Genomic DNA, 144179 nt, shown 5'->3' on the forward strand with positions numbered 1-144179 from the left:
CCATCAGATGTTGGGTACATTGTGGTCATAAAGGGATGGACATGGTCAGCAACAATACTCAGGTAGGCTGTGGCGTTGCAACGATGCTCAATTGGTACCAAGGGGCCCAAAGAGTGCCCAGAAAAAATTCCCCACACCATGACACCACCACCACCAGCCTGAACCGTTGATACAAGGCAGGATGGATCCATGCTTTCATGTTGTTTACGCCAAATTCTGACCCTACCATCCGAATGTCGCAGCAGAAATCGAGACTCATCAGACCAGGCAACGTTTTTCCAATCTTCTACTGTCCAATTTCGATGAGCTTGTGCAAATTGTAGCCTCAGTTTCCTGTTCTTAGCTGAGAGGAGTGGTACCCAGTGTGGTCTTCTGCTGCTGTAGCCCATCTGCCTCAAAGTTCGACGCACTGTGCGTTCAGAGATGCTCTTCTGCCTACCTTGGTTGTAACGGGTGGCAATTTGAGTCACTGTTGCCTTTCTATCAGCTCGAACCAGTCTGCCCATTCTCCTCTGACCTCTGGCATCAACATGGCATTTCCGGCCACAGAACTGCCGCTCACTGGATTTTTTTTCTTTTTCGGACCATTCTCTGTAAACCCTAGAGATGGTTGTGCGTGAAAATCCCAGTAGATCAGCAGTTTCTGAAATTCTCAGACCAGCCCTTCTGGCACCAACAATCATGCCACGTTCAAAGGCACTCAAATCACCTTTCTTCCCCATACTGATGCTCGGTTTGAACTGCAGGAGATTGTCTTGACCATGTCTACATGCCTAAATGCACTGAGTTGCCGCCATGTGATTGGCTGATTAGAAATTAAGTCTTAACACACAGTTGGACAGGTGTACCTAATAAAGTGGCCAGTGAGTGTATATCTCACTGACATATTTCTATCTATGCTATCCTGAGGGTTCTCAGTGTGAATTTACTGATCAAAGGTCAGTTTTCCCCGAGACGTGTGTATAAAAATCAGGCGGCACATGGTCTGTGTCCCGTGCGATTTTTTCCTTGCACCCATTGACCTGCATTGGCGAGTGCTATCCAGTTCTTTCAGACAATCACAACATGCTGCCAAATTTTTTTCAGTCTGATCAGAGCTGAGAAAAAACTTGCAGATGCAGACTCATGTAATAACATTGGTCAGAGTAAAATGCTATGTTTTCTCGCGTTGCACTTCTCTGTACTATACGCCAGTGTGAACGAGCCCTTAATGAGGGGACGGGGATGAGCGTGAGGCTCCTGATTCTTTAAGGGGCTTGCATTTGACAAGTGGGGTGCACATCTGTGTTCGCCTTGTCACGAATTTGACTCCAGTCCCTGCGAGTAAAATTCATTCATGGGGTAGCAAATACAGCTCCTTGCCATGAATTTGTGGTCGCATTGCCCCGTTATGCCCCAGCTTTACATGACAGAAAAGAGCTGTTGCCTGATACCAATGGCACCGCTTATGACCACTGACCATTTCTGGTCGGCTGTAGCCGCATGTGGCGGAGTATAAGTAAACGTGATAAGTCTCATAAAGTCATCACATAAATATGTGATCCCCGACTCTCGGGCTTATCGGTGGCATTCGCATGTTATTGCGAGAGGCAGTAAAGGACATCATTGACCTTGAAGGTTAATCTTCCCAACTAATCTGTTGTTTAATCTTTGTGGGCTCTGCAGAGTCCAGACACCAAGAAAAGTTCCCACACTGCATCCTGGTGCCTCCTTAGTGACATACAAGCACCCGGCTGTCCACATGAGGTAAAACGTGATTCACTGGACCATGCCACCTTCCTCCATTGCCCCTTGGTTCAGTTCTGATGCTTATGTGACCACTGTTAGCACTTTCAGTGGCTGATGAGTGCAAGTGTCGGCACTCTGATCAGTCTGCAGCAGCGCAGCCCCATGCAAAGCATGCTGCGATGTTCTGCATTGTCTGACACCTTTGCATCATAGAAAGTAGTACATTTAGTAATATTTTAGAGTTCAGTCCGTTCGATTAGACGAGACTCCTTCACTCCTCACACAGTAATGAGGCTTGGGCACTCAGGACCGCTTTTGGTAGGTACTAACCATTACATACCGGGAATATCCCAAAAGCTTCCCATACAGCAGCAGCACGCTAATAGACTTGCGGCCAACCGGACCATCCCACAAGACCTGCAGCAAAGTTGGACCACCCCACAAGACCTGCCATATACTGGGAACACCCAACAAGACCTACCATATACAGGGAACACCCCACAAGACCTGCCATATACTGGGAACACCCCACAAGATCTGCCATATACTGGGAACGCCCCACAAGACCTACCATATACAGGGAACACCCCACAAGACCTGCCATATACTGGGAACACCCCACAAGATCTGCCATATACTGGGAACACCCCACAAGACCTGTCATATACTGAGAACACCCCACAAGACCTGCCATATACTGAGAACATCCCACAAGACCTGTCATATACTGAGAACACCCCACAAGACCTGCCATATATTGGGAACACCCCACAAGACCTACCATATACAGGGAACACCCCACAAGACCTACCATATACAGGGAACACCCCACAAGACCTGCCATATACTGTAAACACTTCACAAGACCTGTAGTATAGTGGGAACATCTCACAAGACCTGAAGTTTAATGGGAACACCCCACAGGACCTGTGTCACGCTGTGACAGTCTTTGGTAAGGAAGGGGGGCCTCAAACTGTACCTGGAACGGGGGCCATAACTATCCCTGTCCTGGGGGTACTCTTGAAGGTAGAGAGGCCAGAGTCTCCGACCTTACTATGCTCCTGTTAAACCCTGATGTGTCCTCTCCTCCACCCCATGAGGCATGGGACAGAAATGTAAGGTAAACAAGACACAAAGAATCATAGAAAGATGAGTCACACAAACACAATACAGGGATAACAGAAAACCTCTATCATACAAAAGCACTAACCAACAATAGGGAGGAGGATAGGGGCAGGGAGGAATAAGTTAAATGGAAACAAGGGCCAGGAGATAACCACACATGTATTATAGCAAACCACTGATTACTTTCACAACAACTCTACTCCAACAACTTAGCTTTAACACTCAGCACAGGAAGATGAATCTTTCACCGGCAGAGACAAGAAGGTCTTAACAGTTTTTAATAGGAAGAGGTAATGACCAGATCAGAAGCAGATGAAATACAGTGGCATGTTTCTGACCCGCATACAATGGGTTGTTAACCTCTTCAGCACCAGAAGAAGCTAAATCCATTTAATATGGGACACAAATCACACCATCTCTGTTATGATTGAGTCACCGTAGGAGGCAAAAATAGAAATGCTAGCTAAGTCCAGAAAACCAGAGAAGTTGGCAGCTATTGGATTGCAGACCCCTGAACCTATCAACACAACTAGCAGTAGCCGTGGGGGGCTGCTACGATGCCCTAGGCCCCTCGATCACAGCCGGAGGACTACATAGCCTAAAGACAGAAAGGGAAATCTAAACTGCCCCAGAGCAGACCCCAAAGCAAAAGGCAGCCCCCCACATATAATGACGGTGAAGCAAGAAGAAAGAACAAAACACAGACAGAAAGATAGACTGAGCAAAGATGGGGCCCACGCTAGCTTAGATAGGAAAGGACAGGAAGGCTGCTGTCTGCAATCCGTGAAAAACCCTATGAAAATAAGAGCCAACCAACTGACAGTAAAAAAGACCCTGAAGACGCTAGGCTTCAAAAAAGCTATGTCAGTACTCAGGAATATTCTGAAGACAGAGCAACAGGCAAAAGGAGATTCAGCTCACCCCAGCAGGGAATGGCAGAATCCAGAAAAGCAAGGAAAACAAAACACTAATGCAAAAAGGCAAAGCAGAAATCTTAGCTTTAGATGAGCAGGAATCAGACTGGTTTCCTAGAAGTCCACAGAGAAATCACCCGCAAGCCAGAAGGGCGTCGGCAGCCTTATATCCAGTCATTAACTCCACTCAGCCAGTCATCATCATCAGCCCCAGGTGTTTGACAATCAGGCTCACTACCTTTCTTCACCAGAAGAGGGAGTTCCTCGGGCCTCAGTAGTGAAGGGGAAAATGAACTCACAACAGTACCTCCCCCTTGAGGAGGGGTCACCGAACCCTCAACCACGCCACCAGGGCGATCAGGGTGAGCCCGATGAAAGGCACGCACCAATCTTTTGGCATGAATATCAGAGGCAGAGACCCAGGAATTATCCTCCTGACCATAACCCTTCCACTTAACCAAATACTGGAGTCTCCATCTAGCCAGACGGGAATCCAGTATTTTCTCTACCTCATATTCCATGTTACCTTCAACCAATACAGGGCCTGGAGGTGCAATCCCCGGAACAATAGGTTCAACAAACCTCTTCAACAAAGATTTATGGAACACATTATGGATTTTAAATGTGACAGGAAGAGCCAAACGAAAAGAGACCGGATTAATAATCTCCAAAATCCTGTAAGGTCCAATAAATCTAGGCTTAAACTTAGGAGAAGCCACCTTCATAGCAATATTTTTTGATGATAACCACACCATATCACCAACCTTAAATTGGGGACCAATGGTCCTATGTCGGTTGGAAAACCGCTGGGCCTTTTCCTGGGAGAGAGATAACTTATCCACCACTTGGTCCCAGATCTGGTGCATTCTCTCCACCACAGTGTCAACCCCTGGGCAGGCAGAGGGCTCCACATGCCCTGAAGAAAATCGAGGATGAAACCCAAAGTTACAAAATAAAGGAGACATCAAAGTGGCAGAACTAGCTCTATTATTTAAAGCAAATTCGGCCAAGGGCAAAAATGAAACCCAATCATCCTGATCAGCAGAAATAAAACATCTCAAATATGACTCCAAGGTCTGGTTTGTTCTCTCTGTCTGCCCATTGGTCTGAGGGTGAAAAGCAGAGGAGAAGGACAACTGAATTCCCAGCTTGGAACAGAAAGTTCTCCAAAATCTAGACACAAACTGGACTCCTCTGTCAGATACAATGTTCTCAGGAATCCCGTGCAAGCGAACCACCTGTTGTAAAAACAGGGGCACCAATTCAGAGGAAGACGGCAACTTAGGGAGTGGTACAAGATGAACCATCTTAGAGAACCTATCACAAATCACCCAAATAACAGTCATCCTTTGAGAGACAGGCATATCAGAGATGAAATCCATTGAAATATGGGTCCATGGCCTCTTGGGGACAGGCAAAGGCATCAACAACCCACTAGAGCGAGAACACGATTTAGACCGGGAGCACGTCCCACAGGACTGCACAAAATTCCTGACATCACGAGACAAGGAGGGCCACCAAAAAGACCGACTCACCAGATCTCTAGTACCAAAAATACCTGGATGACCAGCCAAAGCAGAGCAATGAACTTCAGACATCACTCTCTTCTTCCACTGGTCAGGAACATACAACTTTCCACTGGGACAACGCTCAGGTTTGTCCTCCTGGAACTCTTCCAGAGCACGTCTCAAATCGGGCGAGATGGCAGAAAGAACTACCCCTTCGCCTAAGATGGTAGCAGGCTTGGTCACCACAGGAGAATCAGCAAAGAAGCTCCTAGAGAGGGCGTCAGCCTTGACATTCTTAGTTCCAGGAAGAAAAGAAACCACAAAATCAAAACGTGTAAAAAACAAAGGCCCACCTAGCCTGTCTAGGTTTCAAGCGCTTAGCCGACTCTAGGTAAATCAAATTCTTGTGGTCAGTGAGGACCACGACTTGATGCTTAGCTCCCTCCAACCAATGTCTCCACTCCTCAAATGCCCATTTCATGGCTAACAGTTCCCGATTCCCCACATCATAGTTACGTTCAGATGGAGAGAACTTTCGGGAAAAGAAAGCACAGGGATTCATTTTAGATGTTACAGGATCCTTTTGGGACAAAACAGCTCCTGCACCAATCTCAGAAGCATCCACCTCTACCTGGAACGGAAGTGAGACATCAGGTTGCCGCAAAACCGGGGCGGAGGTGAATCTTCGCTTCAGCTCCTGAAAGGAAGAAACAGCCTCCGGAGACCAATTTAACACATCAGCACCCTTCTTAGTCAAATCAGTCAATGGCTTGGCAATACTAGAAAATTTTGCTATAAATTTCCGATAAAAATTAGCAAAACCCAAAAACTTCTGGAGGGCCTTCAAAGAAGTGGGCTGAACCCAATCGTAAATGGCCTGTACCTTGGCCGGGTCCATTTCAATAGTTGACGGAGACAAAATAAATCCCAAAAAAGAAATCCTCTGTACTCCAAAAAGGCATTTAGATCCTTTGACATACAGGGAATTCTCCCTCAAGATCCGGAACACAGTCCGAATATGTTCCACATGAGAATCCCAATCCTTGGAGAAGATCAAAATATCATCCAGATAGATAATCAAAAATTTATCGCCAAAATCTCGGAAAATATCGTTCATGAAGCACTGGAAGACAGAAGGGGCATTAGTGAGCCCAAAAGGCATCACCAGGTACTCAAAATGTCCCTCCGGAGTATTAAACGCCGTCTTCCATTCATCCCCATGCTTAATGCGAATAAGATTATACGCCCCCCTAAGGTCAAGCTTGGTAAACCAGCAAGCACCTTTAACTCTGGAGAATAGATCAGAAATCAGGGGTAACAGATACTGATATTTAACAGTAATTTTGTTGAGAGCACGATAATCAATACAAGGTCTTAATGATCCATCCTTTTTGGCTACAAAAAAAAACCCGGCACCTAAGGGTGACGAGGATGGTCTAATATGACCCTTCTCCAACGCCTCCTTAATATAGGATCGCATAGCCTCGTGCTCGGGTACAGATAAATTGAAGAGCCGACCCTTGGGAAATTTACACCCCAGGCTCAGTTCAATAGGACAGTCATAACTCCTATGAGGAGGCAGAGACGCAGACTCATTCTCACTAAATACATCATAAAAGTCCGCCAAATAATCAGGAACATCATGCGACTGAGGAGAGGTGGAAAACACCGGAGCCTCACTATAGGCACACCGACAACCCCAACTCACCACAGACACAGATTTCCAATCCAAAACTGGATTATGAATTTGTAACCAGGGAAACCCCAGAACAATAGTATCATGTAGATTATGTAACACCAAAAACCTGCAATTTTCTTGATGGTCTGGGGCGACCCGCATTACCACCTGGGTCCAAAACTGAGGTTTATTTTTAGCCAAAGGAGTAGCATCAATCCCCCTCAAAGGGATAGGCGTCTGCAGAGGTGTCATCGGAAATCCACAACGTTTAGCAAAATCCAAGTCCATTAGGTTTAGAGCTGCTCCCGAATCCACAAAAGCCTTGGCGGAAAATGTGGACAGGGAGCAGATCAGAGTAATAGCCAAAAGAAACTTAGGTTGAACACCACCAACAGAAAACGTGTGTGCAAAGCGTTTCTCGCGTTTAGGACAGACAGAAATAACATGCGAGGCATCTCCACAGAAAAAACACAACTTATTACGCCTTCTGAACTCCTGACGCTGCTCTCTGGAAAAAACTCTATCACATTGCATAGGTTCAGACATCTGTTCAACAGGTGGCAACACCTCTCGTGCAGCTCTGCGTTCGCGTAAACGCCAATCAACCTGAATGGCTAAAGACATAGAATCGTCAAGACCAGAGGGAACAGGAAATCCCACCATAGTATCCTTTATGGCTTCTGACAACCCCTTCCGAAAGAGAGCAGCCAAGGCATTATCATTCCAGGTAGTAAGTACTGCCCACTTTCGGAATTTTTGACAGTACAATTCTGCAGAATCACGACCCTGGTTCAATGCCAGCAGGGTCTTTTCAGCCTGATCAATGGCATCAGGTTCGTCATACAACAACCAAAAGGCCTGAAAAAATGCGTTCACATTAGTCAGAATAGGATCATCTGGTTTCAAAGAAAACGCCCAATCCTGGGGATCGCCACGCAGCAAAGAGATGACAATTTTAACCTGCTGCGTGGAGCTCCCTGATGAGTTAGGCTTCAAGGCAAAAAATAATTTACAATTATTTTTGAAATTCAAAAATTTAGACCGATCCCCCAAAAATACATCAGGTGTAGGAATCTTTGGTTCAACAGCATGTGAATGAGCAAGGTAGGCGGAAATTCCCCGCACTTCCGCAGCGAGTTGCTCCACACGATCAGACAATTGCTTTATCTCCATTGAGAGAAAAAAAAAATTCCCCCTAGGGCCTCAGAGATATAGAGGAAAAAATATACACACTTTTTTTTTTATACAATTCTTTCCTGCTTTTGAGTACCCTAGAATCTGCGGTATGGCGGGTGATTCTGTTATGATTGAGTCACCGTAGGAGGCAAAAATAGAAATGCTAGCTAAGTCCAGAAAACCAGAGAAGTTGGCAGCTATCGGATTGCAGACCCCTGAACCTATCAACACAACTAGCAGTAGCTGTGGGGGGCTCCTACGATGCCCTAGGCCCCTCGATTACAGCCGGAGGACTACATAGCCTAAAGACAGAAAGGGAAATCTAAACTGCCCCAGAGCAGACCCCAAAGCAAAAGGTAGCCCCCCACATATAATGACGGTGAAGCAAGAAGAAAGAACAAAACAAAGACAGAAAGATAGACTGAGCAAAGATGGGGCCCACGCTAGCTTAGATAGGAAAGGACAGGAAGGCTGCTGTCTGCAATCCGTGAAAAACCCTATGAAAATAAGAGCCAACCAACTGACAGTAAAAAAGGCCCTGAAGACGCTAGGCTTCAAAAAAGCTATGTCAGTACTCAGGAATATTCTGAAGACAGAGCAACAGGCAAAAGGAGATTCAGCTCACCCCAGCAGGGAATGGCAGAATCCAGAAAAGCAAGGAAAACAAAACACTAATGCAAAAAAGGCAAAGCAGAAATCTTAGCTTTAGATGAGCAGGAATCAGACTGGTTTCCTAGAAGTCCACAGAGAAATCACCCGCAAGCCAGAAGGGCGTCGGCAGCCTTATATCCAGTCATTAACTCCACTCAGCCAGTCATCATCATCAGCCTCAGGTGTTTGACAAACAGGCTCACTACCTTTCTTCACCAGAAGAGGGAGTTCCTCGGGCCTCAGTAGTGAAGGGGAAAATGAACTCACAACACATCTCTAAAGAAGACCAGTGATTCATTATCCGACGTGACCATCTACCTCCAGGTCTTCCAGGGGGACGTGACACTCTCGTGACAACCTGCTGTATACTGGGAACAACTCATAAGACCTGCCGTATACTGGGAACCCCCCATTACGCCACAAGATCTGTGGTGTACCAGAAACTCAGCACAAAAACTCAAGTATAATGGGAACACTTCACAAGTATACTTGGAACATCCCAGTATACCAGGAACACCCCACAAGAACTGACATATACTACGAACACCCCACTAGACATATCATATATATGGTACACTCCAAAAGACTTGAAGTATACTGGGAACATCATATAAAACCTAATGTTTACCAGTAACACCCCACAAGAATGGGCGTATACCGGGAACACCCCATAAGACCTGCCATGTACCAGGAACATCTCAAGAGACCTACTGTATAACTGAAACACCACACAAAACCTCAAGCATTATGGGAACACCGCACAAGTATAATGGGACCACCTCAGTATACTAAGAACATCTCCCAAGTTTCGATGTTTACATGAACATGACCACAAGACCTTCCATAAACTAAGGGCAGTCCACAAAACACTGCCGTATATTGTATAATGGAAACACCCAATAAGACATTTGTATGCCAGGAGTACCCCATAAATACCTACCCCATCAGACCTATATACTAGGATCACTCCACAAGACCTAACGTAAACCAAGAATGCCCTCAAGACCAGCAATCATCCAGCAATTGACATTCTTCCACTTCACTCAGATCTTTATGTGTGCACATTTTTTCTGATGGTTAACCCCTTTATCCTCCAAGGTAGTTTGCACGTCAATGACCAGACCAGACCATAACTCTGGAATGCTTCAACTAATCCCACTGATTCTGAGACTGTTTTTTTGGGACATATTGTACAGGGTGGGCCATTTATATGGATACAACTAAATAATGTGGGAATGGTTGGTGATATCAACTTTCTGTTTGTGGCACATTAGTATATGGGAGGGGGGAAACTTTTCAAAATGGGTGGTGACCATGGCGGCCATTTTGAAGTCGTCCATTTTGGATCCAGCTTTATTTTTTTCAATGGAAAGATGGTCATGTGACACATCAAACTTATTGAGAATTTCACAAGAAAAACAATGCAATGGTGTGCTTGGTTTTGACATAACTTTATTCTTTCATGAGTTATTTCCAAGTTTATGACCACTTATAAAATGTGTTCAAAGTGCTGCCCATTGTGTTGGATTGTTAATGCAACCCTCTTCTCCCACTCTTGACACACTGATAGCAACACCGCAGAAGAAATGCTAGCACAGGCTTCCAGTATCTGTTGTTTCAGATGCTGCACATCTCATATCTTCACAGCATAGACAATTGCCTTCAGATGACCCCAAAGATAAAAGTCTAAGGGGGGCAGATCGGGAGACCTTGGTGGCCATTCAACTGGCCCACGACGACGAATCCACTTTCCAGGAAACTGTTCATGTAGAAATGCTCGGACCTGACACCCATAATTGATGGTATAGTGTGGCATATAGGGTACAAAGATAGTGAGGCCATTCTTCATCAATGGAAACCTCAATGCCACTGGATATCTGAGATTGCTCCACGATGATGATGTGTTGCCCTCTTTATGCACTGAAGATGACACGTTCCCTGAGGTTTTCCAGCAAGATGGTGCACCACCACATTATGGGTGTCAGGTCTGAGCATTCCTACAAGGAATCTGACCCCGTTAGACTAGCATTTCTTCTGCGATGTTGCTATCAGTGGGTCAAGAGTGGGAGAAGAAGGTGGCATTGACAATCCAACACAATTGGCAACACTTTGAAAACATTTTATAAGTGGTCATAAACATGTAAATAACTCATAAAAGAATAAAGTTACATTAAAACCAAGCAAAGCACACCATTATTTGTCTTGTGAAATTCTCAATAAGTTTGATGTGTCACATGACCCCCTTTCCATTGAAAAAAATAAAGTTGAATCCAAAATGGCCGACTTCAAAATGGCCGCCATGGTCACCTCCCATATACTAATTTGCCGTGCCACAAACAGGAAGTTGATATCACCAACTATTCCTATTTTATTTAGGTGTATCCATATAATTGGCCCACCCTGTATATGATAGTGGTAAAATTTCTTCGATATAACTTGCATTTATTTGTGAGAAAAATGGAAATTTGGCAAAAATTTTTACAATTTTGCAATTTTCAAACTTTGAATTTTCATCCCCATAAATCAGAGAGATATGTCATACAAATTAGTTAATAAATAATATTTCCCACATGTTTACTTTACAGCAGCACAATTTTTGAAACACCATATTTTTTGTTAGGAAGTTATAAGGGTTAAAAGTTGAACGGCGAATTCTACTTTTTCCAATAAAATTTGCCACCTCACATTTGACATGACTTTGAGTGGTCTATGTGAAAGAAGATACCCAAAAGTGACACCATTCTAAAAACTGTACCCCGCATGGAGTTCAAAACCACATTCAAGAGGTTTATTAACACTTCAGATGCTTCACAGGAATTTTTGGAAAGTGGAAAAAAATGAATAACTTTTTTTTCACAAAAAAATCTAATTTAGACGCACATTTTTTTTTTTATTTTCACAAGGGTAACAAGAAAAATGGACCACAAAATTTGTTGTGCAATTCCCCCTGAGCATGCTAAAACAGATATGTTGGGGAAAATTACTGTTTGGGCGCACAGCAGAGCTCTGAAGGGAAGAAGCGCCATTTGACTTTTTGAATGCAAAATTTGCTTGAACAATTAGCGGATGTCATGTTGTGTTTGGAGAGCCCGTGATGTGCCTAAACAGTGAAAATCCCCCACAATTGACACCATTTTGCAAACTAGACCCCTCAGTGAACTTATCTAGATGTGTGGTGAACACATTGAACTCTCAGGTGCTTCACAGAAGTTTATAACGTTGAGCAATGAAAATTTAAAAAAATCACATTTTCCCCACAAATATGTTTTTAACCTCAAATTTTGCATTTTTACAAGGGTAACAGGAGAAATTGCACCATACAATTTGTTGTGCAATTTCTCTTGAGTGCGCCGATACCCCATATGTGGGGCACAGTGCAAAGCTCAGAAGGGAAGAGGCGCCATATTGGATTTCAGATTTTGCTGGAATGGATTGAGGGTGCCATATCACATTGTCGGAGCCCCTGAGGTGCCAGAAAAGCAGAAACCCCCTACATGTGACCTCATTTTACAAACTACACTCCCCAATGAATTCATCTAGGGGTGCAGTGATCATATTGACACCATGGTTGAGTCACAGAATTTTATACCTTTGGGCCATGAAGAAAAATTAACTACATTTTTACAACCAAAATATTGTTTTAGCCCCAGATTTTACATTTTCACACAAGAAGTGGGTAAAAATGGCAACAAAATTTGTCCCACAATTTCTACTGAACGTGACAATACCCCATATGTGACTGTACAGTACAGTACTGCTTAGCCATACGGAGAGACTCGGGAGGAATGGAGCGCTATTTGCCTCCTGAAGCGTAGATTTTCCTAGAATAGCTTGCGAACGCACGTCCCTTGGATACCCGATGTATACGTTAGTTACCAGCTCCCTGCATCAGCGCGCTGGTAACTAACGAACACAGCGACGCCGCGCGCTCTGCGTCGCTGTGCTGATCGCTGGTGAAGCTGTCTGTGTGACTCCAGCTTAAGTCTGTAATAGTGACTGTACATAGTGTGTGCTTATCTGTGTTTATTGTGAGCTGATATGCTAATTGTGTATTGTAGTCTATCAGGGGCGGACACAGACTGTAGTGGGCCCCTGTGCAAGACATTTTTCAGCCCCCCCTGCCCTTCATAGGGCAACCAAGCTATTTGTTGTTATCTAATATTGAGGCTATGCAGGGCTGGATATAATATCTGTTGAGTGCTGCTGGGCTGTATTTATTATTTGCCAGTTGCAGCCTCCAAATGATATATACAGGCCAGCACAGCCTCCAAATAACATATATAGCCCACTAGCCCAGCATTGCCTCTAGTTGTTAATATATACAGCCCAGCACAGCCTCCAAATAAAATATGGTATACAGCCCAGCATAACCTTCAGTTAATATATACAGCCCAGCACAGCATCCAAATAACATATACAGCCCAGCACAGCCTCCAGTTAATATATACAGTCCAGCAACAGCCTTCAGGTAATATATACAAGGCCCAGCACAGACTCCAGGTAATATATACAGCCCAGCACAGCCTCCAGTTAATATATAAATCCCAGCACAGCCTTCAGGTAATATATACAGCCCACCACAGCCTCCAGATGATATATAGAGCCCAGCATAGCCTCCACTCCAGGTAATATATACAGCCCAGCACAGCCTCCAGTTGATATACTGTATACAACCCAGCACAGCCCTCAGGTAGTGTATACAGCCCACCACAGCCTTCAGGTATTATATACAGCCCAGCATAGCCTCTAAATAACATATATAGCCCAAGACAGCCTCCAGGTAATATATATAGGCATCCCCATTTGCTCTCCCCTATATGCGGTCTACTTTTGGCATAGTGCTTCTCGCCCTATGTGGCCCCCCAGTTTATGCTGCTTCTCCCCATGTGCCCCCCCGTTTATCCTGCTTCTCCCCCTATGTGGGCCGCCCGATTCATGTTTCTTCTCCCCCCATGAGCTGCCCCATTCATGAGCAGCCAAGCATCTCCCTCAGAGCCCCCATTCATGAGCAGTCATGCTTCTCCCCAGGGGCCCCCCATTCATGAGCAGCCAAGGCCATGCTTCTCCCCAGGCCAGGGGCCCCCCCATTCATGAACAGCCAGGCCATGCTTCTCCCCAGGCCAGGGGCCCCCCATTCATGAGCAGCCAGGCCATGCTTCAAGTTCTCCCCAGGCCAGGGCCCCCCCATTCATGAGCAGCCAGGCCATGCTTCTCCCCAGGCCAGGGGCCCCCCATTCATGAGCAGCCAGGCCATGCTACAAGTTCTCCCCAGGCCAGGGGTGCCCACATTCATGAGCATGCCTCGTACGCACTTGGCTCCACTCCGTACATATAGTACACATATGGCTCCACTCCGTACACACGCGGCTCTGCTCCGTGCACCAAGTACACACACGACTCCGCTCCGCACACCTCGTACACATGCGGCTCCGCTACGTACACACGCAACTCTGCTCCACACGCCCCACAGGTGCTGCTCCTCTCTGTACACCTAGTACACATGCGGCTTCACTCCGTGCACCTCGTACACACGCGATTCCGCTCCGTACACCTCATACACACGTGGCTCCGTACACCTTGTACACGCGCCACTCCACTCCGTACACCTCGTACACATGTGGTTCCGCTCCGTACATCTCGTACACACACAGCTCCGCTCCGTACACCTCGTACACACACAGCTCCACTCCGTACACCTCGTACACACACGGCTCCGCTCCATACACCTCGCACACACACGGCTCCGCTCCGTACACCTCGTACACGCGCGGCTCCGCTCCGTACACCTCGTACACGCGCAGCTCCGCTCCGTACACCTCGTACACGCGCGGCTCCACTCTGTACACCTCATACACGCGTGGCTCCGCTCCATACACCTCGTACACGCGCGGCTCCGCTCCATACACCTCGTACACACACGGCTCCGCTCCGTACACCTCGTACACACACGGCTCCTCTCCGTACACCTCGTACACACACAGCTCTGCTACATCCACACTGTAAAACACTCCTGACCCCACACAAAATCTTTACCTCATCCGACCAGCACAGCAGAGTCCTGTAGGTGCAGAGTGTAGACAGACATAGAGGCAGACACGGCCCCTGATCGTGTGCCCCCTGACTCCTGCTCTCTCACAGGTTCTCTGCGCACAGAACACACACAGCTGGGACCGTTGGAGCCATGAATTAGCCATGCGGTGCTGGAGGGGCCCCCTCTCCCCCGGGGCCCCCGTTCAATGAACGGGCTGCACGGGCGGTAGGTTCGCTCCTGTATTCTATAACCAGTTTGTTGACTTCGAAGGTAGATAGGTAAAGGCTGTGAGGGTGTACTGAAGGACACTGGGTAATTCTAAAAATAGCTTACTTGTCTTGTGTATAAAAACAAGAGACAGAGAGAGCAGTGGGGATCTCTTCTCATCTCATCACATAGAGAGCTACCAGTCTGCACAACAGTCAACGGACGAGAGAGAGGACTGCAGCCAATTCATCATGGCTCCATCACGAGGGACACGGATCTATGATTCTAAGGGAAACAACCTAGGAGTGATCGGCTCCGGTTGGAAGGACACAGATCTGATCCAGTGACCATCTCTGAACCATGGATATGTTTGGAGAAAGCCAGGTTTTGGGACTTGCTGGTCGCCTGGTTCCATGGAGATGGTCGGATAAGCCAGGTGGTGACTCTTGTGTTAACCGGCTTTGGACCTTGTATGGACTGTCATCTCCCTACGCTTGTCGTTATCTCTTCTCTGTGTGTATATCACAGGTGGAATAGCGACCCTGGAAGCTGTGATGTTGTGTCAACTGGCTTTGGACCTTCTACGGACTCTGGACTGTTATCGGTAGAGTTGAGTGAAACAGGTCGGTCAGATTCAAAAGTCGCTGACTTTCGCCAAAGTCGGGTTTCATGAAACGAAACCCGACCACAGTGTGAATTTGGCCATGCGGTCGGCGACCCAAGCATCAAAGTTGGGTTTCGCCGAATGCTTGCATGTGACTTTTTTCAGCCAATGAGAGAAGCGGAGCGGAGCGGGAGCGTAGCTGGAGTAGGAGAGAGAGAAGTGAGAGAGATTTTGCCGCCTCTAGGGTTAAAATTCATGCCAGGTGTGTTTACAGTCCTCCACTCACTGCCGACTTTTCTCCCCATTGACTTGCATTGGGTTTCGTGTTTCACGACTTTTTCCGACTATAGTTGGCCGATTTCGTTCGACTCGACTTTTAAGAAAGTCGGGTTTCATGAAACCCGACTCGACCCTAAAAAAGGCAAAGTTGCTCATCTCTAGCTATCGGTCATCTCCCTATGCTTGTTAATATCTCTTCTCTGTGTGTATATCACAGGTGGAATATCGACCCTGGGAGCTCTGACGTAACATCTACCGTTATCCAGGCGAGTCAGCGGAAGGGTTAGGCCCTGAAATGTGCACCATGTTGGGGGTAATTGCTGGGATTGTTCTGTTTGCTACTGGGTATTGTGGTTCAATAAAGTATTGCCACACTGTTTTACCCTAACCCTGCGTTGTCTGTGTAGTATGTTGCCCACGGGGAGATAGAGCGGGCGATCAGTGGTATGAGCCCTGCTCCATGGAGTCTTTCTAAAGGCAGCCAGGCCAGCGGACAAGAGCACCCACTGACCCCGTTTCTACACACCCTATATTTCCGGTAACAGATGTCAGACCTGAGTGGGGACTTGTTTTTTTGTGGATTGAGTTGAAGCTTTTATTGGGAACATTTTACATACCATTTGGGATCACATTTATCTGGCGCTCTACGTTGAGCACTTACTTTGCAGTTTCCATCTAAATTTCCCAGTGATGTGATTCAGATGAAACCCCCGAGGGATCCATTCACTCTAATGAGGCAGCAGAGTTACATTGGACTCTGTCTGGCCTCTGTTCAGCCGTGTCCTTCTTTTCAGAAGTGCGCAAAACTGTAGCCAATGGCACTTTTATGCATACCTAAAAAGACCGACACCGCCGGATCACAGGTCAGACGGCATCCATTGTTCCTCCATCTGCCTCGTTATAGGGAATCTTTCGTCAGTGTTCTGTAAGAATCATATATTTCAGAGATTTCCATGGAAACCCCAGTGTAAGTGCTCAGCGTAGAGAGCAGGATAAATGTGCTGAGCCTTACTGCGATCTTTGGGAGGCAGAATGAGCAAAACAGCAGGTGAAGAATTGGTTTTATTTTTTTATGCTGTTCCTAGTGCAGTATAAGTGATTAGGCGACTTTATTCTTTGGGTCGGTGCGATTACAGCGATACCAGATTTATATTTTTTTTAAGCTTGGCTTCTGTCACACACTAAAAGACGGTTTTTATTGATACCATTTTCAGACACATGACATTTTTTGATCGCTTTCTATTCTGAATTTAAGGAGGCAGAATGAACCAAAACCAACAATTCAGTAATTGATTTTTTTATGAGAGGGTTTTATATTGTTCCGCGTGTGGTAAAATTGGTAAGACAGTTTTATTCTTTGGGTCAGTATGATTACAGAGATACCTCATTTATATCTTTTTTTATATTTTGGCGCTTTTACATTATAAAAACTATGTTATGGAAAAAAATAATTATTTTTGCATCACTTTATTCTGAGAGCTATAACTTTTTTATTTTTCCGCTGATGGAGCTGGATAATGACTTCTTTTTTACCGGGATAAGATGATGTTTTCAACTGTACCATTTTTATTTATATTTGTATTTTTGATCGTGTTTTATTCCATTTTATGTTTGGCGGTATGATGATAAAGCATTGTTTTTTGCCTTTTTTTATAGTGTTCACTAAAGGGGTTAACTAGTGGGACAGTATCATAGGTTGGGTCGTTCCGGACGCAGCGATATCAAATATATGTACTTTTATTGTTTATATTATATTTTTTTTCATAAAAATATTCATTCATGGGTACAAAATATTTAGATTTTTTATTATTATTACTTTTTATTTTTTTATATTTTTACAATTACTTTTTAACATTTTAAAACTTTTTACTTTCTTCCACTATGGGACTTTTTTTTTTCCAGGCTGATCGCTTGTATAGCATGGGGATGCAGCAGCAACCCTATGCTGTATAAACTGTCAGCTCTCCACTGACAGGAAAAGTTGCTGAGCATGATCAAGCAACTTCCCTAGCTCTGGTGACCTGGATGTGGTCATGGTACATCGGGTCACCATAGAAACGATCAGGACGCTGCATGGGTCTCTGATCCAAGGGCAGAGGGGCTGTCAGCCCTCTGCCTGCTTTTGGAATGCTGCGATTGAATTTGCTTGCAGCATTTAGGGGTTTAAAGTCATGGGAGAGGTGCAGGACCACTCCTGGCACTGAGTGCCCGGTATCAGCCTCTGTGCACGCAAAATCTCCGGGATACGACCCAGGTCACAGCGACGTATGGATATGTCTTGGGTGGGAAAGGGGTTAAAGGGGTTTTTCCATGAACAAAGTTAATTTTCATCAACATTTTAATCAATAGATCTTGGAAATGTAATGTTTCACAATTGGATGTGTTTAGATGAAATGTTCCTGTGCTGAGATAATCTTATAAATGTGCCTCTGCTGTGTACAGTGTTATGGTCGTGTCTGACCATACAGGAACATGGTCTGATCATACCACAGCTCTTGAGCAGGGGAGGAAGCAAAAGACAGTATATAGACATTACAGTAGGGAATCGCAAATGGTTTTCTGTGAGGTAAAACATGTTGTTTTACCTCACAAAAAGAGTCATTTGCGATCCCATGTTGTAATATCTGTAAGCTTTTTTTGCCTCCTCCCCTGCCCATGAGCTGTGGTATGATCAAACCATGTTCCTGTATGGTCAGACACGAACAAAACACAGTACACAGCAGGGGCACATTTATAAGATTATCTCAGCACAGGAACATTTCTTTTTAACACATCCAATTGTGGAACTTATTATTATTCCAAGATCTATTCATTAAAATCAACTTTGATTGCTTGGGCCCTATAACAGCTGTTGTGGCTATAATTCCAACCCTAATTATTAGCCACCAACATACCTTCTCATACATGTTTAAGGTATGAAACCCCTTTAAAGGGAATCTGTCAGCAGGCTTTGCTTTGGAATCTGAGAGCAGCATGACCCTGATTCCAGCGATATGTCACTTACTGGGCTACTTGGTGTATTTTTGGAAGAATCCCAGTTTTCTCTGCTGTAGATGTAGCAGTGGTTAGAATACTGAGCTCTGAATAACCCAAACCACACTCACTCCTGATTGGCAGCTCTCTTTGTACACTGTTATCAAGTTGCCAATCAGTGGTGGGGGAGGGGTTATACAAAGTAGCTGGACTGCCTGGCACTTGAGAGCTAGTCTTGCACTGATATTCTCCTGCTGGCAAAACATTGATTGTAGTGAAACTACAGCAAGCTGCTGAGCAAGTGACACATCCCTGGAATCAGTTTATCTTCCCATACATCATGCTGCTCTCAGACTACCAAGAAAAAAACCTGCTGACAGATTCCCTTTAAGACTGCACAGCACAGTCTTATTGATGGCCATTCATATACCCACTCCCATAATATCTAATGGGTTTAGATGGACCTTCTAAAGAACATCAAGTCTTAAATGGTTTCATGAAGACGATCAATAAGGGCAAAAGTACAGACCTCAAATCAATGGCGGATATAACTTCTGCAAGTCCCCATCTGCTCATTGACCATGTTTACTTTCTGATCTTGTTGAAAATGGATTTGATTCCAGAACTTTAATTGACCCTTTGTTATGGATAGAGTGGCCATCTAGATGCATGGCTAGGCAGACCCACCTAGTCGGACAAATATGGCTTCTCGTCAATGGTACTTTCCCATTGTTACGTCCATGAAAAAAAGTCTTAGATAAAGAGCACTTAAAGTTAATTGAAATGAGACAAAAAGCCCCTCCAGGAAGGGCATAAGTTTATCTTCTCTTTCAAATTCAACGAGCTTCCTTTTAGAAGCCGATTGACATTAATGTGTATGAGACTTTTGTGCTGCAGAATGACCCGCAATGATGCTCTCCACTGAATATACGCAATAATGAATGGGAAAAATACTTTCTAAAAGTCACTTTGGTTACAAGGATCCTCCATTCTTCTCACCGTGCCCAAATTTAGTGGAAAGTCAATTATGGCCGTCTTCAATGGTGTCACATCATGGACTTCAAGACGATTCATTAATATTCTCAATACTGCTTATAATTTGGATCCCTTTTAAGAGACTAGTTATTCCAGACACTCGTTGGATGCTCAATTGATTCATGTAATTGTCGGAGTTTCTCAGAAAACAGTTTTGCTCTGTAATCATCCAGGAACAGTCGAAAAAATACTAAATACCTGGGACTGAAGTTGTAGGACTCTGTTGGAGGCGATATTGTCATGATTATAGGTTTTTTAAAGTCATTGGGACTTTTAGGAGTCGGGTCACACTGTAAAGCGGTGGTCTACACCACAACATTTTTTCAGTCAGACCTCCGGAACCACCTTTATTCGCAAACATGCCTTTTCCATGTCCACAGACTTTGTAGGGGCCATGAGACCATCAGAAAGACATCTGAAAACCATGTAGTGGAGCCTCTTTTGTGATAACAACAGACGCCATTCTTTTAAGGAGCTGTAAGAGGGTCACAATTAGTTTCTGGTTGTTCCTCTTACACTGTATTCACCTTACAAAGTAGTGGTCCAGGCAATTTCTTCCTCTTTAAAAGTGTCTCCTTCAGCAGGCTTTCCGAGTATGGTAGTCCAGATGGTTTGTTGGGAAATCTAAAGTGGTCCGCAATAATTGCAACGTACTTTAGGCTCTTTGCTTGCTGTCATGGCTGGCTTCAGCCTCAGAACCTCTCACTGGACCTCTCGGACAAGAAGCTGAGATGCTCATTGACACAATTGTGAGGACACCACCTTCTACTAACTACGAGACACGAGCATTGACTGCATTGATTTGAAGTAAATCTCACAAAAACTTTGGAGACACAATTTTTCCAGGGTTTATTTTAGGGCAAAAAGTAGTAAAAAAACCCATAAACAATATTGACCTCTGTGCGACCTTCGATTGCCCAATTTCTTCCAAGATCTAAGCTAGGCTTTACGTCATAATGTCCTGAGGGCTAGTTACAGGAGACGACAAAAACCCAGAAGAGTAGGCGGGAGCTGTGCAGACCAGTGAGGTATGGGCAGAGGTAATCCATTTTTTTTTTTACCTCTACATTTATTATTCTCTAGTATCAGGAGAGAACCCAGAGCAAAATGTAAATTTGATGCAAATCGAGCTTCCCACCTGAATTACTAAAAATTAATGAATCACTATATCTTGAATTTAAAAGGGTTGTCCACCATATCTTTACTTGAACAGATGTGCTGGAGGACATGATTTAGTGGTGCTCACTATGAGTGTTACAGGTTCTCCTCCTTCCTCACAGACTACACAGGTCTCATGTCCATAAAATGACCACTGATGGAGGAGCATGTGCACTGGCAGAATAAAATGTGTCCATGATCTCATCAGCTATCATTGACACATCCTTCCGGATTTGTATCTTCCAGACAAATTTTATTTTACAGGACCATCCATCATGTCATAAGGTAGAAAACAAGTTCTCCTATAGTTAAGGGAGTTTTTAGAGTAGGAGAAGAGATTGTCCCAAAAGATATCAAGTTCTCCAATAAATGTACTTTGAAGGGGCTGCTCTACTATACTTTTCTGTAAAGGGGAACCTCTGATGATCGCCTGATTTAGGAGCAAAAGTCCTCTGACAATCACTGTTTGAGGTCCATATTTCTCTTACGTCGGCCATTTCAGGTTGTGAATGCATGAAGCTCTTGGAAATGAATGGTACAAAGTTTTGCTGAGTCTTCCGGATTGCAAAAGTTTTTTTTTGTAACAGATGGTCAGGAAGAATAGATCATAAGGAAAGTGGTTGAGATGAATGGATGACTCTTATGGTTCCTTCCTCTTCTTGTGTCCCTCCAATCCTCCTGATGCCTCGTCCATACTGTGATATGTATGTGTTAATGTCCTAAGGCTGGTTTCACATTTGCGTTTTTTTTCGCGGTAATTTAGCGCTAAATAGCGCATGCGTTTTTTTTCCTATACTTTGCATGGGATGCGTTTATGTGCGCATACACATGCGTTTGTATGCGTTTTACCGCGCATGCGTTTTTTTGCGGTATGCGCTCGGGCGCACAAAATGCAACTTGTTGCATTTTTTATGCGTCCGATTTGCCTCAAAAAAACGCATGCGCGCGCAATGCGTTTTTTTACAGCAAGACACCCAATATAAGTCTATGGGTGCGCATATGTGCGCATTGGCATGCTTATGTATGCGTTTTTTTGCACATGCGTTTTTTTTTGTTAACCATGGAATTTAGGGGTTTGGGTTAGAGTTAGGGTTAGTTAAGGGGGTTTAGGGTTAGGGTTAGGGTCAGGGTTAGGGTTAGGGTTAGGGTTAGGGTTAGGGTCAGGGTTAGGGTTAAGTATGGTTTGGTTAAGGGTTAGGGTCAGGGTTAGGGTTAGGGTTAGGGTTAGGGTCAGGGTTAGGGTTAAGTATGGTTTGGTTAAGGGTTAGGGTCAGGGTTAGGGTTAGGGTTAGGGTCAGGGTTAGGGTCAGGGTTAGGGTTAAGTATGGTTTGGTTAAGGGTTAGGGTTAGGGTTAGGGTCAGGGTTAGGGTTAGGGTTAGGGTTAGGGTCAGGGTTAGGGTTAAGTATGGTTTGGTTAAGGGTTAGGGTTAGGGTCAGGGTTAGGATTAAGTATGGTTTGGTTAAGGGTTAGGGTTAGGGTCAGGGTTAGGGTTAGGGTTAGGGTTAGGGTCAGGGTTAGGGTTAAGTATGGTTTGGTTAAGGGTTAGGGTCAGGGTTAGGGTTAGGGTTAGGGTCAGGGTTAGGGTCAGGGTTAGGGTTAAGTATGGTTTGGTTAAGGGTTAGGGTTAGGGTTAGGGTCATGGTTAGGGTTAGGGTCAGGGTTAGGGTTAAGTATGGTTTGGTTAAGGGTTAGGGTTAGGGTTAGGGTCATGGTTAGGGTTAGGGTTAGGGTCAGGGTTAGGGTTAGTAAAGTCATGGTTTGGGTTAGTGTGAGGGGCCACCTAATGTTGGAAAAAAACGCAAACGCGGTAAAAACGCACTAAAAACGCATACAAACGCATAAAAACGCTGCGTTTTTTTCATGCATGCTCATAAAAATGCTTGAAAAAAACGCAGCAGTTGTATGCTTTTGTATGCGTTTTTCAATGCGTTTTTTTGCGGGAAAAACGCGCTGCAAAAAAAAGCAAGTGTGAAACAGGCCTTATCGCTAAGTTTTACATGTAATTGTCTTTCCAGGATGACAGAGTGACTCCTGTGGACTGTACATAACCAATGTCGACTAGTGATCCCAGAGCCAAAGCAAAAAACTTCTCATGGACTTCCTTCCCAGGAATATCGGTCTGTCCTAATCTCTGCACTCCCTTCATGGCTTTGACGATTGGAGTCATTTTATAAATGGCGGTCCATCTACTCATGTCTGGCTTCATATGGCCACTAATTCCAGGCATCTTGTCTCTGAATGACTATCACTCCTTTCAGACATCTCACGGGGACTCCGCGCGTAGAGGCTGTGGGGAATACAGCAATCATGTCCTGAGGAATGGAAAGTGTAAGATGATTGCTACGTTGCCTCAACAAGATGGACACCGTTGCCCAGATATTTTCCGTTGTACTGACGAAGTGTCCTACTGGCTCCATGAGAATGAGGAGAGGAAACAACACATTCTAGAGATGCGGGAGCTCATAGCTGAGCTTCAGGAGGAGCTCAGGAACCATAGACATCGTCTGCGAATGTTAGAACATCAGGTACAGGTTTTGACTTTATAGTGACACCTGGAGGCTCCAGATTGGCTTTGCATGACTGCAATCACAAAACGTTTACAGGATTTTTCCTAACTAGTACAATAGTTAGGTGGTTTGCTGTATAGAGATGGGGTCCATGTTCCAGTCCAACCAAGGGCAACATCAACATAGAGCTTGATTGTCCTCCACCGCGGAAGAGCAAACTGCCCTCAAACTTGTCTTGAGCAGATTAAGTTTAGTCTGAAAATCAACGATCAGTCCCCAAAGCGCAATAAATGGAGGCTTAAAAAATAATAAATCAAATTATATCGACCTGCTCTTCTATGCACATTTTATCTCCTTCTTGGACTTTAAAACAATCCAGCAAAATGACTGGCCACCATTTTTCTGGATTTGTACTAAGTCTTGGCTCTGTCAAATCCAAAATTTCAGGGAGATTCTGAACGTGTTTGATTAGTTACTTATTGCTCTTCTTTATTCTCCGATGTGTTTATTGTTTCCTCCTGGTTCGCTTGTTCCATAGTCCAGTTAATTTGATTTTGACACCTTTCCAACCAAAAATATTTTGTCCAGGATAGTGGATTTGGGACACGGCTTCATGATCATATGAATACTAAATCCCACAAACTGTAGGAGTCAGTGCCAGTAGAGAAGAAGAATAGTTTCCTGCCAGGTTCCAAAGCACAAAGCAGACAAAGCAAAGGTCAGGATCAGGGGCAGGGCAGTATGCTGAGTATACAGAGATAAGGATCAGGGGCAGGGCAGTATGCAGAGTACATAGAGGTCAGGACAGTACATCCAGTACACAGAGGTCAGGGGCAGGGCAGTATGCAGAGTATATAGAGATAAGGATCAGGGGCAGGGCAGTATGCAGAGTATACAGAGGTCAGGAGCAGGGCAGTAGGCAGAGTATACAGAGATAAGGATCAGGGGCAGGGCAGTATGCAGAGTATACAGAGGTCAGGAGCAGGGCAGTAGGCAGAGTATACAGACATAAGGATCAGGGGCAGGGCAGTATGCAGAGTATACAGAGATAAGGATCAGGAGCAGGGCAGTATGCAGAGTATACAGAGATAAGGATCAAGGGCAGGGCAGTATGCAGAGTATACAGAGAAAAGGATCAGGGGCAGTATGCAGAGTATACAGAGATAAGGATCAGGGGCAGGGCAGTATGCAGAGTACATAGAGGTCAGGACAGTACATCCAGTACACAGAGGTCAGGGGCAGGGCAGTATGCAGAGTATACAGAGATAAGGATCAGGGGCAGGGCAGTATGCAGAGTATACAGAGGTCAGGAGCAGGGCAGTAGGCAGAGTATACAGAGATAAGGATCAGGGGCAGGGCAGTATGCAGAGTACATAGAGGTCAGGACAGTACATCCAGTACACAGAGGTCAGGGGCAGGGCAGTATGCAGAGTATACAGAGATAAGGATCAGGGGCAGGGCAGTATGCAGAGTATACAGAGGTCAGGAGCAGGGCAGTAGGCAGAGTATACAGAGATAAGGATCAGGGGCAGGGCAGTATGCAGAGTATACAGAGATAAGGATCAGGAAGCAGGGCAGTATGCAGAGTATACAGACATAAGGATCAGGGGCAGGGCAGTATGCAGAGTATACAGAGATAAGGATCAAGGGCAGGGCAGTATGCAGAGTATACAGAGAAAAGGATCAGGGGCAGTATGCAGAGTATACAGAGATAAGGATCAGGAGCAGGGCAGTATGCAGAGTATACAGAGATAAGGATCAAGGGCAGGGCAGTATGCAGAGTATACAGAGAAAAGGATCAGGGGCAGTATGCAGAGTATACAGAGATAAGGATCAGGGGCAGGGCAGTATGCAGAGTATACAGAGAAAAGGATCAGGGGCAGTATGCAGAGTATACAGAGATAAGGATCAGGAGCAGGGCAGTATGCAGAGTATACAGAGATAAGGATCAAGGGCAGGGCAGTATGCAGAGTATACAGAGAAAAGGATCAGGGGCAGTATGCAGAGTATACAGAGATAAGGATCAGGGGCAGGGCAGTATGCAGAGTATACAGAGAAAAGGATCAGGGGCAGTATGCAGAGTATACAGAGATAAGGATCAGGGGCAGGGCAGTATGCAGAGTATACAGAGATAAGGATCAGGGGCAGTATGCAGAGTATACAGAGATAAGGATCAGGAGCAGGGTAGTATGCAGAGTATACAGAGATAAGGATCAGGGGCAGTATGCAGAGTATGTGGTAGGGGCCAGATTGGGGGTGGTCCACTGCTTACTGCGACCAGACGGTGCAAAGACGAGATGGAGGCAGATTCCAATTGTAACAGGTCTGAGTTTATTGGCCATCCTCTTGACGACCGTAGCCACACACTGCAGCACCTTTATAGCTCTCCGTGTCCAGGCTCGGGTACCTTCACCTTTCCTTCAGTCGTGGTGACGTTCCTCACGAATCTTTCGCTGGGGCTGTCCTAGACCAATCTACCGCCAGCGCTTCACCTGCCCGAGGTCGTCGTCCAATCGGTACCCCCGGGGCCTCGTCTGTCCTGTGGTACGTCGTGTCAGGGCCACCCCCCTGACTGTCTTCTCCTGTCAGTCCCCTGGTTGAGCTCTCCACCGTCGTCAGTCTTCTGTAGTGAGTCTCTCCACCTGAGCTCCTCCCGGGACTAACCTAACCTGGAACCCTGTCCTGTCCTATTTATCCCCTCTCTCACTGGGAATTTCCCTCCAGGGCTCCTATCTCCCCGCCCTCATGACTAAGCGGTTTCCTAAGCCTTAAGCTGATGTCATGTCCTGAACTACACTCCCGCCTGCCATCTTGTGGTCAATTCTAGGTACTGCACTCCCATTTCTATCTTTCCCAGCTGTTACCCTTCTGTTATTGCCAATCTCCATCTATAGTGCACAAACCATCCCCTCCTACTTCCAGTCAAGTCTGTCCGTCAAGTCACCTTCCCCACAAGTACATAGAGGTCATCACAGTACATAGAGTACACAGAGGTCAGGATCAGGTCAGGGGCAGGAAAGTATGCAGAATACACAGAGGTCAGTGTTGTGAGTTCATTTTTCCCTTCACCGTTGAGGTCTGATGAACTCCCTCCTCTGGTGAAGGAAGGTAGTGAGGCTGATTACCAAACACCTGGGCAGCTTGATGATGACTGGGTGGCTGGAATTGAGGACTGGATATAAGGCAGCCGACGCCCTTCTGCCTTGCTGGTGATCCTGCTGGATTCTTGGAGACCAGTCTGATTCCTGCGTCTCAAAGCTAAGTTTTTCTGCTCTGCTTTGTACACTTCAGTTTTGTTTTTGTTTTGCCTTGTTTTTTGGGAGTTCTGCCATCCCCGGCCGGGGGTGAGCTGAATTCCATTTTTGTCTCTGATCTGTTGATCTTTTGCTCTGTCTTCAGAATATACCTGAGTGCTGATATAGTCTTTTGAAGCCTAGCGACTTCAGGGCCTGTTTTTCCTATCAGTCGGTTGGCACATTTTGGATAGGGTTTTTGCGGATGGCAGACAGCGGCTTTCCTATCCTGTCCTATTTAGTTAGCTTGGGCCCCATCATTTGCTCTACCTATCTTTCTATCTGTGTTAGTGTTTTCATCTTGCTTCACAGTCATTATATGTTGGGGGCTGCCTATTGCTTTGGGGTCTGCTCTGGGGCAGTTTAGTTTTTCCCCTTTCTGTCTTTAGGCTATGTAGTTCTCCGGCTGTGATCGAGGGGTCTAGGGCACCGTAGGAACCCCCCACGGCTACTGCTAGTTGTTGTGGATAGGTTCAGGGGTCTGCAATCCGATAGCTGCCAACCTCTCTGGTTTTTCTGGACTTAGCTAGTATTTTGATATAGTCTTTTGAAGCCTAGCGACTTCAGGGCCTGTTTTTCCTATCAGTCGGTTGGCACATTTTGGATAGGGTTTTTGCGGATGGCAGACAGCGGCTTTCCTATCCTGTCCTATTTAGTTAGCTTGGGCCCCATCATTTGCTCAACCTATCTTTCTATCTGTGTTAGTGTTTTCATCTTGCTTCACTGTCATTATATGTTGGGGGCTGCCTATTGCTTTGGGGTCTGCTCTGGGGCAGTTTAGTTTTTCCCCTTTCTGTCTTTATGCTATGTAGTTCTCCGGCTGTGATCGAGGGATCTAGGGCACCATAGGAACCCCCCACAGCTACTGCTAGTTGTTGTGGATAGGTTCAGGGGTCTGCAATCCGATAGCTGCCAACCTCTCTGTTTTTTTCTGGACTTAGCTAGTATTTTGTTTTTTCCTCCTTCGGTGACTCATCATAACAGAATCACCAGCCATACCGCAGATCCTAGGGTACTCAATAGCAGGAGAGAATTGTAAGAAAAAAAAAAAAAAAAGAAAAAAAAAGTGTCAGAATTTTTTTTTTTTTTTGGTGCAGATTTTTTCCTCTATATCTCTGAGGCCATAGGGGGAATTTTTCTCTCAATGGAGATGAAGCAATTGTCTGATCGTGTGGAGCAGCTCGCTGCTGAAGTGCGGGGAATTTCCACCTATCTTGCTCATTCACATGCTGCTGAACCAAAGATTCATACTCCTGATGTGTTTTTTGGGGATCGGTCTAAATTCTTGAATTTCAAGAATAACTGTAAATTATTTTTTGCCTTGAAACCTAACTCGTCGGGGAACTCCGCGCAGCAGGTTAAAATTGTCATCTCTTTGCTGCGCGGTGATCCCCAGGATTGGACGTTTTCTTTGAAACCTGATGATCCTATTCTGAATAATGTGAACGCATTTTTTCAAGGCTTGGGGTTGTTGTATGATGAACCTAATGCTATTGATCATGTTGAAAAGACCCTGTTGGCATTAAGCCAGGGTCAGGATTCGGCAGAGTTGTACTGTCAAAAATTCCGAAAGTGGGTGGTCCTTACTACCTGGAATGATTGTGCCTTGGCAGCCCTCTTTCAGAAGGGTTTGTCCGAAACTCTAAAAGATACTATGGTGGGATTTCCTGTTCCCTGGTCTTGACGATTCTATCTCATTAGCCATTCAGGTGGATCGGCATTTACGTGAACGCAAAACTACACGAGAGATCTTGCCACCTGTTGAACAAATGTCTGAACCTATGCAATGTGATAGAGTTTTTTCTAGGGCGCAACGTCAGGAGTTCAGAAGGCGTAATAAGCTGTGTTTTTTTTTGTGGAGATCAATCAATCAATCAATCAATCAAATTTATTATCGCCAAGTACATATTACATATATACAAGGAATTCTTTGTGGCAAAGAGGCAACATAATATATAACAACAGATACAACAAGTAACATCTAACAAGACAGATACAGTATATAGTCTACACATGACGATTTAATTGTTGAACAGAGAGTGGATAGAAGCTGTTCATATGGCGGTTGGTGCTGCATTTGGGGACTCTGAAGCGACGTCCTGAAGGGAGTAGTTGGAATGAGGAGTGTCCCGGGTGAGAGGGATCGGATGAAATTTTCAATGCGTGGGATCGAATACTCTTATCATAAAGATCCTGGATTTTAGGCAGGGGGGAGCCTATAATTCTCTCTGCTGTTCTGAAAGTCCTTTGAAAGCGGAGTTTGTCATGCGCAGTGGCTCCCCCATACCAGACTATCAGAGAGGAACAAATCACAGATCTGATGACAGCATTAAAGAATAAGATCAGCAGATTCTTAGACAAACCATATCTTTTCAGCTGACGCAGGAAGAACATCCTCTGTTGTGCTTTTCTTATAACAGCATCCACGTTTTTCCCCCATTTAAGATCATGAGAGATGATAACACCAAGGAATTTGGTCTCTGTGACCCTAAGAACCACTTCGTCATGGATGTAGATTGGAAGTATCTCATGTTGATCTTTCCTAAAATCCACAACCATCTCAGCAGTTTTTTTAGTGTTGAGTACAAGATTATTGGCTTTACACCAGTCACATATTCTTTCCACCTCACTCCGATACAAGTCTTCAGCATTTCCCCTGATGAGACCAATCAGTGTCATATCATCGGCAAATTTCAAGATTTTTACTGAGTCTGCTGAAGAGATGCAATCATTCGTATAGAGAGAAAACAGTAACGGGGACAAAACACACCCCTGAGGTGCCCCGATGTTTGTGACCAAGGTGTCCGAAGTGAATGGTCCAACTTTTACACTCTGTATCCTGGCTGTCAGGAAGTTATAAATCCACAAGCATAAGTTGAGAGGGACTCCAAGAGCTACCATTTTCTTATGAAGTAAATTCGGATCAATGGTATTCAACGCTGAGCTAAAGTCCATGAAAAGAATCCGGACATATGAGTGCCGTTCATCTGTATGATCCAAAATGTACTTCAGTGCCAGATTGACAGTGTCGTTTGCCGAACGATTCTCCTTATAGGCAAACTGAAGCGGGTCCCATAGCTTCTGCGTGAATTTTATCAGGTGGGACATCATAATTCTTTCGAAGACTTTCATAGCTACAGATGTGAGTGCTACTGGTCTATAGTCGTTCAACTCAGAGGATCCCACTTTCTTGGGTACAGGGATAATTGTGGAATTTTTCCAACACTGAGGTACAACGCACTCTTTCAGTGACACATTGTATATATTTGTCAGTATAGGGGCAACCTGGGTAGCACATACTTTCAGACACATTGGAGATACACCATCAGGGCCAGGTGCCTTTTTGACCTTAAGTCCCTTCAGGATGCGTATCACCTCTGCCTCGGAGATCACTACTTGGGTGTTGCACAATGAATGATCTTTATATGAACAGACTGAGGAGCTTAGAGATGAATAGCCACTGTGTGTAGAGCTTGCCTCAAATCTGCAGTAGAATTCATTTAACTCTTCTGCCAGACTTCTGCTGGGGTTCACTATAGTGGGGTGACTTTTATAATTGGTGACCTCTCTTAATCCTCTCCATGCAGATCTAGTATCTTTTGATGAGAACCTTTCCTCCAGAATCTTTGCATACTCGTGTTTGGCTAACTTGATCTCTTTAGATAGCGAGTTCCTAAGTTTCTTGAATTCAGTAATATCGCCTGCTTTATAAGCCTCCTCTTTTCTCTTACGGATCAACCTGACTTTATTTGTAAACCACGGCTTGTTGTTTCCCCGAAAGTGGACAGATTTGGATGGAATAAACGTGTCTTCACAAAAACGGATATATGAGGACACTGCATCAACCCATTCATCCAGACCCGAGCATGTTTCCTGGAATACCTCCCAGTCCGTGCATTCAAAGCATGCTTGCAGTTGCAATTTTGCCTCCTCAGACCATGTCTTCTTTGTATAAACTGTAGGTTTGGATGTTTTCAACCTTTGCCTGTAGGCTGGAATTAAATGAATTAGACAATGATCTGAAAAGCCCACTGCTGCTCTCCTCACTGCCCTGTAGGCCCCTTTTAAGACAGTATAGCAGTGATCAAGCGTATTGTTCTCTCTCGTGAAGCAGTTTATATGTTGAGTAAATTTGGGGAGATCCAGGTTGAGTTTTCCTTTGTTAAAGTCCCCCATTACGATCACAAATGCTTCAGGAGATCCTTTCTCCCATTCTGATATTTTGCAAGCTAATTCACCAATAGCAGCTTTAACAGATGCTTGAGGGGGAATATATACTGCAACCAGAACCATAGATGAAAACTCTCTTGGAGCGTAAAATGGTCTACAATTGAGTTCAAGGTACTCTAGATCTGGAGAGCAACCTTTTCCCAGTATGTTAACATCACAGCACCAGCTAGTGTTGATGTAGAGACATACCCCACCCCCCCTTTGTTTACCTGAAGCTACACAATCACGGTCAGCTCTGTAGATAACAAAACCAGGTAGATCCAGACTACAATCAGGGATGGTGTCATTCAACCAGGTCTCAGTAAAACAAAGAGCAGCTGAATTGGCCATATCAGATCTCATGTTACAAAGTAAGTTCACTTCCTCCATTTTGTTAGATAAGGAATGGACATTAGCCAAGTGGAGTGAAGGAAGAGCTGTTCTGAACCCTCTCCTCCGAAGGCGTGCCAGGACTCCTCCTATCCTACCTCTCTTGCAGTACACCTCCACAGCCCTGTGGGATGAGGACAGGGCGGCTCCGCTTATTTCTTGGCCGCGGGCTTCTTTGCTTTAGCCGCTTTCTTAGCCGGACTCTTGGCAGCTTTGGGTTTCGCCGCCTTCTTAGCGGGGCTCTTTGTCACCTTCTTGGGCTTCGGAGCGGCCTTCGGCTTCTTGGGGCTCTTGGCTGCTGCGGTCTTCTTAGCTTTTTTCGGGCTCTTCTTGGCCGCGGTCGGAGCCTTCTTGGGCTTTTTCGGGGATTTGGCCGCTTTCTTGGCTGCGGGTTTCTTGGCCGCAGCCGCCGGCTTTTTCTTGTCCTTGGTCTCCTGCTTCTTGTTCAGCTTGAATGACCCGGAGGCGCCGCTGCCCTTCACCTGGAGCAGGGCGCCCTTAGTGACCAGAACCCTGACGGCAAGCTTCAGGCGGCTGTTATTCTTCTCCACATCGTACCCTCCGGCAGCCAGAGCCTTCTTCAGGGCGCCAGAGACACCCCGCTGCGCTCCTTGGAGGCGGACACGGCTTTGACGATCAGCTCGGACACGCTGGGGCCGGAGGGCTTCATGCTCTTCTTGGCGCTCCCTGCAGCGGATTTCTTTGGCTGCTTCTTGGACTTGGCGGCCGGTTCGGCGGGAGGAGGAGGAGCGGCGGCTGGCGCAGTCTCTGCCATTGTGTAACGAGGAACTACCAAAATAATCTCATGCGACATGCAAGGAAAACACCTATGCCAGATGACTGGCATATTATTTCTGTCTGCCCTAAACGAGAGAAACGTTGTGCACACACGTTTTCTGTGGGTGGTGTTCAACCTAAGTTTCTTCTGGCAATTACTCTGATCTTCTCCCTGTCCACATTTTCCGCCAAGGCTTTTGTGGATTCGGGAGCAGCTCTGAACCTGATGGACTTGGATTTTGCTAAACGTTGTGGATTTCCTATGACACCTCTGCGGACGCCTATCCCTTTGAGGGGTATTGATGCTACTCCTTTGGCAAAGAATAAACCTCAGTTTTGGACCCAGGTGGTAATGCGAGTCGCCCCAGACCATCAAGAAAATTGCAGATTTTTGGTGTTGCATAATTTGCATGATACCATTGTTCTGGGGTTTCCCTGGTTACAAATCCATAATCCAGTTCTGGATTCGAAATCTTTGTCTGTGGTGAGTTGGGGTTGTCGGTGTGCCCTTAGTGATGCTCCTGTTTTCTCCACCTCTCCCCAGTCGCATGATGTTCCTGACTATTTGGCTGACTTTTATGATGTATTTAGTGAGAATGAGTCTGCGTCTTTGCCTCCTCATAGGAGTTATGACTGTGCAATTGAGCTGAACCCGGGGTGTAAATTCCCCAAGGGTCGGCTTTTCAATTTATCTGTACCCGAGCACGAGGCTATGCGATCCTATATTAAGGAGTCGTTGGAGAAGGGTCATATCAGACCATCCTCTTCACCCTTAGGTGCTGTTTTTTTTTCGTGGCTAAAAAGGATGGTTCATTAAGGCCTTGTATTGACTATCGTGCCCTCAACAAAATTACTGTTAAATATCAGTATCCGTTACCCCTGATTTCTGATCTATTCTCCAGAGTTAAAGGTGCTTGCTGGTTTACCAAGCTTGACCTCAGGGGGGCGTATAATCTTATTCGCATTAAGCATGGGGATGAATGGAAGATGGCGTTTAATTCTCCGGAGGGACATTTTGAGTACCTGGTGATGCCTTTTGGGCTCACTAATGCCCCTTCTGTCTTCCAGTGCTTTATGAACGATATATTCCGAGACTTTGTGGATAAATTTTTGATTATCTATCTGGATGATATTTTGATCTTCTCCAAGAATTGGGACTCTCATGTGGAACATGTTCGGACTGTGTTCCGGATTTTGAGGGAGAATTCCCTGTATATCAAGGGATCGAAATGCCTTTTTGGGGTACTGAGGATTTCATTTTTGGGATTTATTTTGTCTCCGTCAACTATTGAAATGGACCCGGCCAAGGTACAGGCCATTTATGATTGGGTTCAGCCCACTTCTTTGAAGGCCCTCCAGAAGTTTTTGGGTTTTGCTAATTTTTATCGGAAATTTATAGCTAATTTTTCTGGTATTGCCAAGCCATTGACTGATTTGACTAGGAAGGGTGTTGATGTGCTGAATTGGTCTCCGGAGGCTGTTTCTTCCTTTCAGGAGCTGAAGCGAAGATTCACTTCTGCTCCGGTTTTGCTGCAACCTGATGTCTCACTCCTGTTTCAGGTGGAGGTGGACGCTTCTGAGATTGGTGCAGGAGCGGTGTTGTCCCAAAAAGATCCTGTGACATCTAAAATGAATCCTTGTGCTTTCTTTTCCCGAAAGTTCTCCTCATCCGAACGTAACTATGATGTGGGGAATCGGGAACTGTTGGCCATGAAATGGGCATTTGAGGAGTGGAGACATTGGTTGGAGGGAGCCAAACACCAAGTCGTGGTCCTTACTGACCACAAGAATTTGATTTACCTGGAGTCCGCCAAGCGCTTGAATCCTAGACAGGCTAGGTGGGCCTTGTTTTTCACACGTTTTGATTTTGTGGTCTCTTTTCTTCCGGGCACTAAGAATGTCAAGGCAGACGCCCTCTCTAGGAGTTTCCTTGCTGATTCTCCTGTTGTGACTAAGCCTGCTACCATCGTAGGCGAGGGGGTAGTTCTTTCTGCCATCTCGCCCGATTTGAGACGTGCTCTGGAAGAGTTTCAGGAGGACAAACCTGAGCGTTGTCCCAGTGGAAAGTTGTATGTTCCTGACCAGTGGAGGAAGAGAGTGATGTCTGAAGTTCATTGCTCTGCATTGGCTGGTCATCCAGGTATTTTTGGTACTAGAGATCTGGTGAGTCGGTCTTTTTGGTGGCCCGCCTTGTCTCACGATGTCAGGAATTTTGTGCAGTCCTGTGGGACTTGCTCCCGGTCTAAACCTTGTTCTCGCTCTAGTGGCTTGTTGATGCCTTTGCCGGTGCCCAGGAGGCCATGGACCCATATTTCAATGGATTTTATCCCTGATATGCCTGTCTCTCAGAGAATGACTGTTATTTGGGTGATTTGTGATAGATTCGCTAAGATGGTTCATCTTGTACCACTCCCTAAGTTGCCATCTTCCTCTGAGTTGGTGCCCTTGTTTTTGCAACAGGTGGTTCGCTTGCACGGGATTCTTGAGAACATTGTATCTCACAGAGGAGTTCAGTTTGTGTCTAGATTTTGGAGGACTTTCTGTTCCAAGCTGGGAATTCAGTTGTCCTTCTCCTCTGCGTTTCACCCTCAGACCAATGGGCAGACGGAGTGAACAAGCCAGACTTTGGAGTCGTATTTGAGATGTTTTATTTCTGCCGATCAGGATGATTGGGTTTCATTTTTGCCCTTGGCCGAATTTGCTTTAAATAACAGAGCTAGTTCTGCCACTTTGATGTCACCTTTTTTTTGTAACTTTGGGTTTCACCCTCGATTTTCTTCAGGGCAGGTGGAGCCTTCTGCCTGCCCAGGTGTTGACACTGTGGTGGAGAGAATGCACCAGATCTGGGACCAAGTAGTGGATAAGTTGTCTCTCTCCCAGGAAAAGGCCCAGCGGTTTTCCAACCGGCGTAGGACCGTTGGTCCCCAGTTTAAGGTGGGTGATATGGTTTGGTTGTCATCAAAAAATATCGCTATGAAGGTGGCTTCTCCTAAGTTTAAGCCTAGATTTATTGGACCTTACAAGATTTTGGAGATTATTAATCCTGTCTCTTTTCGGTTGGCTCTTCCTGTCACATTTAAAATTCATAATGTGTTTCATAAGTCCTTGTTGAAGAGGTTTGTTGAACCAGTAGTTCCTGTGGTGGCACCTCCTGACCCTGTATTGGTTGAAGGTAACATGGAATATGAGGTAGAGAAGATACTGGATTCCCATCTGGCTAGACGGAGACTCCAGTATTTGGTTAAGTGGAAGGGTTATGGTCAGGAGGATAATTCCTGGGTCTCTGCCTCTGATATTCATGCCAAAAGATTGGTGCGTGCCTTTCATCAGGCTCACCCGGATCGCCCTGGTGGCAAGGATGAGGGTTTGGTGACCCCTCCTCAAGAGGGAGGTACTGTTGTGAGTTCATTTTTCCCTTCACCGTTGAGGTCTGATGATCTCCCTCCTCTGGTGAAGGAAGGTAGTGAGGCTGATTACCAAACACCTGGGCAGCTAGATGATGACTGGGTGGCTGGAATTGAGGACTGGATATAAGGCAGCCGACGCCCTTCTGCCTTGCTGGTGATCCTGCTGGATTCTTGGAGACGAGTCTGATTCCTGCGTCTCAAAGCTAAGTTTTTCTGCTCTGCTTTGTACACTTCAGTTTTGTTTCTGTTTTGCCTTGTTTTTTGGGAATTCTGCCATCCCCGGCCGGGGGTGAGCTGAATTCCATTTTTGTCTCTGATCTGTTGATCTTTTGCTCTGTCTTCAGAATATACCTGAGTGCTGATATAGTCTTTTGAAGCCTAGCGACTTCAGGGCCTGTTTTTCCTATCAGTCGGTTGGCACATTTTGGATAGGGTTTTTGCGGATGGCAGACAGCGGCTTTCCTATCCTGTCCTATTTAGTTAGCTTGGGCCCCATCATTTGCTCAACCTATCTTTCTATCTGTGTTAGTGTTTTCATCTTGCTTCACCGTCATTATATGTTGGGGGATGCCTATTGCTTTGGGGTCTGCTCTGGGGCAGTTTAGTTTTTCCCTTTTCTGTCTTTAGGCTATGTAGTTCTCCGGCTGTGATCGAGGGGTCTAAGGCACAGTAGGAACCCCCAACGGCTACTGCTAGTTGTTGTGGATAGGTTCAGGGGTCTGCAATCTGATAGCTGCCAACTTCTCTGGTTTTTCTGGACTTAGCTAGTATTTTGTTTTTTCCTCCTTTGGTGACTCATCATAACAGGTCAGGTTAGGGACAGTACAGTGCATAGAGTACACAGAGGTTAGGATCAGGTCAGAGGCAGGACAGTATACAGAGTACACAAAGGTCAGAATCAGGGGCAGGGCAGTATGCAGAGTACATAGAGGTCAGGGCAGTATGCAGAGTACACAGAGGTCAGGGGCAGGGCAGTATGCTGAGTATACACAGATAAGGATCAGGGGAAGGGCAATACACAAAGTACACAGAGATCAGGGGCAGGGCCGTATGCAGAGTACACAGAGTTCAGGATCAGGGGAACGGCAATTTGCAGAGTATACAGGTCAGGGGCAGGGCAGTACGCAGGGTACACAGAGGTCAGGGGCAGGGCAGTGAGCAGGATACACAAATGTCAGGGGTAGGGCAGTACGTAGGGTACACAGAGGTCAGGGGCAGGGCAGTACGCAGGGTACACAGAGGTCAGGGGCAGGGCAGTATGCACAGTACACAGAGGTCAGGGGCAGGGCAGTGTGCAGGGTACACAGAGGTCAGGGGCAGGGCAGTACACACAGAACACAGAGGTCAGGGGCAGAGTAGTGCGCAGGGTACACAGAGGTCAGGGGCATGGCAGTATGCAGAGTACACAGGTCAGGGGCAGGGCAGTGCACAGGGTACACAGAGGTCAGGGGCATGGCAGTATGCAGAGTACACAGAGGTCAGGGCCATGGCAGTATGCAGGGTACACAGAGGTCAGGGGCAGGGCAGTGCGCAGGGTACACAGAGGTCAGGGGCAGCAAAGTGCGCAGGGTACACAGGTCAGGGATAGGGCAGGGTACACAGAGGTCAGGGGCAGGGCAGTGAGCAGGATACACAAATGTCAGGGGTAGGGCAGTACGTAGGGTACACAGAGGTCAGGGGCAGGGCAGTACGCAGGGTACACAGAGGTCAGGGGCAGGGCAGTATGCACAGTACACAGAGGTCAGGGTACACAGAGGGCAGTGTGCAGGGTACACAGAGGTCAGGGGCAGGGCAGTACACACAGAACACAGAGGTCAGGGGCAGAGTAGTGCGCAGGGTACACAGAGGTCAGGGGCAGGGCAATAAGCAGGGTACACAGAGGTCAGGGGCAGGGCGGTATGCAGGGTACACAGAGGTCAGGGGCAGGGCAGTACGCACAGTACACAGACGTCAGGGGCAGGGCAGTATGCAGAATACACAGAGGTCAGGGGCAGGGCAGTACGCACAGTACACAGAGGTCAGGGGCAGGGCAGTATGCAGAGTATACAAAGGGCAGGGCAGTGCGCAGGGTGTACAGAGGTCAGGGGCAGGGAAGTATGCAGAGTACACAGAGGTCAGGGGCATGGCAGTATGCAGGGTACACAGAGCTCAGGGGAAGGGCAGTGCGCAGGGTACACAGAGGTCAGGGGCCACACATTGCGCAGGGTACACAGAGGTCAGGGGCAGGGCAGTGCGCAGGGTACATAGAGGTCAGGGACATGGCAGTGCGCAGGGTACACAGAGGTCAGGGGCAGGGCAGTGCGCAGGATACACAGAGGTCAGGGGCATGGCAGAATGCAGAGTACACAGAGGTCAGGGGCAGGGCAGTGCGCAGGGTACACAGAGGTCAGGGGCAGGGCAGAATGCAGAGTACACAGAGGTCAGGTGCATGGCAGAATGCAGAGTACACAGAGGTCAGGGGCAGGGCAGTGCGCAGGGTACACAGAGGTCAGGGGCAGGGCAGTAGGCACAGTACACAGAGGTCAGGGGCAGGGCAGTGTGCAGGGTACACAGAGGTCAGGGGCAGGGCAGTACGCACAGAACACAGAGGTCAGGGGCAGAGTAGTGCGCAGGGTACACAGAGGTCAGGGGCATGGCAGTATGCAGAGTACACAGGTCAGGGGCAGGGCAGTGCACAGGGTACACAGAGGTCAGGGGCATGGCAGTATGCAGAGTACACAGAGGTCAGGGCCATGGCAGTATGCAGGGTACACAGAGGTCAGGGGCAGGGCAGTGCGCAGGGTACACAGAGGTCAGGGGCAGCACAGTGCGCAGGGTACACAGGTCAGGGATAAGGCAGTAAGCAAGGTACACAGAGGTCAGGGGCAGGGCAATAAGCAGGATACACAGAGGTCAGGGGCAGGGCGGTATGCAGGGTACACAGAGGTCAGGGGCAGGGCAGTACGCACAGTACACAGACGTCAGGGGCAGGGCAGTATGCAGAATACACAGAGGTCAGGGGCAGGGCAGTACGCACAGTACACAGAGGTCAGGGGCAGGGCAGTATGCAGAGTATACAAAGAGCAGGGCAGTGCGCAGGGTGTACAGAGGTCAGGGGCAGGGAAGTATGCAGAGTACACAGAGGTCAGGGGCATAGCAGTATGCAGGGTACACAGAGGTCAGGGGCAGGGCAGTGCGCAGGGTACACAGAGGTCAGGGGCCACACATTGCGCAGGGTACACAGAGGTCAGGGGCAGGGCAGTGCGCAGGGTACATAGAGGTCAGGGACACGGCAGTGCGCAGGGTACACAGAGGTCAGGGGCAGGGCAGTGCGCAGGATACACAGAGGTCAGGGGCATGGCAGAATGCAGAGTACACAGAGGTCAGGGGCAGGGCAGTGCGCAGGGTACACAGAGGTCAGGGGCCGCACATTGCGCAGGGTACACAGAGGTCAGGGGCAGGGCAGAATGCAGAGTACACAGAGGTCAGGGGCATGGCAGAATGCAGAGTACACAGAGGTCAGGGGCAGGGCAGTGCGCAGGGTACACATAGGTCAGGGGCAACACAGTGCGCAGAGTACACAGAGGTCAGGGGCAGTGCAGTAAGCAGGGTTCACAGAGGTCAGGGGCAGGGCAGTACGCAGGGTACACAGAGGTCAGGGGCAGCACAGTGCGCAGGGTACACAGAGGTCAGGGGCAGTGCAGTAAGCAGGGTACACAGAGGTCAGGGGCAGGGCAGTGCGCAGGGTACACAGAGGTCAGGGGCAGGGCAGTACGTACAGTACACAGAGGTCAGTGGCAGGGCAGTGCGCAAGGTACACAGAGGTCAGTGGCATGGCAGTATGCAGAATACACAGAGGTCAGGGACAGGGCAGTGCGCAGGGTACACAGAGGTCAGGGGCAGGGCAGAATGCAGAGTACACAGAGGTCAGGGGCATGGCAGAATGCAGAATACACAGAGGTCAGTGGCAGGGCAGTGCGCAGGGTACACAGAGGTCAGGGGCAGCACAGTACGCAGGGTACACAGAATTCTGGGGCAGTGCAGTAAGCAGGGTACACAGAGGTCAGGGGCAGGGCAGTACACAGGGTACACAGAGGCCAGGGGCAGGGCAGTACGCACAGTACACAGAGGTCAGTGGCAGGGCAGTGCGCAGGGTACACAGAGGTCAGTGGCATGGCAGTATGCAGAATACACAGAGGTCAGGGACAGGGCAGTGCACAGGGTACACAGATGTCAGGGGCAGGGCAGTGCGCAGGATACACAGATGTCAGGGGCAGGGCAGTGCGCAGGGTACACAGAGGTCAGGGGCAGGGCAGTGCACAGGGTACACAGATGTCAGGGGCAGGGCAGTGCGCAAGGTACACAGAGGTCAGGGGCAGGGCAGTGCGCAGGGTACACAGAGGTCAGGGGCATGGCAGTATGCAGAGTACACAGAGGTCAGGGGCAGGGCAGTGGACAGGGTGCACAGAGGTCAGGGGCATGGCAGTATGCAGAGTACACAGAGGTCAGGGGCAGCACAGTGCGCAGGGTACACAGAGGTCAGGGGCAGGGTAGTATGCAGGGTACACAGAGGTCAGGGGCATGGCAGAATGCAGAGTACACAGAGGTCAGGGGCAGGGCAGTGTGCATGGTACACAGATGTCAGGGGCAGGGCAGTGCGCAAGGTACACAGAGGTCAGGGGCAGGGCAGTGCACAGGGTACACAGAGGTCAGGGGCATGGCAGTATGAAGAGTACACAGAGGTTAGGGGCATGGCAGTGCACAGGGTGCACAGAGGTCAGGGGCATGGCAGTATGCAGGGTACACAGAGGTCAGGGGCAGCACAGTGCGCAGGGTACACAGGTCAGGGATAGGGCAGTAAGCACGGTACACAGAGGTCAGGGGCAGGGCAATAAGCAGGGTACACAGAGTTCAGGGGCAGGGCGGTATGCAGGGTACACAGAGGTCAGGGGCAGGGCAGTACGCACAGTACACAGACGTCAGGGGCAGGGCAGTATGCAGAATACACAGAGGTCAGGGGCAGGGCAGTACGCACAGTACACAGAGGTCAGGCGCAGGGCAGTATGCAGAGTATACAAAGGGCAGGGCAGTGCGCAGGGTGTACAGAGGTCAGGGGCAGGGCAGTATGCAGAGTACACAGAGGTCAGGGGCATGGCAGTATGCAGGGTACACAGAGGTCAGGGGCAGGGCAGTGCGCAGGGTACACAGAGGTCAGGGGCCACACATTGCGCAGGGTACACAGAGGTCAGGGGCAGGGCAGTGCGCAGGGTACATAGAGGTCAGGGACACGGCAGTGCGCAGGGTACACAGAGGTCAGGGGCAGGGCAGTGCGCAGGATACACAGAGGTCAGGGGCATGGCAGAATGCATAGTACACAGAGGTCAGGGGCAGGGCAGTGCGCAGGGTACACAGAGGTCAGGGGCCGCACATTGCGCAGGGTACACAGAGGTCAGGGGCAGGGCAGAATGCAGAGTACACAGAGGTCAGGGGCATGGCAGAATGCAGAGTACACAGAGGTCAGGGGCAGGGCAGTGCGCAGGGTACACATAGGTCAGGGGCAGCACAGTGCGCAGGGTACACAGAGGTCAGGGGCAGGGCAGTACGCAGGGTACACAGAGGTCAGGGGCAGCACAGTGCGCAGGGTACACAGAGGTCAGGGGCAGTGCAGTAAGCAGGGTACACAGAGGTCAGGGGCAGGGCAGTGCGCAGGGTACACAGAGGTCAGGGGCAGGGCAGTACGTACAGTACACAGAGGTCAGTGGCAGGGCAGTGCGCAAGGTACACAGAGGTCAGTGGCATGGCAGTATGCAGAATACACAGAGGTCAGGGACAGGGCAGTGCGCAGGGTACACAGAGGTCAGGGGCAGGGCAGAATGCAGAGTACACAGAGGTCAGGGGCATGGCAGAATGCAGAGTACACAGAGGTCAGTGGCAGGGGAGTGCGCAGGGTACACAGAGGTCAGGGGCAGTACAGTACGCAGGGTACACAGAGGTCTGGGGCAGTGCAGTAAGCAGGGTACACAGAGGTCAGGGGCAGGGCAGTACGCAGGGTACACAGAGGCCAGGGGCAGGGCAGTACGCACAGTACACAGAGGTCAGTGGCAGGGCAGTGCGCAGGGTACACAGAGGTCAGTGGCATGGCAGTATGCAGAATACACAGAGGTCAGGGACAGGGCAGTGCGCAGGGTACACAGATGTCAGGGGCAGGGCAGTGCGCAGGATACACAGATGTCAGGGGCAGGGCAGTGCGCAGGGTACACAGAGGTCAGGGGCAGGGCAGTGCACAGGGTACACAGATGTCAGGGGCAGGGCAGTGCGCAAGGTACACAGAGGTCAGGGGCAGGGCAGTGCGCAGGGTACACAGAGGTCAGGGGCATGGCAGTTTGCAGAGTACACAGAGGTCAGGGGCAGGGCAGTGGACAGGGTGCACAGAGGTCAGGGGCATGACAGTATGCCGAGTACACAGAGGTCAGGGGCAGCACAGTGCGCAGGGTACACAGAGGTCAGGGGCAGGGTAGTATGCAGGGTACACAGAGGTCAGGGGCATGGCAGAATGCAGAGTACACAGAGGTCAGGGGCAGGGCAGTGTGCATGGTACACAGATGTCAGGGGCAGGGCAGTGCGCAAGGTACACAGAGGTCAGGGGCAGGGCAGTGCGCAGGGTACACAGAGGTCAGGGGCATGGCAGTATGCAGAGTACACAGAGGTCAGGGGCAGGGCAGTGCACAGGGTGCACAGAGGTCAGGGGCATGGCAGTATGCAGGGTACACAGAGGTCAGGGGCAGCACAGTGCGCAGGGTACACAGAGGTCAGGGGCAGGGCAGTGCGCAGGGTACACAGAGGTCAGGGGAATGGCAGAATGCAGAGTACTCAGAGGTCAGGGGAAGGGCATTGCGCAAGGTACACAGAGGTCAGGGGCAGCACAGTGCGCAGGGTACACAGAGGTCAGGGGCATGGCAGTATGCAGAGTACACAGAGGTCAGGGGCAGGGCAGTGTGCAGGGTACACAGAGGTCAGGGGCAGCACAGTATGCAGAGTACACAGAGGTCAGGGGCAGGGCAGTGTGCAGGGTACACAGAGCTCAGGGGCAGGGCAGTGTGCAGGGTACACAGAGCTCAGGGGCAGGGAAGTGTGCACGGTACACAGAGGTCAGGGGCAGGGCAGTGCGCAGGTACACAGAGGTCAGGGACAGAGCAGTAGGCAGAATACACTGAAGTCAGGACCAAGGGCAGGGCAGTACACAGATTATACAAAACTCAGGACTAGGGTCAAGGCAGTACGCAGAGGGCAGAGTCTGGTAACAGAGCAGGGACATATGCAGGTAATCAATATTGCAATAGATAAGGCAGGAGGATACGATCGCACAGACCAGATGTTACTTGTTGGGTGTCGGCAGGGAGATTCCCCTAGCAGAAAGGAAAGAAGTGACCCAAAAATGAAGTCAGTACACCCATTATGTTGTTTCCACAGCCTGAAGTCGGAAGCTATAACTCATCTCTGGGGCACAGGGTGCAGAGTCTGGAGGTGTGGGCCAGCGAGAGCAGCACCCTGCAGCGCCTACAAGCCACCTTTATCTATGAAATTCAAGCCCAGGTCCGTAACCTGTCCCTCATGCTGGATGGAGCCCCCTGGAACACAACGTGTCCTCCACTGGCAGCACTGCGAGCTCCAAGACCACCACACGCAGCAGGTAATGGTAGCAGACATGGGGCATGGTACCAGGAGAGAGCACCGCGATATGTGGTGTAACTATAGTACAATGGGCCCTGATGTAAAATTTGGTCCTGAGCCCCCACCTGTATGTTGGTCAGATGTATGAGCCCTTGTAGCGTTCTTGATCCTATAAAGACAAAAGTGTTCGTCCCCCATCAGGGCCGGTTTTAGACACAGTGGGGCCCTGGGCAAAAAAATGAAGTGGGGCCCCAAATGCTAAAATATTGCTCCATCACACAGAAACATATCGGTTGTAGTTACTTGCGCTGAGTTCAGGTCGTTAACGAGTGTGATCGACAATATTGAAGTATTTCTGCGCTTGTTTCCCGGCCTCTTTACACCGAGGAAGAATGATGAGCACAGAATGATCACTAGTAGAGCAATTGTCCCCATACAGTCTCATCTTATCAGGAGCACATCTACAGTTTACACCGGCGATGTGCTGCTGAGAACAATGATTTTTGTTCCGGCAAAAACAATCCAATCAGTCGATGAATAGGCAGCATTTTGCTTGTTACACACACCCCATAGTCCTCCATATAGTATAATGCACCCCATAGTCCTCCATACAGTATAATACACACCCCATAGTCCTCCATATAGTATAGCGCACTCCCCATAGTCCTCCATATAGTATAATGCACCCAATAGTCCTCCATACAGTATTTTAGACACCCCATAGTCCTCCATATAGTATAATGTGCCCCATAGTCCTCTATATTGTATAATGCACACCCCATAGTCATCCATAGAGTATAATACACACTCCATAGTCCTCCATAAAGTATAATGTGCCCCTCATACTCCTCCATATAGTATAATGCACCCCATAGTCCTCCATATAGTGTAATGTGCCCATAGTGTTCCATACAGTATAATATACACCCCATAGTGCTCCATACAGTATAATACACACCCCAAAGTCCTCCATATAGTACAATGCAGCCCCACACAGGAATACAATGCAGTCCAATAGGAGTATAATCCATCCCCATAGGAGTATAATGCAGCCCCACAGAATATAATGCAACCCCATAAAATGTAATGCATCCCCATAGGGTATAATGCAGCCCTATAAAATGCAATGCAGCCCCATAGAATGTAATGCAGCTCCATAGAATCTGTCTATTATTTATCTATTTTCTATTATCTCTGTGTTATCTATCAATCTAATGTCTATCATCTAGCTATTATCTATCTATCATCTATTATCTATCTATGCATCATCTGTCATCTATTATCAATCTATCATCTATTATCTATCTATTATCTATATTATCTATTATATATCAATCTATTATCTATATTTTCTATTATCTATCTATTTATCTATATTATCTATCTATTATCTATCATCTATCTATTGTAAAGCAGCGGTGTCCACACTATGCAGTGATGAGGCAGTGACCCAAGCAAGTTCAAAAACAAAAGTGTGTTTAATGTAAAAAAAAAAACACAGTGCATAACACGCTGTATCCTCTGGATCGCAGCCAGGAAACAACAAAACAGTCCCCACTACCTTCCTGCAGTCTATTTCAAAAATAAAAGCCCATACCGCGTTTTCCTGAATAAACTCCTTGGTCAAAAATAACTTGACCAGGTTCAACTTACTTTTATTCTACCTTGTGAGTCACAGGCACACTGCTGTGACCACAAGGCACTCCAGCAGATCTAATACGCTTCTGAGCGCATCCTGGGACACACACAGCGACCCTCACATATGACTCCGGTCGCTTCCTCACATACCCCCCCTCTGTTCAAACTTGTGGGGTTGAACATTTGTCACCATACAGGGGGTATGTGACAGGACATCTGCATTTCCCTGTGATTTCCCCGCCCTATGTTCCACTGAAAAACTGAAGTTTTGTAGGGACAGGAACCATCTGGTGACTCAGGCATTCCTTTCTTTTGCGTGTCTCATCCAGATGAGGGGTGAATGGTCTGTTACCAAACGAAACTGACGCCCGGGCAAATAATAGTGTAGGGACTCCAAGGCCCATTTAATCGCCAAGCGCTCCTTCTCCACTACGCTATAATTTTTCTCTGCCGGGGTCAGTTTCCTGCTCAAGTAGGTGACTGGATGCTCATCCCCGTTAACCTCTTGCGACAGCACTGCTCCTAGACCTATTTCCGAGGGATCGGTTTGTACAATAAAGGTTTCTTGAAGTCGGGGCTGATGAGGACCGGCTGTCCACACAATGCCGACTTCAGGGACTGGAATGCTTTCTCCGCCTGAGGATTCCATCGGACCATCACTGTCCTTTTACCTTTTAAGAGGTCCGTTAGGGGTGCTGATTCCCCCGCAAAATTGAGTATAAACCGGTGGTAGTAACCAATGATGCCAAGGAATGCCATCGCCTGCTTAGTACTTAAGGGCTTGGGCCAGTTTTGGATGGCCTCGGTCTTGTTTACTTGGAGCTTGATCACTCCGCGACCGATCACGTAGCCCAAGTACCGAGCTTCCGTGAGCCCTATCGCACATTTCTTTGGCGACTACCTTTTTTAGCATGGCTTTGAGGGTCTTATTAAACCTCTCCACCAACCTGTCGGTTTGTGGATGGTACACCGACGTACGTAGCTGTTTAATTTGGAGCAGCTTACACAGCTCCCTGGTCACCTTAGACATAAATGGAGTACCTTGATCAGTAAGTATCCCCTTTGGAAGCCCTAGGCGACAGAACATGGCGAATAGTTCACGGGCTATTAGTTTATCCGAAGTGTGGCGGAGTGGTATCATCTCTGGGTACCGAGTGGCATAATCTACGACTACTAATATGTGCTGGTGGCCCAGGGTGGATTTTACTAATGGTCCTACCAGATCCATCGCAATCCGCTCTAAAGGTACCTCTATAATGGGCAAAGGCACCAATGGACTCTGGTAGTTTTTGGTGGGTGAGGTTAGTTGGCACTCCGGACATGTGTCGCAATACCTTTTGTGTTGTGAACTCTCTTAATCTGACTTTTGAGGCAAGGCTCCCTCTGGTGTATACTTCTGGTAGTGGAGCTGGTCAATATGATGTTAACCCAACAGCTGCAGATGATAATTGGAGGAGTGGGGGTAGTGACTGGGACTACATAAGCGAGCAGACTTCTCTCAGTGGCTGCCGGTGATACTCCTTTCTTTGCTTATTTAGGATTTCTGTCTCCTGCCTGATCCTGCATTTTTCAGCTAAGTGTCATTTGCTAAACCCTTTGCATCTGATTTTGCCTTGCTGTCAGGGGTCAGCTTGCTTCCCCAGGGGCTGCTGGCTCCTGCCCTGTATTTTTGTATCTTGTGTTTGTTTGCTCAGTCCCCTGCTGTATTAGCCTATTGCTAGCCGCCAGTTCACACCTGAGTGCTGATATAATGGGGGGGCGAGGTTTGTGCAAACCTCAGTATTTTTGTACATCAGTCGTGTTGGAATTGCTAGGGTTTTTGCGTGATAGCAGACAGTGCCTTTTTTGTCCTGTCCTATCTAGTCAGTGTGGGCCCCATCATTTGCTCAGTCTATTTTCTGTCTGTGTTTGTGCTTCATCTTGTCTCACAGACAATATATGTTTGGGGGCTGTCTATTCCTTTGGGGATCTGTTCCGGGGCAGTTTAGATTTCACCTTTCTGTCTTTAGGCTTAGTTAGTCCTCCGGCTGTGACGAAGCATCTAGGGCAACGTAGGAACGCTCCACGGCTACTGCAAGTTGTGTTGTTAAGATCAGGGGTCTGCAATCCGCTGAGCGACCAACCTCTCTGGTGTTCTGGTGGCATAGCCTATTACGCTCTCCTCCTCAGTGACACATTCATAACACTTTTGACCTCAACATAGACACCAGGCCCGAAAAACTGCTGTAATATATGCTCTAACGTCTTTTTGACCCCCAAATACCTTTTCAGCGTGTGAGAGAGAGCCATGTCGAGCACCTCCCGATGATAGGATTGAGGCACCACCAGCTGTTCTACCACCTCATCCGTGATTTTATCAACCCTGTACAGTAACTCCTGGTTGATCTCCATCTGGGGAAACTCCCACTCTGCACCTGGTTGTTGAGCCACCCCATTCACCACGATTACTCTTTCCCTGGCCCGGGTCAACGTGAGATCCTGGAGCTGACCTGTCCCAAACTTACCAGGTGATACCTCCAGCTCAGGAATCGGTGGGTTCTCCTCAACTTCTTCTGCCAATACCTCTAGGGGAAACCTATCGGGGTAACACTCTGTTCCTATGTTGGTTACCCCTACGGCAGGTATCTCTGTGCCCAGAACACTATTTACCCCAGAGGGATCAGAACAGGGGAAAGTCTCTTCCTAATACAGTCCCATACGGAAGAGTCTTTACCACTCCCACCACCTATTTTATCTCCCCACATGGGGTGGAGAACGTGACCTCCTCAGTCGGGTACTCTCGGAGGTCACCATGTATGCACACTACCCCCACCTTCCGTCCATTAGGTCTATCCCCGGCAACCAGGGACCTGTGTACCCGAGTCCAGGAGAGCATCCGTCTGGTACCCATTAACGAGTACCTCACACCGCTGAGGTTCGGTACCAGCAGGGTCTGTAGTGGCAGTGCAGACTCGCTGCGTATACATAGATACCCGGCGGGTATACCTGCAGTCCATGGGTTCGGTTGTTAGAGGGCAGTTAGCAACCACATGTCCAGGCTCTTGGCATCGCCAACACTTAAGAACTGGGGCACGAGGGAACCTTGGGGCCACGTTAGAGGACACGGGGCGGTTGACACTCTCCTTCTGAGATATCCCTTCAGTACGGTTAAGATCCATATGGGCCTTGGTGGAGGGTTGTGGATTTTTCCCAGGCTCCTGAGCTGATGGGGCCTTACGTGACAGCCGACGTGGGGCAGTGTCCCGTATAAAGTCTTGAGTGGCTGTATACCGCTCAACCAGTCCTATCACCTGGTCCAGAGTGCCCGGGTCCCTTTGCCCCACCCAATGCTGTATGGCGGCTGGCAGGGCCCTCACCAGCCGGTCGACTACCACCCTCTCTACCATCTGGATCGGGGTTAAAGTCTCAGGCTGTAGCCATTTTTTAACCAGTTGCAGTAAGTCATAGGCTTGAGATCGGGCAGGTCATGTCTCAGAAAAGGACCACTGGAACACCCGTTGGGCCCGCACATATGCCTTAACCCCTAGTCAGGCAAGGATCTAAACTTTCAGCTTCCCATAGTCCAGGGCATCGTCCCGACTGAGGTCCATGTAAGCCTTTTGTGCATCTTCCGTCCAGAAGTAGGCCACCACCTCAGCCCACTATTCCACCGGCAAGCTCTCTCGCTCCTCAGTGCGTTCAAAAACGATGAGAAAAGCCTCCATGTCGTCCTCAGGTGCCATCTTCCTCAGCGTGGAGCAGACCTTGTACCGGGCTTCCGATCGGTATGAGGTGGCTGGGGAACCTGCCTCTTGCAGAGCCGCAATCTGCTGCAGAATTAAATTGTTGGTCTTCTGCTGTTCCTCCTGCAACTTCTGCTGTCGCACTTGCGAGGCGGCCAACTGTCTCAGTATTTCCTCCATCTTATCAGTCAACTTAAGCTGCAGCGTTGCAGGCCTAATATATGACATGCAGCACGTTTTGGGTATGCCTCAGTTCACACTGCCTGCATTCTCCAACCATATGTTCAGCAGCGGTGTCCACGCTATGCAGTGATGAGGCAGTGACCCAAGCAAGTTCAAAAAGAAAAGTGTGTTTAATGTCCAACAAAAACTTACACAGTGCACAACATGCTGTATCCTCCGGATCGCAGCCGGGAAGCAACAAAACAGTCCGTGGCCAGTTGCAGTGAGCTACCGCGCTGCCCGGGTATGCAGGGGGTGCCAGAACTTTTGGCTCAGTTTGGCCCTGTGTTGCCTCACACAGGGAACGCTCTGCAGACCACTACTCTGTGTCTGTGCAAGCCAGAACTGACACACCCAAAGCTCTTCCTGCAGGGCTTTTTTTTTCTTTTTCCAATCTGTGGCCCCAGGCCACTTATGAGACCTGGACTGGAGGAAACGGACCGGACCCCACTACCTTCCTGCAGTCCGTTTAAAAAATAAAAGCCCATACCGGGTTTTCCTGAACAAGCTCCTTGGTCCAAATAACTTGACCAGGTTCAAACTTACTTTTAATCCGCCCTGTGAGTCACAGGCACACTGCTGTGACCATAAGGCACTCCAGCAGATCTAATACTCTTCTGAGCGCATCCTGGAGGACACATAGCGATCCTCATATATGACTCCGGCCGCTGCCTCACACTATCTATTATCTATATTATCTATCTATTATCTATCTATTATCTTTCTATCTAGCTATCTATTACACTGGTCAACAGCATTTTTGGTGCCAAAGATATTTCATCGAATTTAGGGTATTTTTGGGGTGCTGATTCTGAATATGTCATCAGTTTTGCCAGATTGGCTCAAGTTTTTGAGATTTTTGGTATCTTATTTATAGCACTTGTTGGTAAATGCGACGCATCATCTCATTAATTTCTTTGGATTAGTACTTGAACTGAGCAGTTCTCAATATAGTTTTGTGTTAATTAGTGTTCTAAAAGTTTGTTCATAGCTTGATTTTTGCACTAACTTTATGTTGTTGTCTGTTTTCCAGTGAAAAGCATGAACTCATCATGAAGAAGTTGTCTTAACGATCCAGACTCATTCTGTTACATTTGTGGTGAATATACACTGCCAAAACATAGAAGAAACATAACAGACTTCGTTAAAAAAGTGTATTTTGCCTATTTTGGGGTTATGCTTGGGGACCAAGACAAGTTTTGGGCACCACACATAGTGTGCAAAGCATGTATCGAATTATTACGAAAATGGAGCAAAGGACAAAGAAAAAGCTTCAAATTTGGTGTTCCAATGGTGTGGAGAGAGCCAAAAAATCATCATGATGACTGTTATTTATGGTAAACACAGGTACAGGCACATCTTCACAATGAGGGACAGGCCTTCTTGCAGATTCCATGTTACTCCCATTTTCGTTTCTTATGCTTATTGAATCCTTGCACTTGCACTGCACAGAAATAACAGTCATCATGATGATTTTTTGGCTCTCTCCACACCATTGGAACACCAAATTTGAAGCTTTTTCTTTGTCCTTTGCTCCATTTTCGTAATAATTCGATACATGCTTTGCACACTATGTGTGGTGCCCAAAACTTGTCTTGGTCCCCAAGCATAACCCCAAAATAGGCAAAATACACTTTTTTTACGAAGTCTGTTATGTTTCTTCTATGTTTTGGCAGTGTATATTCACCACAAATGTAACAGAATGAGTCTGGATCGTTAAGACAACTTCTTCATGATGAGTTCATGCTTTTCACTGGAAAACAGACAACAACATAAAGTTAGTGCAAAAATCAAGCTATGAACAAACTTTTAGAACACTAATTAACACAAAACTATATTGAGAACTGCTCAGTTCAAGTACTAATCCAAAGAAATTAATGAGATGATGCGTCGCATTTACCAACAAGTGCTATAAATAAGATACCAAAAATCTCAAAAACTTGAGCCAATCTGGCAAAACTGATGACATATTCAGAATCAGCACCCCAAAAATACCCCAAATTCATTAAAATATTTTGGACACCAGAAAAAAAAATTTTTTTCGTTGACCTGTGTTATCTATCTATCTATATTCTGAGATAATAATTATGAGATTTTTCAGAATTAAAAATTGTATTAATTGGATGAATTAATAATAAACATTCATCTTCATTCGGACTTTGTGCTGTTTGGAGATCTTCAGTATTTTTGCCCCTTTCGCAGCGATGAAACCCATGAAGCCGTGTCACTCCGACTGCACCAGTCTGTACATCAGCGGGATCAGCAGCTCCGGCGTCTATACCATACTGCCCTCTAGTGGTGGGAGCGCCACCGACGTGCTCTGTGACATGGACACTCAAGGTAAACTGGTGACATCTCCTGGTCTGTATCTGAGACGCCCCACACATGTCGGATTACAGCGCCCATCTGTGCACTTACTTTTAGGATTTTCCCCCCATGTGACTATTTTTGTCATTAGTTCTAATTCTCAATATTGCTGAAAATATTCTTTTTCTGACAGGAATCTGTCAACAAGAAGCTTCGCTGCTGTGCTGATCTTTGTTTTTTTTTTTTAAATATGTTTAATTTATTTACTTTTAACTCTTTATTTGCATAAACACCTGGAACAGCTGACGTCATTAACATGAATCCATCATCAGCAACAGATACGCGCTGTAAAAGACTGAGCCCAACCACCACTGAGCAAGACACAGAAGAAGGCTGAGCCCGACCACCACTGAGCAGGACACAGAAGAAGGCTGAGCCCGACCACCACTGAACAAGGCACAGAAGAAGGCTGAGCCCGACCACCACTGAGCAGGGCACAGAAGAAGGCTGAGCCTGACCACCACTGAGCAAGACACAGAAGAAGGCTGAGCCCGACCACCACTGAGCAGGACACAGAAGAAGGCTGAGCCCGACCACCACTGAGCAGGACACAGAAGAAGGCTGAGCCCGACCACCACTGAACAAGGCACAGAAGAAGGCTGAGCCCGACCACCACTGAGCAGGGCACAGAAGAAGGCTGAGCCTGACCACCACTGAGCAAGACACAGAAGAAGGCTGAGCCCGACCACCACTGAGCAGGACACAGAAGAAGGCTGAGCCCGACCACCACTGAGCAGGACACAGAAGAAGGCTGAGCATGACCACCACTGAGCAAGATACAGAAGAAGGCTGAGCCCGACCACCACTGAGCAAGATACAGAAGAAGGCTGAGTCCGACCACCACTGAACAAGGCACAGAAGAAGGCTGAGCATGACCACCACTGAGCAAGATACAGAAGAAGGCTGAGTCCGACCACCACTGAACAAGGCACAGAAGAAGGCTGAGCATGACCACCACTGAGCAAGATACAGAAGAAGGCTGAGCCCGACCACCACTGAGCAGGGCACAGAAGAAGGCTGAGCCCGACCACCACTGAGCAAGATACAGAAGAAGGCTGAGTCCGACCACCACTGAACAAGGCACAGAAGAAGGCTGAGCATGACCACCACTGAGCAAGATACAGAAGAAGGCTGAGCCCGACCACCACTGAGCAGGGCACAGAAGAAGGCTGAGCCCGACCACCACTGAGCAAGATACAGAAGAAGGCTGAGTCCGACCACCACTGAACATGGCACAGAAGAAGGCTGAGCATGACCACCACTGAGCAAGATACAGAAGAAGGCTGAGCCCGACCACCACGGAGCAGGGCACAGAAGAAGGCTGAGCCTGACCACCACTGAGCAGGACACAGAAGAAGGCTGAGCCTGACCACCACTGAACAAGGCACAGAAGAAGGCTGAGCATGACCACCACTGAGCAAGATACAGAAGAAGGCTGAGCCCGACCACCACTGAGCAAGGCACAGAATAAGGCTGAGCCCGACCACCACTGAGCAAGATACAGAAGAAGGCTGAGTCCGACCACCACTGAACATGGCACAGAAGAAGGCTGAGCATGACCACCACTGAGCAAGATACAGAAGAAGGCTGAGCCCGACCACCACGGAGCAGGGCCCAGAAGAAGGCTGAGCCTGACCACCACTGAGCAGGACACAGAAGAAGGCTGAGCCTGACCACCACTGAACAAGGCACAGAAGAAGGCTGAGCATGACCACCACTGAGCAAGATACAGGAGAAGGCTGAGTCCGACCACCACTGAGCAAGGCACAGAATAAGGCTGAGCCCGACCACCACTGAGCAAGGCACAGAAGAAGGTTGAGCCCGACCACCACTGAGGAAGACACAGAAGAAGGCTGAGCCTGACCACCACTGATCAAGGAACAAAAGAAGGCTGAGTCCGACCACCACTGAACAAGGCACAGAAGAAGGCTGAGCCCGACCACCACTGAGCAAGATACAGAAGAAGGCTGAGTCCGACCACCACTGAGCTAGGCACAGAAAAAGGCTGAGTCTGACCACCACTGAGCAACACAGAGAAGAAGGCTGAGCCCGACCACCACTGAGGAAGACACAAAAGACGGCTGAGCCCGACCACCACTGAGCAACACAGAGAAGGCTGAGCCCGATCACCACTGAGCAACACAGAGAAGAAGTCTGAGCCCGACCACCACTGAGCAACACAGAGAAGAAGGCTGAGCCCGACCACCACTGAGCAAGACACAGAAGAAGGTTGAGCCCGACCACCACTGAGCAACACAGAGAAGAAGGCTGAGCCCGACCACCACTGAGGAAGACACAGAAGAAGGCTGAACCCGACCACCACTGAGCAACACAGAGAAGGCTGAGCCCGACACCACTGAGCAACACAGAGAAGAAGTCTGAGCCCGACCACCACTGAGCAACACAGAGAAGAAGGCTGAGCCCGACCACCACTGAGCAAGACACAGAAGAAGGTTGAGCCCGACCACCACTGAGCAACACAGTGAAGAAAGCTGAGCCCGACCACCACTGAGGAAGACACAGAAGAAGGCTGAGCCCGACCACCACTGAGCAACACAGAGAAGGCTGAGCCCGACCACCACTGAGCAACACAGAGAAGAAGTCTGAGCCCGACCACCACTGAGCAACACAGAGAAGAAGGCTGAGCCCGACTACCACTGAGCAAGACACAGAAGAAGGTTGAGCCCGACCACCACTGAGGAAGACACAGAAGAAGGCTGAGCCCGACCACCACTAAGCAACACAGAGAAGAAGGCTGAGCCCGACCACCACTGAGCAAGACACAGAAGAAGGTTGAGCCCGACCACCACTGAGCAACACAGAGAAGAAGGCTGAGCCCGACCACCACTGAGGAAGACACAGAAGAAGGCTGAGCCCGACCACCACTGAGCAACAAAGAGAAGGCTGAGCCCGACCACCACTGAGCAACACAGAGAAGAAGTCTGAGCCCGACCACCACTGAGCAACACAGAGAAGAAGGCTGAGCCCGACCACCACTGAGCAAGACACAGAAGAAGGTTGAGCCCGACCACCACTGAGCAACACAGAGAAGAAAGCTGAGCCCGACCACCACTGAGGAAGACACAGAAGAAGGCTGAGCCCGACCACCACTGAGCAACACAGAGAAGGCTGAGCCCGACCACCACTGAGCAACACAGAGAAGAAGTCTGAGCCCGACCACCACTGAGCAACACAGAGAAGAAGGCTGAGCCCGACTACCACTGAGCAAGACACAGAAGAAGGTTGAGCCCGACCACCACTGAGGAAGACACAGAAGAAGGCTGAGCCCGACCACCACTAAGCAACACAGAGAAGAAGGCTGAGCCCGACCACCACTGAGCAAGACACAGAAGAAGGTTGAGCCCGACCACCACTGAGCAACACAGAGAAGAAGGCTGAGCCCGACCACCACTGAGGAAGACACAGAAGAAGGCTGAGCCCGACCACCACTGAGCAACAAAGAGAAGGCTGAGCCCGACCACCACTGAGCAACACAGAGAAGAAGTCTGAGCCCGACCACCACTGAGCAACACAGAGAAGAAGGCTGAGCCCGACCACCACTGAGCAAGACACAGAAGAAGGTTGAGCCCGACCACCACTGAGCAACACAGAGAAGAAAGCTGAGCCCGACCACCACTGAGGAAGACACAGAAGAAGGCTGAGCCCGACCACCACTGAGCAACACAGAGAAGGCTGAGCCCGACCACCACTGAGCAACACAGAGAAGAAGTCTGAGCCCGACCACCACTGAGCAACACAGAGAAGAAGGCTGAGCCCGACTACCACTGAGCAAGACACAGAAGAAGGTTGAGCCCGACCACCACTGAGGAAGACACAGAAGAAGGCTGAGCCCGACCACCTCTGAGCAACACAGAGAAGAAGGCTGAGCCCGACCACCACTGAGCAACACAGAGAAGAAGGCTGAGCCCGACCACCACTGAGCAAGACACAGAAGAAGACTGACCCCGATGACCACTGAGCAAGACATAAAAGAAGGATGACCCCGACCAGCACTGAGCAAGACACAAAAGAAGGCTGACCCCGACCAGCACTGAGCAAGACACAAATGAAGGCCGACCTTGACCACCACTGAGCAAGACACAGAAGAAGGCTGTCCATGACCATCACTGAGCAAGGCACAGAAGAAGGCTGAGCCCGACCACCACTGAGCAAGAACAGAAGAAGGCTGAGCCCGACGACCACTGAGCAAGACAAAGAAGGAGGCTGAGCTCGACCACCAGTGATAAAGTCACAGAAGAAGGCTGAGCCCGACGACCACTGAGTAAGACACAGAAGAACTAGGTGCTCAGAGACACGGCTGAGGTGAGGAGGCTGAGCCCGACCACCACTTAGAAAGACACAGAAGTACCAGGTGTTCAGTGCTCAGAGACACAGCCGAGGTGAGGAGGCCGAGCCGGACCACCACTGAGCAAGATACAGAAGTACAAGGTGTTCAGTACTCAGAGACACAGCCGAGGTGAGGAGGCTGAGCCTGACCACCACTGAGCACAAAGCAGAAGTACAGGATGTTTAGCGCTCAGAGACACGGCTGAGGTGAGGAGGCTGAGCCCAACCACCACTGAGAAAGACACAGAAGTATAAGGTGGTCAGTGCTTAGAGACACAGCCGAGGTGAGGAGGCTGAGCCCGACCACCACTGAGCAAGACACAGAAGAATAAGGTGGTCAGTGCTCAGAGACACGGTCGAGGTGAGGAGGCTGAGCCCGACCACCACTGAGTAAGACACAGAAGATTAAGGTGTACAGTGCTCAGAGACACGGCCGAGGTGAGGAGGCTGAGCCCGACCACCACTGAGCAAGGCACAGAAGTACAAGGTGTTCAGACCTCAGAGACACGGCCGAGGTGAGGAGGCCGAGCCCGACCACCACTGAGCAAGACACAGAAGTACAAGGTGTTCAGAGACATGGCGGAGGTGAGGTGGCTGAGCCCGACCACCACTGAGCAAGACACAGAAGGATAAGGTGCTCAGAGACGAGGCTGTTGTCAGCACCCGGCGCAACCGGGCAAGTGTTGAGGCCGTAAACAGATGGGGGGCCCACTCATCTCACGGACACCAGCACAGTATGGGGTCCGGAGCACCCTCCCCCCACTTGCTCAGGGCCCAGGTACTTTCCACCCCTGCGGCGTCTTCTGCGTCTTCTGACTGTGACGTTCAGGTCAGATGGCGCAATGATGTCACTAGTGTGCTTCCTCTGCCTGAGCAGTCACAGTGCAGAGAACCGGAAGACGCCGACTCTGAGGAGTGCGGAGCAGAGCAGCGTCCAGCGAGGAGAGGTGAATATTTCATTTATTTTCATTTGGAGCAATATATGGGGACCATCATATACTGGAGCATTATATGGAGTCTATACTGTATGGAGCAATATATGGCGACCATTATAAATGGAGCATTATATGAAGCCCATTATGTTTGTAGCATTATATGGCAACCATTATTTATGGAGCATTATAAGGGGCTCATTATTCTGCATGGAGCACTATGTGGTGCCCATAATACTGTATGGAGCAATATATGGGGCTCATTATTCTGCATGGAGCACTATGTGGTGCCCATAATACTGTATGGAGCAATATATGGGGCTCATTATTCTGCATGGAGCACTATGTGGTGCCCATAATACTGTATGGAGCAAAATAAGGGGCTCGTTATTCTGTATGGAGGACTACGAGTATATGGTGCCCATAATACTGTATGGAGCTCATTATACTGTAAGGGGCCCATTATTCTTTATGGAGCAATATATGAGGCTGATTAATCTGTATTGAGCACTATGTGGGGCTCATTATACTGTATGGAGGGCTATGTGGTGTAATGTAATAAGTGAAATCTTTGTCATTATATTATACCTATATTTTTTACTTCTGCATCATGAATCATGGTATGTGTTAAAGGGGCCACTAAGCCTCCTTCGTCCGGGTCCCATAAAAATCTGGAGCAGGCCCTACTCAGAGACTTCCGAAAGGAAGGAGTCTGAGTCCGACCATCACTATATGCATTACTATAGAACACTGATGAGAAGAGCTGCCATATTACTATATACATTGCTCAAAAAAAAAAAGGGAACACTAAAATACCACATCGTAGATATCACTGAATGAAATATCGCAGCTGCAAATCTTTATTCATTACATAGTGGCATTCGTTAAGAGCAAGAAAACATAAAAATGACCAATGTAAATCAAAATTAATATCCCATGGAGGTCTGGATTTGGAAAGATACTCAAAATCAAAGTTTAAAATCAAATTTCAGGCTGATCCAACTTCAGTGGAAATGCCTCAAGACAAGGAAATGATGCTCAGTAGTGTGTGTGGCCTCCACGTGCCTGTATGACCTCCCTACAATGCCTGGGCATGCTTCTAATGAGGCGGTGGATGGTCTCCTGAGGGATCTCCTCCCAGACCTGAACTAAAACATCCGCCAACTCCTGGACAGTCTGTGGTGCAACGTGACGGTGGTGGATGGAGCGAGACGTGATGTCCCAGATGTGCTCAGTTGGATTCAGGCCTGGGGAACGGGCCGGCTGATCCATAGCTTCAATGCCTTCGTCTTGCGGGAACTGCTGACACACTCCAGCCACATGAGGTATGGCATTGTCCTGCATTAGGAGGAACCCAGGGCCAACCGCACCAGCATATGGGCTCACAAGGGGTCTGAGGATCTCATCTCGGTACCTAATGGCAGTCAGGCTACCTCTGGCAAGCACATGGAGGGCTGTGCGGCCCTCCAAAGAAATGCCACCCCACACCATTACTGACCCACTGCCAAACCGGTCATGCTGAAGGATGTTGCAGGCAACAGATCGCTCTCCACGGCATCTCCAGACTCTGTCACGTCTGTCACATGTGCTCAGTGTGAACCTGCTTTCATCTGTGAAGAGCACAGGGTGCCAGTGGTGAATTTGCCAATCCTGGTGTTCTGTGGCAAATGCCAAGCATCCTGCACGGTGTTGGGCTGTGAGCACAACCCCCATCTGTGGACGTCAGGCCCTCAGACCATCCTCATGGAGTCGGTTTCTACTGTAACCGTTTGTGCAGACACATGCACATTTGTGGCCTGCTGGATGTAATTTTGCAGGGCTCTGGCAGTGCTCCTTCTGTTCATCCTTGCACAAAGGCAGAGGTAGCGGTCCTGCTGCTGGGTTGTTGCCCTCCTACGGCCCCCTCCACGTCTCCTGGTGTACTGGCCTGTCTCCTGGTAGCGCCTCCAGCCTCTTGCCACAGCTCGCATTGATGTGCCATCCTGGATGAGCTGCACTACCTGAGCCACTTGGGTGGGTTGTAGAGTTCATCTCATGCTACCATGAGTGTGAAAGCACAACCAACAATCAAAAGTGACCAAAACATCAGCCAGAAAGCATTGGTACTGAGATGTGGTCTGTGGTCCCCACCTGCAGAACCACTCCTTTTGAGGGTGTCTTGATAATTGCAATAATTTCCATCTGTTGTCTATTCCATTTGCACAACAGCATGTGAAATTGATTGTCAATCAGTGTTGCTTCCTAAGTGGACAGTTTGATTTCACAGAAGTTTGATTTACTTGGAGTTATATTCTGTTGTTTATGTGTTCCCTTTATTTTTTTGAGCAGTGTATATCACACTGAGGAGAAGGGCAGCCATATTACTATATCCTGTATATTACTATATCACACTCAGGAGAAGGACAGCCATGTTATTATATATATTACTATATCACCACTGATGATAAGGGCGGCCATATTACTATATATATTACTATATCACACTGAGGAGAAGGGCGGCCATATTACTATATATATTACTATATCACCACTGAGGAGAAGGGCGGCCATATTACTATATATATATTACTATATCACACTCAGGAGAAGGGCGGCCATATTACTATATATCTTACTATATCACACTCAGGAGAAGGGCGGCCATATTACTATATATCTTACTATATCACACTGAGGAGAAGGGCGGCCATATTACTATATATATTACTATATCACACTGAGGAGAAGGGCAGCCATATTACTGTATATATTACTATATCACCACTGAGGAGAAGGGCGGCCATATTACTGTATATATTACTATATCACCACTGAGGAGAAGGGCTGCCATATTACTGTATATATTACTATATCACCACTGAGGAGAAGGGCGGCCATATTACTATATACATTACTATATCACCACTGAGGAGAAGGGCTGCCATATTACTGTATATATTACTATATCACCACTGAGGAGAAGGGCGGCCATATTACTATATACATTACAATATCACCACTGAGGAGAAGGGCGGCCATATTACTATATACTGTATATTACTATATCACACTCAGGAGAAGGGCAGCCATGTTATTATATATATTACTATATCACCACTGAGGATAAGGGCGGCCATATTACTAAATATATTACTATATCACACTGAGGAGAAGGGCGGCCATATTACTATATACATTACTATATCACACTGAGGAGAAGGGCAGCCATATTACTATATCACCACTGAGGAGAAGGGCGGTCATGTTACTATATATATTACTATATCACCACTGTGGATAAGGGCGGCCATATTACTATATATATTACTATATCACACTGAGGAGAAGGGCGGCCATATTACTATATATATTACTATATCACACTCAGGAGAAGGGCGGCCATATTACTATATATATTACTATATCACCACTGAGGAGAAGGGCTGCCATATTACTGTATATATTACTATATCACCACTGAGGAGAAGGGCGGCCACATTACTATATATATTACTATATCACACTGAGGAGAAGGGCGGCCATATTACTATATATATTACTATATCACACTCAGGAGAAGGGCGGCCATATTACTATATATATTACTATATCACAACTGAGGAGAAGGGCTGCCATATTACTGTATATATTACTATATCACCACTGAGGAGAAGGGCGGCCATATTACTATATCACACTGAGGAGAAGGGCGGTCATATTACTATATATATTACTATATCACACTGAGGAGAAGGGCGACCATATTACTATATATATTACTATATCACACTGAGGAGAAGGGCGGCCATATTACTATATATATTACTATATCACACTCAGGAGAAGGGCGGCCATATTACTATATATATTACTATATCACACTGAGGAGAAGGGCGGCCATATTACTATATATATTACTATATCACACTCAAAAGAAGGGCGGCCATATTACTGTATATATTACTATATCACCACTGAGGAGAAGGGCAGCCATATTACTATATATATTACTATATCACACTGAGGAGAAGGGCGGCCATATTACTATATATATACCTATATCACCACTGAGGAGAAGGGCAGCCATATTACTATATATATATAACTATATCACCACTGAGAAGGGCGGCCATATTACTATATATATTACTATATCACACTGAGGAGAAGGGCGGCCATATTACTATATATATTACTATATCACCACTGAGGAGAAGGGCAGCCATATTACTATATATATTACTATATCACACTCAGGAGAAGGGCGGCCATATTGCTATATATATTACTATATCACCACTGAGGAGAAGGGCAGCCATATTACTATATATATTACTATATCACACTCAGGAGAAGGGCGGCCATATTGCTATATATATTACTATATCACCACTGAGGAGAAGGGCAGCCATATTACTATATATATTACTATATCACACTGAGGAGAAGGGCGGCCATATTACTATATATATTACTATATAACACTGAGGAGAAGGGCGGCCATATTACTATATATACTACTATATCACCACTGAGGAGAAGGGCAGCCATATTACTATATATATTACTATATAACACTGAGGAGAAGGGCAGCCATATTACTATATATACTACTATATCACCACTGAGGAGAAGGGCGGCCATATTACTATATATATTACTATATCACACTGAGGAGAAGGGCGGCCATATTACTATATATATAACTATATCACCACTGAGGAGAAGGGCAGCCATATTACTATATATATATAACTATATCACCACTGAGAAGGGCGGCCATATTACTATATATATTACTATATCACCACTGAGGAGAAGGGCGGCCATATTACTATATATATATTACTATATCACACTCAGGAGAAGGGCGGCCATATTGCTATATATATTACTATATCACCACTGAGGAGAAGGGCAGCCATATTACTATATATATTACTATATCACACTCAGGAGAAGGGCGGCCATATTGCTATATATATTACTATTTCACCACTGAGGAGAAGGGCAGCCATATTACTATATATATTACTATATCACACTCAGGAGAAGGGAGGCCATATTGCTTTATATATATTACTATATCACCACTGAGGAGAAGGGCAGCCATATTACTATATATATTACTATATCACACTGAGGAGAAGGGCGGCCATATTACTATATATATTACTATGTAACACTGAGGAGAAGGGCGGCCATATTACTATATATACTACTATATCACCACTGAGGAGAAGGGCGGCCATATTACTATATATATAACTATATCACACTGAGGAGAAGGGCGGCCATATTACTATATATATTACTATATCACACTGAGGAGAAGGGCGGCCATATTACTATATATATTACTATATCACACTGAGGAGAAGGGCGGCCTTATTACTATATATATTACTATATCACACTGAGGAGAAGGGGGGCCATATTACTATATATATTACTATATCACCACTGAGGAGAAGGGCGGCCATATTACTATATATATTACTATATCACACTGAGGAGAAGGGCGGCCATATTACTATATCACACTGAGGAGAAGGGCGGTCATATTACTATATATATTACTATATCACACTGAGGATAAGGGCGGCCATATTACTATATATATTACTATATCACCACTGAGGAGAAGGGCAGCCATATTACTATATATATTACTATATCACACTCAGGAGAAGGGCGGCCATATTGCTATATATATTACTATATCACCACTGAGGAGAAGGGCAGCCATATTACTATATATATTACTATATCACACTCAGGAGAAGGGCGGCCATATTGCTATATATACACTCACTGGCCACTTTATTAGGTACACCATGCTAGTAACGGGTTGGACCCCCTTTTGCCTTCAGAACTGCCTCAATTCTTCGTGGCAGAGATTCAACAAGGTGCTGGAAGCATTCCTCAGAGATTTTGGACCATATTGACATGATGGCATCACACAGTTGGCGCAGATTTGTCGGCTGCACATCCCTGATGCGAATCTCCCGTTCCACCACATCCCAAAGATGCTCTATTGGATTGAGATCTGGTGACTGAGGAGGCCATTTGAGTACAGTGAACTCATTGTCATGTTCAAGAAACCAATCTGAGATGATTCGAGCTTTATGACATGGCGCATTATCCTGCTGAAAGTAGCCATCAGATGTTGGGTACATTGTGGTCATAAAGGGATGGACATGGTCAGCAACAATACTCAGGTAGGCTGTGGCGTTGCAACGATGCTCAATTGGTACCAAGGGGCCCAAAGAGTGCCAAGAAAAAATTCCCCACACCATGACACCACCACCACCAGCCTGAACCGTTGATACAAGGCAGGATGGATCCATGCTTTCATGTTGTTTACGCCAAATTCTGACCCTACCATCCGAATGTCGCAGCAGAAATCGAGACTCATCAGACCAGGCAACGTTTTTCCAATCTTCTACTGTCCAATTTCGATGAGCTTGTGCAAATTGTAGCCTCAGTTTCCTGTTCTTAGCTGAGAGGAGTGGTACCCAGTGTGGTCTTCTGCTGCTGTAGCCCATCTGCCTCAAAGTTCGACGCACTGTGCGTTCAGAGATGCTCTTCTGCCTACCTTGGTTGTAACGGGTGGCAATTTGAGTCACTGTTGCCTTTCTATCAGCTCGAACCAGTCTGCCCATTCTCCTCTGACCTCTGGCATCAACAAGGCATTTCCGGCCACAGAACTGCCGCTCACTGGATTTTTTTTCTTTTTCGGACCATTCTCTGTAAACCCTAGAGATGGTTGTGCGTGAAAATCCCAGTAGATCAGCAGTTTCTGAAATACTCAGACCAGCCCTTCTGGCACCAACAATCATGCCACGTTCAAAGGCACTCAAATCACCTTTCTTCCCCATACTGATGCTCGGTTTGAACTGCAGGAGATTGTCTTGACCATGTCTACATGCCTAAATGCACTGAGTTGCCGCCATGTGATTGGCTGATTAGAAATTAAGTCTTAACACACAGTTGGACAGGTGTACCTAATAAAGTGGCCAGTGAGTGTATTACTATATCACCACTGAGGAGAAGGGCAGCCATATTACTATATATATTACTATATCACACTGAGGAGAAGGGCGGCCATATTACTATATATATTACTATATAACACTGAGGAGAAGGGCGGCCATATTACTATATATACTACTATATCACCACTGAGGAGAAGGGCAGCCATATTACTATATATATTACTATATAACACTGAGGAGAAGGGCGGCCATATTATTATATATACTACTATATCACCACTGAGGAGAAGGGCGGCCATATTACTATATATATTACTATATCACACTGAGGAGAAGGGCGGCCATATTACTATATATATAACTATATCACAACTGAGGAGAAGGGCAGCCATATTACTATATATATATAACTATATCACCACTGAGAAGGGCGGCCATATTACTATATATATTACTATATCACACTGAGGAGAAGGGCGGCCATATTACTATATATATTACTATATCACCACTGAGGAGAAGGGCGGCCATATTACTATATATATTACTATATCAAACTCAGGAGAAGGGCGGCCATATTGCTATATATATTACTATATCACCACTGAGGAGAAGGGCAGCCATATTACTATATATATTACTATATCACACTCAGGAGAAGGGCGGCCATATTGCTATATATATTACTATTTCACCACTGAGGAGAAGGGCAGCCATATTACTATATATATTACTATATCACACTGAGGAGAAGGGCGGCCATATTACTATATATATTACTATGTAACACTGAGGAGAAGGGCGGCCATATTACTATATATACTACTATATCACCACTGAGGAGAAGGGCGGCCATATTACTATATATATAACTATATCACACTGAGGAGAAGGGCGGCCATATTACTATATATATTACTATATCACACTGAGGAGAAGGGCGGCCATATTACTATAAATATTACTATATAACACTGAGGAGAAGGGCGGCCATATTACTATATATATTACTATATCACACTGAGAAGGGCGGCCTTATTACTATATATATTACTATATCACACTGAGGAGAAGGGGGGCCATATTACTAGATATATTACTATATCACCACTGAGGAGAAGGGCGGCCATATTACTATATATATTACTATATCACACTGAGGAGAAGGGCGGCCATATTACTATATCACACTGAGGAGAAGGGCGGTCATATTACTATATATATTACTATATCACACTGAGGATAAGGGCGGCCATATTACTATATATATTACTATATCACCACTGAGGAGAAGGGCGACCATATAACTATATATATTACTATATCACACTGAGGAGAAGGGCGGCCATATTACTATGTATATTACTATATCACACTGAGGAGAAGGGCGGCTATATTACTATATATATTACTATATCACACTGAGGAGAAGGGCGGCCATATTACTATATATATTACTATATCACACTCAGGAGAAAGGCGGCCATATTACTATATATATTACTATATCACACTGAGGAGAAGGGTGGCCATATTACTATATATATTACTATATCACACTCAGGAGAAGGGCGGCCATATTACTGTATATATTACTATATCACCACTGAGGAGAAGGGCAGCCATATTACTATATATATTACTATATCACACTGAGGAGAAGGGCGGCCATATTACTATATATATAACTATATCACCACTGAGGAGAAGGGCGGCCATATTACTATATATATAACTATATCACCACTGAGGAGAAGGGCGGCCATATTACTATATATATTACTATATCACACTGAGGAGAAGGGCGGCCATATTACTATATATATTACTATATCACACTGAGGAGAAGGGCGGCCATATTACTATATATATATTACTATATCACCACTGAGGAGAAGGGCAGCCATATTACTATATATATTACTATATCACACTGAGGAGAAGGGCAGCCATATTACTATATATATTAATATATCACACTGAGGAGAAGGGCGGCCATATTACTATATATATTACTATATCACACTCAGGAGAAGGGCGGCCATATTGCTATATATATTACTATATCACCACTGAGGAGAAGGGCAGCCATATTACTATATATATTACTATATCACACTGAGGAGAAGGGCGGCCATATTACTATATATATTACTATATAACACTGAGGAGAAGGGCGGCCATATTACTATATATACTACTATATCACCACTGAGGAGAAGGGCAGCCATATTACTATATATATTACTATATAACACTGAGGAGAAGGGCGGCCATATTACTATATATACTACTATATCACCACTGAGGAGAAGGGCGGCCATATTACTATATATATTACTATATCACACTGAGGAGAAGGGCGGCCATATTGCTATATATATTACTATATCACCACTGAGGAGAAGGGCAGCCATATTACTATATATATTACTATATCACACTGAGGAGAAGGGCGGCCATATTACTATATATATTACTATATAACACAGAGGAGAAGGGCGGCCATATTACTATATATACTACTATATCACCACTGAGGAGAAGGGCAGCCATATTACTATATATATTACTATATAACACTGAGGAGAAGGGCGGCCATATTATTATATATACTACTATATCACCACTGAGGAGAAGGGCGGCCATATTACTATATATATTACTATATCACACTGAGGAGAAGGGCGGCCATATTACTATATATATAACTATATCACAACTGAGGAGAAGGGCAGCCATATTACTATATATATATAACTATATCACCACTGAGAAGGGCGGCCATATTACTATATATATTACTATATCACACTGAGGAGAAGGGCGGCCATATTACTATATATATTACTATATCACCACTGAGGAGAAGGGCGGCCATATTACTATATATATTACTATATCAAACTCAGGAGAAGGGCGGCCATATTGCTATATATATTACTATATCACCACTGAGGAGAAGGGCAGCCATATTACTATATATATTACTATATCACACTCAGGAGAAGGGCGGCCATATTGCTATATATATTACTATTTCACCACTGAGGAGAAGGGCAGCCATATTACTATATATATTACTATATCACACTGAGGAGAAGGGCGGCCATATTACTATATATATTACTATGTAACACTGAGGAGAAGGGCGGCCATATTACTATATATACTACTATATCACCACTGAGGAGAAGGGCGGCCATATTACTATATATATAACTATATCACACTGAGGAGAAGGGCGGCCATATTACTATATATATTACTATATCACACTGAGGAGAAGGGCGGCCATATTACTATAAATATTACTATATAACACTGAGGAGAAGGGCGGCCATATTACTATATATATTACTATATCACACTGAGAAGGGCGGCCTTATTACTATATATATTACTATATCACACTGAGGAGAAGGGGGGCCATATTACTATATATATTACTATATCACCACTAAGGAGAAGGGCGGCCATATTACTATATATATTACTATATCACACTGAGGAGAAGGGCGGCCATATTACTATATCACACTGAGGAGAAGGGCGGTCATATTACTATATATATTACTATATCACACTGAGGATAAGGGCGGCCATATTACTATATATATTACTATATCACCACTGAGGAGAAGGGCGACCATATAACTATATATATTACTATATCACACTGAGGAGAAGGGCGGCCATATTACTATGTATATTACTATATCACACTGAGGAGAAGGGCGGCTATATTACTATATATATTACTATATCACACTGAGGAGAAGGGCGGCCATATTACTATATATATTACTATATCACACTGAGGAGAAGGGCGGCCATATTACTATATATATTACTATATCACACTCAGGAGAAAGGCGGCCATATTACTATATATATTACTATATCACACTGAGGAGAAGGGTGGCCATATTACTATATATATTACTATATCACACTCAGGAGAAGGGCGGCCATATTACTGTATATATTACTATATCACCACTGAGGAGAAGGGCAGCCATATTACTATATATATTACTATATCACACTGAGGAGAAGGGCGGCCATATTACTATATATATAACTATATCACCACTGAGGAGAAGGGCGGCCATATTACTATATATATAACTATATCACCACTGAGGAGAAGGGCGGCCATATTACTATATATATTACTATATCACACTGAGGAGAAGGGCGGCCATATTACTATATATATTACTATATCACACTGAGGAGAAGGGCGGCCATATTACTATATATATATTACTATATCACCACTGAGGAGAAGGGCAGCCATATTACTATATATATTACTATATCACACTGAGGAGAAGGGCAGCCATATTACTATATATATTAATATATCACACTGAGGAGAAGGGCGGCCATATTACTATATATATTACTATATCACACTCAGGAGAAGGGCGGCCATATTGCTATATATATTACTATATCACCACTGAGGAGAAGGGCAGCCATATTACTATATATATTACTATATCACACTGAGGAGAAGGGCGGCCATATTACTATATATATTACTATATAACACTGAGGAGAAGGGCGGCCATATTACTATATATACTACTATATCACCACTGAGGAGAAGGGCAGCCATATTACTATATATATTACTATATAACACTGAGGAGAAGGGCGGCCATATTACTATATATACTACTATATCACCACTGAGGAGAAGGGCGGCCATATTACTATATATATTACTATATCACACTGAGGAGAAGGGCGGCCATATTACTATATATATAACTATATCACCACTGAGGAGAAGGGCAGCCATATTACTATATATATATAACTATATCACCACTGAGAAGGGCGGCCATATTACTATATATATTACTATATCACACTGAGGAGAAGGGCAGCCATATTACTATATATATTACTATATCACCACTGAGGAGAAGGGCGGCCATATTACTATATATATTACTATATCACACTCAGGAGAAGGGCGGCCATATTGCTATATATATTACTATATCACCACTGAGGAGAAGGGCGGCCATATTACTATATATATTACTATATCACACTGAGGAGAAGGGCAGCCATATTACTATATATCTTACTATATCACACTCAGGAGAAGGGCGGCCATATTACTATATATATTACTATATCACACTCAGGAGAAGGGCGGCCACATTGCTATATATATTACTATTTCGCCACTGAGGAGAAGGGCAGCCATATTACTATATATATTACTATATCACACTCAGGAGAAGGGCGGCCATATTGCTATATATATATATTACTATATCACCACTGAGGAGAAGGGCAGCCATATTACTATATATATTACTATATCACACTGAGGAGAAGGGCGGCCATATTACTATATATATATTACTATATCACCACTGAGGAGAAGGGCGGCCATATTACTATATATATAACTATATCACACTGAGGAGAAGGGCGGCCATATTACTATATATATTACTATATCACACTGAGGAGAAAGGCGGCCATATTACTATAAATATTACTATATAACACTGAGGAGAAGGGTGGCCATATTACTATATATATTACTATATCACACTGAGGAGAAGGGCGGCCTTATTACTATATATATTACTATATCACACTGAGGAGAAGGGGGGCCATATTACTATATATATTACTATATCACCACTGAGGAGAAGGGCGGCCATATTACTATATATATTACTATATCACACTGAGGAGAAGGGCGGCCATATTACTATATCACACTGAGGAGAAGGGCGGTCATATTACTATATATATTACTATATCACACTGAGGATAAGGGCGGCCATATTACTATATATATTACTATATCACCACTGAGGAGAAGGGCGACCATATAACTATATATATTACTATATCACACTGAGGAAAAGGGCGGCCATATTACTATGTATATTACTATATCACACTGAGGAGAAGGGCGGCCATATTACTATATATATTACTATATCACACTGAGGAGAAGGGCGGCCATATTACTATATCACACTGAGGAGAAGGGCGGTCATATTACTATATATATTACTATATCACACTGAGGATAAGGGAGGCCATATTACTATATATATTACTATATCACCACTGAGGAGAAGGGCGACCATATAACTATATATATTACTATATCACACTGAGGAGAAGGGCGGCCATATTACTATGTATATTACTATATCACACTGAGGAGAAGGGCGGCTATAATACTATATATATTACTATATCACACTGAGGAGAAGGGCGGCCATATTACTATATATATTACTATATCACCACTGAGGAGAAGGGCGACCATATAACTATATATATTACTATATCACACTGAGGAGAAGGGCGGCCATATTACTATGTATATTACTATATCACACTGAGGAGAAGGGCGGCCATATTACTATATATATTACTATATCACACTGAGGAGAAGGGCGGCCATATTACTATATCACACTGAGGAGAAGGGCGGTCATATTACTATATATATTACTATGTCACACTGAGGATAAGGGCGGCCATATTACTATATATATTACTATATCACCACTGAGGAGAAGGGCGACCATATAACTATATATATTACTATATCACACTGAGGAGAAGGGCGGCCATATTACTATGTATATTACTATATCACACTGAGGAGAAGGGCGGCTATATTACTATATATATTACTATATCACACTGAGGAGAAGGGCGGCCATATTACTATATATATTACTATATCACACTGAGGAGAAGGGCGGCCATATTACTATATATATTACTATATCACACTCAGGAGAAGGGCGGCCATATTACTATATATATTACTATATCACACTGAGGAGAAGGGTGGCCATATTACTATATATATTACTATATCACACTCAGGAGAAGGGCGGCCATATTACTGTATATATTACTATATCACCACTGAGGAGAAGGGCAGCCATATTACTATATATATTACTATATCACACTGAGGAGAAGGGCGGCCATATTACTATATATATAACTATATCACCACTGAGGAGAAGGGCAGCCATATTACTATATATATAACTATATCACCACTGAGGAGAAGGGCGGCCATATTACTATATATATTATTATATCACACTGAGGAGAAGGGCGGCCATATTACTATATATATTACTATATCACACTGAGGAGAAGGGCGGCCATATTACTATATATATATTACTATATCACCACTGAGGAGAAGGGCAGCCATATTACTATATATATTACTATATCACACTGAGGAGAAGGGCAGCCATATTACTATATATATTACTATATCACACTGAGGAGAAGGGCGGCCATATTACTATATATATTACTATATCACACTCAGGAGAAGGGCGGCCATATTGCTATATATATTACTATATCACCACTGAGGAGAAGGGCGGCCATATTACTATATATATTACTATATCACCACTGAGGAGAAGGGCGGCCATATTACTATATATATATTACTATATCACACTGAGGAGAAGGGCGGCCATATTTCTATATATATTACTATATCACACTGAGGAGAAGGGCGGCCATATTACTATATATATTACTATATCATACTCAGGAGAAGGGCGGCCATATTGCTATATATATTACTATATCACCACTGAGGAGAAGGGCAGCCATATTACTATATATATTACTATATCACACTGAGGAGAAGGGCGGCCATATTACTATATATATTACTATATAACACTGAGGAGAAGGGCGGCCATATTACTATATATATGCTACTATATCACCACTGGGGAGAAGGGCAGCCATATTACTATATATATAACTATATCACACTGAGGAGAAGGGCGGCCATATTACTATATATATTACTATATCACACTGAGGAGAAGGGCGGCCATATTACTATATATATTACTATATCACCACTGAGGAGAAGGGCAGCCATATTACTATATATATTACTATATCACACTCAGGAGAAGGGCGGCCATATTACTATATATTACTATATCGCCACTGAGGAGAAGGGCGGCCATATTACTATATATATTACTATATCACACTGAGAAGGGCGGCCATATTACTATATATATTACTATATCACACTGAGGAGAAGGGCGGCCATATTACTATATATTACTATATCACACTGAGGAGAAGGGCGGCCATATTACTATATATATTACTATATAACACTGAGGAGAAGGGCGGCTATATTACTATATATACTGCTATATCACCACTGAGGAGAAGGGCGGCCATATTACTATATATATTACTATATCACCACTGAGGAGGAGGGCAACCATATTACTATATATATTACTATATCACACTGAGGAGAAGGGCGGCCATATTACTATATATTACTATATCACACTGAGGAGAAGGGCGGCCATATTACTATATATATTACTATATAACACTGAGGAGAAGGGCGGCTATATTACTATATATACTACTATATCACCACTGAGGAGAAGGGCGGCCATATTACTATATATATTACTATATCACCACTGAGGAGGAGGGCAGCCATATTACTATATATATTACTATATCACACTGAGGAGAAGGGCGGCCATATTACTATATATATTACTATATCACCACTGAGGAGAAGGGCAGCCATATTACTATATATATTACTATATCACCACTGAGGAGAAGGGCGGCCATATTACTATATATATTACTATATCACACTGAGGAGAAGGGCGGCCATATTACTATATATATTACTATATAACACTGAGGAGAAGGGCGGCCATATTACTATATATTACTATATCACCACTGCGGAGAAGGGCGGCCATATTACTATATATATTACTATATCACACTGAGGAGAAGGGCGGCCATATTACTATATATATTGCTATATCACACTGAGGAGAAGGGCGGCCATATTACTATATATATTACTATATCACACTGAGGAGAAGGGCGGCCATATTACTATATATATTACTATATCACCACTGAGGAGAAGGGTGGCCATATTGCTATATATATTACTATATCACCACTGAGGAGAAGGGCGGCCATATTACTATATATATATTACTATATCACACTGAGGAGAAGGGCGGCCATATTACTATATATATTACTATATCACCACTGAGGAGAAGGGCGGCCATATTACTATATATATATATTACTATATCACACTGAGGAGAAGGGCGGCCATATTACTATATATATTACTATATCACACTGAGGAGAAGGGCGGCCATATTACTATATATATTACTATATCACACTGAGGAGAAGGGCGGCCATATTACTATATATATTACTATATCACCACTGAGGAGAAGGGTGGCCATATTGCTATATATATTACTATATCACCACTGAGGAGAAGGGCGGCCATATTACTATATATATATATTACTATATCATACTGAGGAGAAGGGCGGCCATATTACTATATATATTACTATATCACCAATGAGGAGAAGGGCGGCCATATTACTATATATATATATTACTATATCACACTGAGGAGAAGGGCGGCCATATTACTATATATATTACTATATCACACTGAGGAGAAGGGCGGCCATATTACTATATATATTACTATATCACCACTGAGGAGAAGGACGGCCATATTACTATATATATTACTATATTACACTGAGGAGAAGGGCGGCCATATTACTATATATATTACTATATCACACTGAGGAGAAGGGCGGCCATATTACTATATATATTACTATATCACCACTGAGGAGAAGGGCGGCCATATTACTATATATATTGCTATATTACACTGAGGAGAAGGGCGGCCATATTACTATATATATTACTATATCACACTGAGGAGAAGGGCGGCCATATTACTATATATATTACTATATCACACTCAGGAGAAGGGCGGCCATATTACTATTTATATTACTATATCACACTGAGGAAAAGGGCGGCCATATTACTATATATATTACTATATCACACTGAGGAGAAGGGCGGCCATATTACTATATATATTACTATATCACCACTGAGGAGAAGGGCAGCCATATTACTATATATATTACTATGTCACACTCAGGAGAAGGGCGGCCATATTACTATATATATTACTATATCACACTGAGGAGAAGAGCGGCCATATTACTATATATATTACTATATCACCACTGAGGAGAAGGGCAGCCATATTACTATATATATTACTATATCACCACTGAGGAGAAGGACGGCCATATTACTATATATATTACTATATTACACTGAGGAGAAGGGCGGCCATATTACTATATATATTACTATATCACCACTGAGGAGAAGGGCGGCCATATTACTACATATATTACTATATCACCACTGAGGAGAAGGACGGCCATATTACTATATATATTACTATATTACACTGAGGAGAAGGGCGGCCATATTACTATATATATTACTATATCACCACTGAGGAGAAGGACGGCCATATTACTATATATATTACTATATCACCACTGAGGAGAAGGACGGCCATATTACTATATATATTACTATATCACACTCAGGAGAAGGGCGGCCATATTACTATATATATTACTATATCACCACTGAGGAGAAGGGCGGTCATATTACTATATATATTACTATATTACACTGAGGAGAAGGGCGGCCATATTACTATATATATTACTATATCACCACTGAGGAGAAGGGCAGCCATATTACTATATATATTACTATATCACCACTGAGGAGAAGGACGGCCATATTACTATATATATTACTATATCACACTCAGGAGAAGGGCGGCCATATTACTATATATATTACTATATCACCACTGAGGAGAAGGGCGGCCATATTACTACATATATTACTATATCACCACTGAGGAGAAGGACGGCCATATTACTATATATTACTATATTACACTGAGGAGAAGGGCGGCCATATTACTATATATATTACTATATCACCACTGAGGAGAAGGGCAGCCATATTACTATATATATTACTATATCACCACTGAGGAGAAGGACGGCCATATTACTATATATATTACTATATCACACCCAGGAGAAGGGCGGCCATATTACTATATATATTACTATATCACCACTGAGGAGAAGGGCGGCCATATTACTACATATATTACTATATCACCACTGAGGAGAAGGACGGCCATATTACTATATATTACTATATTACACTGAGGAGAAGGGCGGCCATATTACTATATATATACTATATCACCACTGAGGAGAAGGGCAGCCATATTACTATATATATTACTATATCACCACTGAGGAGAAGGACGGCCATATTACTATATATATTACTATATCACCACTGAGGAGAAGGACGGCCATATTACTATATATATTACTATATCACCACTGAGGAGAAGGACGGCCATATTACTATATATATTACTATATTACACTGAGGAGAAGGGCGGCCATATTACTATATATATTACTATATCACCACTGAGGAGAAGGGCGGCCATATTACTACATATATTACTATATCACCACTGAGGAGAAGGGCGGCCATATTACTATATATATTACTATATTACACTGAGGAGAAGGGCGGCCATATTACTACATATATTACTATATCACCACTGAGGAGAAGGGCGGCCATATTACTACATATATTACTATATCACCACTGAGGAGAAGGACGGCCATATTACTATATATATTACTATATCACACTGATGAGAAGGGCGGCCATATTACTATATATATTACTATATCACACTGAGGAGAAGGGCGGCCATATTACTATATATATTACTATATCAACACTGAGGAGAAGGACGGCCATATTACTATATATATTACTATATCACCACTGAGGAGAAGGACGGCCATATTACTATATATATTACTATATTACACTGAGGAGAAGGGCGGCCATATTACTATATATATTACTATATCACCACTGAGGAGAAGGGCGGCCATATTACTACATATATTACTATATCACCACTGAGGAGAAGGGCGGCCATTTTACTATATATATTACTATATTACACTGAGGAGAAGGGCGGCCATATTACTACATATATTACTATATCACCACTGAGGAGAAGGGCGGCCATATTACTATATATATTACTATATCACACTGAGGAGAAGGGCGGCCATATTACTATATATATTACTATATCACCACTGAGGAGAAGGGCAGCCATATTACTATATATATTACTATATCACCACTGAGGAGAAGGGCGGCCATATTACTATATATATTACTATATCACCACTGAGGAGAAGGGCGGCCATATTACTATATATATTACTATATCACACTCAGGAGAAGGGCGGCCATATTGCTATATATATTACTATTTCACCACTGAGGAGAAGGGCAGCCATATTACTATATATATTACTATATCACACTGAGGAGAAGGGCGGCCATATTACTATATATATTACTATGTAACACTGAGGAGAAGGGCGGCCATATTACTATATATACTACTATATCACCACTGAGGAGAAGGGCGGCCATATTACTATATATATAACTATATCACACTGAGGAGAAGGGCGGCCATATTACTATATATATTACTATATCACACTTAGGAGAAGGGCGGCCATATTACTATAAATATTACTATATAACACTGAGGAGAAGGGCGGCCATATTACTATATATATTACTATATCACACTGAGAAGGGCGGCCTTATTACTATATATATTACTATATCACACTGAGGAGAAGGGGGGCCATATTACTAGATATATTACTATATCACCACTGAGGAGAAGGGCGGCCATATTACTATATATATTACTATATCACACTGAGGAGAAGGGCGGCCATATTACTATATCACACTGAGGAGAAGGGCGGTCATATTACTATATATATTACTATATCACACTGAGGATAAGGGCGGCCATATTACTATATATATTACTATATCACCACTGAGGAGAAGGGCGACCATATAACTATATATATTACTATATCACACTGAGGAGAAGGGCGGCCATATTACTATGTATATTACTATATCACACTGAGGAGAAGGGCGGCTATATTACTATATATATTACTATATCACACTGAGGAGAAGGGCGGCCATATTACTATATATATTACTATATCACACTGAGGAGAAGGGCGGCCATATTACTATATATATTACTATATCACACTCAGGAGAAAGGCGGCCATATTACTATATATATATATTACTATATCACACTGAGGAGAAGGGCGGCCATATTACTATATATATTACTATATCACACTGAGGAGAAGGGCGGCCATATTACTATATATATTACTATATCACACTGAGGAGAAGGGCGGCCATATTACTATATATATTACTATATCACCACTGAGGAGAAGGGCGGCCATATTACTATATATATATATTACTATATCATACTGAGGAGAAGGGCGGCCATATTACTATATATATTACTATATCACCAATGAGGAGAAGGGCGGCCATATTACTATATATATATATTACTATATCACACTGAGGAGAAGGGCGGCCATATTACTATATATATTACTATATCACACTGAGGAGAAGGGCGGCCATATTACTATATATATTACTATATCACCACTGAGGAGAAGGACGGCCATATTACTATATATATTACTATATTACACTGAGGAGAAGGGCGGCCATATTACTATATATATTACTATATCACACTGAGGAGAAGGGCGGCCATATTACTATATATATTACTATATCACCACTGAGGAGAAGGGCGGCCATATTACTATATATATTGCTATATTACACTGAGGAGAAGGGCGGCCATATTACTATATATATTACTATATCACACTGAGGAGAAGGGCGGCCATATTACTATATATATTACTATATCACACTCAGGAGAAGGGCGGCCATATTACTATTTATATTACTATATCACACTGAGGAAAAGGGCGGCCATATTACTATATATATTACTATATCACACTGAGGAGAAGGGCGGCCATATTACTATATATATTACTATATCACCACTGAGGAGAAGGGCAGCCATATTACTATATATATTACTATGTCACACTCAGGAGAAGGGCGGCCATATTACTATATATATTACTATATCACACTGAGGAGAAGGGCGGCCATATTACTATATATATTACTATATCACCACTGAGGAGAAGGGCAGCCATATTACTATATATATTACTATATCACCACTGAGGAGAAGGACGGCCATATTACTATATATATTACTATATTACACTGAGGAGAAGGGCGGCCATATTACTATATATATTACTATATCACCACTGAGGAGAAGGGCGGCCATATTACTACATATATTACTATATCACCACTGAGGAGAAGGACGGCCATATTACTATATATATTACTATATTACACTGAGGAGAAGGGCGGCCATATTACTATATATATTACTATATCACCACTGAGGAGAAGGACGGCCATATTACTATATATATTACTATATCACCACTGAGGAGAAGGACGGCCATATTACTATATATATTACTGTATCACACTCAGGAGAAGGGCGGCCATATTACTATATATATTACTATATCACCACTGAGGAGAAGGGCGGTCATATTACTATATATATTACTATATTACACTGAGGAGAAGGGCGGCCATATTACTATATATATTACTATATCACCACTGAGGAGAAGGGCAGCCATATTACTATATGTATTACTATATCACCACTGAGGAGAAGGACGGCCATATTACTATATATATTACTATATCACACCCAGGAGAAGGGCGGCCATATTACTATATATATTACTATATCACCACTGAGGAGAAGGGCGGCCATATTACTACATATATTACTATATCACCACTGAGGAGGAGGACGGCCATATTACTATATATTACTATATTACACTGAGGAGAAGGGCGGCCATATTACTATATATATTACTATATCACCACTGAGGAGAAGGGCAGCCATATTACTATATGTATTACTATATCACCACTGAGGAGAAGGACGGCCATATTACTATATATATTACTATATCACACCCAGGAGAAGGGCGGCCATATTACTATATATATTACTATATCACCACTGAGGAGAAGGGCGGCCATATTACTACATATATTACTATATCACCACTGAGGAGAAGGACGGCCATATTACTATATATTACTATATTACACTGAGGAGAAGGGCGGCCATATTACTATATATATACTATATCACCACTGAGGAGAAGGGCAGCCATATTACTATATATATTACTATATCACCACTGAGGAGAAGGACGGCCATATTACTATATATATTACTATATCACCACTGAGGAGAAGGACGGCCATATTACTATATATATTACTATATCACCACTGAGGAGAAGGACGGCCATATTACTATATATATTACTATATTACACTGAGGAGAAGGGCGGCCATATTACTATATATATTACTATATCACCACTGAGGAGAAGGGCGGCCATATTACTACATATATTACTATATCACCACTGAGGAGAAGGGCGGCCATATTACTATATATATTACTATATTACACTGAGGAGAAGGGCGGCCATATTACTACATATATTACTATATCACCACTGAGGAGAAGGGCGGCCATATTACTACATATATTACTATATCACCACTGAGGAGAAGGACGGCCATATTACTATATATATTACTATATCACACTGATGAGAAGGGCGGCCATATTACTATATATATTACTATATCACACTGAGGAGAAGGGCGGCCATATTACTATATATATTACTATATCAACACTGAGGAGAAGGACGGCCATATTACTATATATATTACTATATCACCACTGAGGAGAAGGACGGCCATATTACTATATATATTACTATATTACACTGAGGAGAAGGGCGGCCATATTACTATATATATTACTATATCACCACTGAGGAGAAGGGCGGCCATATTACTACATATATTACTATATCACCACTGAGGAGAAGGGCGGCCATTTTACTATATATATTACTATATTACACTGAGGAGAAGGGCGGCCATATTACTACATATATTACTATATCACCACTGAGGAGAAGGGCGGCCATATTACTATATATATTACTATATCACACTGAGGAGAAGGGCGGCCATATTACTATATATATTACTATATCACCACTGAGGAGAAGGGCAGCCATATTACTATATATATTACTATATCACCACTGAGGAGAAGGGCGGCCATATTACTATATATATTACTATATCACCACTGAGGAGAAGGGCGGCCATATTACTATATATATTACTATATCACACTCAGGAGAAGGGCGGCCATATTGCTATATATATTACTATTTCACCACTGAGGAGAAGGGCAGCCATATTACTATATATATTACTATATCACACTGAGGAGAAGGGCGGCCATATTACTATATATATTACTATGTAACACTGAGGAGAAGGGCGGCCATATTACTATATATACTACTATATCACCACTGAGGAGAAGGGCGGCCATATTACTATATATATAACTATATCACACTGAGGAGAAGGGCGGCCATATTACTATATATATTACTATATCACACTGAGGAGAAGGGCGGCCATATTACTATAAATATTACTATATAACACTGAGGAGAAGGGCGGCCATATTACTATATATATTACTATATCACACTGAGAAGGGCGGCCTTATTACTATATATATTACTATATCACACTGAGGAGAAGGGGGGCCATATTACTAGATATATTACTATATCACCACTGAGGAGAAGGGCGGCCATATTACTATATATATTACTATATCACACTGAGGAGAAGGGCGGCCATATTACTATATCACACTGAGGAGAAGGGCGGTCATATTACTATATATATTACTATATCACACTGAGGATAAGGGCGGCCATATTACTATATATATTACTATATCACCACTGAGGAGAAGGGCGACCATATAACTATATATATTACTATATCACACTGAGGAGAAGGGCGGCCATATTACTATGTATATTACTATATCACACTGAGGAGAAGGGCGGCTATATTACTATATATATTACTATATCACACTGAGGAGAAGGGCGGCCATATTACTATATATATTACTATATCACACTGAGGAGAAGGGCGGCCATATTACTATATATATTACTATATCACACTCAGGAGAAAGGCGGCCATATTACTATATATATTACTATATCACACTGAGGAGAAGGGTGGCCATATTACTATATATATTACTATATCACACTCAGGAGAAGGGCGGCCATATTACTGTATATATTACTATATCACCACTGAGGAGAAGGGCAGCCATATTACTATATATATTACTATATCACACTGAGGAGAAGGGCGGCCATATTACTATATATATAACTATATCACCACTGAGGAGAAGGGCTGCCATATTACTATATATATAACTATATCACCACTGAGGAGAAGGGCGGCCATATTACTATATATATTACTATATCACACTGAGGAGAAGGGCGGCCATATTACTATATATATTACTATATCACACTGAGGAGAAGGGCGGCCATATTACTATATATATATTACTATATCACCACTGAGGAGAAGGGCAGCCATATTACTATATATATTACTATATCACACTGAGGAGAAGGGCAGCCATATTACTATATATATTAATATATCACACTGAGGAGAAGGGCGGCCATATTACTATATATATTACTATATCACACTCAGGAGAAGGGCGTCCATATTGCTATATATATTACTATATCACCACTGAGGAGAAGGGCAGCCATATTACTATATATATTACTATATCACACTGAGGAGAAGGGCGGCCATATTACTATATATATTACTATATAACACTGAGGAGAAGGGCGGCCATATTACTATATATACTACTATATCACCACTGAGGAGAAGGGCAGCCATATTACTATATATATTACTATATAACACTGAGGAGAAGGGCGGCCATATTACTATATATACTACTATATCACCACTGAGGAGAAGGGCGGCCATATTACTATATATATTACTATATCACACTGAGGAGAAGGGTGGCCATATTACTATATATATAACTATATCACCACTGAGGAGAAGGGCAGCCATATTACTATATATATATAACTATATCACCACTGAGAAGGGCGGCCATATTACTATATATATTACTATATCACACTGAGGAGAAGGGCAGCCATATTACTATATATATTACTATATCACCACTGAGGAGAAGGGCGGCCATATTACTATATATATTACTATATCACACTCAGGAGAAGGGAGGCCATATTGCTATATATATTACTATATCACCACTGAGGAGAAGGGCGGCCATATTACTATATATATTACTATATCACACTGAGGAGAAGGGCAGCCATATTACTATATATCTTACTATATCACACTCAGGAGAAGGGCGGCCATATTACTATATATATTACTATATCACACTCAGGAGAAGGGCGGCCATATTGCTATATATATTACTATTTCGCCACTGAGGAGAAGGGCAGCCATATTACTATATATATTACTATATCACACTCAGGAGAAGGGCGGCCATATTGCTATATATATATATTACTATATCACCACTGAGGAGAAGGGCAGCCATATTACTATATATATTACTATATCACACTGAGGAGAAGGGCGGCCATATTACTATATATATATTACTATATCACCACTGAGGAGAAGGGCGGCCATATTACTATATATATAACTATATCACACTGAGGAGAAGGGCGGCCATATTACTATATATATTACTATATCACACTGAGGAGAAAGGCGGCCATATTACTATAAATATTACTATATAACACTGAGGAGAAGGGCGGCCATATTACTATATATATTACTATATCACACTGAGGAGAAGGGCGGCCTTATTACTATATATATTACTATATCACACTGAGGAGAAGGGGGGCCATATTACTATATATATTACTATATCACCACTGAGGAGAAGGGCGGCCATATTACTATATATATTACTATATCACACTGAGGAGAAGGGCGGCCATATTACTATATCACACTGAGGAGAAGGGCGGTCATATTACTATATATATTACTATATCACACTGAGGATAAGGGCGGCCATATTACTATATATATTACTATATCACCACTGAGGAGAAGGGCGACCATATAACTATATATATTACTATATCACACTGAGGAGAAGGGCGGCCATATTACTATGTATATTACTATATCACACTGAGGAGAAGGGCGGCCATATTACTATATATATTACTATATCACACTGAGGAGAAGGGCGGCCATATTACTATATCACACTGAGGAGAAGGGCGGTCATATTACTATATATATTACTATATCACACTGAGGATAAGGGAGGCCATATTACTATATATATTACTATATCACCACTGAGGAGAAGGGCGACCATATAACTATATATATTACTATATCACACTGAGGAGAAGGGCGGCCATATTACTATGTATATTACTATATCACACTGAGGAGAAGGGCGGCTATATTACTATATATATTACTATATCACACTGAGGAGAAGGGCGGCCATATTACTATATATATTACTATATCACCACTGAGGAGAAGGGCGACCATATAACTATATATATTACTATATCACACTGAGGAGAAGGGCGGCCATATTACTATGTATATTACTATATCACACTGAGGAGAAGGGCGGCCATATTACTATATATATTACTATATCACACTGAGGAGAAGGGCGGCCATATTACTATATCACACTGAGGAGAAGGGCGGTCATATTACTATATATATTACTATGTCACACTGAGGATAAGGGCGGCCATATTACTATATATATTACTATATCACCACTGAGGAGAAGGGCGACCATATAACTATATATATTACTATATCACACTGAGGAGAAGGGCGGCCATATTACTATGTATATTACTATATCACATTGAGGAGAAGGGCGGCTATATTACTATATATATTACTATATCACACTGAGGAGAAGGGCGGCCATATTACTATATATATTACTATATCACACTGAGGAGAAGGGCGGCCATATTACTATATATATTACTATATCACACTCAGGAGAAGGGCGGCCATATTACTATATATATTACTATATCACACTGAGGAGAAGGGTGGCCATATTACTATATATATTACTATATCACACTCAGGAGAAGGGCGGCCATATTACTGTATATATTACTATATCACCACTGAGGAGAAGGGCAGCCATATTACTATATATATTACTATATCACACTGAGGAGAAGGGCGGCCATATTACTATATATATAACTATATCACCACTGAGGAGAAGGGCAGCCATATTACTATATATATAACTATATCACCACTGAGGAGAAGGGCGGCCATATTACTATATATATTATTATATCACACTGAGGAGAAGGGCGGCCATATTACTATATATATTACTATATCACACTGAGGAGAAGGGCGGCCATATTACTATATATATATTACTATATCACCACTGAGGAGAAGGGCAGCCATATTACTATATATATTACTATATCACACTGAGGAGAAGGGCAGCCATATTACTATATATATTACTATATCACACTGAGGAGAAGGGCGGCCATATTACTATATATATTACTATATCACACTCAGGAGAAGGGCGGCCATATTGCTATATATATTACTATATCACCACTGAGGAGAAGGGCGGCCATATTACTATATATATTACTATATCACCACTGAGGAGAAGGGCGGCCATATTACTATATATATATTACTATATCACACTGAGGAGAAGGGCGGCCATATTTCTATATATATTACTATATCACACTGAGGAGAAGGGCGGCCATATTACTATATATATTACTATATCACACTCAGGAGAAGGGCGGCCATATTGCTATATATATTACTATATCACCACTGAGGAGAAGGGCAGCCATATTACTATATATATTACTATATCACACTGAGGAGAAGGGCGGCCATATTACTATATATATTACTATATAACACTGAGGAGAAGGGCGGCCATATTACTATATATATGCTACTATATCACCACTGGGGAGAAGGGCAGCCATATTACTATATATATAACTATATCACACTGAGGAGAAGGGCGGCCATATTACTATATATATTACTATATCACACTGAGGAGAAGGGCGGCCATATTACTATATATATTACTATATCACCACTGAGGAGAAGGGCAGCCATATTACTATATATATTACTATATCACACTCAGGAGAAGGGCGGCCATATTACTATATATTACTATATCGCCACTGAGGAGAAGGGCGGCCATATTACTATATATATTACTATATCACACTGAGAAGGGCGGCCATATTACTATATATATTACTATATCACACTGAGGAGAAGGGCGGCCATATTACTATATATTACTATATCACACTGAGGAGAAGGGCGGCCATATTACTATATATATTACTATATAACACTGAGGAGAAGGGCGGCTATATTACTATATATACTGCTATATCACCACTGAGGAGAAGGGCGGCCATATTACTATATATATTACTATATCACCACTGAGGAGGAGGGCAGCCATATTACTATATATATTACTATATCACACTGAGGAGAAGGGCGGCCATATTACTATATATTACTATATCACACTGAGGAGAAGGGCGGCCATATTACTATATATATTACTATATAACACTGAGGAGAAGGGCGGCTATATTACTATATATACTACTATATCACCACTGAGGAGAAGGGCGGCCATATTACTATATATATTACTATATCACCACTGAGGAGGAGGGCAGCCATATTACTATATATATTACTATATCACACTGAGGAGAAGGGCGGCCATATTACTATATATATTACTATATCACCACTGAGGAGAAGGGCAGCCATATTACTATATATATTACTATGTCACCACTGAGGAGAAGGGCGGCCATATTACTATATATATTACTATATCACACTGAGGAGAAGGGCGGCCATATTACTATATATATTACTATATAACACTGAGGAGAAGGGCGGCCATATTACTATATATTACTATATCACCACTGCGGAGAAGGGCGGCCATATTACTATATATATTACTATATCACACTGAGGAGAAGGGCGGCCATATTACTATATATATTGCTATATCACACTGAGGAGAAGGGCGGCCATATTACTATATATATTACTATATCACACTGAGGAGAAGGGCGGCCATATTACTATATATATTACTATATCACCACTGAGGAGAAGGGTGGCCATATTGCTATATATATTACTATATCACCACTGAGGAGAAGGGCGGCCATATTACTATATATATATTACTATATCACACTGAGGAGAAGGGCGGCCATATTACTATATATATTACTATATCACCACTGAGGAGAAGGGCGGCCATATTACTATATATATATATTACTATATCACACTGAGGAGAAGGGCGGCCATATTACTATATATATTACTATATCACACTGAGGAGAAGGGCGGCCATATTACTATATATATTACTATATCACACTGAGGAGAAGGGCGGCCATATTACTATATATATTACTATATCACCACTGAGGAGAAGGGTGGCCATATTGCTATATATATTACTATATCACCACTGAGGAGAAGGGCGGCCATATTACTATATATATATATTACTATATCATACTGAGGAGAAGGGCGGCCATATTACTATATATATTACTATATCACCAATGAGGAGAAGGGCGGCCATATTACTATATATATATATTACTATATCACACTGAGGAGAAGGGCGGCCATATTACTATATATATTACTATATCACACTGAGGAGAAGGGCGGCCATATTACTATATATATTACTATATCACCACTGAGGAGAAGGACGGCCATATTACTATATATATTACTATATTACACTGAGGAGAAGGGCGGCCATATTACTATATATATTACTATATCACACTGAGGAGAAGGGCGGCCATATTACTATATATATTACTATATCACCACTGAGGAGAAGGGCGGCCATATTACTATATATATTGCTATATTACACTGAGGAGAAAGGCGGCCATATTACTATATATATTACTATATCACACTGAGGAGAAGGGCGGCCATATTACTATATATATTACTATATCACACTCAGGAGAAGGGCAGCCATATTACTATTTATATTACTATATCACACTGAGGAAAAGGGCGGCCATATTACTATATATATTACTATATCACACTGAGGAGAAGGGCGGCCATATTACTATATATATTACTATATCACCACTGAGGAGAAGGGCAGCCATATTACTATATATATTACTATGTCACACTCAGGAGAAGGGCGGCCATATTACTATATATATTACTATATCACACTGAGGAGAAGGGCGGCCATATTACTATATATATTACTATATCACCACTGAGGAGAAGGGCAGCCATATTACTATATATATTACTATATCACCACTGAGGAGAAAGACGGCCATATTACTATATATATTACTATATTACACTGAGGAGAAGGGCGGCCATATTACTATATATATTACTATATCACCACTGAGGAGAAGGGCGGCCATATTACTACATATATTACTATATCACCACTGAGGAGAAGGACGGCCATATTACTATATATATTACTATATTACACTGAGGAGAAGGGCGGCCATATTACTATATATATTACTATATCACCACTGAGGAGAAGGACGGCCATATTACTATATATATTACTATATCACCACTGAGGAGAAGGACGGCCATATTACTATATATATTACTATATCACACTCAGGAGAAGGGCGGCCATATTACTATATATATTACTATATCACCACTGAGGAGAAGGGCGGTCATATTACTATATATATTACTATATTACACTGAGGAGAAGGGCGGCCATATTACTATATATATTACTATATCACCACTGAGGAGAAGGGCAGCCATATTACTATATATATTACTATATCACCACTGAGGAGAAGGACGGCCATATTACTATATATATTACTATATCACACTCAGGAGAAGGGCGGCCATATTACTATATATATTACTATATCACCACTGAGGAGAAGGGCGGCCATATTACTACATATATTACTATATCACCACTGAGGAGAAGGACGGCCATATTACTATATATTACTATATTACACTGAGGAGAAGGGCGGCCATATTACTATATATATTACTATATCACCACTGAGGAGAAGGGCAGCCATATTACTATATATATTACTATATCACCACTGAGGAGAAGGACGGCCATATTACTATATATATTACTATATCACACCCAGGAGAAGGGCGGCCATATTACTATATATATTACTATATCACCACTGAGGAGAAGGGCGGCCATATTACTACATATATTACTATATCACCACTGAGGAGAAGGACGGCCATATTACTATATATTACTATATTACACTGAGGAGAAGGGCGGCCATATTACTATATATATACTATATCACCACTGAGGAGAAGGGCAGCCATATTACTATATATATTACTATATCACCACTGAGGAGAAGGACGGCCATATTACTATATATATTACTATATCACCACTGAGGAGAAGGACGGCCATATTACTATATATATTACTGTATCACCACTGAGGAGAAGGACGGCCATATTACTATATATATTACTATATTACACTGAGGAGAAGGGCGGCCATATTACTATATATATTACTATATCACCACTGAGGAGAAGGGCGGCCATATTACTACATATATTACTATATCACCACTGAGGAGAAGGGCGGCCATATTACTATATATATTACTATATTACACTGAGGAGAAGGGCGGCCATATTACTACATATATTACTATATCACCACTGAGGAGAAGGGCGGCCATATTACTACATATATTACTATATCACCACTGAGGAGAAGGACGGCCATATTACTATATATATTACTATATCACACTGATGAGAAGGGCGGCCATATTACTATATATATTACTATATCACACTGAGGAGAAGGGCGGCCATATTACTATATATATTACTATATCAACACTGAGGAGAAGGACGGCCATATTACTATATATATTACTATATCACCACTGAGGAGAAGGACGGCCATATTACTATATATATTACTATATTACACTGAGGAGAAGGGCGGCCATATTACTATATATATTACTATATCACCACTGAGGAGAAGGGCGGCCATATTACTACATATATTACTATATCACCACTGAGGAGAAGGGCGGCCATTTTACTATATATATTACTATATTACACTGAGGAGAAGGGCGGCCATATTACTACATATATTACTATATCACCACTGAGGAGAAGGGCGGCCATATTACTATATATATTACTATATCACACTGAGGAGAAGGGCGGCCATATTACTATATATATTACTATATCACCACTGAGGAGAAGGGCAGCCATATTACTATATATATTACTATATCACCACTGAGGAGAAGGGCGGCCATATTACTATATATATTACTATATCACCACTGAGGAGAAGGGCGGCCATATTACTATATATATTACTATATCACACTCAGGAGAAGGGCGGCCATATTACTATTTATATTGTCCCTGAGATTTTGTGTGAAATTTCAGAAATGTTTTTTGTACATTCAGCTGTTTCTTCTTATTCTCACTATGAGACATGGAAATAAGTGCTCCAGTGAATATTCAGCTTTTTCGTTGTTATTCCATCATACGGTTGGTTATATTGTTTGTTTTCCTTGATTCTAATATTTTTTTTTTCCAAGGGGGTGTGAAGTACATAGAATCCTGGGTGCATTTACATTTAAATACAAAGAAATTACCCAAGGGAGCAGGTCCTGTTTATATGATACTAGTGTAATACCTCATTTGGCCTGTGGGGGCAGTGCAGGGAAATTATCATCCAGGTTCCTGCACAGAATACAGCTTATGGGCTCATGCACACATCCAGAATTTGGTGAGTTTTTTACCCCAGTATTTATAAGCCAAAAACCAGGAGTGGGTGATAAATGCAGAAGGGGTGTAAATGTTTCTATGATGCTTTTCCTCTGACTGTTCCACTCCTGGTTTTGGCTTATAAATACTGGGGTAAAAAACTCACCAAATACGCCATGTGTGCATGAGCCCTATCACTTAGGTTTTCATCAATGGTAATATTTTTAATCAGCTCCACTGGAGCCATCCTCCCTCTATAGGTGTATAGTCATGGCCAAAAGTTTTGAGAATGACACAAATATTATATTTTCACATGATCTGCTGGCCTCTGGTTTTTATTTGTGTTTGTCAGATGTTTTTATCACATACAGAAATATAATTGCAATCATATTATGAGTAACAAAAGGTTATATTGACAGTTAGAATGAGTTAATGCAGCAAGTCAATATTTGCAGTGTTGACCCTTCTTCTTCAGGACCTCAGCAATTCTCCCTGGCATGCTCTCAATCAACTTCTGGATCAAATCCTGACTGATAGCAGTCCATTCTTGCAAAATCAATGCTTTTATTTTGTCTGAATTTGAAGGTTTTTGTTTGTCCACCCGTCTCTTGATGATTGACCACAAGTTCTCAATGGGATTAAGATCTGGGGAGTTTCCAGGCCATGGTCCCAAAATCTCTATGTTTTGTTCCCTGAGCCATTTAGTTATCACCTTTGCTTTATGGCAAGATGCTCTATCATGTTGAAAAAGGCATTGTTGATCGCCAAACTGCTCTTGGACGGTTGGGAGAAGTTGCTCTTGGAGGACATTCTGGTACCATTCTTTATTCATGGCTGTGTTTTTAGGCAAGACTGAGAGAGAGCCCATTCCCTTGGCTGAGAAGCCACCCCACACATGAATGGTTTCAGGATGCTTGACAGTTGGCATGAGACAAGACTGGTGGTAGCGCTCACCTGGTCTTCTCTGAATAAGCCGTTTTCCAGATGTCCCAAACAATCAAAAAGGGGATTCATCAGAGAAAATGACTTTACCCCAGTCCTCAGCAGTCCACTCCCTGTACCTCTTGCAGAATATCAGTCTGTCCATGATATTTTTCCTGGAGAGAAGTGGCTTCTTTGCTGCCCTCCTTGAGACCAGGCCTTGCTCCAAGAGTCTCCGCCTCACAGTGCGTGCAGATGCACTCACACCTGCCTGCTGCCATTCCTGAGCAAGCTCTGCACTGCTGGTAGCCCGATCCCGCAGCTGAAACACTTTTAAGAGATGGTCCTGGCGCTTGCTGGTCTTTCTTGGGTGCCCTGGAGCCTTTTTGGCAACAAGGGAACCTCTCTCCTTGAAGTTCTTGATGATGCGATAGATTGTTGACTGAGGTGCAATCTTTCTAGCTGCAATACTCTTCACTGTTAGGCCATTTTTGTACAGTGCAATGATGACTGCACGTGTTTCTTTAGAGATAACCATGGTTAACAGAAGAGAAACAATGATGCCAAGCACCAGCCTCCTTTTAAAGTGTCCAGTGGTGTCATTCTTACTTAATCATGACAGATTGATCTCCAGCCCTGTCCTCATCAACACCCACACCTGTGTTAATGGAGCAATCACTGAAACGATGTTAGCTGGTCCTTTTAAGGCAGGGCTGCAATGATGTTGAAATGTGTTTTGGGGGATAAAGTTCATTTTCTAGGCAAATATTGACTTTGCAAGTAATTGCTGTTAAGCTGATCACTCTTTATAACATTCTGGAGTATATGCAAATTGCCATTAGAAAAAATGAAGCAGTAGACTTTGTAAAAATTAATATTTGTGTCATTCTCAAAACTTTTGGCCATGACTGTATACCGCTTCAAAATTTTCCTCCTCTTCTCTTGTAAGGAGGGGGGTGGACAGTGATTCAGAGACGACGAAATGGGTCGATGAATTTCAACCGCACCTGGAAAGAATACAGAGAAGGATTTGGTGACCTGAGCAATGAATTCTGGCTCGGAAATGAAAATATCCACAAAATCACCAGCAAGGGGGGATATACACTGAGGATTGAGCTGGAGGACTGGGACGGGGAGAAGAAGTCTGCAAACTACAGAGAGTTCAGGTAACAGGCAGAGGAGTGTAGCAATGTGATTGTACTGTAGGGGGCGCCGGTGGTCCTTCAGTAGAGTCAAAGCTTCAGGAGGCCAATTATTCTCTTGTTATTATAGGGACATAAATAATACACAGATAAATGGAAAATACATAGTTGTGAGATGGATGATAGATAGATAAGAGATAGACAGATAATAGATGGATAATAGTTGGATAATAGATAGATAGATAATAGATAGATGATAGATAGATGGATAATAGATTAGATAATAGATAGATAATAGATGGATAATAGATAGATAATAGATGTATAATAGATAGATAATAGATGGATAATAGATGGATAGATAATAGATAGATAATAGATGTATAATAGATAGATAATAGATTAGATAATAGATAGATAATAGATGGATAATAGATAGATAGATAATAGATGGATAATAGATAGATAATAGATTAGATAATAGATAGATAATAGACAGATCAATAATAGATGGATAATAGATAGATATATAGATAGATAGATAATAGATAGATTGATAATAGATAGATAATAGATAGATAGATAACAGATAATAGATAGATAGATAGATAATATATGGATAATTGATATATAATAGATTAGATAATAGATGGATAATAGATAGATAATAGATAATAGACAGATAGATAATAGATGGATAATAGATAGATAGATAATAGATAGATAGATAATAGACAGATAGATAATAGATGGATAATAGATAGATATTAGATAATAGATAGATAATAGACAGATAGATAATAGATGGATAATTGATAGATAATAGATTAGATAATAGATAGATAATAGATAGATAATAGACAGATAGATAATAGATGGATAATAGATAGATAGATAATAGATAGATAGATAGATAGATAGATAATAGACAGATAGATAATAGATGGATAATAGATAGATACTAGATTAGATAATAGATAGATAATAGATTGACAATAGACAGATAGATAATAGATATATAATAGATAATAGACAGATAGATAATAGATAGATAGATGATAGATAGATGGATAGACAGATAATATATACATAATAGATAGATGTAGTTACACTGTGTACATGATTACTGCTTCTTACTTTCCTTGCAGCATAGACAATGAAGCCAACCATTACCGCCTCCATGTGGCCGGGTTCAGTGGGACAGCCGAGGACTCATTTGCTTGGTACCACAATAAAAGAAGCTTCAGCACTCCTGGGTCTGGTAACCTCTGTGCGGACATTTCTCATGGGGGCTGGTGGTACTATCAGTGCTTCTACTCCAACCTCAATGGTGTTTACTATCCGGTAAGCGGCCATTTATTGATGTGCCATAACCATAAAGGAGTTACTGAGTCTCGGGCCACATCCGAGCCAGCTACAGACTATAAATGTCTCTCCATGGAGGACCAAATATGTGTAGATATTAAATGCCATGACATGCCCACCTCCTCTCATTGATCATATAGAAAGTGAGAAACTCTTTAAGACATAGTAAGAGCTAATAATTCAAGCTTGTTTTGAAGCTGGGGCTCCCTGCTGTATCCAGATAATTAAACAGGAAATTCTATGAGAAAATGATTATTTACCTTAGGAGAACTTTACCCCCAACCTGAGGCTTCCTTGCTTCTTTCATGAAACAATGTGTTGTAAACAGTCCGGCTCTGGGGTTCAAACGGGAATATTGGAGTTTGTATCAATTTAATATTTATGGGATATAGAGTTTTGGAGTTGTAGTGAAGGGACGGACGTGATGCATTGACTCACCTCACTGTAAACCCACTAGAATCCTTCCAATTCAATAACGTTTTGATAGTAGATGCTATACCTGTCGTATTTGGTCTCTATGTAATGTTAAAATTATGCTAATAATTAGTCAGGTGAAGATATCTTGTAAGTTGGGTATCTCATACAATTCTAACACAGTCAGCACATCCCGCAAATCGACCTCACATGAAGTCATCAAATGGAGGTGTGTGTGCATATCTTAGGAACTTATAAAAAGCAGACACTGAGTCTGAGTCACTTGTCAGTACTTGGAAGACATAGTTTGCTGTGGAGGTTCTTTCCATTTTTACAAATGCGGTGCTTCCCTCCATTAAGCTCTGAGCCATTTCCGCGACCAGAATTAGTAGTTTTCTTTTGTTATTTCTTTTTATTTTATGTAATTGTATGTCATGTATTGTTTGTTCCCATTTTGTATCATCTTGCATATTTTTTTATACACTGCCTATCTTTCTCGATTAAACGTAAAACTTAACAGCTCTGTTCCTCTTGCTCTGTAAACCGCACCAGTGAAGCCAAACACTACCCATAACGGGTGTCCAGTTGGCTTGTATAATCGATTGGCGGTTGCAGCTAGTAGTTTCTTTGTATTATTGTAGATTTAATAGTGACTGTACAGGGTATATACTATATTTCATGTGTTGCAATTAGAGATGTATAAACCGTCCGCTTGCCTTTAGTTCACCAATAACCAGCCTAGTAGTGGAAGCAGCCACGGTCTCATCCATCACTCATCAGTCAGTTTTGTAATTGTCATGAAGATTGGAGAAAGTGGAGTGTGCTTCTCTGACAAAGTGGTAACAGTGGTGGGACCAGCGTAACCCCCCCCTGGCTGTGTATTATTGACAAAAAGTAACAGCTGGTGGAGCTCAGTGACCCTCTCCCCTTGGCTGTGTAGGCTTGAAATGTTGGGTCCTCCTAAGTGAGAGACGTTTTTTATAACCACTGTCCAACATTTTATTGGTGGCAGATGTTAGAAAAAAAGGAGGATAGAACATGCTGAAATTCAACACGCCCAATCTTTTTTTCTCATGGCCAAAAAAGCTGCCTCTAAAAGTGTCTGGCAGCTGTATATCAAGAATACAGTTGTGCTTGAAAGTTTACATACCCTGGCAGAATTTTTGCTTTCTTGGCCTTTTTTTCAGAGAATATGAATAACACCAAAACTTTTTCTCCACTCATGGTTAGTGGTTGGGTGAAGCCATTTATTGTCAAACTACTGTGTTTTCTCTTTTTAAATCATAATGACAACCTAAAACATCCAAATGACCCTGATTAAAAGTTCACATACCCCATTTCTTAATACCGTGTATTGCCCCCTCTAACATCAATGACAGCTTGAAGTCTTTTGTGGCAGTTGTGGATGAGGTTCTTTATTTTCTCAGTTGGTAAAGCTGCCCATTCTTCTTGGCAAAATTCCCCCAGTTCCTGTAAATTCCTGGGCTGTCTAGCATGAACTGTGCGCTTGAGATCTCCCCAAAGTGGCTCAATGATATTGAGGTCAGGAGACTGAGATGGCCACTCCAGAACCTTCACTTTGCTCTCCTGTAGCCAATGACAGGTCGACTTGGCCTTGTATTTTGGATCGTTGTCATGTTGGAACGTCCAAGTACGTCCCATGTGCAGCTTCTGGGCTGATGAGTGCAAATTTGCCTCCAGTATTTGCTGATAACATGCTGCATTCATCTTTGTTCAACACTGACCAAGTTTCCTGTGCCTTTGTAGCTCACACATCCCCAAAACATCAGCGATCCACCTCCGTGCTTTACAGTAGGAATGGTGTTCCTTTCTTCTTGTTGATCTCTCTCCAAATGTAATGTTTATGGTTGTGGCCAAAAAGTTCAATTTTGGTCTCATCACTTTAAATTACCTTGCTCCAGACAATAAATGGCTTCACCCAACCACTAACCATGAGTGGAGAAAAAGCTCTGGTGTTATCTTTCATACTCTGAAAAAAGGCCAAGAAAGCCAAAATTCTGCCGGAGTATGTAAACTTTTGAGCACAATTGTACATGTATCTCAACCAAGTTCAGCATGTATGTGTATGGGGGGTGGTTCTAGGGAAAGAGGCTGAGGAGATAAGTATTAGCCAAATGAGTGTAACCAAAAAATGAAATAAAGTCTTTCACATGTAATATTTTGTTTTCATGCTTGTTTTTGTATAAAATTGAAAATGAAATTATTTGTCCTGTATCAGGGAGGAAAATATGTCAAAGGTCGTGAGATGATGGGACCAGATGGCATCGTGTGGTATAGCTGGAAGAACACCGACTACTACTCGCTAAGGAAAGTCTCCATGATGATCCGGCCGAGATCGTTTCACCTCAATACATCACCGTGAATCTTCAGCAAGTCTCTTGTAGTTCTGCTTTGCAGATTAGAAAAAGGCCCAGAAGTCGCTAGACTTCAATTCCCTATATCAGCACTCAGGTATATTCTGAAGACAGAGCAAAAGACATCAACTGATCAGAGACAAAATGGGGATTCAGCCCAGTCCCAGCCAGGGCTGGCTGAACACAAAAACTAAGTAAACCAGACGAAAACTCATAAGAACAATAGCAGAGAAAACTTAGCTTTAAGAAGGCAGGAACCAAACTGGAAACCAGAAGCCACAGTCAGGAGAAATCACCAGCAAGAAACTAGGGAGTCGGCTGCCTTAAATCCAATCAGAAACTCCTGATATGCAATCGCAGTCCTCTTCCCCAGGTGGCCGGTCTCTGCCTTTTAGATCAGCTTCATTACCTCCCTTCACCAACAGAGGGAATCCAGATAGAGAACTCACTACTCCTCTGTCAGCACAGCCAGCTCCATAACCCTCACTAGAAGCCAGAGGCAAATCCGAAAATGAGCTCACAACAGGAGGGTGTGTGGGTGGCACTCAGGGTCTAATAAAAGATCAAGCTCAATTATGATCTGGGATCCTGTAGAGAGTTACACACCCCAGTATGCGTGGATCCCGTTTATTGACGGCTTCAAGAGAAGCACTTTCCGTCGGCTAAATTGAATTGTCTCTGCGATCAGTGTAGTAAGTTCTCCTGTTAATCCCTTTTATTTTGTGTACCTGTTCATGCTGTATTGTTTTGTCCCACTTGTAAAATCGTTTGTAGATTTTTCTTAAACACTGCCTTACTTTGGATTAAATATAAAATGTAATAGTTCTGTTCCTTCTGTTCTGTAAACTACGCTACCTTACTCTACCTTAATCGTCTGAAAACGGAATGGCGGTGGCGGCGAGTAGTCTGGGGTTATCGTGGAGATAGCAGTGACTGTAGGGGAGTATATACACATATTCCATGTTTTGGAATCCGGAGGTGTATACGCCGTACACTCACTGATAGTTTTCTGATAACCGGCCTACTGGTGCGAACAGCCTGCGGCCTTCTCTGTTGATCGTCGGCCAATCGTGTAATTGTCTGGATGATAGGGGGCAGCAGAGATCTGTTCGCTCCAAAAATCACAGCGGGTGGTACTCGTGACCTTCCCGGCCTGTGATATAGTGAATTTATGTTATTAAGAAAGTCCTGACAAATTTATCCTTGACAGAGATGTTCGGAGAAGCTAGGTTGTGACCCTCCGGTCACCTGGCATTGTACCTCAATGGACTGTCATCTTCCTAAGCTTGTCGATACCTCCTCTCTGTGCGTGCCACAGGTGGGGTAGTCAGCCTTGGAAGCTCTGAAGTCAAAGCTGCTCTTATCCCGGCGAGTCAGCAGAGGGGTGAGACTGTAAATTTTCGGTACGTGGCTATACACCTTACATATTTTTAGGATACAGTAACTTGATGACTGAGAAAACTTTATGAGAACTGATGAAAACTGATTCTTTAACCCCTTTGTGACAATGGACGTACTATCCCATCCATGTGCCCTGGGACTTAATGCCCAAGGATGGAATACTACGCCATGCGCGCTCACGGGGGGGTGCGTCTGATTGCGGCCGGGTGTCAGTTGATTCTCACAAGGCACTTAGTGCCAGGAGCGGTCACGGATCATGATGACATCCGGGTTACCAGAGCTCAGAGATTTCCTGTCATGCACAGTGCATGTCAGGAAGTCTCTGGGGTCAGTGAGCACAGATCTGCATGCCATATAAGCAATCAGCCTGCACAAAATGAGTGTCCCATAGTGGCACACAGCGTAAAACATAGAATGAAATAAAAATTATTTAATATCGTCGCGTCCGTAATGACCTGCCCTATAAAACTGTCCCGTTAGTTAACCCCTTTAGTGAACACCATTAAAAAAAAAAACAAGGCAAAAAACAATGCTTTATCATCATACCGCTGAGCAAAAAGTGGAATAACACGTGATGAAAAAGATGGACATAAATAAACATGGTACCGCTGAAAACGTCATCTTGTCCCGCAAAAAACAAGCCACCATACAGCTCCATCACCAGAAAAATAAAAAAGTTATAGCTCTCACAATAAAGCGATGCAAATATAATTATTTTTTCTATAAAATAGTTTTTATTGTATAAAAGCGCCAAAACATAAAAACAATATAAATGAGGTATTGCTGTAATCGTACTGACCCGAAGAATAAAACTGCTTTATCAATTTTACCATACGCAGAATGATGTAACCCCCCTAAAAGAAATTCATGAAATGCTGGTTTTTGTTCATTCTGCCTCTCAAAAATCAGAATAAAAAGCGATCAAAAATGTCATGTGCCCGAAAATAGTAAATCAAACCCCCCCTTATCACCGCCTTATAGTAAGGGAAAAATAATAAAATAAAAAAAGTATTTATTTCTGTTTTCCCATTAGGGTTAGTGATAGGGTTAGGATTGGGGCTAAAGTTAGGGTTAGGGTTGGGAATAGGGTTAGGGTTAGGATTGGGGCGAAAGTTAGGGTTAGGGTTGGGAACAGGGTTAGGGTTAGGTTTGTGGTTAAGGTTATGGTTAGGGTTGGAATTAGGGTTAGGGGTGTGTTGGCGTTAGGGTTGGAGTTAGAATTGGGGGGTTTTCCACTGTATAGGCACATCAGGTGCTCTCCAAACGCAACTCAATTCCAGCCAGTTCTGCGTTGAAAAAAGTAAAACGACGCTCCTTCCCTTCCATGCTCTGCCATGCGCCCAAACGATTTACCTCCACATATGGGGTATCAGTCTACTCAGGACAAATTGCCAAACAACTTTTGGTGTCCAATTTCTCCTGTTACCCTTGGGAAAATAAAAAATGGGGGCGAAAAGTTCCAAAATGGTGTCACTTGTGGGGGTTTCCACTGTTGTACAACTTTTGCGGTCCAATTTCTCCTGTTACCCTTGGTAAAATAAAACAAATTGAATCTGAAGTAATTTTTTTTGTGAAAAAAATTTAAAATCTTCATTTTTTTAAACATTCCAAAAATTCCTGTGAAGCACTTGAAGGGTTAATAAACTTCTGGAATGTGGTTTTGAGCACCTTGAGGGGTGCAGTTTTTTAGAATGGTGTCACTTTTGGGTATTTTCTATCATATATACTCCTAAAAGTGACTTCAAATTTGATATGGTCCCTAAAAAAAATGGTGTTGTAAAAATGAGAAATTGCTGGTCAACTTTTAACCCTTATAACTTCCTAACAAAAAATAATTTTGGTTCCAAAACTGTGCTGATGTAAAGCAGACATGTGGGAAATGTTATTTATTAACTGTTTTGTATGACATAATTCTCTGTTTTAAGGGCATGAAAATTCAAAGTTGGAAAATTACTAAATTTTCAAAATTTTCACCAAATTTCCATTTTTTTCACAAATAAACGCAAGTCATATCAAAGAATTTTTACCACTATCATGAAGTACAATATGTCGTGAGAAAACAAAGTCAGAATCACCGGGATCCATGGAAACTTTCCAGAGTTATAACCTCATAAAGGCACAGTGGTCAAAATTGTAAAAATTGGCCTGGTCATTAACGTGCAAACCACCCTTGGGGGTAAAGGGGTTAAACATCTTTCTTTTTATGGCACGGGGCAGTATTTTCTCAGACTCCTGAGTCGCTGTCGCTCGGAGATGTGTTTAGACAGATGTTAATGAGTTCTCTTATAGATCCACATGAAAGTATCGCCAAGCGTTTCTGTGTGAAAACAATTCTATCCCTTTCTTCCGTACATTGATATATCTGCATCATTGACACTTTCTACGTATTTTTTGCACGTTGAGTTATATTGGTTACAACATGTGAGATTTCTTTAGCCGCACTGCGTACCTGACTGCCATCCATCAATGTTTCAGTTGTATCCAATGAGTTGGAGCGCAGGATAACATGGCTTCATCAAGAGGGACACCGATTTGACTCTACAGAATGTCAGCTTAGGGGACCACGGCCCCAGCTGAAAGAATACAGATCTGCTCCATTGACCATCACTGAGCCCATGGATACATTTAAGAAAGCCCGAATTTCACAAGTTAGGCTAAGTGCACACGTACCGGAACTCTCGCGGAAATTACCGTGAGCATTCCGGAATTCCAGTCCGCGGGAAAATCGCATTTTAAATTCCCGCGATTTTCCCGCGGAAAAACTAGCATTTTGCAAGCATAATTAGCTTGCAGAATGCTAGCGTTTTCCAAGCGATCTATAGCATCGCTTGTAGAACTGATTGACAGGTTGGTCACACTCGTCGAACATAGTGTTTGACAAGTGTGACCAACTTTTTACTACTGAGGCCGCCTATGCAGCATCAGTAGTAAAAGATAGAATGTAAAAAAAAAATAAAAAATGGTGTTATTCTCACCCTCCGACGTCCCGCGCAGCCGTTCCCAGTAATCCTTTGCGAAAATGCCCGCGATGACGTCCGTTCTTGCGGGATCGCGATGTCTCGCGGTTATTCGCGATGATGTCGCGCGAATGACCGCGAGACATCGCGATCCCGCGAGAATGGACGCCATCGCGGGCATTTTCGCAAAGAATTACTGGGAACGAGAGCGTGAAGAGAAGCGGGAAGGCTGCGCGGGACGTCGGAAGGTGAGAATAACAATATTTTTTATTTTAAATTCTATTTTTTACAGGGATATGGTACCCACAGCCCGGAGGACAGTCTCCTCTCCCCCGGACCGTGGGTACCATCCGCAATTGTTCTGCTTACTTTCTGCATGGTGTGCACAGCCACATGCGGGAAGTAAGCGGAACAATGCATTCCTATGGGTGCGGGATCGCCGCGATTCCGCAAATTAATGAGCATGCTGCGTTTTTTACCGCGAAGCGATTCCGCCGCGGTAAAAACCGCAGCATTAGCACAGCATTGCGGAATCCCATAGGAATGCATGGGATGCTTATTTTTCGCGTTTTCGCGGCAAAATCGCGCAGTTAAAACCGCCGCGGAAACGCAAAAAAAAGCCACGTGTGAACTCAGCCTAATGCGATAAAGTTCCATAACACAGCACTCATTTTAAAATATTCCAAAAATGTTCTTTATTTTGCATTCAGCATATCGACAGGCACTAAGAGTAGGGTAAGAAAAAACAACATGCTTCGAACTCTACTGGTCGTTGGTTTAAAATGAGGTTATGGCATTAGCCATAACATGAATTCACCTTTATTAATATATACTAATAAAATAACAGTAAAAAGAGATACAAATCCAATAACCCACTACAAGGAACATGTACCCAGATTAAGCAAAAAGTGTCCATCCAAAGAAAATAGTATAGCACCATGTAAATGCACCTACAGGGAGTATATAAATATAAACCTAACCCAAAAGTAGTGGTCAAAAATATCTTATAGATGGAGGATATGAAACCAGACACAAATAACACAAAGAATAATAGTAATGAGAGGCTAAATTTCAATGAAAAATGTATTGCTAAGGCTGGTTTCACACTTGCGTTTTTTTGCGCTGCGTTTTTGCGCATACATGCGCATGCGTTTTTTCCCTATATTTAACATGGGTGCGCATTGGCATGCGTTTGTATGCGCTTTTTTGTGCGCTGTGGTTTTTTCAGGTGTGCGCCCATAATTTCCAGACGCTACATGTTGCATTTTTTGGTCCGCCCAACCACTTTAAAGAAAACGCATGCACACGTATGCGCACGTAATGCGCAAAAAATAACATTAAACTCTATGAGTGCGCATACGGGCGCATGGCAATGCGCGCGTATGCGTTTTTATGTGCATGCGTTCTTTTAATCATCATTATCTAGACACATGTTGAAACCACCCCCTACACAATCAACATGAGTCTATACAGTGGGGAAAAAAAGTATTTAGTCAGTCAGCAATAGTGCAAGTTCCACCACTTAAAAAGATGAGAGGCGTCTGTAATTTACATCATAGGTAGACCTCAACTATGGGAGACAAACTGAGAAAAAAAAAAACAGAAAATCACATTGTCTGTTTTTTTTTCATTTTATTTGCATATTATGGTGGAAAATAAGTATTTGGTCAGAAACAAAATTTCATCTCAATACTTTGTGATATATCCTTTGTTGGCAATGACAGAGGTCAAACGTTTTCTGTAAGTCTTCACAAGGTTGCCACACACTGTTGTTGGTATGTTGGCCCATTCCTCCATGCAGATCTCCTCTAGAGCAGTGATGTTTTTGGCTTTTCGCTTGGCAACACGGACTTTCAACTCCCTCCAAAGGTTTTCTATAGGGTTGAGATCTGGAGACTGGCTAGGCCACTCCAGGACCTTGAAATGCTTCTTACGAAGCCACTCCTTCGTTGCCCTGGCGGTGTGCTTTGGATCATTGTCATGTTGAAAGACCCAGCCACGTTTCATCTTCAATGCCCTAGCTGATGGAAGGAGGTTTGCACTCAAAATCTCACGATACATGGCCCCATTCATTCTTTCATGTACCCGGATCAGTCGTCCTGGCCCCTTTGCAGAGAAACAGCCCCAAAGCATGATGTTTCCACCACCATGCTTTACAGTAGGTATGGTGTTTGATGGATGCAACTCAGTATTCTTTTTCCTCCAAACACGACAAGTTGTGTTTCTACCAAACAGTTCCAGTTTGGATTCATCAGACCATAGGACATTCTCCCAAAACTCCTCTGGATCATCCAAATGCTCTCTAGCAAACTTCAGACGGGCCCGGACATGTACAGGCTTAAGCAGTGGGACATGTCTGGCACTGCAGGATCTGAGTCCATGGTGGCGTAGTGTGTTACTTATGGTAGGCCTTGTTACATTGTCCCAGCTCTCTGCAGTTCATTCACTAGGTCCCCCCGCGTGGTTCTGGGATTTTTGCTCACCGTTCTTGTGATCATTCTGACCCCACGGGGTGGGATTTTGCGTGGAGCACCAGATCGAGGGAGATTATCAGTGGTCTTGTATGTCTTCCATTTTCTAATTATTGCTCCCACAGTTGATTTCTTCACTCCAAGCTGGTTGGCTATTGCAGATTCAGTCTTCCCAGCCTGGTGCAGGGCTACAATTTTGTTTCTGGTGTCCTTTGACAGCTTTTTGGTCTTCACCATAGTGGAGTTTGGAGTCAGACTGTTTGAGGGTGTGCACAGGTGTCTTTTTATACTGATAACAAGTTTAAACAGGTGCCATTACTACAGGTAATGAGTGGAGGAAAGAGGAGACTCTTAAAGAAGAAGTTACAGGTCTGTGAGAGCCAGAAATCTTGATTGCTTGTTTCTGACCAAATACTTATTTTCCACCATAATATGCAAATAAAATGAAAAAAAAAAACAGACAATGTGATTTTCTGGATTTTTTTTTCTCAGTTTGTCTCCCATAGTTGAGGTCTACCTATGATGTAAATTACAGACGCCTCTCATCTTTTTAAGTGGTGGAACTTGCACTATTGCTGACTGACTAAATACTTTTTTTCCCCACTGTATAAAAGTAGGTGTCTGCCTGCACTGTACCACAACGCTACAGACAGCCTGGAGAGCAGACAGACTGCAAAAGAAGACACCATTTTCAATTCAAGCTTCAGTGGCAAGAATGTGAGTATTATTACATCTAATGTATGTGTGTCCTTTCAAATTGTATTATGTACTAATGCTTTGTATTATTTTTACATGCAGTATGTCTTCTGAATCTGAATATTCACCATCCAGGCAGGAACTGGTGCAAGCAGACCGTAAGTTGATTATTTTCGTGCGTTTGGTAAGTATATCTGCTGCTTCTCAAAATCTCTAACGTTTATTGTTCTTTTTTTCAGACATCGTCATCTTCAGCGGACGCGACTAGTGAGGCGGAGCAGCAGGAGCAGCCAAGCCAAGTCCCGGTGGTGATACGGAATGTAAGTAAAAAATGATTTGTAATGTCCCAGTTTTTATTTTTTATCTTCTATCTTTCCTCTTTTCTGTATCTTTTTTTAATTTTTTATTCAAACAAAATTCAAAGATTCTAATGAATGTTTTTTGTCTAGGTTCCACAACGGATGAAGCCGTCTACCTGGATAATGAGCAGCTTATCCGCCTGGTCCAGGAGCGTGGCCCATTGTGGGACAGCCATGACCGGTTGTACAATGACAATGTGGTGACCCATCGGTTATGGAATCAGGTGGCTGCAGCGTTGATGGATGGCTGAGACAGGGCCCCTGCAACCTCAAAAAAGGCGTTTAGTAAGTATTTCCCTGCTCTGTGATGCCGCAGTGACTATTGTCCTTGATGGTACTGTTGGGTTTACTGCTAGATATATTCTACCAGGAAACCCAACAGTGTCATCTGGCTCAACAGTGACTGCTTTGGGTATTGTATCGCACGACAGAGCTGTGTGTCCTGTCTCCGGATGTATTCTTGGACACGAGCAAGCAAATCCCTGAAGCTTTCTTGGGACATCCGGGTATAATCCGTAAATTTCTCCGGGTTTGCCTGGAGCTCGCTGTAGAGGGTGTGGTACGCTCCACGGCTCTCCCGGAGTTCAACAATCGGATGTATCCACAAACGCCGCCCCTGCCATCTTCGCTGTCTCTCTCTCTTCCTTTGCTCATGGCAAGCAACAGCATAAGCCTGAGCCATCGCGATGTCCAAATCCAAGTTGAAGTGAAAACTCTTCCAGCGCAGATCCATGTTGACACGAGAAAAAGCAAGCAAATGTGAAGAATACGGCTGTAGACAGGGTCTATATAAAGAATTACCATAGCACACCACCACTGATGTCCCATTGGTGGAGTCTGTTGCAAGAATTGTATCTAGAATTTCTTTTGTGAAGACAAACAATGCGCATGAAAAACGCAAACGCATTGAAAACGCATGCAAACGCATAAAAATGCAGCGTTTGTATGCATTTTTTCAATGCGTTTGTGTGCGCAAAAAATGCACCACAAAAAAACGCAAGTGTGAAAGTAATTTCACATTAACGTTTTTTTAGCGGCGCATGGTCTAGCGTTTGCACACGTTTGTGTGCGCATGCGTTTTTTGTAGTGTGCGCCTAGGCACGCCGGACGCACCTTGCTGCATTTTTTGTGCATCCAACCTGTGTCAAAAAAAATGCATGCGCACAAATGCGCAAAAAAAATCACATTACAGTCTATGAGAACGCTGGCGTGCGCATAGACGTGCGCACGCCTGCGTTTAAAATCGCATGCGTTTTAAGAGTTAACATGGCTACAAACTGGTTAAAACGCATGCGCAAAAAAAAGCAAACGCATGATGCGGGTTTTTTTGCGTGCGTTTCTATTGCGCACGAAGTGCAGCGCTAAAAAACGCTAATGTGAAAGTAGCCTAAGGCATATGCCTGTTCATGCAAAAGACATTATAAAATGTAGCATTCAATAAGAAACTGCATATAAAACAGTCATGTGACCTGATATTAAATCCCACTGTAAAGGGGATAGCTGATACAAGATGGAAAGTTCACTAGTGCGTAAATAAATCTCACGCAACCCCTTTGGAAGAAGCTAACGCGAAACGTGCGTCGGGGATCCATGCTGCTTGACAAGGTCATATACTCTTTCTATCCTTATATTGATAACTATTTGTTTTATGTCTGCACCTATACTTATGGGAGATTTAGAAATAGAAATCCTAAGTGTCAGTCTCAAAAATTGTATGAGCGTTGCCACATGACTTAAGATAAAACTCAAACCAGAATCTCAATATGCAGACACGTGTTTTGGGGGATATCAGAAGTCATGTGATAAAGCTTGTTAAAGGGTCAGTTTTAACTTTTAAGATTGCTACTTCTAATAGGTGGCGTTAGAGCTCAAGTTCTCTTCACTTTGCATATGCGTATTGCATGGCCTATAAGTCTCCTTACACTGGTATGTCGCTCCCCACAAGGAATGACATTACCCCTTGGAATCCAATAATGGAGAGAGATAGGAGCTTTTTGGATTCTGCAACACGCCACAAGAATGCCTATAGGTATGAATTGCAAAGGCGATTTATTTTTTATTTATTAGTGACTTTTGTTAGTTTTGTGATCGTTTTCCTATATTCATACTAATGCCGTTAGAATCATGATACATTTACTCAGGATTCATAACAATAAGAGTTAATTAAGAGGGATACAGTATAGTTTAATACGTGCTTGTAAATGTTTTGTATTTTTTATGCTCATATTATACCATAAGTAATGACTAGTAGAGTTCAAAACGCGTCATCTTTTGTTATCATATTTTCTCATAGAGTCTCTCTGGAACATTTTCATTTTAATACTGGGTTTGGGTGATAGATCGCACAGCTGCTATATTATGTTACAAGTTTAAGGGTAAACCACAGTTTACTATATTGTTGGAGATTTGTGATGTAATACATGATCTGGCCAGTAGAGAGCAGCGGTGAGAGGCCTGAATTGGAGCGTGGGTTTTTTTTGGCAGGAGTCGAAGGAGAGTTTGGGTGTAAGTGAAGATGTGGATCCTTGGAGAAAGTCTGGATAGGGCGCTGCGACTCGGAATCTGTGGTTGGGGACTCTGGGAAACGTTGTTCGGCTTTACATGAGACAACTCAGTGAGGACAATCAAGAACACAGCATCTTGAGATAAGTCCTTAGAGATAAGGCCTCAAGAAATCCCTGCGTTGGAGAGATCGGCATTCCCTAAGAGCTTCAAGACAACATTTCTGATTGTTCTGGACTCAGCCCAGCAAGGATCTTTCTAGTTCAGCTTTAGGATGTACCAGTACCATTTTACATCTGAATATATATGTGCATATATAAACAGCCTTACAGAGGTCCAGTTAGTTAGGCGTCAAGTCCTCTTCGAAAACTGCTCCGAGTATGTGATTAATTCTGTTTACGTGTGCCTGTGGATACTCTTAGTCAGTGTTATTGAGAGTAACTGCTGTCATTGTATTTGTTACTTATACACTGTTTACCTACCATCCTTTCCTTTGTTTTGTAAACTGGTTAGTAAATATTCATATCATATTATCTAATCTTTGTACATGTCTGCTGATTGTTGCTGTACCCGTCGTTTTGGGTTTCTTAATCCTTGCTTCATCATAGTATCCTCAGTGTTCTGAAACGGTAATGTTTTTCTTACAAACAGTTTGAAATTTCTCTATATTTTTATCAATGTCCTAAAATTTTACCAAAATTTTCAGATGTATAGTCACCGCAAGACACACGGAACTACTACTGAAATTGTCTTAATGTTAGTAGCTAATATTGAATCCATGATTTACTGGACACTTATTTTTGTTTAAAATGTATTTGAAAATCTTACATTTCTGTGCCTTGTTATCAGTTTACCAAAATTTTACCAAAATTTTCAGATGTATGGTCAATCATCACAGCCCACATGGAACAACTACTGTAATTTTATTATTGTAGTAGATAATGATTGTATCTATGATTTATTTTGTACTTATTTTTGCTTAAAATGCATTTGAAATTTGAAACTTATGTGCCTTCTAGTGTTGAGCATTCCGATACCGCAAGTATCGGGTATCGGCCGATATTAGCGGTATCGGAATTCCGATACTTAGTTCTGATACTTTTGTCATACCGGATTCCGGAATCGGAATCGGAATCGGAAGTTCCCATCATGCTATGAGCCTGCTTGCTTTGATTAAGCCAATGGGAATCCTCCGAAGTGTGGGCACATCCTGTTAGGCATGTAGGCATGTTAACTATTGGCATGGCTGTGATTGGCTGCCGAAATGATGTCATGATGCACTATAAAAGCCACCGCAGCCGCCATTTCTGGTCACTCTGCTGTGAATTCAGTTAGGGACAGGCTGCTGTAGAAGACTGTGAGGGACAGTTAGAAATAGCGATTCCACCAAACATCTAGTGCTTTATCCAGGCTACATAAACCACCACTGTAGCCTTCTTTTCCCTAGCAGCAGTGTTCACAGCTGTCTGCAAGGGCTGTGTGAGTGCAGCTCACGCTGTGGAGTGGGTCCTGCAGCCACGTCAGGCTGTAGGCCACCCAGTGTGATCACTGCTGCCTCATACATCTTTTATTTTTTGAGCTGCATTTTTTACATAATTTCAATCTAGTGTGCTTCCATCCGTATCCATATACGTTGGTTGCAAACACTAGTAGTAGACAGCGGAGCCTTTCTGCAGCCTGTCAGTGCTAGTGTCCACTTTGCTGCATTGTTCACGGCTGTCTGAGAGGTCTCTGACTGTGTGTGAGTGCAGCTCACGCAGAGTAGTGTGTCCTGCAGCTACGTCTGGCTGTAGGACGCTCAGCGTGCGTCAGTGCCTCACACATATTTTTATTTGAGTGCAGCTCATTTTTTCTTCTATTAGTGTGCATCCATCCGTCTCCATCTACGGTGGTTGCAAACACTATATAGGAGTACACAGCGGAGCCTTTCTGCAGCCTGTCAGTGCCAGTGCCCACTTAGCTGCACTGTTGACGGCTGTCTGAGAGGCCTCTGACTGTGTGTGAGTGCAGCTCACGCTGAGTAGAGTGTCCTGCAGCTACGTCTGGTTGTAGGACGCTCAACGTGCGTCACTGCCTCACACATATTTGTCTTTGAGTGCAGCTCATTTTTTCTTCTATTAGTGTGCATCCATCCGTATCCATCAACATTGGTTGGTTGCAAACACTATATAGGAGTAGATAGAGGAGCCTTTTTTTCTGGCTTGTGCCCTGCCGGCGCAGCCAGATTAGTATTACCCAATTTTTTTGGAGCCTCATCTTTTGCATTGTAGGTTACCTGCCTGCATTGTAATAGCTCCAAAAAGTTGGTGATACTATCAGTTTCAATTCTTTGTTCACGTACTTTGAGTTTGTTTCCAACAAAGAAACCACAAAAAAAGTTCACCAAACACTACATTTTGAACTTGTGTAGGCCACATCAGCTCCTATTAAAGTGTAGTCCACACACACTTCATAAAATTAGTGTTTCTTGTACCTGTAACCAGCTGTTCAGGAATAAGCACACTAAGGCCCCCCTTTGTACTTTTTTGCCTATCTTAAGCAGTCTTGCAAGATGAAGAAGGCAGGGAGTAAGGCGCGTGGGCGTGGGCGTGGAGTTTCAGCAGGGAGAGGACGTGGGGATTCTGCAGGGAGAGGACGTGGGGATTATACAGGTAGAGGACGTGGGGATTCTGGGCCTGCTGCGGGCACCAGTGGATCAGCATCCCCCAGTTTTAGCAGGCAACAGTCCTTTATGCGCAGCTTTGTAGGACCTCAACGTACCCCACTGCTGCGGGAGGAACAAATTGAAGCCGTTGTCGGTTGGATGGCAGCTAACGCATCGACTTCAATTACTTCCGCATCCTCTCAGGGTCAGAGCACCGAAGAGCAACCATCTGTCTCTTCACCACCTGCCAAAGTGCCCATGCAGTCAGAGAGACATGGACAGGAGCCATCACAGTCTCTACTTCTGTTCTCGGAATCTGTTGGCTTGGAAAGAGGGGGCCAGCCAAGCAGCATTCCTGAATGTGAAGAAGAGGGAGTATGCAGTGATGCGCAACTTCTTTGTCCCTCTGAATCTGAAGAGGCGGGTGGGCCAGTGCCTATGGTCAGCACACCTCAGTACGCATCAGATGATGACGAGACTCAGTTGCCACTTTCTGGTGCGTACGGTGCTGGCGAGACAACCCCAGAGAAGCAGCTGTTTGAAGAGGGGAGGGAAGATGATGAGGTCCTTGACCCATCATGGCGTGAGCAACAGGAAGGTGGTGGGAGCAGCTCGGAGGAAGAGATTCCCCTACCGGCCAAAACAGGAGGCAGAGGGAGGGGGAAGACTTGGTTGCCTGTACCCTCCACTTCGGCACCCGTTAGGAGCATTCCTCCTTCCAAAGGCAAACCGGGCGCTCACAAGAGTTGCAGTGCGTGGTCCTTTTTTGACACAGTTGCAGATGACATTTGCTTTGTCAAATGCAAGCTGTGTCATCAGAGAGTCAAAAGAGGGAGAAATGTCAGCAACCTCAATACCACAAATATGTGGAAACATGTGCGCACCAAGCACGAGTTGGAGTTGCAGAGACACCCTGAAGACGTAGGCCAACGTACAGCACCACCTACCACCTCTTCAGTTCGTGTTGGGCCCTCTTCCTCCAGCTCACACACTGCTGGTTCGGCTTCCTCACAGGATCGCCAAGGAAGAAGCTCTGCCACTGTTGTCCGGAGACCCTGTCAGATTACACCCATAGCAGCACGTTCCCATCCATCACAGCCATCGGTAGCACAGGCATGGGATAAAAGGCGCCCTTACTTGGCAAACCATCCCCGAGCACAGTCTCTGAATGCTGGCATTGCCAAACTTCTGGCAGTTGAAATGCTGTCATTCAGGCTGGTGGACACTGACACCTTCCGGGACTTAATGGCATTGGCAGTCCCCCAATACAACGTGCCCAGCCGCTTTTATTTCAGCAGGCGAGCCGTCCCTGCCCTGCAGAAACATGTTGAGGGCAAAATAAAACATGCGCTACTAAACGCCGTTAGTAGCAAGGTCCACCTGACCACCGATGCGTGGACCAGTAACCATGGACAGGGACGATACCTTTCCCTCACTGCCCACTGGGTCAATGTTGTGGAGCCGGGTACGGATCTGGAGAGTGGCGCTGTACATGTTCTTCCAACGCCACGGATTGCAGGACTCCAGTCTGTACACATAGACTCCTCCTCCTACTCAAGTTCCTCAGAAACAGCAGAGCAGGAGCCTGTTACGACCGATATGAGTACAGCCGTGGCCAAACGTCAACAGGCTGTACTCAAATTAATTTCTTTGGGGAATCGAAGCCACACAGCGCAGGAGCTCTGGAATGCTATCAAGCTGGAGAGCGATGTGTGGTTTGGGCCAGCGAATTTCCAGCCGGGCTTGGTAGTGTGTGACAATGGCCGAAATCTGGTGGCAGCTCTTGGCCTAGGCAACCTCACACACATCCCATGTCTGGCACATGTTCTTAACTTGGTCGTGCAGAGCTTTCTGAGGGACTATCCGGATCTTGCTGCACTGTTGCACAAGGTCCGCATAGAGTGCGCTCACTTGCGACGTTCCAGCACGGCAAGATCGCGCCTCGCTGCTCTGCAGCGACGATTTGGCCTTCCGGAACATCGCATCATATGTGACCTACCCACCCGGTGGAATTCAACGTTACATATGTTGGAGCGTTTGTGTGAGCAGCAGGCAGCAGTCATGGAGTACCAGCTGCATCAGGCGCAAACAAGTCGCACTGTGCGCCGTTCACACTTCAGCACCATTGAGTGGGCCTCTATGAAGGACATCTGCCTCGTTTTGCGTGCCTTCGATGAATCCACGCGGATGGCGAGTGCAGATGATGCACTAGTCAGCATGACTGTCCCCCTTATCTGCCTGCTTCAACAAACACTGCAAGCACTAAGAGATGAGGTTTCAGAAGAGGTGGAGGATGAGGAGTCCCAAATGCCATTTGCTTCTGGACAGTCTGCGCTACGTGTTTCCTCACAAAGGCCTAGGCAGGGGACACTTTGTGAGGAGGATGAGGAGGAGTCGATGGAGGAGGAAGACATCTCTCCAGAGGAGGGAGGTACACAAACCTCTACTCAGTATGTACAGCGAGGGTGGGGTGATGCAGAGCAGGCCGAGGTCACGCCTCAAACAGGGGACAGCGATTCTTTGGCAGTTGGGAGTCTGCAGCACATGGTTGATTTCATGCTGCAGTGCCTGAGAAACGACCGCCGCATCGCCCACATTCTCGTCTCGGCTGATTATTGGGTGTACACCCTCCTAGATCCTCGCTACCGGGACAGCGTACAAAGGCTCATACCAACGTTGAACCGGGAGCGTAAAATGCGGGAGTACGAAGAGCCACTGGTGCAGTCCATAATGTTTTCCATTCCACCCGACAGCATTGTTGCTAGTGCTTTACAAAGCAGCTCTGTGCGTCGAGGCAGTGGAGGAAACTCTGCACAAAGAGGGAGCAGAGGCAGCGCCGCAGCACAAGGCAAGATCACTATGGCCCAAATGTGGCAAAGTTTTGTGTGTCCACCACAATTGTCTACACCATCAGCGACGCCTCGAGTCAGCAGGAGGCAACGCTTCCGTCAGATGGTGTCAGACTACATGTCTTGCCCTGTCGCTGTGCTCCCAGATGGCTCTTCCCCCTTCAAGTTTTGGGTCTCTAAGCTGGATACATGGCCAGAGCTTAGCCAGTATGCATTGGAGGTGCTGGCTTGCCCTGCTGCCAGTGTATTATCGGAACGTGTCTTTAGTGCCGCAGGTGGTGTACTAACAGACCGTCGCACGCGACTATCTTCCGATAATGTTGACCGGCTGACTTTTCTGAAAATGAACAAGGCCTGGATCTCCAAAGACTTTGCCATTCCTCTTACAGACTAATTTAGTGGTTGGCAACTGTATCCAGGTCTGCTGGTGTGTTCATTTTTCTACCACCTGAACTATAATCCCTGTGCTTCAACACAGCCAGTTGTCGCTCAGATGTGTCGTCTGCACAGAGAAACACACTAGCTCCTGTGTTAGTGGGGTTCAGTAATGCCAGCTGATCCCCTGCTGTGTGGACGGCAAAGTCACCAGCTCCATCAACATTCAAACCACTACTGATTTTTAACCGTGCCCAACTTAGGTCTCTGGCTCCACTGTCTCTACTATTTCCCCTGACCTCCAACCCCGCCATCTACATCTCTGAAGTGGCATCAGCACAATCTACACTTGTTCCTGTGTTCCTGTGGCTCAGTCCCATCAGTTTATCCCCTGATGTGTGTCCGGCAAGGTCTCCTGCTCTGTCCACATTCCCATAACCAGTAGTGGGAATGAGGACAGAGCTGGCGAACTTGCCGAACAAACATCAGGGGATCAACTGACGGGACTGAGCACCAGTAACACAGGAACAAGTGTAGATTGTGCTGACGCCACTTCAGAGATGTAGCTGGCGGGGTTGGAGGCCAGGGTAAATAGTAGAGACAGTGGAGCCAGAGGCCTAAGTGGAGCATGGTTAGAATCAGTAGTAGTCCACAACCTCCATAAAAACCGCTGCCCATTGGCCTCTGCATGCGGCATGCGTAATCCTGGGCTCCAACAGCGTCAGTTGGTGTTCAGAAGTGTCGTCTCCACAGAGCCAAACACATTCGTTAGAGTGTTAGTGGGGTTCAGCACTGCCAGCTGTTCCCCTGCTGTGGAGATGGCAAGTCTCCTGCTGCCTTCACCTGCCAAAATCCAGTAGGCCCCAGCCTGCTCCTCGCCTAATCCTGGGCTCCAACAGCGTCAGTTGGTGTTCAGAAGTGTCGTCTCCACAGAGCCAAACACATTCGTTCAAGTGTTAGTGGGTTTCAGCACTGCCAGCTGTTCCCCTGCTGTGGAGATGGCAAGTCTCCTGCTGCCTTCACCTGCCAAAATCCAGTAGGCCCCAGCCTGCTCCTCGCCTAATCCTGGGCTCCAACAGCGTCAGTTGGTGTTCAGAAGTGTCGTCTCCACAGAGCCAAACACATTCGTTCAAGTGTTAGTGGGTTTCAGCACTGCCAGCTGTTCCCCTGCTGTGGAGATGGCAAGTCTCCTGCTGCCTTCACCTGCCAAAATCCAGTAGGCCCCAGCCTGCTCCTCGCCTAATCCTGGGCTCCAACAGCGTCAGTTGGTGTTCAGAAGTGTCGTCTCCACAGAGCCAAACACATTCGTTCAAGTGTTAGTGGGGTTCATCATTGCCAGCTGATCCCCTGCTGTGGAGATGGCAGTCTCTCCTGCTGTCTCCGCATTCCAAAGACAGTAGGCCTCTGCCTACACCCTCCTATTTCCTGGGCTTCAACACAGCCAGTTGTAGTTCGGAAGTGCCGTCCACACGGAAAGAGATACTTGCTCCCGTGTCTCAGTGGGGTTCAGTAACGTCAGCTGATCCCCTGCTGTGTGGATGGCAGTCTCTCCTGCTGTCACCTCATTCAAAATACAGTAGGCCTCTGCCTACACCCTCCTATTTCCTGGGCTTCAACACAGCCAGTTGTAGTTCGGAAGTGCCGTCCACACGGAAAGAGATACTTGCTCCCGTGTCTCAGTGGGGTTCAGTAACGTCAGCTGATCCCCTGCTGTGTGGATGGCAGTCTCTCCTGCTGTCACCTCATTCAAAGTACAGTAGGCCTCTGCCTACACCCTCCAATTTCCTGGGCTTCAACACAGCCAGTTGTAGTTCGGAAGTGCCGTCCACACGGAAAGAGATACTTGCTCCCGTGTCTCAGTGGGGTTCAGTAACGTCAGCTGATCCCCTGCTGTGTGGATGGCAGTCTCTCCTGCTGTCACCTCATTCAAAATACAGTAGGCTTCTGCCTACACCCTCCTATTTCCTGGGCTTCAACACAGCCAGTTGTAGTTCGGAAGTGCCGTCCACACGGAAAGAGATACTTGCTCCCGTGTCTCAGTGGGGTTCAGTAATGTCAGCTGATCCCCTGCTGTGTAGATGGCAAAGTCTCCTGCTGCCTACACAGTCGTACCACTACTGATTTTTAACCGTGCTCCAATTAGGCCTGTGGCTCCACTGTCTCTCGTATTTCCCCTGTCCTCCAACCCTGCCAGTTACAGCTCCGAAGTGGCGTCTGCACAATCCACACTTGTTCCTGTGTTACAGGTGTTCAGTCCGGTCAGTTAATCCCCTGATGTGTGTCCGGCAATGTCGCCTGCTCTGTCCACATTCCCATTATGGGAATATGGACAGAGCAGGCGATATTGCCGGACACACATCAGGGGATTAACTGACCGGACTGAACACCTGTAACACAGGAACAAGTGTGGATTGTGCAGACGCCACTTCGGAGCTGTAACTGGCGGGGTTGGAGGACAGGGGAAATACGAAAATCAGTGAAGCCACAGGCCTAAGTGGAGCTTGGTTAAAATTAGTAGTCTACAACCGATCTTAAAATTTCTTCAATGCAGCCTCAGCCTGCTCCGTGCTTGTCCCTGGGCTTCAACACAGCCAGTTGTTGCTCGGAAGTGCCGTCTTCACAGAGTAAAACACTAGCTCCTGTGTTTGTGGGGTTCAGTAACGTCAGCTGTTCCCCTGCTGTTTTGATGGCAATCTGTCCTGCTGCCTCCCAATTGACAGCACATCAGGCCTCAGCCTGCTAAGTGCTTGTCCTGGGCTCCAACATCGCCAGTTGCTGCTCATAACTGACTTTGGCACGGGTACTCCATCCTGCCCAGCTTGGTTCCAGCCCTGCCTGCTGTTTCCGGGAAGTGTCAATGTCAGTTTGCCACCCCAAGTTGCCATGTCGTGTTGCGGTTGGGTTAGCCGAGGCTAGGGTGCCAGCAGTTTAGGTGCTTCCTATGTGGACTGCGGGTTCTGGTAAGAAAGGCTTGTTCCATAGTGCCAGTAGGACAAGCACCCCCTGTAGGACTGTGTGATTCGGTAACTGCGGCCAGCTTGCGGCATGCCAACTTTGCTTTTCAGGGGTAACTTCTGATACCCCTCCGGGTTCCAGCACCATCAGCTGGTTCTCGTCAGAGCCTTTGGCCTAGGTGCCTCCATCTCGGTATCCGAGTTCCGGCAACGTCTGCTGGTCCTTGGTAGTGCTTTGTAGCACAGGTACCTCCTGCTTAGTAACCGGGTTCCAGCACCGTCAGCTGGTCCTCGGTTGTGCCATTGGCTCTTATTCCTTCTGCTGCCCCTCCGGGTGCCAGCACTGTCAGCTGGTCCTCGCTATTTCCATTTGCTCTTGCAGCTTATGCTACCCCTCCGGGTTCCAGCACCGTCAGCTGGTTCTCGTCAGAGCCTTTGGCCTAGGTGCCTCCATCTCGGTATCCGAGTTCCGGCAACGTCTGCTGGTCCTTGGTAGTGCTTTGTAGCACAGGTACCTCCTGCTTAGTAACCGGGTTCCAGCACCGTCAGCTGGTCCTCGGTTGTGCCATTGGCTCTTATTCCTTCTGCTGCCCCTCCGGGTGCCAGCACTGTCAGCTGGTCCTCGCTATTTCCATTTGCTCTTGCAGCTTATGCTACCCCTCCGGGTTCCAGCACCGTCAGCTGGTTCTCGTCAGAGCCTTTGGCCTAGGTGCCTCCATCTCGGTATCCGAGTTCCGGCAACGTCTGCTGGTCCTTGGTAGTGCTTTGTAGCACAGGTACCTCCTGCTTAGTAACCGGGTGCCAGTACCGTCAGCTGGTTCAAGAGGACAAAGAACAGGAAGACAACCACCAAGATGCAGAACAACAAGAGAGAGAAGACAAAGAAGCATAAAAAAAACAAAGCAGAAGAACATTAAGCATAAGACTAATACTCTGAGCAAATGATATTATCTTATTTATAAGCAGAAGAAGACTAAGCAGTGTATGGGGGTGAGTCCGTTCCTCCTCGTGGTGCCCCTGGAAAAGGCCTGCTGCTGCAGGCCAAACTGAACGCGGACAAATCCTGTTGTAAATCTTTTGTGACAGGCAGAACGGAAGGTGTAAACTTCTAACTTTTCTAGATAACAACTACAGGAATGCCTGACACAAACAAGAATATGATGAAGAAGAATAGGAAGAAGATGAAGAAGTTGAATATGTAGAATAATAATTGTTGAATAAGAAGAATATGAAGAATGTAAGAAAAGGAAGAAGAAGAAGAAGAAGAATGTAAAAAAAGGAAGTAGAAGAATTTAAAAAAGGAAGAAGAAGAAGAATGTAAAAAAGGAATAAGAAGAAGAATGTAAAAAAAGGAAGAAGAAGAAGAATGTAAAAAAAGGAAGTAGAAGAATGTAAAAAAAGGAAGAAGAAGAAGAAGAATGTAAAAAAAGGAATAAGAAGAAGAAGAAGAAGGTAAAAAAAGGAAGAAGAATAAGAAAGAAGAAGAAAGAAGAAAGAAGAAGAAGACATACATGTCTGGCAAAATATAAATGAGGCTAACATAGTCAATATCTTTGTAACTCCTAACATCTTTAAAAAAAAAGTTTAATTCCTGCTATTCCATTTGATTGGGCTAAACCTCTATGGCTTTAATGTCTCCTCCACCTCCCACAATACATTCTACATTATTCTTAGTTGTTTTTCTTCATGTAGAATTAACCTACAAGGAAAGAAAGGGTTTTTTTTAATTCCGATATTTTGGCCCCATTGACTTGCATTGGTTCCCGGTATCGGAATCGGCGATACCGATACTTTTTTTTAAGATCGGCCGATCCATTCCGATCCGATATTTTCAAGTATCGGCTGGTATCGCTCAACTCTAGTGCCTTCTTATCAATTTACCAAAAATTTTACCAAAATTTTCTCATGTATGCTCAACACAAAAGACATGAAACAATTACTGTAATTTTGTAATTGTAGTAGATAACGATTTAATCTATGATTTATTGGATACTTATTTTTGTTTAAAATGCATTTGAAATTTGAAATTTCTGTGCCTTGTTATCAATTTACCAAAATTTTACCAAAATTTTCTGATGTGCGCTCGACACAAAGGACATGAAACAACTTCTGTAATTTTGTAATTGTAGTAGATAATGATTGAATCTATGATTTATTTTGTACTTATTTTTGCTTAAAATGCATTTGAAATTTGAAATTTATGTGCCTTCTTATCAATTTACCAAAAATTTTACCAAAATTTTTTTGATGTATGCTCAACACAAAGGACATGAAACAATTGCTGTAATTTTGTAATTGCAGTAGATAACGATTTAATCTATGATTTATTGGATACTTATTTTTGTTTAAAATGTATTTGAAATTTGAAATTTCTGTGCCTTGTTATCAATTTACCCAAATTTTACCAACATTTTCTGATGTATGCTCGACACAAAGGACATGAAACAACTACTGTAATTTTGTAATTGTAGTAGATAACAATTGAATCTATGATTTATTTTGTACTTATTTTTGCTTAAAATGCATTTGAAATGTGAAATTTATGTGCCTTCTTATCAATTTACCAAAAATTTTACCAAAATTTTCTGATGTATGCTCAACACAAAGGACATGGAACAACTACAGGAATTTCTGTAGGCAATAGGTGAGTCATTTAATTAGATGGCACTTATTTTTTGTGTTGTCCACTACAGTAATCTATGCTACTTCAGGCAAGTGCCTAAATTGGTTCATATGGTTTCTATAGACTTTTTGATGCATCAATTTGACCATGCAGACAATGGAGTAACATTGTATTGCGTTAGCTCAGGAAAGGTGTCATAGATATAGCACCCATTTGTACAAAGAACTATGAGGGTTTTAAACAAAGTAGAGGTCCCACCACATAGTGCAAGTAGCCCTGTAGACCACGCAGATGATGAGTAATGACACAGACACATTCGCATAACCTGATAACGTATGTATTGATGACATTATAATGGTAGACATAGAAAATTAGTGCCAATTACCAGCCCTATCTATAGCAGACAAACAGATCGGTTGGTTCATCTGCGCTACAGTAGCCTGACAACCACCGGCGCTTTCCCCATCACATACGGATGCATTGACGTAAAGTTAATGTTGAAGCCAGGGTTCGTGGGTATAACTCTTTAGGACTTGCGGATGAGATGGCCAACCCTTCCCGTTACATCCTCCCAATGCCCGCCCTAAGCTGTCTTAAAAAAAGGTGACTTTGCCGGTCACCTCTTGAACATTCACAAACAAACAAAGCAAAAGAGTCTCAGTTGCTTAACATTGTGCTGCGCCTCTCGGGCACCTTGTGGGGTCCTCAGTCCAAATTATGAAAGCCACCATCACCTTCTACCTCGAAGTTTCTTCCTTAAGTTCTTTGTTTTTCCTTACTTCTTCTGCATGTTTGTCCTGGGAAAGAGATAATGTTCCTTTTTATTGTAGATATAACATGTATAGAATATGTTTAGAAGATGAATCCATCTTCCGATTTGCCATTTTGACCCATCTCATGACTCATCACCCCGGAAAACACTACAGACTTTTTTTTTATTGTTTTTGGCTAAGAGAGGAAACCAAAAGCTTAAAATCTAACGTTTTGTAAGAGCGTGCATTATTTTATAGAGAGATAATAAGCATTATACCAGCTTAGAGTAAAGATCGGTTCACGAGACCAATCACTGGCCCGTTGACATCAATTGATTAGGTTTGGATGAAGTCTGAACCTTGTGTGGTGATACCCTAAAAATGGATTATATTGACCAAATAGGTGTTTTCAAAGCCCCATTGTCTACGAAGGTCAGATCAGATTAGAGGAGAGATGTCATAGACATTGATGTGCCACCTTCACCAAAATTGCCGGTCAATATCTAAGCTTTGAAGATATGGGGTCAATGTTTGCAGGTGGACAATCCCTCAACTTTTCCTCGGATGTAGCACTAGATAACACAAGGTTTTACATTTTGGAATTCAAGGACAGAAGACATTGACTTAAACAGAAGTATTGTGACCAACTTTAACTGACCTTTAACTAACCTTCTCCTGCAGACGTTCGATCATGGCAGCTAAGTGGGCTTCCCTGTTCTCCTTGTTGACTTCCATTTTCTGAGTTAGTTTTTCCTTGGCCATTTTGCTGAAGTTGTTGTTTTCTTCTATCGCTTTCTGGATGACTTCACGTTCGTGTTCCCTTTTCTCCGCCAGGTGTTTGAGCAGCTCGGCCTCCTGACACTGCGAGAAGAAAAAGGGGAAACAACGTCAGTCTTACAGGTTTACGATAGTTTCATACTTAGCATGGTTGGAAAAAACAGAGGTCAATCAAGTCCAAACTATAATCCTGACATATTGAGGACGGCAAAGACTTTCGAGGTTACTGCAAATTGCTGGAAATTAGTTGGAAATTTCCTTACAGACTCCATTTCCAGAAATATAATTTCTAATATTATATTTTAAGAAAAGTATTCAATCCCCTCTTGGAGTGGCAGAGAACTCCATAGCATCATTGCTCTTACAGTAAAGAGTCCCATCTGTGATGGTGGAGAAACCTTCTTTCTTCTAGGCCAGTCTCAGTTTTCGAAGAGCACTTGAAGAACTCAAAATTATACTACCTAAACTGGTGACAGAGGCATCAAGCTTGCGACTCAACTCATTATCACTTGACTAGAGTATGGTCTAAGCTAAACTTTTCATTTTTCTCCATGGCCTTGGCATATTATCCACCTCCAGGTCATAAGAAGGAACCCACCCCAAGTCTATTGTCTATTGCAGAAGGAAAATAGTAACCTTGATCAGGAGTGGACATCCATGTCAATGGTCCTCTACTATCAAATTTGACCTTGAATTTGGCCCTAGAGAAGTCCCGAGAAGATCCTCCTTTGCTAATATTAGATAAACGTAACGTTGTCCAACATCCTCAACTGGCCTAAATGATTCCCTACTGAATGCTACCCCATGTCAGATTACCAGACACTGTAGGGTCCAAGTCATCTTGTTTTTTTTACCTTACGTCTTTCTTCGGCGGCTTCCAGTTTTTTCTGAATCTCTTCCAGGGATGGGTCTCGTCGCTGAGGAAGGGCATTAAATTCTGGGACTCCATCGAATGAAGATGGTTTTAGGATGACTTCAAAGGCGTGTCCTGAAGCTCTCTTATTTAGCTCTATGACTTCCATATCTGAGATTACGCACCACGTGAGGTCCACAGTGTCTGCTGTAATAAGGAGAGGTACAGATATAAACAATCAGGATCTGCCTATATCTAAGGCATCAGGGGCCAACAAAAGCCTCCCAAACAGACGTCTCCTGGTCCTTTACATAGAAGACCATGACACCTTGGAGTGGTGAGACCCTTCAGGGGGCTCCAGTTTTACTAGGACATTCCTTTTAGGAGTTATTGAAACTAGTAGGACCCAATGCAAAACTATGACCCTCCCAAGCTTTATTAGTAGCACCTTCTGCCCTTCTCTGTACCCAAAGGGTCAAGATGCCACAGTGTGGTTCTCACTATTGGGGGCACTGGGGGTAAGGAAGTAAATTGCAAGTTATACAGCCTCCATTTAACTGATTATTAGTGAGACATCGCCCATTGACTATGGAAGCAGCTGATGATTTGCCAGTTATGTGACTTGCGGTTTTCTATGCCATATGGCCCAAATCTATGGATGATAATGAGCAGGTGATATCTATTCCAGATCTTATCGCCAAGGTCTACCATCATGGGGGACACTGTTAGGATTTCTGTTGGAGACCTGATGTTGTCCACAGATCGTCCTGTTATCTCAGCCTCCACTCACCATCATATTTGTACGTTTGCTTCTTTGCGGGATCAGAGAGGAAACAGGAACAGAAAAGAGACACGAGAGGAAGCTCCTTCATCTTCTCCTTGTAAGCTGCGGACAACATGTAACCAGGTCATTCCCCCATAGACCAGCTATGTTCTTACATGAAAGAGGTCATCAATAAGTCAGGCTAATATCTATCTCTCTATCTATCTATTATCTATCTATCTATGTATCTATTATCTTTCTATTATCTATCTATCTATTTTCTATTGCCTATCTATTATATATCTAGCTATCTTTTATCTATCTATTATCTATCTATTATCTATCTATCATCTATCAATTATCTATCTATCCATTTATCTATTATCTATCTATCTATCTATTATCCATCTATCTATTATCAATCATCTATTATCTATCTATCTATCTATCTATCTATCTATCTATTATCCATCATCTATTATCTATCTATCTATCATCTATTATCTATCTATCTATCTATCTATCTATCTATCTATCTATCTATTATCCATCATCTATTATCTGTCTATCTCTCTATCTATCTATCTATCTATCTATTATCTATCTATCTATTATATCCGTCTCTCCATCAGTCCTTACCTGCCAGCGTCATGATGCTGAGGTTCTTGATCTCTGAGGTTATAGATTGAGGTCCGTCACCTATTAATAGTAAAAATGAGAATAAATTCAGGGACAGTTCAGACTCGGGGTAAAGAGATGTGTCAGATTATTTGCAGTAAAACATAACTTATTCTGGAAACATCTTTCTTCTCAGTCTGAGGAATGCAGACGTGTCCTCAGCAGAACTCTAATATCTGAATCTTTGGTGTTCCGGTGATTTCGTCTCCAGCCGCCGCCTAGAAATCCTGAGAGGTTCTGCCCAATAATGTACAGACACTGAACGAGGACAAACTGGGCCGCAAACCGGCAGCAGCCGACGTGCGGGCGATGGTAATATGGAGTGTTATCTTATTCACTCGGAAATGAGAGAATCTAGGAAACTTGATGACATACAGTATGTGGAGGTGACATAGATTAGAGGGAGACGGACACATATATATATATAATAGATAGATTTCCTTTAAAGGGGAAAATAAATGAAGAAAATGACTATCACCAGGTTTGTAATCTGAGAGCAACATCGTGTTGGGGCAGAGACCCTGATTACAGCAATGCCTCACTTACTGGGAATTGTTTTAATGTTTCAATAAAATCAGTGTTTTATCAGCAGGAGATTATCACTACAGGACTAGGTGCCTCCTAGTCCAGCCACACCCCCACCACTGATTGGCAGCTTTCTGTCTGTGCACAGCATACACAGAAAGCAGCCAATCAGTGGTGTGGGCGGGGTTAAACACAGCTCAGCATTCCAAGCGCTGCTACATCTGCAGCAGAGAAAAAAGTGTGATTGTGTCAGAGCTGCAGCAAGCAGCCCAGTAAGTGACACATCACTGGAATCAGGGTCTTTGCCTCTACATCATGCTGCTCTCCGATGGGGGTTGGCGCAAAAATTTAGTGACAGATTGTATGTAAGTGATATATAAAAGAGCTATTTTTCTCTTAATTGGGGTCTTTGCATGCCCCCACCCAGTATCAGGGACTGCCTGGTGCGCCTTGACTTTTATTATACCACAAAACAAAGGAAGGAGCCAAAGCAGCGATCACAGGGTAACAATGTACGGTCTGTCCTGTGCAGCCATCAGCAGGACAGGCGCTGAGGACACATGACGTTTGATAAGCAATTTCTGGTGGATGTTTTGCCAGAATGGAACATGTGATTCACACTACGGAAAGAAACAAGCGAAGCGTCCGAGTGATGTCACCTTGTTTATGAGAAGCGGAATATCCAGGAGTCACATGCAAGGCATCTTATAATAATAATAATAATGATAAATAATAATAATAAAACCCTCTTACAGTATTATGTGTCTGTTATTTTCTTAACATATATATATAAAACATATATATTTATTATATGTATATATAAAAAGAAATAATGTAAAAAAATGTAATACCGTTAAAAACAAAATAAAAAAAGCATACTTTTCTAAAAAAAAAATAAATATGCATAATCATATAAATATTTAATAAATTTCAGTATATATATAATTATATTCTTATATAATATATAATTTATAGATATATTATATGATTATATATTTATTTTTTTATTTTTAGAAATCTATCCTTTTTTATTTATTTTATTTTTTAACATTATATTTTTCACATTATTTCCATTTTTCTGCAGTGTTTTATTCAATATGTCTATATCATATATGCAGTATATCTATCTACATGTATAATATATATATATATATATACCAGATGGAGGCGGGATGCTATCGCATCGGGAGGGCGGTAATGTCACGATGGGGGCAGGCTTTGCAGCGTTGACAATCTCTCCCCCCATGTACTCACCCACCTATCACTCTCTGTCTACCCCATGTTACCCCCCTTGTCTGCTGTCTCTCTCCTTCCTGTCCTGTGTTCTCCCCTCATGTGCTGTCCCGTTTGATCTCTCTCCCCCTGTGCTCTGTCTCTCTCACCCCTGTGTCTGACCGTGTACAGAACATACCACAGCTCCTGGGCAGGGGAGGAAGCAAAAGCCAATACTGACATTACAGCAGGAGATCGCAGAGGAAACATTTTGTGAGGTGAAATATTGTTTAAAAACAGTCAGTGAAATGTTTTACCTCACAAAATGAATCCTCTGTGACCCCCTGCTGTAATGTCAGTATAGTCTTTTGCTTCCTCCCCTGCCCAGGAGGTGTGGTGTGCTCCGTACACGGTCAGACACAGACAATTTTGAAAATGAACTTTCGTTCGTGGGAAAACCCCTTTAATGTGACCGGCTTCCTCTGCCTGTAGACACGTCGCGCATCTGCCGCCGGGATCAGCTGAATAATTCACAGCGCCTGCGCGGAATTTGCGCAGGCACAATGCGACAGTGTTCCACTGGTGGTACCGCGCAAGAGGCTGCGTGAGTGTGAGTGTGGTGCGTACGGCGTATAGCGTGTGTGTGGTGTGACGGTGTTCCGCTGGTGGTACCGCGCAATAAGTTGGTACCAGCAGCAGTTTCCATATTGAGACACCCATCACTTGGGTGTCCCAATATGGCGGTCGGTGAACTTCCTCCGCTTGGAATTCTGGGATACGGTGACATCTGGACAGAACAGGAAGTGAAAACATTACAAGGCAATTATATAAATAGGTACAATATATTATTAAATATATATATGTAAATAAATGAATATATATATATTTCAACAGTGTAGAAAAGTTAACTTCTGTTTATCAGTGAATTCATATTATTATTATTATTATTATTATTATGCCTTTTTTGGATTATTTTAATTTTATTTTCTTTTAGAAGTACATGTTGCTTTTAGAAAAAAAGAAAAAAAAAAAAAAAAAGAAAAAACCCCTTTCACCCATTTGACTCAATTTACTGATTTTAAAATTGACAAAGTAAAAACTTAAAATAAAAAGTGACTCGTTCATGTACACAAACCTCCCGAAAGCTGCGTGGAAGGCGAATGTGACATCACAAGCAGTCGGGTGACGGCTTCTTCCCGTCATCTGACTTATGTGCCGCGTGATCGAAACAACACGTGATTTTTTTTTTTACTTTTCCCAAAATATTTTTTTTCTTTTTTTTCTTTAGGATCTATTCTACAAATTAGGATTGGAATTTATTTTTTATTACTTTTCCTTTTTTTTGCTTTTTTTTTTTGTTTTCTCCGATTATTTTTGAAATTTTTAGCTGTAACTGGAAAACTTTCTATAGAAGCTGAACTTTTTTATTTACGGGGCTTCTAAGGGTCTTATGGGGCTTCTAAGGGTCATCCAGGTAGGAGATACATAATAGATTCCTATAGAATACGTTTTTCTCCGGTATCACATCAGCGATTGAGCGTTGTGCCTCCTCCATGATGTCTGCAGCTTCTGTGCGCAGGAACCAGCGATTTGTGCTGCTTTCTGGATCCTTTTCCAGCAGCGCAGACCACGCCGGTGTATGGGGCACACGGTGCCTCACGCCTCAGTCATGCCTCTGCTATCTAGTGATGTCAGGGTCCTTATTAACCCATGTGGGCGAGGACAGCAGTGCAGATTGGACCACTACTACCTCTTATATCTGACACCTGCTGGTAATGCAACGGGTCAGGGGTGCAGGTTAGGGGTGTAGGAGGTAGTTTTACTTTTGTCCCTTCCTCCCACCAATGGACATCATTGCTGTCCATGGTGGGACACCTGCAAGTCATAGGGGGTTCTATGGTGTAACAAAATGCAAATATTAGCTGTATAGACAGAGAATGTATCAGGATATGAAGAATTCCATAAAAAAAGACAAAAAAAAAACAACAACACCCCAAATCGAGGCATACCTCCCATGATAAGAAAATTAAATAACATGACCCTAAAATTGACTGCTCACTTCTCTCCAGCGCTCAGGTGGTTAAAAGCACAGAATCACCCCCCCAAAAAAAAAAATTGTCAGTTTAACCCTTTCAGACAATGATGTCACGTCTGCCGCGGCTCCCAGACATCTCTGTGGGAACCGAAGCGGATGACACGGACACATGTGCGTTCTACTGATCTCCGAGCGAGACTACACCCGGCTGTGCGCCCTAATTACCTTTTGTCCCCCCCTATATCCAGCACCATCACCCCCCCCCCATATTCTTGGCGGTATTCATACAGGTGACCACTACATTGTAGAAAGGGCGAGACCTTCCGTTTAGAACATTCGGAACAACGTAAGAAGAAGCACAATCTAATAAACAAAGGATACATTGTAGCGCGTAAACGGCACAAAGCGACGACAAGCTTTCCAACAATTTTATAAATATTATTTTAATTAAAAATGATATATTTAATAATAGTCTTAAAAATATTAAAAAAAATAAAATACAAAATAAATAAATTTACTATGGAAATATTACAGTATATACCGTTGACTTTGCCTTTAGAATCACTCCAGCAATTTCAGTACATTTTTAAACAATCATTAAAAAAAGGAAAATAAAAATGTTATTAAATAAAAAAAGAAAAAGAAAATAGAATAAGTAAATACAAAAGGTTGAGTAGATTTTGCGCCGGTGTCACTCACCTTTATAGGGCAGAAGACTGCGCTCCGATCAGATCAACTCCCTGAATGAAATCCCTGGTAGAGACGGAGGCAGCATCAGTACCAGCGCTCGGCTCTCCCCATGACATCATTTCTAAGCCCTCTGATTGGCTGCGTCTGCAAGCCCCACCATTGGGCAGCATCATCCTGGGGAAGCTCGTTCTGGCCAACACGAAGCTCATACAGGAGGAAAAGGATGATGTCACATAGAAACCCTGATCCCCCATCACATCAGGAAAAATGGAAGAAAACAAGGAAAGCAGCAGAGGGTGACCGCACCTGTGAGATAATGTCTGCACCAGGCGAGAAACCCCATCACTCACCAGGATACATCAGACATTGAACATATATAATATATACAGGAGATACCCAAATTATACCAGCTGTACGTATATAATTATATACAGGAGATGCCCAGGTTATACCAGCTGTACATATATAATTATATACAGCAGATGCCCAGGTTATACCAGCCGTACATATATAATTATATACAGCAGATGCCCAGGTTATACCAGCTGTACATATATAATTATATACAGGAGATGCCCAGGTTATACCAGCTGTACATATATAATTATATACAGGAGATGCCCAGGTTATACCAGCTGTACATATATAATTACATACAGGAGATGCGCAGGTTATACCAGCTGTACATATATAATTATATACAGGAGATGCCCAGGTTATACCAGCTGTACATATATAATTACATACAGGAGATGCGCAGGTTATACCAGAATGCGCCACATTACTATGTACAAGAAGACAAGGAGCAATTAGGTGTATATAGTAAAATACATATAAAAGTGTCCTACAAGGTAGCAACAAATACAAATGACATCACGGCTTCCCTGTGGGGTCTGTTGTTATCCTGCTATAGTCCCATGTCATTTGTATTTGTTGTTACCTTGTAGGACACTTTTATATGTATTTTACTATATACACCTAATTGCTCCTTTTCCGCCTTTACTCACATGTATCTTGGAGCGGGTGTTTCTTTTCCCTGGTGTGGATTATCATCATCTCATGAGCTGGCATCGTCTATGCCACTGGGGTTTTTTGTATTTGCAATGTACAAGAAGACGCCTAACTTTTACCTCTGATCTATAGGAGTTTGTCAGGTTCGTTAGTTTCAACCATCAGCACAGGACCCCGGTAGTTGGATGTAGGGGATGTGTTTGTTCCCACTGTAGGATTGCAGGTAAGCAGGATGCAGTGACGAGTCGGAGGAAGCGCAAACTCAAACCATTCTATGTAGATTCTATGAATAAACGGTAAGCTGACAGTAGTTTTCCACGCAGGGAAACTAGACACAGATACACAAATCACACAATATCAACTAGTATGGCAAGTGCCGGTAACTATGTGGCCGCGATATGGCCGACTACGGGTCCTTGGACTATAATGAACGAAGTGTCACTTATCAATCTCTGACATCCTGCAGAGGCGTTGTCCGGGAGATGTCTGTTCGGCATCTCAGCCGGTGGGTCCAACCGAAGAAGAGTTGACGTAGGCTTCAGGTGGTCCTACGCCAAGGTGCTGAGGGAGCTAAGCAGGCCCCAGGCTGGTTCCCCGCCGTTGGGGCTGTCCCTTTGGGAGGCGAGGCTTCAGCGTGCAGGCCGCAACCGCAGTATGAAGCAGGGCAGTGGTGGCCACGGGGCTCAGCGTACAGGCCGCAGCCACGGTATGGAGCGCGGCAGTGGCGGCCGTGGGTCTCAGTATCCTCTCCTCCGGTCAGGCGAGCCACTCTCCTGTCTCTCTGATAGGCGCTGACTCTCTCTCCCTCTCCAGCGCCACCTAAACTCCTCCATTCTGTCTCTCGTCTCTCTCCTCACCGAGTCCCTTCCGCTGGTCTCCTGCGCTCGTTTTAAAGTTGCCCCGCCCCCTTTCTTTGTCCCACCCCCACATGTCCTGGATGAGTGTTGGTCCCGGCCCGTAACTACTTCCCCCGGGACTATGCCCTCTGGGAACCTGGGTGACAGACCCCCCAGTTCTGGCCCGGCTACACAGCATGCCTTTACTCCTGGACTCTCTCTCCTACACCCCCGCATACTTTTTGCTCGCTAGTCATTGGCGAAGGTTTTGGGGGGTTCATGTTCTTGCCTTGGTGCTGAAGTCTCTTCAGCCATACGAACTGATCTTATTCATATCGTTCAGGGGGCTTTCCAGCTGTAGACCTCTCGGAGTGTTGCAGTTCGGTTGGTGTGGTGGAGTCACCTGGGGTGGTGGAAGGTGGCTGGATAGCCGGGGTCCAGTGGCGGATTATAATGAGGTCAATTTGGGCAGTTGCCCCGGGCCCAGTGGGGTTAAGGGGCCCACAGCCCAGGCCAGTAAATTGCCCCATTATAATCCGCCACCGCGCAGGGCCGGATTATAGGCAGGGCAGGCGGGGCTTCAGCCCCGGGGCCCCCACCACAAGAGCTTCTAAGGGGGCCCCCACCACATTCCTGCTGGCTGCTGCAATGGCACTCCATCTTCTCCCCACCTAAAAGTGAGTGACCGTGGGGGCGGCATTATGTGCTCTGCTACCAGCAGCATCTACAAGTAGCCTGAACGCTGATGCTGGTAGCGTGCAAAGGCTTGTGATGAGATCACAGGAGGGAAGGTGTCAGGGCCCCCGATCATGTGACCCCTGTCTCCTCCCCTCCTGTGACCTCATCACAGGTCCTGTGCGCACAACACAGAGCACTGAGAGCAGCCATGTATGTGGAGTGCGGCTCTGCGGGTGGAGGTCGGTGCTGGAGGCTCCATTATTCTCTATGTGGAGTGTGGCTCTGCGGGTGGAGGTCGGTGCTGGAGGCCCCATTATTCTCTATGTGGAGGGCGGCTCTGCGGGTGGAGGTCGGTGCTGGAGGCCCCATTATTCTCTATGTGGAGTGCGGCTCTGCGGGTGGAGGTCGGTGCTGGAAGGCTCCATTATTCTCTTTGTGGAGTGGGGCTCTGCGGGTGGAGGTCGGTGCTGGAGGCTCCATTATTCTCTATGTGGAGTGCGGCTCTGCGGGTGGAGGTCGGTGCTGGAGGCCCCATTATTCTCTATGTGGAGTGCGGCTCTGCGGGTGGAGGTCGGTGCTGGAGGCCCCATTATTCTCTATGTGGAGTGTGGCTCTGCGGGTGGAGGTAGGTGCTGGAGGCTCCATTATTCTCTATGTGGAGTGTGGCTCTGCGGGTGGAGGTCGGTGCTGGAGGCCCCATTATTCTCTATGTGGAGTGTGGCTCTGCGGGTGGAGGTCGGTGCTGGAGGCCCCATTATTCTCTATGTGGAGTGTGGCTCTGCGGGTGGAGGTCGGTGCTGGAGGCCCCATTATTCTCTATGTGGAGTGTGGCTCTGCGGGTGGAGGTCGGTGCTGGAGGCCCCATTATTCTCTATGTGGAGTGCGGCTCTGCGGGTGGAGGTCGGTGCTGGAGGCCCCATTATTCTCTATGTGGAGTGTGGCTCTGCGGGTGGAGGTAGGTGCTGGAGGCTCCATTATTCTCTATGTGAAGTGCGGCTCTGCGGGTGGAGGTCGGTGCTGGAGGCTCCATTATTCTCTATGTGGAGTGTGGCTCTGCGGGTGGAGGTAAGTGCTGGAGGCTCCATTATTCTCTATGTGGAGTGTGGCTCTGCGGGTGGAGGTCGGTGCTGGAAGGCTCCATTATTCTCTTTGTGGAGTGCGGCTCTGCGGGTGGAGGTCGGTGCTGGAAGGCTCCATTATTCTCTATGTGGAGTGTGGCTCTGCGGGTGGAGGTCGGTGCTGGAGGCTCCATTATTCTCTATGTGGAGTGTGGCTCTGCGGGTGGAGGTCGGTGCTGGAGGCTCCATTATTCTCTATGTGGAGTGGGGCTCTGCGGGTGGAGGTCGGTGCTGGAGGCTCCATTATTCTCTATGTGGAGGTCGGTGCTGGAGGCTCCATTATTCTCTATGTGGAGTGGGGCTCTGCAGGTGGAGGTCGGTGCTGGAGGCTCCATTATTCTCTATGTGGAGGTCGGTGCTGGAGGCTCCATTATTCTCTATGTGGAGTGGGGCTCTGCAGGTGGAGGTCGGTGCTGGAGGCTCCATTATTCTCTATGTGGAGTGGGGCTCTGCAGGTGGAGGTCGGTGCTGGAGGCTCCATTATTCTCTATGTGGAGTGGGGCTCTGCGGGTGGAGGTCGGTGCTGGAGGCTCCATTATTCTCTATGTGGAGTGCGGCTCTGCGGGTGGAGGTAGGTGCTGGAGGCTCCATTATTCTCTATGTGAAGTGCGGCTCTGCGGGTGGAGGTAGGTGCTGGAGGCTCCATTATTCTCTATGTGGAGTGTGGCTCTGCGGGTGGAGGTCGGTGCTGGAGGCTCCATTATTCTCTATGTGGAGTGTGGCTCTGCGGGTGGAAGTAAGTGCTGGAGGCTCCATTATTCTCTATGTGGAGTGTGGCTCTGCGGGTGGAGGTCGGTGCTGGAAGGCTCCATTATTCTCTTTGTGGAGTGCGGCTCTGCGGGTGGAGGTCGGTGCTGGAAGGCTCCATTATTCTCTATGTGGAGTGTGGCTCTGCGGGTGGAGGTCGGTGCTGGAGGCTCCATTATTCTCTATGTGGAGTGTGGCTCTGCGGGTGGAGGTCGGTGCTGGAGGCTCCATTATTCTCTATGTGGAGTGGGGCTCTGCGGGTGGAGGTCGGTGCTGGAGGCTCCATTATTCTATGTGGAGGTCGGTGCTGGAGGCTCCATTATTCTCTATGTGGAGTGCGGCTCTGCGGGTGGAGGTCGGTGCCGGAGGCTCCATTATTCTCTATGTGGAGTGTGGCTCTGCGGGTGGAGGTCGGTGCTGGAGGCTCCATTATTCTCTATGTGGAGTGTGGCTCTGCGGGTGGAGGTCGGTGCTGGAGGCTCCATTATTCTCTATGTGGAGTGTGGCTTTGCGGGTGGAGGTAGGTGCTGGAGGCTCCATTATTCTCTATGTGGAGTGTGGCTCTGCGGGTGGAGGTCGGTGCTGGAGGCTCCATTATTCTCTATGTGGAGTGTGGCTCTGCGGGTGGAGGTAGGTGCTGGAGGCTCCATTATTCTCTATGTGGAGTGTGGCTCTGCGGGTGGAGGTCGGTGCTGGAAGGCTCCATTATTCTCTATGTGGAGTGCGGCTCTGCGGGTGGAGGTCGGTGCTGGAAGGCTCCATTATTCTCTATGTGGAGTGTGGCTCTGCGGGTGGAGGTCGGTGCTGGAGGCTCCATTATTCTCTATGTGGAGTGTGGCTCTGCGGGTGGAGGTCGGTGCTGGAGGCTCCATTATTCTCTATGTGGAGTGCGGCTCTGCGGGTGGAGGTCGGTGCTGGAAGGCTCCATTATTCTCTATGTGGAGTGCGGCTCTGCGGGTGGAGGTCGGTGCTGGAGGCTCCATTATTCTCTATGTGGAGTGCGGCTCTGCGGGTGGAGGTCGGTGCTGGAAGGCTCCATTATTCTCTATGTGGAGTGTGGCTGCGGGTGGAGATCGGTGCTGGAGGCCCCATTATTCTCTATGTGGAGTGCGGCTCTGCGGGTGGAGGTCGGTGCTGGAGGCTCCATTATTCTCTAAGTAGAGTGTGGCTCTGCGGGTGGAGGTCAGAGCTGGAAGGCTCCATTATTCTCTATGTGGAGTGTGGCTGCGGGTGGAGATCGGTGCTGGAGGCCCCATTATTCTCTATGTGGAGTGCGGCTCTGCGGGTGGAGGTCGGTGCTGGAGGCTCCATTATTCTCTATGTGGAGTGCGGCTCTGCGGGTGGAGGTCGGTGCTGGAGGCCCCATTATTCTCTATGTGGAGTGCGGCTCTGCGAGTGGAGGTCGGTGCTGGAGGATCCATTATTCTCTATGTGGAGTGTGGCTCTGCGGGTGGAGGTCGGTGCTGGAGGCCCCATTATTCTCTATGTAGAGTGTGGCTCTGCGGGTGGAGGTCGGTGCTGGAGGCCCCATTATTCTCTATGTAGAGTGTGGCTCTACTATTCGTGACCCCCGTCACGTGACGAGGGGGGCCCACAGAGTCTGAACTGCCCCGGGCCCTGGCTACCCTTAATCCACCCCTGCCGGGGTCAAAGGGGCATTGGCCCTGGGTTTGTTGGCCCTTGCTGTCAGGTAGTCCTCTTCATCTTCATCATCCCAAACTGGTGGTGTAGGGTCTGGGGTCTCGAGAGGGGCCTCAGACTGTTCGGGATCCGCAGATATACAGGGCCGCAACATGTTGCGATGTACTGTTCGGACGAGTCGGTCCCCTTATTTTTCAGACTGTATCTCATATACAGGCCCCTCTGAACGTATTCGATATAGTACTCAGCAGGGATCTCCCTCCCACCGATGCTCCAATTTGCTTTGGGGGCGCCGGTCTCGTATGAGAACGCGATATCCCATTTGAAATTCTGGGAGTTCTGATGAGGTTTTTCCTGGGTGTTCCAGATCTCGGAGTTTTGTCTGCACAAGTCTGTGTAGGGTCTGTCGATGATACCGCTGATCTCGGACCCACGAGGAGACCCCTGCCCACGGCCGTTCCTCTGGTTCCAACTCTACCTCAGTGATCCCCTTTCCTTCTCGGCCGAAGAGTAGCGAGTATGGCGTGTAGCTCGTGACTCGGTGAACCCGGTTGTTATATACCCAGACTAGCTCAGGGATGTACACAGGCCAACAGACCTTTCGGTCGTCCTCCAGGGTACGCAGCATTTGGATTAGGGTCCGATTAAATCGTTTGCAGGCCCCGTTCCCCTGCGGATGGTATTGTGTGGTCCGAGATTTGTCAATGCCGTACAGACGATGCAGCTCCTCCATTACTTTTCCCAGGAAGCAGGCGCCCTGATCCGAGTGAATACATTGAGGGCAGCCATACACTTGAATAAAGTTCTTACAAATGGCAAAGGCCGCAGATTCCGCCGTTTGGTCTCTGGTGGGGGTTACTACGGCGAATTTTGTAAAATAGTCCACCATAACCAAGCAGTGCTCGTACCCCTGGTGGGTTGGACCAATGGTCAGGTAGTCTATCATTAATATGTCGAGGGGTGCCGTTGTTATTATCGTCTGTATAGGCGCCCTTTGCTCTGGTGGTTTAGTCAGCTCACATTGGCGGCATTTTCTGCAAATTTATTCTACCTCGGTTTGTAACCGGGGATGGTAGGCTATCCGCTGTAGCCACTGGAAAGTCTTTTGCACCCCGAAATGAGCCCCCTTTTTGTGGGTTTCCTGGGCAATTTCAGCCAATTGGGCCCCTGGCATTACCACCTGCCATGTAGCTGTTGGCTCTGCGAGTAGTTCTACTTTTTGGTACAACAGTCCGTCTTTGATCACCAGTCTCTCCCACTGGCGCAGCATTAATAACATGTCCTGAGAAAGTGTCCTTCTTTGGGCATCACTGGGCAACTGTTTTGCGGGTCCCGCACGAGACTGTTCTCTTGTAACCGCCCTTGTTTTGGCGGTACCTGAGGAAAATGGTGTTTCTTCACCCTCCAACTCTTCGTTCCGGTTCCGCCCTGGAGCTGTATGTCGGATCTGGGACAAGGTGTTGGCGTGGACGTTCTCTGCCCCTTGTTTGTAGATGATTTTAAAGTGAAATTTGACCATCCTGGCTACCCAACTTTGCTCCAGGGCCCCCAGCTTGGCATTTTTGAGGTGGGCTAGTGGGTTGTTGTCTGTTCGCACCAACACTTAGGAACCTGCTAGGTACTCCGCTAATCTCTCCTTGATGGCCCACACCAACACGAGCAGCTCGAGCTTAAAGGAGCTGTAGTTGTCGGGATTTCGTTTGGAGTCATGAAGTGATCAGCTGCCATAGGCAATCACCTTCTCTCGACCATCCTGCACCTGGGACAACACAGCCCAAGCCCGTGCAAGCTCCTGTCGGTGTACAGAATAAACGGTTGTGAGAAATCCGCGTAAGCCAACACTGGGGCTTCCGAAAGTGAGGCTTTGAGGTCTCTGAAAGCTTCCTCCTGCGGTTCGTGCCATTGTATCTTCCAGCTGTTGGCACCGGCCGGGGTCCCTCTTAGTAGATCTTGCAGGGCTCGGCGGGCGAAGTTCTTCACGAAGCGACGGTAATATCCAGCTAGCTCCAGAAAGGTCCACACGTCCTTCACCGTCTCGGGGGTAGGCCACTGCCGTATCATAGTGACCTTCCCCAGAGATGGTCTCATGCCCTCAGTGGAGACGATATGTCCCAGGTACTCAATCTGTGTGCGGAACAGATGGCATTTCTGGGGCTTCACCTTCAACCTGTAATTTTGTAGCCGGCCGAGCACCTGGTCCAGACGATACAAGTGGTCCTCAAACGTGGCGGCATAGATGATAATGTTGTCCAGGTATATTAGGGTGGCCTCAAAGTTCAGGTCACCCAAACATCGCTCCATTAATCGCTGGAAAGTTCCGGGGGTTTTGACCAGTCCGAAAGGCATCCGATTAAATTCAACAGCGCCATGGGCAAGATGAAGGCGATTTTGCCACGATCTTGTTCCGACATCGGTACCTGCCAGTATCTGCTGGCCAGATCCAAGCTAGAAAAATATTTTGCCTTCCCCAGGGCAGACAGGGACTCCTCTATACGGGGAAGCGGATATGAGTCGTGCATGCATTCAATTTTCGATAGTCCACGAAGAAACGCAGCGTGCCGTCCTTCTTTCGTACCAACACAAAGGGGGCTGCCCAGGAACTCTGGTTTTCCAAGATATCCCCTTTTCGTAGCATTTGGCCCTACAGGGTTTTTACCTCTTGGTACAACTGTGGATGGATCTGCTGATAGCGCTCTCTGATGGGGGCTGTCCCCTCGGTGGGGATGCCTTGTGTAATGGCCGTGGTGCAGCCGAAATCGTCTTCATGGCGAGCGAATACATCTTTGTAATGGCCCAGAAGGGCTTCCACCTGTTGTATTTGGGCTTGCCCTAGCCCGAAGAGTTCCGCTTGCATTTGCTCCAAGATTGCTCGCCCCTCCCGCTTGGGCAGGGACCCTGCGGTACAGATGGAGCTCACCGTTACAGTCCAGGGGTCCTTTGAACTCACTCCCAGCCGCAGCGCCGGAAGCGGAAGCACCTCTTCCTGGGGTTTTACCAGTTTGGCCATTTCACTGCGAGGTTTTATGACAATGTCTTGGTCCTCCAGATTGACAGAGCGGACGAGGGCCGTCCCCTTTCATACAGTGGCCAGGGCGCGAGCCACCAGGAGCCTGGGTGGTAAGCGCTCAGAGAAAGATGGCTCCACCTGTACTTCCACCCCTTCTAGGGGTACATGGGCCCAGACAGGCAGTGCAATTACGGTCTGTCCTGGTGGCAGCACGAGCTGGGGGGCCACAGGTGCAATCACCTTTCCCAGCACCTCCCCCTCCTGGCAGGCCTCTTGGACTTGCACCACCAGCACCAGCTGTTGGAAGCCCTGCCCTAGGGGGGTGTGGGGGCTCCACTGTTTCAAAGTCTCTTGGCTGGCTCACCAAAGCTAAGGCTGCCAAATTCCTTTAGTACATTCATGCCCAAGGTGACAGCGTGTCTATCGCCGGCGTCCCCCTGAGTCAAGACCACGGCTTGTCGGCCCAGTTCTTTGCCAAACATCGATATCTGCATTCAAGCTATTCCGATGATGGGGATTGGTAGCTGGTTAGCAGCCAGTAGCTTGATTACTGACCCCACTGGGGCCTTGTGGCTTTGGGGAAATGCTGCTGGAAGTAGGTCTCTACCATGGTTGTAACTTGTGACCCCGTATATGTGGCGCCCCCAGGGGTATGGTCGTCACACTGGCCTTGCCTTCCTCCAGGGGAGGGTAATGCCAGGCTTGGAAGCAGTGATGGTCTCTCCAGCAGTTAACCTAATGCATGCAACACAGTTCCACTCCAAGCCAGCAGGGGGAACTCTGAACCAGGATGAAGGGGAGGGGGTGCTCCCTGAGGGCTGAGAGGAAGGAGTGGTCAGTTAGTTGAAGGAGGTCCACGTGTGCAGACGTGTGGAGGGAAGTGGAGGTTGGGCTCTGAGTGGAGAGCTCCCTGACTGCAAGAGCGCAAGAACTGGAGCCTGGTCTCCACGGTGGTATGGATACTAACGGTCCTGCCACAGATACCAGAGGAGTAGGAGGCTGTAAATGCCATTCTCTCATCAGAGACTTGGGACACAACAGCAATTGAATAGAGAGACAGGACTCAGGAGAGGAGTCCCCGAGAGAGGCTATAGCTGTCTGTCATACAAGTATAGTTCTAGGAACATCTGAAGAGAGGCATTCCAGAGGAACTAAGTACTGGGGTGCTTCACATCATAAGGCGCAAGGAAGGAGACTGCACAGCCTTCTGCTGTGAGAGAATCCTGAGCTGCTTCCAGGCTAGCCTGCTCCGTTACCATCTGTAATCAGGACCCTGGACTGCAGTTATCAAGTAAAGGTACAGAAATTGCACCCCGCTGTGTCTTGTCTGCTTCCTACCCTTACGGCACTGCTACATCACCATGCCAAACCACCACTACACTGCCCTGGGACATTAGCCCTGCCTGTGGAGGGCTATACCATCACTGCTGCACCACACCATCTGTCCCAGCGGAGCTGTCTGCAGCGTCGGCTTAACATCTCCCTTGCCGAACACCACAGGTGGCGTCACGAACTATTCCATTACACCATTACATTTCCCCATTACTTGGGCACCCAGGGCCACGGACCGGGTCACCGCTGCTGTGACACATCCCACTGACACCGCTGCTGTGACACATCCCACTGACACCGGCCCAGTACCGAGTACCCCACAGCCCTGGGAGGGCGACCCAATTTAGCATCACGAACAGGATTACGGAGCCCGGTATCCCCGGGTCCTGTGTGCCATAGACTGTGCTTGTGCAAAAAGACTGTGCGTGAAATTGGCGCCAGTTGCCACCATTGCCGCGCGCAGGAAGAAAGAGGAGGGCCTTCGTGGGCGGAGCCTGCCGCAGAGCACGAAGAAGTGAAGTGCCGCGCGGGAAGAGAGGACAGCGTGCGAGAGAAGGAGGAGCTGAGGCCTACAGCTCGGAGCGTCGGGCCTGTGAAGCGGCCGCCGGTGAGCTCACACAACCCCCGGCCCTGGCTAACGTTAACTAGGGGGGGGAGAAGACGCCGCTGCCAACCCCATGGTACTGCCAGGAGGAGCGCCCGCCGCTGCGGTCCCAATAATGCCGCTATCCATGCCCTACATCCCGGGAGCGGCCTGGCTACCGCAGTACTCGGGTGAGTCGCATACCCTGACTGAATTTAAAGAGAGACTATGCAGTTTGTTCAAAGTCTACCCTCTGTCTGAAAGCCAGAAAGTAAATATCCTGATTGGACAGCTAACGGGTGCAGCGCTGAGAGAAGTGAAAGCCTGGCAGGACACTGATAAAGAGACTGTTGCAAAGGTCCTGGCCAAACTGAAGAGTACCTTTGACACCTGCACTGCAGCTGAAATCAAGATGAGGTTCTTTGGCTGTAAACAGAAGGCGCAGGACAGTATGAGGGACTATGCTCTCAACCTGCAGGAGGCGCTGCGAGCAGTCAAGCAAGTTGATCCTGACAGCGTAAAGGAAGAAGATAAACTGTTGAAGGAGCAGTTAATTGAAGGACTCCTGTCTAGTACCCACAGAGGACAGTTGCGTATTATAACCTTGCAAAACCCTGATCTGGACTTTGCTGAATTTAAGGACAGGGCTATTCGGGTACTGCAGGAATCCAATGACAGCCATCCAGCGCCCCCTAGGCGCCCAGCGATCACCTACCATCAGGAAGCCCCAGCTTTCCCTTCAATCTCTGTGGAGGCTGATGCCCAAACTCTGGATAAAGATCCAACTGAGGAGCAGCGTCTTCAGGTCCAGGAGTTGACCAAAGGAATGGCTGCACTCAACAAAACCGTGCAGTCCCTTCAGGTGTCCTCCAAAGACAAGATCCAGCTTGCTTCCAGTCCAGAGGATGTCCCGTGGCTCTGGAGGAGGAGAGCCCCGCTACTTCGAGGAAGGAACAACGATCGCTATGACCAGGATGGACATCCCATTTGTCGTCGCTGTCACAAGGCAGGCCACCTTGCAAGATATTGTCCTTTAAACGAGCAACCCCTGGGGCAGAGGGCCAACACCCAGGAGTAGGATCCCCAGGCCCAAGGAACTGGAGAGCCAAGTATGTGGGAGGGAGACCAGTCCTTCCTGTGGTGATTGACGGCATCCCCATGAACGCTTTGCTGGACACTGGCTCCCAGGCGACCACTATGCCGTACATTCTGTACAAGAGATATTGGGCTGATTCAGAGCTTACCCGTGGCCCAACTGATGAACTGACGGTAGTTGCTAGTAATGGTCAGTCTTTACCGCAGATAGGATGTAAATAAATTACTGTCAAAGTGGGGTGGGTAGAGCTAAAGTCTTAAGGGTTAATAGTTGTTGATATTGACCGACGTGAATGTAATCCCATGATGACTCTTGGTACAAATGTAATTGAAAACTGTCTGTCCGAGGTTATTGTCTTGTTGCAACAGGTGGCTGAGACTGCTGGTTCCGGAGAACAACGAGTCCTGCAGAAGGAGATCAAGGCCCTGATGCAAAGACAACAGGTGGATCTCTCTGGCAGAGAGATTGGCAGCGTCAGAGTGAGTGATGCTTTTCCCATTGTAATACCCCCCAGGAGTGAAATGTTGATATGGTGTCGGGCAGCTATAGGCCTTAGAGGGAGGGATTACCAGGCAGTGGTGGAACCAGTATACTCCGAAAGCAGGCCCACTGTCCTGACAGCCAGAGGGGTGGTTGATGTACAAAAGGGGAGAGTACCTGTACGCCTTTTGAATTGTGGGGAGGAGGAAGCCACAATACCTCGGTACGCCACAGTTGCTAAGCTGCTCACTGTCAATAACAACTCATTGCAGGCAGCAGAGCCCTTGGTCTCATCCAACCAGGTGGAGGACAACGGCTCTGGAAAGCAGCTAGAAGAGTGGTGCCAGCAACTGCAGGTGGGAACTGACTCTACACCTTCATACCAGAGAAATGGGGTCTACAGAGTGACACAAGAGTATGAGCGGGTATTTAGCAAACACCCGCTAGATTTTGGGCAGGCAATAGGGGTTCAACATCATATCCCCACTGGAGACCATCCACCCATAAAGGAGAGGTACAGACCTATACCCCCAACACAATACCAATGTGCTAAGAGTATGCTGAAAGAGATGAAGGAAGCTGGGGTTATCAGGGACAGTTGTAGCCCATGGGCAGCTCCCATAGTTTTTGTGAAGAAAAAGGATGGTACCATGAGAATGTGTGTTGATTACAGGAAAATTAACAGAATTACACATAAAGATGCCTACCCATTACCTAGGATTGAGGAATCCTTATCTGCACTTAAAACAGCTACTTACTTTTCCACCTTGGATCTCACCAGTGGGTATTGGCAGGTTCCCGTGGCAGAGGCAGATAAGGAGAAAACAGCATTTACTACTCAAATGGGTCTCTGTGAGTTCAATTACATGCCATTCGGGCTCTGCTCTGCTCCCGGAACATTTCAACGGCTGAGTGTTGCCTGGGACACATGAACTTTAAGACAGTCCTGTTATACCTGGATGATGTCATTGTTTTCTCCAAGACCTATGAAGAGCATCTGGAACACCTGGCTGAAGTATTTGAAGCTTTGTCCAATTTTGGCCTGAAGGTGAAGCCTTCCAAATGCCACCTCCTGAAGCCTAAGGTACAGTACCGTGGTCACGTGGTCAGTGCAGAAGGTGTGGCACCAGATCTTGACAAGGTCACGGTCATCTGGGACTGGAAGAAGCCCAGCAACCTCCACAAGGTACACCAATTCCTTGGACTGGTAGGCTACTACCGGAGATTCATCAAAGGCTTTACTGAAATAGCTACCCCGATGCAAAACCTTCTGGTGGGGCAGTCCAAGAAAAGCAAGCAGAAGAATTCCACGTTTGAATGGACTGAAGAATTGGAGAAGTCCTTCACTAGATTGAAGATGGCCCTCACCGGTGACAAAGTTCTGGCTTACTCAGATTATGACAAACCCTTTGTGCTGTACACGGATGCCAGCAATGTGGGATTAGCAGCAGTACTGTCTCAGGTACAGAACGGAAAAGAGAGAGTGATCTCCTACGCCAGCAGGAAGCTGCGTCCCACCGAGAGGAGCCGGGATAATTACAGTTCTTTCAAGCTGGAGTTCCTTGCCATAGTCTGGGCGGTCCCCGAAAGGTTCAAGCATTACCTAGCTTCTGCCAAGTCTACAATCTTCATGGACAACAATCCGTTGACCCACTTGGACACTACAAAACTGGGTGTACTGGAATAGCGATGGATGGCTCGGCTATCGAACTATGAGTTTACCGTCAAGTACCGGGCAGGGCACAAGAATGCCAATGCTGATGCGCTGTCGAGAATGCCTAACCTACCAGATGCTGGAGAAGACCCTGAGGCTCTTGAGGAGATAGAGTTACCTCCCTTCCACCGGCCACTTGCGGCCCAGCGTGCTCAAGGAGTGAGAAACAGACGGTCTGGCTTGAAGGAAGTCACCCTGAATCCATTGCCCCATCATGACTGGGCTGAAGCTCAAGATAATGACCCTGCAGTTCGCCTGGTGAAGGAGCTACTGCTACAAGCTGACTCACGCCAAGGTTCGAGTGCTCCTGAAGAAACCCAGCAGTTGTGGAAGGAGAAAGGCCGGCTGTTCATATATGAAGGGAAGCTACTGTATGTCGGAGGAGTATCAATGCCCGCACTCATAAGCGGTGGTGGTGCTGGCAGGTGGTGGTCCCAAAGAGAGATGCATAAATGGTCCTGGAAGCACACCACAATGGAGCTGGACACTTCGGATGGAAGAAGTTGGAAACGTTGCTCCGAGAGAGGTTCTACTGGACTGGCATGAGGAAAGCCATTGAGAGGTAGTGCTGGGAATGTGGACAGTGTAACCTGCGCAGAAAGGATAGAGATAACCAGAGAGCTCCTCTGCAGCCCATCAACACCAAACAGCCACTTGAGTTGGTGGCCCTGGACCATGTGAAGCTAGTTCCTAGCCGGTCAGGTTACCTCTATGCCCTTACCATTGTGGACCACTATTCAAGATTCCTGGTGGTTGTGCCTGTCAAAGATCAAACTGCCAGAACAGCGGCTAGAGCGTTTCAACTGCACTTCTGTAGACCACATGGGTACCCTGAGAGAGTGCTTACTGATTAAGGTCCGGCTTTCGAGGCAGAAGTGTTTCATGAATTCTGTTACCTGTATGGTTGTAAGAAGATCCGGACAACACCGTATCACCCACAGACCAATGGCATGTGCGAGAAGATGAACCAGGTAGTGATTGACCTGCTGAAGACATTGCCCTTGGAGGAGAGAAATCTGTGGCCCGAAAAGTTGCCAGATCTGGTAGACCTCTACAACCATATTCCCGTGAACTCTATCAACCGTACTCCAGCATACCTGATGAGAGCCAGACCTGGTCAGCTGCCTATTGACTTGGACATGGGAGTCCTGACACCTGAAGTGGTGTCCCCAGATGCTGATTGGGACACGGAGAGGCAGCCCAGGCAAGACAAAAGCAGGAGAAGCTTTACAATCAAAATGCACCTGCCGTTCCTTTGTCGCCGGGGGAGCAAGTCTTGAAAAGGAAGAGAAGATTGCATAAATTGGATGATCAGTGGGAAGCTGAGCCTTATACCATCCTACCCTCGATCTTTGATAATACTAAGATGTGCCTTGTGAGTAAAGATGGAGGGGAGACCTCAGCAGCGGTATCAAGAGATCATTTGAAGCTGTGTCCTGACCAGCTGAAAGAAAGGAAAGAAGAACCAGATAACATCCAACCCATGGTGGAAGAAGAGAAGCTCAGCACAGTGCTTGGAGAATTCCCTGCAAATTGGACTAGAGTGAACGATGCTATAGTGGTGCCAGTGTTACTGTTTCCCCAATTGGAAGCACAGGAAAATGTGACTCAAGAGAATCAGGAAAATCGTGTAGCAGATGCCACACCAGCAGTGGAGCCAGAGAACCCTCGCCCTGCCAGTGGTGAACCTGTCGTACCTTTGGTGAGTCTAAGAAGTCACAGTCAGTCTAGTATTCCTGTGTTACATAGAACCCCCAGTAGTGTATCCAGTACTTTACCCACTGCACCAGTCTTACGCAGATATACCCGCACCACACAAGGCATACTACCAGTTAGATACCGTATATAAAGTAATGTAATTGTTGAAATTGTGTAAATATGTAACTGTTTTTCAAGTTTTGTGCCTACAGGTCACCTGTAAGAGTTTCCTTTGGAGTTTTGTTTTATGGACACTGAACCACAGGACTTGTGTGTGGTCAAACACTTTCACCATTTGCCCAGGAATGGACCATGGACATTGATGTTGGACTTATCATCATAGGACCATTTTTGAGCTCTTGGTTTTTGTACATTTTTACCTTTTTCAAATCTTGTACAATTATTGTTGTTTATATGTTATATATGTTGTTTTTCATGTTTTCTTTTGTTCAGTCCAGGAGTGCTGACTTGCACTAGGGGGAATGTGTCGCCCCCAGGGGTATGGTCACCACACTGGCCTTGCCTTCCTCCAGGGGAGGGTAATGCCAGGCTTGGAAGCAGTGATGGGTCTCTCCAGCAGTTAACCTAATGCATGCAACACAGTTCCACTCCAAGCCAGCAGGGGGAACTTTGAACCAGGATGAAGGGGAGGGGGTGCTCCCTGAGGGCTGAGAGGAAGGAGTGGTCAGTTAGTTGAAGGAGGTCCACGTGTGCAGACGTGTGGAGGGAAGTGGAGGTTGAGCTCCGGGTGGAGAGCTCCCTGACTGCAAGAGCGCAAGAACTGGAGCCTGGTCTCCACGATGGTACGGATACTAATGGTCCTGCCACAGATACCAGAGGAGTAGGAGGCTGTAAATGCCCTGCTCCCATCAGAGACTTGGGACACAGCAGCAATTGAATAGAGGGCCAGGACTCAGGAGAGGAGTCCCCGAGAGAGGCTACAGCTGTCTGTCATACAAATATAGTTCTAGGAACATCTGAAGAGAGGCATTCCAGAGGAACTAAGTACTGGGGAGCTTCACATCATAAGGCGCAAGGAAGGAGACTGCACAGCCTTCTGCTGAGAGAGAATCCTGATCTGCTTCCAGGCTAGCCTGCTCCGTTACCATCTGTAATCAGGACCCTGGACTGCAGTTATCAAGTAAAGGTACAGAAATTGCACCCCGCTGTGTCTTGTCTGCTTCCTACCCTTACGGCACTACTACATCACCGTGCCAAACCACCACTACACTGCCCTGGGACATTAGCCCTGCCTGGGGCACGCTATACCCTCACTGCTGCACCACACCATCTGTCCCAGCGGAGCTGTCTGCAGCGTCGGCTTAACATCTCCCTTGCTGAACACCACAGGTGGCGTCACGAACTATTCCATTACACCATTACATTTCCCCATTACTTGGGCACCCAGGGCCTTGGACCGGGTCACCGCTGCTGTGACACATCCCACTGACACCGGCCCGGTACCCCACAGCCCTGGGAGGGCGACCCATATTCACCAGGCAGCGCACCGCATGGCCCTCAAACTCCACCCAAATCAGCGGACACTTTGCGACTAAATCTTCGGGACTTCCACCACCCTGCGTTGTGGGTTCTGGCTCCGAGCGGCTTCCCCCCAACTCTGAGCCCTCTAGTTTAATGGCCGGTGGGGTGGGTACCTCCGCACTGAGGGCACTCCTGGGCGAAGTGCCCCACTTCGTCACAATCAAAGGAGGCAAGAGATCTCGAAGGCCGACCGATCCGGGGGCCACGGGGGCTCAGGGCTGCCGTGCTCGACCCCGGCCGGTTACTCGTGGCCTCGACCCTCTTCACCTCAGCTAATTTCCTCTGATATTCTTCAGCTCATTTCCTCCACCCACTGGGGTTCACCAATGGCATTCACGGAGTCTTCAGCGCACCGGGCCTTCCCCACGGGGACTGTCACCCCTTGCTCCCGTTCTCGTGTATGTGCCTCACTCCCTATCTCGGAGAAGGTCAAATGTGGGTTCACTCGTACCTGCTCCCGCAAGGCCTTCATCATCAGGGAATCCCACAGTCCAGTCACAAAGAGGTCACATAGGGTTATGTCAATGGGCCCCACACCTACCCCGTCCTTTCGTTCAATAGCCGTAAACAGCTCCTGCAAGACATTCATGTATTGCGTTACCGTCTCCCCTGCTGCTCCATGCGACTAAACAGTTGGGTCCTCAGTTCTCCCACGTCAGTAGGGTCCCCATGTTTTTCCTCCAGGATCTGTAATACCTTCGCGAAAGTGTTTCGCTGTCCGGGGAGTCTTAACATCACTGAGTCCCGGGCTTTCCCGTCCAATGCCATCAGGGCCACCTCGGCCTCCAGGTCAAGGGTCATCGGGTGCATCCGCAACAACCCTCGCATTTGCTCCGTCCAGCTCCACAGCATGGTATTACTGCCTGTGAACCTGGGCAGGATATTCAACATAGACCCTAAAGATATGCT

At 45.2% G+C, this 144179-nt stretch overlaps 2 protein-coding genes across 3 annotated transcripts; one reads left to right on the forward strand and one right to left on the reverse strand.

Moving 5' to 3' along the window:
* Positions 1 to 23243: 23243 nt before the first annotated feature.
* On the forward strand, positions 23244 to 95724 carry LOC141074308 (angiopoietin-4-like). The gene is made up of 6 exons (XM_073561937.1): positions 23244 to 23594; positions 43102 to 43321; positions 51087 to 51224; positions 91325 to 91541; positions 92666 to 92861; positions 95536 to 95724. The coding sequence occupies exons 1-6, from the start codon at positions 23244 to 23246 to the stop codon at positions 95677 to 95679; spliced, it is 1266 nt and encodes a 421-aa protein (XP_073418038.1). The 3' UTR covers positions 95680 to 95724.
* Positions 95725 to 117823: 22099 nt separating this feature from the next.
* STMN4 (stathmin 4) lies at positions 117824 to 125903 on the reverse strand. Of its 2 annotated transcripts, none has more exons than XM_073561924.1 (6): positions 125797 to 125903; positions 121287 to 121346; positions 120675 to 120770; positions 119886 to 120091; positions 118924 to 119115; positions 117824 to 118299 (listed from the first exon to the last, which is right to left on the reverse strand). In XM_073561924.1, the coding sequence occupies exons 2-6, from the start codon at positions 121297 to 121299 to the stop codon at positions 118240 to 118242; spliced, it is 567 nt and encodes a 188-aa protein (XP_073418025.1). In that variant the 5' UTR covers positions 121300 to 121346; positions 125797 to 125903; the 3' UTR covers positions 117824 to 118239. The 2 variants fall into 2 exon arrangements, with proteins under 2 accessions (XP_073418025.1, XP_073418026.1); XM_073561925.1 differs by having other exon boundaries at positions 118913 to 119115.
* Positions 125904 to 144179: the final 18276 nt, after the last annotated feature.

Source organism: Dendrobates tinctorius, unplaced genomic scaffold, assembly GCF_039654945.1.
Source record: "Dendrobates tinctorius isolate UK_male_01 unplaced genomic scaffold, ASM3965494v1 ptg000332l, whole genome shotgun sequence".
Classification (NCBI taxonomy): Eukaryota; Metazoa; Chordata; class Amphibia; order Anura; family Dendrobatidae; genus Dendrobates; species Dendrobates tinctorius.

What these genes read in the sequence shown, in the direction of transcription:
- LOC141074308 (XM_073561937.1), top strand. Translation starts at nt 23,244, where the DNA reads ATGGCGGTCCATCTACTCATGTCTGGCTTCATATGGCCACTAATTCCA. An exon ending in TGCGAATGTTAGAACATCAG is followed by an intron (nt 23,595 to 43,101) that starts GTACAGGTTTTG and finishes TTGTTTCCACAG; the next exon opens with CCTGAAGTCGGAAGCTATAA. An exon ending in GCAAACTACAGAGAGTTCAG is followed by an intron (nt 91,542 to 92,665) that starts GTAACAGGCAGA and finishes CTTTCCTTGCAG; the next exon opens with CATAGACAATGAAGCCAACC.
- STMN4 (XM_073561924.1), bottom strand. An exon ending in CCGCCGAAGAAAGACGTAAG is followed by an intron (nt 119,116 to 119,885) that starts GTAAAAAAAACA and finishes TTCTTCTCGCAG; the next exon opens with TGTCAGGAGGCCGAGCTGCT. An exon ending in TCGAACGTCTGCAGGAGAAG is followed by an intron (nt 118,300 to 118,923) that starts GTTAGTTAAAGG and finishes TCTCTTTCCCAG; the next exon opens with GACAAACATGCAGAAGAAGT.